This window comes from Sebastes umbrosus, chromosome 19 (genome assembly GCF_015220745.1).
Source record: "Sebastes umbrosus isolate fSebUmb1 chromosome 19, fSebUmb1.pri, whole genome shotgun sequence".
In the NCBI taxonomy this organism is placed as follows: Eukaryota; Metazoa; Chordata; class Actinopteri; order Perciformes; family Sebastidae; genus Sebastes; species Sebastes umbrosus.
Genome location: NC_051287.1, coordinates 4,606,016 through 4,747,762, shown reverse-complemented (window position 1 = coordinate 4,747,762; position 141,747 = coordinate 4,606,016). Strand labels below are relative to the sequence as shown.

Sequence of the window (141,747 nt, the reverse complement as noted above, 5' to 3'; positions counted from 1 at the left end):
CAACGCTTCTGTACTTGTGATTACGCACACGTTCCTGTGAAGCAGAGAGTCACTATCAAAACCTCATTGTGACCATTGCAATAAATAATACTGTAGATTAGTTAGATTAGAAGATGATCAGTACCACTCTCCTGTGCGAAAGTGGCATACATTTTCTCTTCTAACTCTCAGGGTTTCCCGAAATATTGAACTATTCCTTTAACCTTTTAAGTATTAATGGTGCCTTCAAATGGGGTGGTGTTCACGAGAAGAGTCCATATGAATGCTCATCTCTTGTCGTATTCACAACCTCGTAGGTGGAAACTTTCTGAAAGCTCCGAGTTCACGACTTGTGACGTGTTTGTTGACGTTGTCAGAAATGGCGGAGGCCTTGGAAGTTCATTTTTCGGTGCATAATAAGTTAATATATTGTCATTTTAATCGTATATTGTTTTTCTTCGTAATTTTATAATATGTCTGACGAAAATGTTGATATTCTCTACGACCTCATCTTCTTCCTCCGTCATTATGCCTTTACATTTACTGCATTATGTTACCCACTTGCTAAATTGTTGGCCTCTGTGGCTTATAGACGCCGACAGTAACGTTAATATTGCCGTTGCTTAGCAGCGATGTTCTCACGACTAAACCACTTCAACGCCACGCATATCGTGTACACGACTTCCAATGTTGTAAACACGAGCTCATGAGTTTTATTTGAACGCACCAACAGTCAAGCCTCAAGTTGTTTAGAGTGGAGCACAAAGTGGAGTACATGCTTTAAAGGGGACATCATGCTCATTTTCAGGTTCATACTTGTATTTTTGGTTTCTACTAGAACATGTTTACATGCTTTGTCTGTCTGAATATACCTGTATTCACCCTCTGTCTGAAACGCTCTGTTTCTTTAAGCCCCCCCTCCCGAACAAGCCCAGTCTGCTCTGATTGGCTTGAAAAACATGGTGCACCTTTGCAAAGGTAGTTCTCAAGTTGTGTGCGATGTATTCTAATGAGCCTGTATGTGACAGAGGAAGGGGAGCCACATCTGAATGGAGCTACTGCGGTGAAATTGGATGAATTGCCATGAAATTTGGTACAGATATTCGCCTTCCCTCACTCAGTAGATATAGAAGTATATCCTCTATGTGGCACCACACTGTACCTAAGGACTATTTATATAATTTTCTCAATCAGTAGTTAGTAAAAGAAGTGTTTGAATATTCAATACAGACACTTGTGGGTCTTTTGATGTATTATCTATTGGAGTTTCATTTCCCTTCATTTGAGTTTCTCTCAGCAGCAGATAAGATGATGGGTGATATATCTGTATGTGAGCTGTGAGGGTGTACAGTGACACATACCCTGATCCTTCTGAAGTCGACGGGCTTTCGGATCAGCTCGTAGTACTCCGGTACCTCCTTCTTAGAGGGAAGCTGCACAAAGCCTTTGCTGATCTGTCGACCCAACCTGGAAGCACAGAGCGATAGTTCATGTTATCTCATTTTGATCAATTTAACTCTTTAATCAATATGTCAGTATATGATTGACATTTATGGAATTAGCAAATGTTAGCATGCTGAGGTTGGCATTTAGATCAAAGCACCACTGTACCTAAAGGAGACATATCATGCTCATTTTCAGGGTCATATTGATGTATTGATTTATGTAAATAGACATGAATTTCATTTTTTTTTGTGATGGTCAGCACAAAATCAATTTGTATGTAATCCACGTAATTGTGAACCAGGAGGAGGTCATAGGGAAGAGGTCGGGGTGGATGGGTGGGTCAAAAAACACCGGACTTTCACCCAGGAGACCGCCATTCCTGTTCCGTGTGAAACCAGAAGTCAAAGTTGATTTATTTGTCACGTAATATCCGTTCTTAAGTTACGGCACTTCCGGAGTTATTTTAACCCAAACCACGATCTTTTCCTAAACCTAACTAAGTAGTTTTGTTGCCTAAACCTAAACCAAGTCGATCTATTCCTACAGCTAACTAAGAAGTTTTATTTTGAAAGGACTGGAGCGGAAATTGACACGTGCGTCACGTGTTGCTGGACACAGTGAGTTTTTCATACTATATCCCCTTTAGAGCTGCTAGCATGACTGTGCACTCTTATATCCCACCACAAAGACTATAAAAAAGATAAATATTGGACATTTTGAGGTAACTATAATATTAACTTGTTATATTGGGATTAAATGGCTTGAAAAATTAATATAAGCATGAAAAAAGTGAAGCTTTTCTTCAGTATTTTGAGATAATGAAACAACGGTTTCATGTTCATAAGGATTAGTTTGATATCTTCACATAATGAGATAATTACGTTGTGATTTTGTGTTAATAACTGGCCTAAACAATAAGGAACAAGGGAACCTGAGTTTCCATGACAGCAAAACTCAGCTGCATTTGCACTGACAATTAACAAAGTTGCATCAAAGCGTCATGACACAGTCCACAAACAAGTGAGCGCCCTCACCCGTCCTTGTAGTTGATAACCATATCTACTAGTGTGCTCAGTGTTCTGGTGAGTTCAGGTGGGTTTGGAGGCAGTTTCTCAGCAGGTGGGCGTCCTCGCTTCCTTTTGACCTTTTCGCCAGTTTCCTGCCCGGCCTGCAGTTCTTTCTCCCCATGATGATCACCTTTACGCTTCTTCAGACTGATGTCCTCTTCCATCTCCTCCAGGGAACCGTTCTCTCCTGCCTCAGGCTGCAGGAAGACCAAGCAACATCTAACAAACTCAATCAAACTTACAGTGGTAGAGGAAGGCGAATGAAACCTTGTGGTATGAAAATATGTATATGTACACATAACGCCTGTCACATGCTCCCTTTGTTGTTCAGTTTATACCTCAGCATTATAACAACAACTCTGGGAGGAAAGGAGAAGAACTGTGACCGATTTCCATTCAAAACTCATCCATTCCCATTCATGTGAACTCTCCCTCATGTGGCAGTTTTTGAATATGATGTTTTTGTATTCAAATGAAAGAGCGTTCATTTATTTATTACAATAGCAAATATGAATTTGCATGGACTGGAGCGACTCACTGTGCTGTCTCTGCAAATTTAGGACAGATTATTTTTTTCTGGAGGCTTTGATGTCAGATGATTATCGAGGGGAGGCTGCATTTTGTTTTAAAAAATGCACAATGAATGTGAATACATTTGAAGAAGCGGTGTTATACCGAAGCACAGAGTCTAAATATGCTAATAATGCAATCAAAATTAAGCCATATTTTCCTGCTTTTGCACAAATATAGGAGATAGGAACACGCTTTTCGGTGTGTGTGGTGTTGGAGAAGGGTTGCCCGCCTGCTGCATCCTGAGTTATTTTCAACCATTTCATCGCTCCTTTTTTTTCGAATATCTGCTGCAACCACTGTATTTTCCACAAAGGCAATTAGAGGCCAGAAACATGAGTATGCATGCAGCAAGAGCAGCTCTAGCAGCAGCAGCCTGGCTGGAGAGGAGAGGAGAGGGGGGGAGAGGAAATAGAGAAGGCATGCTGTCCAATCCGAACATAATATTGATGCATTAATCACACAGTACACACAGCAGCATCCAAATCATATAATAAAGCATGCACATATTTCTCAAGGACAAACATGAAAGCATGCTGAAATGTATGTTGCACACACTGGTTAGAGGAACAGCACCATGCACAATTATAATATTTATCCAAGCCTTAAAAAATAAAAATAAAAATAGAACTGATGGTGACAAAAAAAAAAAAAAATACGCATGCCTGCACATCCGAAACCAAAAAATGCATGTCAGAGAATAGAGTTAGAGGAGACAACAGCTCTACAGCAGAGGCAACAATAGAAATCCTCCTCATCATCGCTCAGATGAAGGCTTTAAAAGCCCCGCTGCTCTCTCTCTCTAAGGGGCTGCAGAGGAATACTGGAGGGATCTGGAGGCTAATCCTCCGAGATGATGTACCACACAGCTGATTGACTGTACATGTGCGAGGTGTCAGTGTGCGTGTGTGCATGGGATGCTCCATGTGTGCATGTGATGCTCCATGCCTAACACAAGCCTGCCTCTTTTTCCTGACTAATCTGGCAAAGATTCCCTCTCTCATCTGTTACAACACACACCTACACACACACACACCATCCTCTCTCTCCTCCCATGCACTCACTCACACACACTTTGCAGACACACGCACACACAGATACTCGCTCTCTGGCTGGAGCATGCACGCACACACACATTGAAACACACACACACATTGTATCCATCTCTTCCTCTCTTCCCATGCGATGTAGCCTGTCTGCATCCTGCGCCTGAGAGAGAAAGAAAGCCATGGAGATGGAGGAGGATATTTACCTGGTTGCAATGTGCAGGCTGGCTATCTGGATCGGCTGCAGCTGTGGGGGAGAGAATTAGCAAGCCAGCATAGCGGCGAGCTGCTAGTCTCTTCATCAGCTGATCACTCAGAAGCAGAGCCCAGAAGGGGGGAGAAGAAAAGCGCTATGTTTTCATATACAAATCAATGGGCTGGGGGGAAATAGAAAAGCCATCCTCATCTCCTGTCTGCAGCTCTCCGAACTCTTTTTCCTGACTCTGGAAGGCCCCGAGCTTCTCTCCCTCTGCATGGTTTTAATATCGACTGCTGCCAGACGGAGGTTTTTTTTTTCTTCCTCTCTTCCTACCCTGCTGTTAAAGTTATCGGGTCCATTTTTTATTATTTTTTTAATTTTTGCATTGCATTTGAGAGGGAAAGTGCTGTCTACTAGTCTAATGCATGCACGACATGAGTCCAGTCTGCATGCAATTGCAGCAACACAGGATAGTCATATAGTTCATACAGTGTGTGTGTGCACGTTTGTGCATGCGCGTAATCGCCACAGGGCACCTGGGGGTGACGTCCTGTCCAATATATGACATGTGGACCACCCTCCACAGGACCACACACGTTATCAGGTCCTCAGAAAACATGCATTTGTTCCCCTCAATTTTATTATTTTAATATAATATAATAATATAATATAATTATATTAATATCAAATAATAATAATATTATTATATTAATATTATATTATAATAATATAATAATATAAATATTATATTATAATAATATTATTATATTAATATCATATAATAATAATATTATATGAATATTATATTATTATATTAATATCATATAATAATATTATTATATTAATATTATATAATATAATATTATTATATTACTATCATATAATAATAATACTATTATATTAATATCACATAATAATAATATTATTATATTAATATTATATAATAATAATATTACTATATTAATATCAAATAATAATATCATATTATATATGTTAAACTGAGGTTTCACTCAGTCAGTTGCCTTCTGATAACTGGGTCTGTAGCTTGCAGGTGGCAACTCCATGCTTGTGCGTTTAAACGTGCATTGTCTCATGGCTGCATGGTCCTACTAGCCCAATGTAGTTTATTTTTGGTCTGTGTTTTACTAAACATCCAACATGTGGCTGGGTTAAAGAGACAAAAAACAGTTATGCGTATTTGGATACATTTGGATAAGTTAATTGCTTCCAGATTCTGCCAGACTGTCTAAATATGGAGCCAACCCACTGATTCTGGTGTGGTAGAATACATGAGTACAACCAAATCAGCCATATTGACCATTAATGCTATAATGTGTGTATATAGGTTACTCCTCCCACCACTTGGTCCCCCAGTGTCTAACTGAAGATTTCTCCCTTGTTCGTGTGCAGCCGCAGAATTCCAGCAGGGTGATTAATGCATTAACATTGACTCATATTACACTCCATTTATGTGCCAAGACAGCAAGGAAAAATATTTCCCCAACACTGAGCTGTAACAATTGAAGCAATAACAGTGGAGTTTTTTTTCTAGTTTTGGGCTGATATTCAAACACATCTGGTTTCTGTGAATCAGTTAGAAAAAATGCTGCTGGAAAAAGGCAAAACATTGTCAAAACTCACACCACAGGAAAACAGGATAGAAATATAAGATCCTGTTGCATGCTCTTCGAATAAGGTCAAACTCATAATGGCAGAGTGCTGCCCTTTTGTATAAATGCAGAGAATTGTGTGGCTCGGTCTGGAATTCAATAGAACCAGAGAGGAAGCACGATGCACATGAGTTGAACAGGCCGTCCATAGCTGTGCTGTCATACCACGCAGCTGGCCAAGGCCATTTGTCATACTTAACTTTTGCAGAGTGCATTTCTTACTCTTATAGCCTCACTGTGACGCCTGTATACCGAAATAAAATGCTTTTAGCAAACAGTTCAGATAAAACTGTATTGGACACACATAACTTTCTATATTAAATCCAGTGAAAAATCTTTGGTAAGCTAACATTAATATCAGGACTGAAAATCAAAATCAAAATTTGGGTGATAGGAATCCCTGATGTTAAGATTTAACATCAAATCTTAGCAAACAACCCCACAACTATCATCACATCTTGAGTCAGATGTCGCTAAATCCTGATTGGTGCACGGGAATATGCGACATCACTTTTTTCCAACTAAGCCCCGCCCACTTTAATTCAGTGGGAGGAGCACTGACAAAAACATACACACATAAATCTCTCATGTGAAATAACCAAAACTGTTTCCATCTTGGCAGAAAATAGTGTGTTCATGTAGGACAACATCACTCACAGTTAAGATGCTGCATGAAAAAATAAAGTGACTCTGGCAGTACATCTTATGATGACCACTTGCTGCAGTTGAACGAGTTCATTCTGAAGCCTCTTCCAGCTTAAACAAAACTCACACTAATAACCCTCTCTCACAAGCTGAATGACAAAACTCAATTTACCAGTTGATAACACATTGAACAAAGATCAAGCAAACCATTCATCAACTAAAATGTTGAACATCAACATCTTGTTTGATGGCAGATGAATTCTGTATTATATTCTTATATCAATATGTAACTTACTGTATATTTTTGGAGGTTTTTCAGCAGGGTTACAGTACATGGGAATTCATTGGAAGAGAAAATGTAAGCTCTATGATGTGGCATATTCAAAAACATGCAATAAAAACTTTTGATTGGTTGGATTCCCTCCAGTCACCATGATAAACATTTTATTACTAGACTATTCTCTATTTAATTGTCTACTTTGTAAGACGATTTAAAGACCAAGCAGTCAAAAATAATGTCAATGTCTTTTTAAAATGTATTTTTAGTATTTTTTATTATTAAAGGGAAGCAAAAGAAGCTCTGGGGAAATATCAGAAATACTCCTTTTCCTTTCAGCTGCTGGAGGAGGCGTGTCATCGTTTGATTGACAGCAGCTGGCAGGCTGAGCCCCGGCAGGGGAGGAGAGACAAAGTAAACAAACTTGTGCTGTAGCTGAAAAGTTATGGGCTTACAAAGTACGCTGTTAGCAGTGGTGTTGAAGAGCAAGGACCAGTATCTGAGCGGACTGAAGTGACATTTGCATGTAAGTTTATATGCTGTGCAGTGTGCTGCAACTGACAAGATAATTAGCTGTCTAGCCTGAAAACTGACGTTAGCGGTGCACTTCCATCTGAATTAATGCAGAGATTGGGGGCATGACATTTCTCCCTTTTGGTTTCTGATTTTATCTTAAAGGAGAACACACAGCATGTGATTTATAGGGCAGATATGTATGCTGTAGCAGACAAAAGATGATATAAGTTGAACTTTACAGTAGGCTAAGCTGTAATGGGACATGACAGGAGGATACATTTGTATTTCCAGCTTAAAGAGGCACATGTTGAGGAGCAGATTTATCTGCAGGGACCCTAACATATACATAAAGACAGGGTGCACCACTTGCAGGCTTGAAATAATAAATCATTAGCCAGCAAATGAATCATTAGAGAGCAGATGTCAAAACATGCAACATACTGTAAACACGAGTACTGTGCACACTGAAACAACATTATTATGTTGATGGTATTTCTCGTCTCAGTGTACAGGGGGATTTTTCCACGCATGCCCCTTTCGTATTATTATGTTAGAAATTAAAAAAAGAAGAGAGCCCTAATTATAATTATTTTTTTGCTTTTGAAGATCGCTTATATTAAAATCTATTCTAATGAGTAATGCGGTGTAAAGAGCATGCCGATGTGAAGTGACTGGGGTTAGCTAACTGAGATGAAATAGAGATATCATTTCAGTATTATGTTCCCACTTGCTCAAAACCGCTGATTGTTACCATGGCAACAGCAAATTTTGATGGTGGACCTTGTATATCATTGTATTTTATTGCTGTTGCTGGGAAGTGACTCAGAGTGCTCTCAGTCACACACGCACAAGCTCTCAGTAATGGGACACAGTAACAAGCCAGGAGGGGGGGGGTGGATAGGTTGACGGCAGGCCACCGTGAGTATTGACAACATAATTTCATACGTCTGCCCCATCTTCTCTTTCCATCTCCTACACTCAAGCACCACTTTCAAGACCTTTGCAAATAGGCAAAACACATTATGTCACTGCACGTGTCACTATAACGTCAAAAATATCTTTATGATTGAAATTCTTGCGTAGAAAATTCACACTTCAGAAATTGGGCTGTTATGATTCCTTATAATGTATACCATATCACATATTCATTCACCATCAGTGTCCTTATTTAAAATTAAACGTGGTGATGAGGGCTGATGCAGAATTTAATTATTGTCCCACATTTAATTTGCCTTTAATTCGCCCCACAAACTCTCTTTTCTCCAGTTATATGGAATATTATCTAAAACAGCCTGGACTGTACCGGGGCGCATGGTATTCTGAATGTTTGATCAATTCTTTATATCTTTTTCAAAGCTGAAATCCAGTTTTAATTTGCAGTGGTGCGAACACGGATGGAACCGAGCGTACTTTGATCAGGCTGTGATTTGCACTCAGGTCACAAAGCCAACTAACAATGAGCCAGTCATCTGAAAAGATGTTTAAAATTTAAAGCATCTGGCTGCCCCCTTTCCTTATGAAATAGTCAATAAAAACTGACTGAAAAAGCAAGTGGGGACAGGATGGACACAGAGGACAATACCACAAAAACACAAAAGGAATTTCCGAAAGGATATTAATCTAACTAAGTGAGGTGAAAGGAAAAGAGTAGTTTCTGTGTTCGAGGAGGAACAGAGAGCTGGGTGTTCAGGGGTGTTGAATCAAAGTAATATCTGCCAGACATGAGGGAAAGAGGTGTTGATGACCCACTGAAGGTATTTTTTTTCCCACCTGGCTGAGTCACTTAGGAAGAGAAATGTGAGAAAATTCATCCACCGAAACCTGCTGAAATTGAATGTAGAATGAAAAGGAAAAAAAAGGCTCCATAATAAGCTTTTACTCACTTTTTTTGGAGGTGTCTTTTGCTCCATTTGATCAGTAGCCAACGATAGAAAGGGACACGGTGCAGAAAAAAACTGGAGAATACTATTTTGAGGTAACCTTGCCCAGTGTCGCACAATATAAGAACTTGTTTAATTCACTTCCTTTCATGAAATGGATATAACACACACACGTAAAATGTGTATTAAAGCCACGGGTGGGTAATATATTTTAGAAACATTTGTTATATTTGTTGAAATTCTCATTACACCCCGACAACAATCAATGAATCAAATGCTCTGACAAAAAAGAAAAAACATATCTGGTATCTGTGCTGCATGAATGAAAATGCTTGTAAAACAACAGCCATGTTTGTTGTTTACGTTCATTGTGATAATTTGCTAGGTTTAGCATCTTTTGGAGCTTGTGCTGCTACTTTCATTGGAAAAGATTTGGCAACACTGGGCTCGGTTTTTAGATCATTTTCAAAATCTAGCGTTTTTCTTGCTGGTTTCTCCAATGTTACAATAAAGTTTGTTTCAAATTAAACTGAAAGGAATATTTGACAGTCATGATGAGAAGTCACTTTATTCACAGAAGAGCAAACATTCGGCTGTCCAGCCTTCATCAGTGTCAAAACTATCCATTATAAATAAATAACGGATGTACGAAGTTCACGTAGTTTTAAGATTTTAAGTTTTTTTTTCAGAATAATTGACAAAATCAAGACTATTTACTGCTATTTTGTTATTAATTTACATATTTACTCACATATGAGTTTGATGCTACTGTATACTATATTTTTGTATCATTGTCTTTTGCAATTATAAAATATTGCAATTAAATATTATTTACAAAAACAGAGAATTAAAACATTTAAAGAAACTTTGAAGTGATGGTATATAATAGATGACTGCAGGATAAAACATTAAATATTATCTCTTATGAACATAGAATAATACTCTGCCATGCATATATTATCTGCTGAGTTTTATTATAATACACACTATGCAAATGCTACACTAGAGAATAACTAGCATTCTGTCAATTGTCAACTATAAACTATAAATCCCCCCTTCTTTATGGAGGCTTCGGTACTGAATCACCTCATAAATAAGATTCAAGAAGCATCCGTTGAGTCTTCGGTGAATCACCTCATTCAAAGAGATTTCTGCCCCCAGACGAGGAGAGGGACTTGCCACTGTGACGAGCAGCTGCCTGTTAAGACACATAAACACAATAAAAACAAGTTTTTCTTTTTAGAAAACTACCCACACATATATATATATATACTTAAATGTTTGTGTTAAACTGTTAACCCACACACCCCTGTCTGTCCTTTGGAGAAGTTGGCATGTGCGTAAAGGAGCACTGCGATGTCATTATGTCCTGCCTCCAGAGCAATAGACAGGGCTGTGCTTTCATCCTGTAAAACACACAAACTCAAATACATTATGAAAGTTTATTGAACATTTACAGACGGAAAAATAAAAGTTCTGCGCTTTTATTTCCGTGACATATTGAATGGGAATTCTTGTTCACTCTGCTTTGGTAATATGTGAGACAAAAATGGAATGATTCACATTTATAGGAGCTGCACAGAGTGGCAGTAATGACTCACATACACTATCAGTCAGGGAAGCGTCGCAGTCTGGCTGTGCCAGCAGGAGTCTAACGATGTCGGCATGGCCGTGCTCGCTGGAACACATCAGCGCCGTGGAGCCCTCGTCGTCCTGCAGATTGACCTCCGCCCCCTGTGCCAGCAGAGCCTGCACCATGTCCATCCTGCCGTGGCTCACCGCCAGCATCAGAGCCGTCTGACCGGCCTGGACGGCAGAAGGCAGGGGTCAGACACAGGTCAGGGGTCAGTAGGGTTAATGATGCTGAGTGCATCTCAAACATTTCAAATATAGAATCGCAGCTTGTTTGTGGAATCAGACAGATCGTACTTTCTCCATTCTTCACTCATTGAAGATATGCACACTAAAAAATACAGTAACTTTTTATTTTATAGCTAAACATTTTCCTGGACTATGAAATTTGGTACTAATTATTCTGGGTAAAATAGGGACAGTGGAATTACAATTAATTGCCCACAGCCTGTTATATATATTTCACTTTTGTTTTTCTTTTATTTTGTATTTTTTCAAAGTTAACACGATAATAAAGCATTAACACAAATTATTTTTAACGTCGCTAATTTCTTTAATGCATTAACGCAACTTGCGTTTTTTAGGTTGTAGCAGACTCTGTTTTAAAGCTCGAGTGAAGATACTGTTATCATATGAAACTAGAAAACCTAGGAAATCCATTGGTATCGCCACTTTCAAAGGGGTCTCTTGACCTCTGACCTCCAGATATGTGAATGTAAATGGGTTCTATGGGTACCCACGAGTCTCCCCTTTACAGACATGCCCACTTTATGATAATCACATGCAGTTTGGGGCAAGTCATAGTCAAGTCAGCACACTGACACACTGACAGCTGTTGTTGCCTGTTGGGCTGCAGTTTGCCATGTTATGATTTGAGCATATTTTATGCTAAATGCAGTACCTGTGAGGGTTTCTGGACAATATCTGTCATTGTTTTGTGTTGTTAATTGATTTCCAATAATAAATATGTACATACATTTGCATAAAGCAGCATATTTGTCCACTACAGTGTTGATAAGTGTATAAAATATTTGACAAAATCTCCCTTTAAGGTACATTTTGAAGAGATAAAAAACACATCCACTTATATTAGTATTAAAGAATCAACAACAAGCAGTTTTTAGTACCACCCACAGCAACAGATGGACACAATTTAGAGAAAGAGCAGGACATCCCACCCACTACCATTACCTGAGACCACACTGACCTGGCTGGCCTTGGCGTTGACGTCTCCTTTTGTGAAGAGCCGCTCCACGACTCTCATGTCCTCTGGACTTTCCACAGCTGCGAGTGCAGCCAGCATGATGGGCGTGTAACCCGCTTTGTTCTGCTGATCGACGTTACACACCTCTGTAGTGATGGGGGTCAACGGGCCGGAGGAGAAAACACAGAAGAGAGGGAAGCGAGGAAGAAAGAGGTTTATATCTTCATTTATTTATTGTGAACTCGTTCCACCTGAACTGAGAGTACCAAGTTTCATCTTCAAATAACAAAATATTCTACTTAAAAATGTTAATTAAATAAACCAAAAGGTTATTAATTGTGTAAATTCATAGTCTTCGTCGCTGCCGTGAAATTAAAAGTTATCAAAAGCATGAATTTTGTTCAAATTCGGCATAGTTTATAGTCTAGCTTGACTAATAAGAATGAGAAAACACTCTACTACCTTCACATACTCTTTCAAATGGGGCTCAATTATTTCTTAATTAACTATTTTCTAATTCTCAGACACAGAGTTCACAGACGTTTTGGATGTAGTTAAATCTTTAGGAGGTGATATTTGACCTCTTCTGACAGCTCTAGCAACGCATTTAGATAAAAATAAGAAAGAACACTTTGTCTCCTCTATCATATTCAATGATTGCAATGATTAAAGCCTCTGAATGGCCTGGCCCTGGTTTATATTTCTGAACTTTTGGTCCCTTTTAGACCCGTGCACAGGTGGAGAAACAGTTCATTATGATCTTAAAAGTTTATTTCTAAAATGCATCTTAATTTCAACTGTTATCGTCACCAATTCTACCACCTGCATTAAGAGTACTTCTGAGGATCAATAACATATTTTAACGACTACTTTCAGGAGCTAAAGTGTGATGTAATTATTGTTTTGTACAACAGCTGTGCCAGTAAGGAAAACAAACATCTATTTAGGCTGGTTATGCTGCTGTCAACAAAATGTATTTTATTCATGCTGTTAAGCCATTATCTCCTATTATCCTTCGGAGTTTAAAATGAGTGCTCTTGGGTGAGGCAGCAGCATTAAGATATAAGAAAAAAAACCTTCTTTTCAGTTAATAATGTGGAAATGTCTGTACATTACACTTATTTTTTAGATAAAAAAGCACCTCATAAGCCAGAAAGTATCACACTCAATCACTCAGTGTAGCCTATTTGCCCTCTAGTGGCTATAAGGGAGCACAGTGATGTCTGCAGACAACACATAATGATAATCTAGTTCCCCTGTGAGTGTTACTGTACCTGCGTCAAGCAATTTCTTGACAATGCCAAAGTTGGAGTGAGACACACTGTAGTGCAGCGCTGTGTTTCCGTTGCCGTCGGCCGTGTTGGCTACATGTTGCAACACTGAAGGTGAAATGACCCGAAATGTAGACAAGTAATCCCCCATCGTGTCATGAGCGGCCGACTTGTGGCTGGACACAGAGAACCACTCCTGCTGGATTGTTTGTAGACAGTCGTGCTGCAAAGGGGGACAAAAGACATCAATGTGTTTCCATAAATGCCTCGCGAGCTGCCATAATTCACAGCGCGCGGAGCAATTTCGACTTTGAATAGAAAAGGAGAATCTCGTTATTACAAGGATGAGACTGAAAGAGCTCAGACAAAGAGAATAACAAAGCAACAACTCAAATGTCTAAAAGGAAACATAAAGGAAGAGTTTTAGGCATCATATAATCCATAAAAAAGTTTGTGTTGACAGTTTTGTTTGTTCTCATTATGAAATCTGTTTTGATTTTTTCCTTTTCAGTACACTTCTTTTGAACTTCTTCTATTTGTCTACAAAATGATCATGAAAGTGAGGAGTCTCTCTCACTCACATTATCATTCTTTCCAAAATGCGATGACAGAAAATTACAGAGCCGACACATTCCTGCGCTTTTTTTTGTCTATCCAATGCCAAGTTCTTTTTAAATGGCATACTTGAACACACCCTGCCTCCGCGTCTCTCCACGCCCATCCAGTGACATACCATTAAACGTGCACACTCACACACATGCACACACACAGTGACCTTCAAGGGCTCTCTCACGCTGAACATAGTGAACAAAAACATACCAGTTCCCTGCTGGATAAAGCCGTGTTATCACTCAGGTGCATCTTTAAGGCTTGACAAGCAGAAAACATCGTCTCACTTATTTTACACCTGAAAGGAATAAAATGCTGCAGGTTAGACTCTCCACAGGTAGAATCATATCAAGATTGAGAGGTGAGGCTTTTTAATGTTTTGGTTTTAAAGCCTCCTGGACTACATTACCTCTGTGTGTGTGATTTCCCAGACCCTTTCGACCCCTTGCTGGAGCCACTTTTGCTCTTTCTTCCTTGCGTTCCATCTTGAGAAGATTTCTTGTGTCCTCTCCTTTCCACTTCCTCAGAGTTCGTCTTCTCACTGGCAGAGAGCTCGTAAGATGACACGGGGTCTAATCTAAGGACAAAACAAAGGAGTTAATATATTAAAAACATGTTAAGATAGTGAGTCCTAAAGTAAAAACCTATTAGATTAGACATGAGATGATTACCCTGCGGTCACCCTCATGAACTTCATGCTCTTCCTGTTGCTGCTGCAGCCTTGGTCACCGTTTTGCTTCTTCATTACAGACCGCAGAACACCAGTATGAGTTGACCTGTCTGGAAACAACAATGCAGCACATGCATGCATTTATTATCATATTCTTGCATTTTAACACATGGAATCATACCCCATTTTTCAGCATTATTATTATTTACACTGTTGGTATATATTGTAGTATAATGCACATATTTTTACAAACTAGAGCTGCAACTAATGATTATTTTTTTATTGTCAATTCATCTGTCAATTATTCAGATTTATTATTTAGTTGTTTGATCTATAAAATGCCAGAAAAAGGTGAAAAATGTCGATCAGTGTTTCCCAAAGTCCAAGATGATGTCCTCAAATATCTTGTTTTTGTCCACAACTCAAAGATATTCAGTTTAGTGTCATAGAGGAGTAAAGAAACCAGAACATATTCACATTTAAGAAGCTGCAATCAGAGAATTATTATTTTTCTAGTATAGTAGTATAATTGTTGACAATTAATTTAATAGTTGACAACTAACAATGAATGGCGATTAACTGATTAATTGTTGCAACTCTTGCACAAACTTACTTCTTATAAATGAATAAATACATAAATAAATAAATAAATAAATAAATAAATAAATAAATAAATAAATAAATAAATACATAAATACATAAATAAATAAATACATAACTAAATAAATGAATGAATGAATGAATGAATGAATAAATAAATAAATAAAAAAATATATATATTTTATTCTAGAATGAATGCTAAATGTATAAGTATTCTGATAAATATTCCTCTGAATCTTAACATATTACGTATTTCATTAAATACAACACATAGAGTAAGAAACATATAGAAACCTACGAGGTCAATCTGTGCAGGACTTATTGAGGGTATATTCATCATGATGCTTTCAACATTCTTACAAATCTAAAAGCCTCATTTTATAAAGAGAAATCTCTCTCCGACACCAGCTCCTCCTACGGAGCCGTTCAATTTTAGACCCTCGGCCACAATCTGGTCTGTGGTACGAAACACCCTCCAAAACCAGATATCATTCCGAACATTACAAGTGTATCCCTAAAAATGTCAACATGGTGAGCCAAAGGCAGCCACTTCCTCTCAGCCTAACGGCAGTTTAATCTGGGCCTGGGAGCGGTCTGGAAGGACAGTATTTTTAAACCAGACTTCTTTCGCACAGACAGAATTCTTCTTACCCTTCTTTACTGTACGAATGCATGTTTACCTTGCAGAGCTGAGGATGTCTGTTGTTCCAACATCTGTATCATTCTTTTCACCTCTGAATCACCCTGTTGGCACATCCCTGGGTCTTCTTTGTCACACTTTGGAGAGTCAAGTAAGAGTTGAGATGTGGGCTGAAACCCTCTGCTGACTGCAACAAAGAAAGAAGTTTTTAAATAGCACCAGCATGACATTATAAATATTGCATACAGTATATTACATAATCCAACATTAAAGGTACCTAAAGGAGTTTTTGACCAGTAGTGGCAGTATGAAGCAATGTTTGTATCAGTGGATCCACATGGATGCTGTGATGCACCTTCCCGCTGATTGCAGAGGTTTAGCGAGCTATATGGTGTTCCTCTGCTATTCCACTGGCTGAGAACTGGCTAAGATGCCAATAAACATAGCATTGTACAGGCTACCAAAGGGAAAAAGAAGACTGCTGGCCAACGTAAATTTGAATGTAAACACCACAGATTAAAAGCCTCAATGCTTTGTGGTGAGATACGCTATTCGATTAGTTGCCAACCTTTTTCCTGAGGGGACCCCTTTTCTATCATTGAGTAAACTGACAACCCCTGACTAAGTGACATATTTTATGGATATTTCATATTATAGTCAATGCATAACAATAACAGTACAGAACAATTGATACACTGTACAATTAACCCAAATAGTGAACGCAAAAACTGCAGGAAGTTTGTGTAAAACGAGCGATTTGGATGAATTTCAAGCCATTTCCTGTGAACATTAAATCAGAGATGTTATTTTTAAGGACTTTTAATTTGATATTCTTAACAATAATTCATATTAATGGACTTCTTTTTTGACAAATTCAGTGTTTTCTTCTCCCTGACGCTTGGCCATTGTTGTATTAGCTCTTTGGTTGTTTTAACTGCGTACTTTTCTAAAGCAGGACGAGGCTGTTTAGCAGAGAGGGAAGCCTCTGTGAATATAGCTTGTGTTCAGGTCTTCACTGTGCCCTTATCCTGTGAGATTTGTTTTAAGTTTATATTTTAAATAATAATCCAAACTTTAAAAATAACACTTTCATTTAGTTTTCATCACAGAAATGACTGAAATGCTGAGATATAGGCCAACCGTCTTTAAAAAAAGTTGTCTTACACCCCTTAAAATCAAGAAGGCCTCGCGGCCCCCAGGTTGGGAACTTACTGTATGTAAATATAACTTCTTGTTTACAATAAAACTCCACAGGGTACCTTTAACGCTGACTAAATCTACAGTGTTACCTGGTGGCTGAGAATCTAAAGGATGGACGTCTGTTCCTTCTTGTGCTGCAGCTTTGTTATCGCAGGAGCTGGCACTTGGTCGGCCACTGTGCTGCTGGACAAACCCTTCCCTCTGCGGAACGTGGTCCTCTGTGAGCAGGCCGCCGTGATCCCTGAGGAGCCAGTGCATCTTCTCTATGTAGTGGTTCAGCTCGGGGTCCCACTGGGACGATTGCTGGATGGTCTGACTGGATGAAACCGACAGATCCCGTATCCTCCCCTCCCCGACACCGACGCTCCTCGTCTTGATGGGGTCCGGTCGATGGGAGGATCCAGAGGCCATATTTCGGGTCTTCAGACCGACCAGGAAATTCTCATTAATGTTCGTGAATCCAACACCGGCGTCTCGGGTTACCTTGGCGACTGTCCCTGGTGTTTGTTTAAAGGCACTTCCAGGCAGATTTGTGGTTCCTACACCTATCGTGCGGGTCTCTGGGGTGCATTTGATGTCTTGGACCCAGTTGCCTACTGACACGGTCCTAGTAGCAGTCTGAGTGGTGTTGGTGTGCTTGTCTTGGGTACTTAGGACAGTATTAGTGCTGCAGTCTGTGTTGAAGGCATGTCTGGTGTTGGTAAAGCGAGACACTGAACTGGATACGGTGTTGGTACGTTGAGAAGCGGTCTGCGGTGATGCCATGATCCCCAGATCCACTCCTCTGACTTGATCTGTGGCAATACCTTGAGAAACCACTTCCTTAGCCTCGTAGATGATCACATCAACAGAACAGTCCCCACAACCCACCGAACGAGACTTAATCTTTCTCTTCTTAGACCCCAGATTCTCCACTGGTACCTCTGTGTTGGTTTCTGCATCACAAAACCTTATCTCCATCCCAACTCCTTGTGTGTTCGTAGACACTTGGATCCCCACGCCCTTCTCCATAGTCTCCACTCGCTCCCTGACCTCCCACTGGCTCATTGGTACATCTGGTCCTGTGCAAACATTCTTCAGCTCAGGCCCGCAACACGATACTCCCACAGTCTTCACCTCTGTTGCCTCCCCCGTGCTGGCATCTCGGAGCTCAGTGTGATTGCCCACTCCCTGGCTTGTGGTGTGAGGCCTTGCCTCGGTGCCGGTGCTCACAGTGGACGGTCTAGCATAGGATGCTTTATCGGCTCGATTCCGAGCTCCTGCGGCCTGAAGCTCCAGTTTCAGACGGCTCATCTCTGTCTGGAGAGCGGATTCTTTCAACTCTGCTTCTAAGTGACAAATTCTCTCCTTCAAGGCACCAATTATTAGTTGTTGGGCATCAATCTCTGCGTCCCGCTCTGTGTAAATTCCAAGATTAACTTCGGACACTTCTGTTGCGATGGACCTTGTCTCTACCTCATCGGTGAGCACATATTTGTTTTCTGTTGTGGGTTTAGATGAGGTCATATCTACATCTTTATCAACTGTGACTGACTTGATAGCCTTGTCATGCAGAAGGTTATGACCTTTTTCATGCCATACGTGCAAATGTCCGCCTTTGATGGTTCTTTCCAACGCCTGCATCTCTTCAGTCAGCTGCCTGAACTCCCTGAGGTCGCCCTCAAGTCCTTCCCCCATATTCACCTTGTTCTCAATGTCAGATGTCTCCATGCTACATGCTCTCTTCCAGATCACATCGTTCACGTCCTCGTTGTCACTCTGGTTCTTGAGTTGAGATACCAGTTGCCTCTTTTCCTCCTGAAGGACTGAGATTTTCACCTGGAGGATAGGGATGATGGTCACCTGCTCCTCCAGCTCCTTCAGCCTCTGCAGGGCGACCACCATCTGGTCACGGACATGCTGCAGGTGCGTGGGGCCGAGACTTGCAACTGAGGCGCTTCTTCCAGAGCTCTGTGGGCTCAGCCGAAGGCATCCTGTGCTGCCTCTACTGCCCAAGGACGAGCTCAGGTGGATTTCACCTCCTGAGCCAGTAGGCTTGTTCCCATTGTTGTTGTGATTATATGCACCCAGGCCAGTGAAGGGGGAGAGCGAGCCATGGGAACCTACCCCTCCAAAGCTGGCCAGTCGGCGACGGGGATGGGGCTGAGGTGGAGTCTGGCTCTTCACCTCCTCCTCCAAATGTTTGAGGGTCTCCATTAAGGTCTTTTCCACCACTGGGCTTTGTCTTTGTAAAGGAAGAGATCTCGCAGCAGGCTGAGGCTTTGACTCATTGAGTATCTGAGGGGTTGCCGGCCCTTCAATCCTGGAGGGTTTGTTATCCAACGAGGAACCGTGTGGCGGAGGAAGAGGAGGCCGACCTCTGGTTGCAGAAGACATGCCCAGCAGTCTTGTATCATCACTGCTTGGTGATGACAAGGATTCTGCAGAGTACCACTGGCTGGATGAAACGCCACTCTGTGTTTTTTCCACATTGTTGACGGCCACCCTGGGCCTCCTCTTAAGGCTTAGCCGCTTAATGGTGGCGCCGTTTTGGAAATTGTCCACACACTCGAGGTAGTCCGCGTCCGACTGGTAGTCAATCCCCAGGTAGTTAGAAACACGCTCTTCAGTGCTTTGACCTGGTAGACCAACAGTGGAATAACCATAGTTTATTACTCTTGCTTGAGTAAAAGTAAATGTCACTAATTGCATGTGATATGAAATTACTGCACTGTGAGTAAAACTAACTATAAAACTAGACATTAAATGTACAACAGAAACATAGATATTGACACTGCTTTAGCTCTTCATTAGAAAAAATATCACAAGCAAAATCCACAACATGCTGCCCTATTTTCTTTCCTTACCTCAGTATTACACGCTCACCAGCGACCGTTTCAATTCGACTCTAGAGCTTTCCTTCAGTCACCTCGAAATGTTTTTGACTTTAAACTCTCTGAGACTGTCCCACAAGAAGAGGAGGGACAGAGGAGGATTTACCAATTGTGTGGAGCAGACACTCTGTTTTCAGTAGTCACTTCTCTCCAAATGGTACGTCTCTCTACATAGACTGAACCAACTCTATAATTACAATGAAACTCTCCCTAAAAAATGCCTCACCATACTCTTGGCAGGTTTCCTCAACCACAGACATCTTCCCGAGTATTTCAGCCAATGAGTGAACACACAAAAAGTAACAGAAATATCTTCTTTCATTTATCAAATACTTGAACCCAACAAATAATTGGTTTTACTTTCTAGTTGAGAGTGTTTAAGTTGAGATATTCCAGTCTTTGTTATTTTTAAAATGCCATTATAACCTCTATAAACAAAAGGCTGGACATATTTTGTGAATGACACACAAGTTATGAAATCCACACCAAGAAAAAAACATTTAAGCTATTTGGAAAGTAATAGTAATAGTTACCTGACACATTTCTCAAGATGTAACTGCCTTGAGCCATGAATATGATTCACAAAACATCAATAACGGAGTGATCCTTTATATCCAGTTGGAACTTTGAATAAGTCTGTAAATAAAACAGAAATATAGCAAGTTAACTTCCCTTCTTCATAATTAGCTTTTACTGTCCTACTGCATCACTCGTTCAATCTCTCTCTCTCTCTTTCTCTCTCTCTTGCAGCCCAGGTCCAGCAGTCAATACCAGCTTACCTTACAATGCTTACATACAGGAAATGCAATACCAGGCCATGACATATTATAGTTAATTCTGCAAAAAGTACAGCGTGCAAAAGGCTAAGCCTCAGTGCACAACAGTGACTCACCACATTACAATGCCGTATCACTTTCTCATCAGTAAGCACCATGTAGGTTTTAAGGAGAGCAAAGAATGCACATCATACTGTAGGATTTAGTTCCGTCAGCGTCTTTCTTATTTTTCTCCCTTCACAGAGTTGCGCCGGTTGCATTTGCAAATGAATAGTCGGGTAGTGTTTTAAGTATAAAATAAGATTAGGTAAGGAGAAATTAGGTTATTCCAGCAGCAAAAGAACATTTAATATGCACACAGGGAAAGTATAAGAAAAAAATATGGTAATAAAGCCAGAATGTCACAGAATATAAATAATTAAATGCCTCCTTAATACTCACTTTTACAAGATGGCCTACACTTAACGATGTTTTATTGTGCTTTATTTTAACTATATTGTCATAACATATTTAAATTGTGCTTGTTTTAGCATTTCTATATGCACTTCTATATATTTTGCACTTTTATCTGTTTTTAATTTGTTCTTTTATTGGCACTTTATCTGCTTTATATGAGATCACTTCTGATATTTGCATCTTATTTTCTTTCTACGTATGAGGTTATTTCCTGTATTTAAATTGCACCTGCTTTATATGAGCTTAATTCTCTTATCCATATCTTACTTACCTATATGAACCATTTCTTTTATTCTGCACTTGTACTTGTTTTTTTTAAGAAGGGCTTACATGGGTTTCTGATTTTTAATTTTTATTCTGTAAATCTTTTAATCTAGAAAGCACTTTGTGCTCATGTTTAAAAGGTGATTTATAAATAAAAAATATTATTATTAATTGCAGAATCATGTAAACATACACTGCTGTCAACATCAATATGGGTTTCCTTCCAGTTGTTACACCCAGACGTTACCACCAGTCTCCTTCACTGTACTAAATTGAACTTGGATCACCAACATACGCAACATTTAACGTGTGTCAGTAGATATTTGGTGAATGTATATATAAAAAAATCTCACTCCACATCAAAATCAGGCTGCCTTCAGATTGACATTTCCATCTGAAGCCCGAGTGAACACATAACATCGAGCCTCAGGCAATAAAGTCAGCCACAGTGACCGAAAGTACTATTTCTGCTGCTCTCAGATGAATGTTAGTGAGTGATTGTAGGGACGCAGAGGCAAGTCTGCAGTTAAAGAGACAGAAGAAAGGCTTAAAAAAGAGAATCAGGAACAAGCATGAATGAGTTAGAGAGATAAGGAAAGAAAGAAGTAAATGTATGTATGCTTTATGCCTTTTTCAATTTATCCACATCCTCATTCAATCACTCATTCACTAACGGACACACAGTCTGACCATACAGTCTGACGCCTACGGGGGTACTGGGATGTATCTTTCTCAGGCATATTTGTTTTATATCTCACTGTTATTTGTTTTTTTTCCCACCAAAATGGGTTGCATAAGTGACCATCACTATTTGTGAAATTCAAGGTCACTGTGGTTTTTGCAGTTAAACTTATGGAGACCTTTTTGTGTGTGAGGTTTCAAGCATCTTGGTATGTTGTGGTTATATACTGTATGTATATTTGTACACATTTCTTATATTTCTAATTTATTATTCTTATTTTTTTTCATTATTTATATTCTCTACATATAATGTGTTATATATTGTAGAATTATGTACATTATTTACATGTTACATACTCCTTTATTTCTATTTTCTTACATTTCTTCATGCTTTTATATAAGAGCAACTGTAACGTCCCAATTTCCCCCCTTGAGATCAATAAAGTATTTCTGATTCTGATTTTATCTTAAAGTCAAAGAGTCTACAAGAGGTTTCAGCAAACAGGTACATTTTTTTCAGACTTTCCTCTGAAAAAAATCTTTGCTTTTTTTTTCTTGTGAATTAGGCCTACTAGATAATTTAAACTTTTAATTATTATTTTTTTTATATATATAAAAAAAATTAAAATAAGAGAGAGAAAAATACAGTAATTGGTGTACATAATAATAATAATAATAATAATAATAATAATAATAATGAACTTTATCTTTAAAGCACTTTTCAAAAATAAGTTTACAAAGTGCTTCACATACATAAAACAGCAGTGCAATTACAAATTATTAGATGGAAGACAATAAATAAAGCGCTTAAGAATAAATCAATGAATAAAAGCATAAAACAAAAAGCAGAAAATCGAATTAAAAGCCATTTTATAAAAAAATAGTTTTTAAAATAGTTTTAAACATAAACAACTTCCAGTAAAAGATCTTAATGGGTCACAAGTCAGATTGGTTTGGTCTAGGAAGGTTGTTTTCAGGTGTTTTATGGAAGATTCCAAAAGTTTTTCCCCCCTTTCTCTATTTTACAGGTGTTTTTTAGGAAGTCCTAATTTATCTTGGGAGATGCATTTCACCAAGGAGTTCCTCAACTTGTGACACTCACAGAACCTGCAACAGGTATGTGCTCCTGTAAAACAGTTATTCTGTAGTTAAAGATGATATCATTGCAAAATGTCTCTTAAAAAAAGGACACAAATGGACCCTCGACCACCCAAAACACTGAGTTAGTTAGAAAGGCTGGATGCTGCTCAAACCTGACGCCCTGTGGTCAAGATGAGAGAAGGTAAACTTAAACTATGATATGAAGCTGGTGCAAAACTCTTACTTGACTTACTTATAGTGAATGTGTCATTCTTTCTGTTAAAATTGAGCTCCAAGTCAGTGCACGTTACCTGAGCTATCTAGCAGTGTGATGTGATGGGATGCACTCACCTGTGCTGCAGAAGATAACAACAACAAGTTGTGGTGATGTGATGTAGAAGTTAAAAATAATGTCACAAAGTATCCCTTATGAAATGTCGAATAACATTTGTTTTAGACTTTAATGCAAAAGCCAGATTATCTTTCCTCCTCTTTTGTTTCATATTTGTCTGAAACAAAATAAGTCTCCACTCTGCAGCAGTGGGACAGCTACTGCGCATGCGCAGAGATCTGTCAACAGACCCAGCAGCCAGCTGCTCCTGGGAGTCAGTCAGGTGATGAAGAGTCCCCTGTAAAATATTAATGATGCCTTTTCTTCTACTGAATCTATTACACAGCATAACATCTACTTGATTATTGTCTCTGAGGCATCTTTCTGACAACTTTTGCAGGAAGAGAAGGGCTGGTTAAATGGCATGTTTTGACCAATACTAGTCTAAGTCAACAATCAGGCTATATATTTTTAGAATATATGATTTTAACTCATAGTGTTGGCTATATTTGCTGTAAAAAAGCTAATCAAACATCATTATATTGTCCTTTTATAGTAATTTTTCCAATATTGTTATCTAAATTATTTTTTCCCTTTAGTGGCATAATTGGGAGACTCTTTTTCTAAAGCCTAATTAAACTACACAGTATTATTTGTTTGAATATTTTGCATGGATTTAACTATATTATTCCTTTAAGTAATTATGATAACAAATGGCAAAAATAAGTTGGTCAATCTCCCATCCTGCAGGATGGTGCTGTATTCTTACCAGAGCTGTTTTAGTGGTGCTGAAAGTTTAAGGGAAGAAGAAAGTGACTGGTTTTATTTGCAGAGAAATGAAAAACTGAAATGTATTCAAGGCACAGCGAAGTTCCCAGCAGGAAATGGGCTGCTACTCTTTTTAAAATTTAATCTTTGTCTATACTTCATTGATATTCAACAGCTTGTAAGCTGCAGAGTGACATCATGTGGACACAGTGGAGAATTACACTCCACATTATAGCTTCAAGCTTCTTTATTTGTCATTTGTCAAATCCAGCAAAGCCAAAGTCATTGGCAATGAAAATCTTTGGTCTCAGGTTCCTTCAACAATTCTCATAAATTATGTATATATAAAAGGAGAAATAACACAAGTAAAAGTAAAAGCTAAATGATGATCTAAGGCATAAAATAGTGAAGTTAAAGTAAGACGTATGTATTAACGAGAAGTACTAAAACTATATATACAGAGGTGTAGACAGGAATGAAGTATGTATAGAGAAGTAGTAAATATATTTAATGTAATATAAGTATGTAAAGTATACTGTATAAAGGTAAATAAGGTAAAGTGACCAGCAATACCAAATTTGTTCTTGTGAAGTTTGATTGGAATAACCAGTTTTTTTTTTTACATTTTATTGTGACTTATGTTGTTTACAGACAAAAAATATCTGTTTTTATTTGAACTATTTTGGATGTGTATGCGTATTGGTTGTGTACTTTTTGTAGCTCTCACATGCTGGTCCGCGTTTGCACCTACTTTGTTATCATTAACCTGAGAATGGTGTGTGATTAAGCGTCATACATTACGTCATGGTGGTGGCTACTATCACGTCTGGTTTCTTGTTAAGGTCAAAGTTCACCTTAAGCTCTCCGTTTTGAAACCGCTCTCTGGCACATTTCATGTAAGCTTCTGTTGTGAGTCAAGTAACTCCATGGACCTTGATAAGTCCTTTTCATGTTTGTGTCACTGACAGAGACAGACATAAACTAATTACATGCACGCAGAGACACACTGACACAGACACAACATGCACCACCGCTAGCACATGTTATACTAAATGTGTTATATAAAATCAGGTAGAGTCGACAAGGACAATGAGTCCCATGATTTGAACTTTACACCTCTTCAGGATCACGCAGGGAACTAATGTTTAAGCAGTTATAATAGTGTGTACAGAGAAGTGCTGAGTTGGTCATATCTAGTACAAGCTGTCCAACAATTTTTCTAAAACTGGGTTATTGCAAGGAAAATGTGTTAGTGGTAGTGATTTTGTTGTAAAGTATGAGCTAAATAAATGTCATAAATTGCTCTGCACTTGTAAAACTAAACAAATGAAAGTTCGAAAAGAATAAGCACAGAGCATTTGTTGATGTACTGTAATGAAATAGGAGTTGTCTGGGGGATTTATGTAGCGCTGACTGTATAAATAGAGTTTTCTGTTAAAAGCTTTTGGAATAATTCTGCACTTCTGCACCATGAACACAATGAGTTGTGCTTTGACTTTATAAAGTGATTTTGTTCATTCAAAGTGTCGCCAACAACTTCTATTTAGCAGAACTTTGAACAGAATGAAATAATCTGATCAAAGTGAGCAGAGGATTGAATCAGGCAAAACCATTGTTCCCTTAAAACAAATCCCTATCTTTGAACTTTGCTCTTTTAAACCAACAGTTAAAGAAGTGATCAACCCCCTAACTGTGAGGAAGGACACTGTTGATTGGTTGGACGAGTTGCACACCCCCCGTCTCTTCCCCCTATCTCGGTTCTAGAGTCCACTTTTTTTTAACTTTGGGTCTACGCTCACCTGTTTCACTTGAGACAGTCCCGGTCCCACACCTGACAGCAACATGTCTGACAAAGGAGTCTTCGATACCAACGTGCTGACCCTCACCAGGTTTGTCCTGGAGGAGGGCAGGAAGGCCCAGGGAACAGGTGAGCTGACCAACTTGCTCAACTCCATCTGCACCGCCGTCAAAGCCATTTCAACTGCTGTCAGGAAGGCTGGGATCGCTAACCTGTGAGTAGTACTACTTTTTTTAATAGAAGGAAACATGCATGTGTCTGAATATGGAGGTGAATATGAGGTTGGACAGATTAATGAGCCCTATTAGACATTTATACATCTATCAAATTATTATTATTCGATGACTTTCATTTGCTTTTACATTAAGATGACTGTTAGGTTAGCGCGTTTCTATTCCAGTGCATTAGTTTTTCAGTCTTAAATGTGTTTGAAATAGGAACTAATATCTGGGTTTAGTGTTGTTACATGTAGTATAACAGAGCAGCAACGATTAATCGATTAGTTATTAACTATTACAGCTTCCTAAATGTGAATATTTTCTAGTTTCTTTACTCCTTTACGACAGATAACTGATTATGAGTTGTGGACAAAACAAGACATTTGAGGACGTCGTCTTGCGCTTTGGGAAACACCGATCAACATTTTTCACCATTTTTTGACATTTTATAGACCAAACAACTAATCAATTAATTGAGAAATTAATCAATAGATAAATAGAAAATGAGAATAATCATTAGTTGCACCTCTAGTATGACATAAGAATCATTAAGCAGTTTTAACTTCGACCCCGGCCAAAGGTAAACTCTGCCCATGTTGTGTACATTCCTACAGGGCAGAGGTCAAGAAGATAAAGGGCTTTTCAGACCTTTCTCACTCATTTTAACAACAATAATAACAAACACATTCTGAAACATAGTTTTAACAGGGATTGTTAATTATAACCTTCATTGTGTTTTAAAATGTCATCAGTATAGCTTTTATTTTAGTCTGCTCCTCTGTCCTCTCTTGGAAGATATGGCATTGCTGGAAGCACCAACGTGACGGGGGACCAGGTGAAGAAACTGGACATCCTGTCCAACGACCTGGTCATCAACATGATCAAGTCCTCCTTCACCTCGTGTGTGCTGGTGTCTGAGGAAGACGAGCATGCCATCATTGTGGAACCAGACAAGCGGGTACTTACATCTTTATATATACATGCATGTCAAATATATATGTGTCCTTTTTCTTTACATTTCCACATTTTTTTTTCTGGCGTTATTGTGACATTGATAACATTATTTGTTCTCATCTGACAGGGAAAATACATCGTGTGCTTTGACCCGCTGGACGGCTCCTCAAACATTGACTGTCTCGTCTCGATTGGAACAATCTTCGCCATCTACAAAAAGGTTAGCGACGATGATACCTGCGTGCTGAGTCAAAACACTGACGTTCTTATCAGCCACTTGTTTCGTATAGCATTCAGGTACATTTTATATGGATGTTCCCTGAATTTATATATTTTTCTGAAAACCCTCTCCAGAGTTTTGCAAATGAGCACTTTTAAAAAAGAAAAGTAGGGTCCAGTGGTGGAATGTAACTAAGTACATTTACTCAGGTCTTGCACTTAACAGTACATATACTTATTTATTATTATAGTATTTCCATTTAATGCTACTTTATACTTCTAATCCACTACATCTCAGTGGGAAATATTGTACTTTTTGCCCCACTACTTTTATCCGACAGCTTTAGTTACTAATTACCTTGCTATTTTAAGATTTTACATGCAAATCATGCAAGCATATACATGTGGCGGGGCTACTTCTACTTAAGTAAATACTATTTCCACTACCGGTAGGGTCCTCCACCTCAGGGACTTTTATTTTCATTAAGTATATTTTAAAGAACTGGATAAAATAAAGCAATGCGCTGACATAAAGTTAACATGTTCACAAACTTCTGTGGATAATAGTAATAGTAATAATAATAATAATAATAATAAATTTAGTTCATATAGCACACTTTAAAATATAGCAAAATCTCAAGGTGCTTCACATAAAGGGTAAAACAACCCTAATACAGCGTTAAAACAATTAACACACCAAAAAAAAACGTGATTAAAAGCATTAAAATTGGATAAATAAAATCATAGACACAATATTTCAAGACCCGAGTTAAAAGTGAAAACAATTACTATCAAATTATAGTAATTATAAAAACCGTAGGGGAAGGCTGAGAGGGACAGGTGAGATGAGATATTGCATTTTTATTTTTTTAATATAAAAAAGGGTACCCAGGCCCTTAATCCATAAAAAATGTCATATGTTTATGATGTCCCCCAGTACTGTATCCTCCTGCCATGTGTCCTTGTTAACTGGCCGTGCAAACATTCATATTGGTTTCCAAAATGCTGCTCCCTGTTTTTGTGACATTTTTTCTCGCATTGTTCCACAGACCACAGACGATGAGCCATGTGAGAAGGATGCCCTGCAGCCGGGAAGAAACCTGGTGGCAGCTGGTTATGCTTTATACGGCAGCGCCACCGCGATGGTCCTCTCCACCGGTCAAGGAGTCAACTGCTTCATGCTCGACCCCGTAAGACCAACACTTTACTGTCATAGATGGCATCAAAACCTGATTATATATACACACATATTGTTGTTTTTATATCTGTCTTCATTCTGATATAAGTCTCATTATCTCCTTATATTTCTCTTTCAGGCAATTGGTGAGTTCATCTTGGTGGATCGAGATGTGAGGATCAAGAAGAGGGGAAAAATCTACAGTTTGAATGAAGGATATGCACAGCATTTTTATCCAGATGTGACAGAGTACCTAAAAAAGAAGAAATACCCAGAGGTAATGGTCACTGTTACTTCTAAACGTGATCATTATTAATCATACTGTGTAAATTAATACAAAATATTTTGGATTCTGAATATGAAAGTGACATCAATTTGTGTCTCTAGGATGGTTCTGCTCCGTATGGCAGTCGCTATGTTGGTTCAATGGTGGCTGATGTTCATCGTACTTTGGTGTACGGAGGGATCTTTTTATATCCTGCTAATGTCAAGAGTCCTAAGGGCAAGGTGAGAACTGGAGCTTATACAAGAATGGACAAAAAGAAAGTGTTTCATTATGGAATAAGTGATTTATCTTGTGTATTCTCACTGCTGTTTCTGCTTCTTGCCGCTCAGCTGAGGCTTTTGTACGAATGCAACCCCATGGCCTACATCATAGAGCAGGCAGGAGGCATGGCCACCACAGGATCCATGAACGTTCTGGACATCCAGCCCACCAACATCCACGAGCGAGTTCCCGTGGTCCTGGGATCCCCTGATGACGTGCAGGAGTATCTTGCCATCTGTAAGAAGCATAAGAAATGAGGTATTAAACTCTGTTATGTCTCAACCTTACACAGCATATATAATACCCAACAATTAGCAAGCTGTTTGGGGGTAACATTCATTGCTAAGTGCTTTCTACTCAACTGCACTGATGAAGGAACCAAGAACCTCACTACTAAGTCTGCCTCACACTTTATGCTAATTCCATCTTGTTGCTGTAAGTGTTATTTGTAGAGACTTACCCTGTATTTTTTAAATAAATGCAAATGAAAAGATGCTCATGTTCTTCATTGAGTTGCAAAAAGTCCTGTATACGTTGAAAAAAAAACATCGGATGCAGTAGAAGTTTGTTTATAGTTTTTATTCCCGTCCAAATTGGCCATTTTGTTATTTTTTTTGTCATCTGCCACATACAATTTCAGCCTCTTTCAAAGGCTGAAAAATCCTGTGTAATTTCATTGGCCATCTGCTCAAATTGCTTGTGGAAGCAACAAGCCTATATATAAATGTATATATAATAGAACACTCTGAGCTGAGGTATAACAGGATGTTATTCACACCTGGAAGCTGCCGACTACATTACACAGTCTGATCCATTGGCCGCAGAGCAGCTGATGGGTGCATTTTGTTACCTTTCAACAGCTTCATATTTAATATACAGATAACAGAGTGATATCAGTGGTGTAGTGGTGCCTGGAGAATTGGGTGTACTTGTAATTTATGACCCAATTAATTTTTTTGTAAGACTCTTGCGTGCCAATGTTACCTCGATGTAGCATCGCAAGGTCGTTTGTAACTCTGAGTTATTATCTTAGTATTAATTTCATTATTCCAAAGGCCATATTTTCTTGCATTATTCGAGGTAAACCAACACGGCAAGTAGGAGAGGGAGGATCTGAAGGAAAGTGTATAGTTATATAGATGACCAACCAATTGGAGACATTTCAGCCACTGTGTATGTGAAGATAATCTCTTTATTGGGTGTTTTTGCATGTAAATACATGCGATTGGATCAGCTACTCGTGCTGGACTGTCTCCCATGGTTTGGCTATTGCAGGACACCACTGAATGATGCACATAAGAGGGGATTTAAAAGTGGGCTTATGCAATGCTAACTGAAAAATAAGTAGGTATACTCTGTATTGTATACCCAGCACTTACACCACTGAGTGGTATGGATCTTCTAGTCTTGGAAAGCGATTAAATGTATTTCCCAATATGTTGAACTGTTTCTTTACCCTGAGAGGACACAAGTTAGAGGCAGTGGGAAGAAGTCTGAGAAGTGAAGCCAATGCTGAAGTGCCTTCTTTCTAACAGCCAGCAGGGGGCGACTCCTCTGGTTGCCAAAAGAAGTCTGATTGTATAGTCTATGAGAAAATGAGCCTACTTCTCACTTGATTTATTACCTCAGTAAACATTGTAAACATGAGTTTATGGTCTCAATCGCTAGTTTCAAGTCTTCTTCAATACAGCATGATGTTCATTTAGTAAATTATGGTCCCATTTAGAGTCAAATAGACCATAAAGCAGGGGATGCTTTAGGGCGTGGCTATCTTGTGATTGACAGGTTGCTACCACGCCATTGTCTGGTCTGGGAAAAAATCTTATTCAGTGTTTGACTGTACTTATCTCGACCCTCTCGTGTCACTTCTGGCTGCAAAAAAACAAGAGGGTGCCGGCCAAAATGCCGAACTCGTGGCTTCAAAATGACAGTCCACAAACCAATGGGTTTTTTAACCTTTTTGGTCAAGTCCATTTCTATTTTGGATTTTTCTCCGACTCTGTGTTCCCTTGTTAGCGTGTGATGATTTCTTGCATCAGCAGCACTCCCTGACAGGCCTTATAGAAGAGCCAGAAATGTTTCAGCTTTGCCACTTCACTAATGAGCCATAAAGACTCACTGACACAAACACAAAAAGATCCAACAAGATTGAGAGTCTGATATGAAACTTAATGAGCTTTTAATAACAATAATAACACAGTTGTGCAGATCTGATGTCACTTGGAAACTTGGCACTGAAGTGAAAACCTCCTCTGAGAGCCTAATGGAATTTTTTTAATGCCTTTTTTTTTGTACTTACATCTTGGCATCTAAAGCCTGTTGAATACTGCGTGTGAGTCATACCAAAGTTCAATTATGTGAATTGATAGCAGATGTTTGATCAGAGACGGAAGGCTCAGTGCTTTCGAAAGAGCCTCTTTGTATATACAGAGGATATAAAATAATTGATGTAGCTCCAGCGTGTTGGATGGGATCCATATTGTCTGGTATTCACTAAAAACTGAACCACTTCCTCTTTTCTTTATGTGTGTTTGTCAGTGTCAGCATTCAGGGGCCTCCGAGCCCACAAGATGCACAAACACTCACACATTACAGGCACACTTGTTTATTTCCATTTTGTTCAGACTGTGTATGATTATAGGTTACTGAGTCAATATTTAGATTTTGCAGGAAAAGCAAAACCCAGCATGTTTATTTTACCCTCGCTACTGTGTGTGTGGTGTGTGTGTGTGTGTGTGTGTGTGTGCTCATGTATAAAGGACAAGATGAGATTACATATCTTAGATTGAATAATAGTTATACTATTGAAATTAGTATTCAATATAGGTGGTAAACTTTAAGGATTTTCTGTAAAGGGCATTTCCTTTTCCCCCAAAGGAGCAACTTGTTACATCCCCGTATGATTATTAATTTTTCTCAGACAAAAGCAGAGAAATCCTGTTCTCTACTTCAGCCAACTGATTTATTATTAATTTAAATGAATAATAAAACAAAATGTCAGATCTTTGCAACACTGTTTTGTCCTTTTCTGTCCGTCTAGCCATGACAGGTCAGTACCTGTTGTTCTCTGTTGTTGCCCTTCCTTGTCTGTATGATATCCAGCCCGTGTCCAGACAGGCTTTGTTTACTTTACACTCTGATGAGGAGTGTTATAGCGGTGTGTCTGTGGTGTGTCTGTACAGCTGACAGCTTACCCAACAACCTCCCCACTCCTCTCTGCAGCACATCTTAGTTTAGCTGGTGCTGGATGGGAAGGAAGACAATCGATCCTCCCATTTATGTTTATGCAGAAATTAAAGAAGTAAAGGACAAATGTTATTAATGAACCCCCTGAGACTCACAATAGACCCGTTTTTGTCTTTTTTAGGGAGGTACAGGGGGCCTCTTGGGGGAGATAGCAGGTCAACAGTAGATGTCACATAGAAGTGGTGTACATCATCTGAAAGCTGGGAACCTGAAGATTAAAAGTGAAACTTAAACGCATTCGACACGTTCTAACTTGTTGTAAAACTGAATGAAACGTTACGTTTTGAACACAAACAAAAAGGCTTCTTTAGATTTAGGCAACAAAACTACAACTTCTTTAGGTTTAGGCAAAAAAACAAAACACTTAGTTAAGTTTAGGGAAAAACATCATGTTTTGGGTTAGAATAACTACGAACACAAAGACAACTACACATTGTTGGTTTCACATGGGACTACTACGGTCGCTAGAGGTCGCTGTCGTGTTCTTTTATACCTTCTTTCGATGATCTACCATGTGAATAGATGATAAAACCTACTAGTGGGTGTAGTAGGCCACTATTGACCCACATCTATGGGGCTTATAGTGACTGATAATGCCTATTTAATAGCCTGACAACAGTCTAATTGGCTGATTTGGTTGTCTGACTGCACTCTTTATGGGTTGTGATAGCCTATCTAAGATTTTATCTTCGGTTATTTGATGCAGAAATGAAGCTTTCTCTGCTTATGATGTGTTTTCTATTGCGCATGTAATGGTTTTATGGTTTTACACGGGTTTCTGGGAAGGTTATGATTTGGGCTGCTTTTTATTGAATTGGGTGGATTTTAAGTTGTGTTTGGGTTGGAAACTGGCAATCTGATCTGGCAACACTGCTGCTAGCATGAGTGTAGACTCTTTGTCTAGTTTTACTATTTCGAGGTCGCTTTTTATCCCTTTAGCAGACAGTAGAGAGTTGACAGGCAATGAGTGCAGACGGAGAATGACATGCGACGAAGGTCCCCAGCTGCAACAGTAGCTCATAAGCAAAAGATGAATCTCTCTATATATCTATTCAGCCAGAGACTTCCACTATAAACAAGATTCTGTCTGCCAGGTTGTGTACCATAAAAAGGTTTTATAACTTCACTCACCAGACCGACCATCCCACCTCTTGTTTAACCCATCAGCATGGCTTGTCTCAGCACAGTGACAGTAGGCAGACTCAGAGAGCCTATGTTTAAATTAAACATAAACTCTGTATCCCAGACCACCCTGACTGGAGCTAACTGCTAATCCAAATACTGCCTCAACCCTCATCCAGAAAGGACCCATATTTGTACCTGATACTTCATGCATCCACAATCCTGCCCACCCCAACCTCTGCCCCACCAAATGCTCTTATTTTGGAGGTAACAGTCCAAGTTTCCTTGGTAGATCCACATCACAAGACTTCATATTTCCACATCCAATATCTCAAATTCAAACGGACATCTGAGTGAGTCAACCCAGTCAAAGCTTTTTTCTCACTTGACACTTGGAACCAAAACTGATTCCACTGAAGCCAAGTTGGACGGGGGAAACCATTACTACAGTTTAGAGGACGGAGATGTTTTGTCCAAAGTTATGTTACTAGGCAACATTAATGATCGCAGTGCACCGAGCCGGCCCTGTAACTTCTCTCAGCTTCACTTTTGATATCAAGATCTCGTGATCTTCTTTCTTGTTTCATTTGTGGTGCATCAAATACAGTAATAACCATGATATTTTGTGGTATTTGTCTATGGAAGTGGGAAAAAGTCCACTCAGATTATCTTGATTTATTCTATGGTGTCATGGATGGGGACAGTTGGAACTAGACCACCGCTGGTGCTGCGCCCTTACAAAGGCTGGTTTGTTTGGATTAAAAGCATGTGGTTACTGTCACTGAAGACAGCCTCATCTGCGCTCTGACTGCCAGACTCTTCATAAACCCTCAGAGTCATGTCTCTTCCACTTGTAGGATATGTGTGTTTTCAAGTTTAGGAACAATAACTGCAATATAAATGGAAGGAATCCAACCACCAAACTGTAGGCCTCGCCATCGAAAATATATGGTATCAAAGGAAGCTCTTGGGTATGTTGTCACTGTTCCCATGTAATACAGTTATTGTGTATCTCAGGCTGCTTTTACAGCGAGCTGGAATGATATACGCCTTTGTCAACTGAATCAGCAATTGTTCACCAAAATGTCATAAATCAGCCCACACGCTTCCTGTGTCTAGAGGCTGCAGTTCTAAGAATACTCCTGAGGCAGGCAGAGAGAGATAATCTAGCCCCAATGGGCCGTGCTGTTCAAGCAGCGTCTTCAGTTCGGCTCAAACATTGTGATTACTCAGACAAAACGTCAGGGAAAGACCTGGGTCACATCTCATTTTCTGTCTCCCGAAACGGCAGCTACGCCTCAAAGACTGAGCTCAAAATGTGCCCCACGCTGGCAGGATGCCAGGCGGACTGAGTTACAGAATGCAGCATGGAAATGAGAGACTGGAAATCTTGTATATCCTGCTTCTCCAGCTCCATCGTAGGACTGTACTGTGTGTGTGTGTGTGTGTGTGTGCGTATATGCATGCAGAGTAATAATCCCACAATGACCCCTTCTAGAATCTCATATCTTTTAAGAAAACATAACCTCTTTCTATGTTGTCTTACTTGAGGGCTTAAAGGAATAGTACAACATTTTGGGAAATCGAGTGAGAGTTAGATTGATATCACTATATTTCATTTTGTCTGGTGGAAACAGACTGGAAACATGGGGGGAGTGCCAGCCTGTCTGAAGGAAACAAATATCCACCTATAAGTACAACTAAAGCTCACTATTTCTATTTCTTGGCCGCCGCCAGTAATTTCCTGGAGTGTCTGCCGGTTTCCTGGCAACAGCTCAGAGCCAAGAAATAGATGAGCACATAAACCGCGCTCTGGTTTTTGAACATAATAAAGCTACAGTCGGTAACTATAATAAAAATAACTTTTTGTCATATTTGATCAAACTACTGCTATATCCTGACGGTATATGAGACAGATAATCTGTGGTTCCTCTGTGTCCTCCTAAATGGTATTTGCAAATACCGTGCCCGAAGGAAAACAACCAATCAGAGTCTCTAACGCAGCTGACAATCACTACTCGCGAAACTCGTGAACTCTGGTCAAACTAAACAGCGCTGATCAAATATGAGTCATCATTCTGTTACTGTAATGCTTATTTCTCACCTCAAATGTTTTCAGAAACATATTTTAGTGTACAGTTTAGCTGTGAAATGAGAAAGTTCAAACCGGTCTCACAGGAAGGCGTATAAATACCACGACATTACACGGACATTGCTCGTGTCATGATTACGCCACACAAATGTCCACAGTTAGGTTTAGGCAAGAAAATCACTTAGTTAGGGTAAGGGAAAACGTCATGATTGGGCTTAAAATAAGTAAGTAAACTAAGTAAAACATGTATGGAAACAGCTACGGAAAACACGTTACAAACGTCAACAAAAGGCAAACGTCACTAACTTCACTTACAAAACAAAACAACGGTCAACAGCGGTCTCCAACGCGGGTCTTCTGGTTAAAAATTCCAGTGTTTTTATAATATGTCACTAACTTTTACCGTAGCATTTATACGTATACGATGTGTTTACATTGCAGTAATATGATACATGGCGTACAATAGACAAGCGGAAATAAAGAAAGGCGTACTTTCTGCACGTTAATCGTTTTGCGCATTATAGTGGCATTTATACGCCTTTTCGTGCGAACGGGCTGGAAAGTTTGCTCCGGCCGGTGGGTGGTGCTTGGTTTTGACTCGACTGTTTTCAACATGGCGGCCGGGTCACAAAGTAAATATGAAAAAAATATGTTTTCATTAAAGTTACCAATTGTAGCTTTAAGCAGGTGAGATATTAGGTGTTAGTGAACCTTAGAAGGGCTGGTGTTATGTGTACCTCTGGGTACCTGTGGGGTACTATTTTGTACCATTTGACAGAGCCAGGCTAGCTGTTTCCCCCCGTTACCAGTCTTTGTGCTAAGCTAAGCTAACCGGCTGCTACCTGTAGACTAATATTTAACAGAAAGGAGAGTGTCATCGATCTTCTCGTCAATCCCCAACACTTAAACTTAAAACTTAAACTTAAAAAATAATAATTATAATAATTAATTATAAAAAATTAAAAATATTAATAATAATAAATAAATAAATGGATAAATAAGTAAATAAATGTGAAATTGAATTAAAAAAAAAAAATGACTTTAACATTGTGGTTGACACAAGTAGCCTAGTCATTACACTGTCACATAGAGATTAATTGGGCCACAGCAAAGAACTCTATTCATGCTCATCAACATAATGTAGCGCTGATTAAAACGTATTCACAGGAAGGACCCTCTTGAGTTTAGACTTTACAGTACTAAAACTCTTTTTCCGTGACCAAGAGTCAGCCATTCATCACACACTTAATTTTATCTCCTCAGCTCTCTTAATGTGGATGCTGCGTAGTCACTTTCTTCCTGTCAGGGTTCTTGTTAAGGCCTCTGATCTCTAGTGAACAATGACTTCTCTGTTTCGAGGTCGTGGTGTCATCTCTGTCTCTGAGGAGCTATTTCCTCTTGAAGAGAAACTTGATCAGAGTTTGGGGAGGAGAGGTCACCTTTCAAACAAACTCTCTTTTCCTTCTGTAAAAGCTTTTTACATACAGATGCCCTCATTACCTCTGGGGAAATGTGTTATCTCCCTCTCTTTGAAGAGAAGTGGCTCTGTTATCTCATCACTATAGCTGACCACTGTCACTAAGTATCTCTCTACTGCAGGGCTGAGCAACCCTGGAGAGTTCCCATTGTTCCTTATAATGCAGATTTTACCGCACTATCAGTTACCATCCTTTGTGATGGCAGAACCAGCATCTATACCTCTGTGTGTCTGGACTTTAACTCTCTGTTCCAATCTATTTAACAGCCCCATCTGCTCTCCTGCAAAATCCTTAAGTGGAGCAATAACAACCAGAACATGAAGCTTTTCTGTAACCAGCTTTACTGCCTGTCGTGGCGTTAATCTGTTCTGTGAAACAAGCCAAAGGAATCTGAAAGCCTTGCTGATGGGAAACCATCAAAACAATTGTCTGTCTGCTCATCCGTGCGTCTTACCACATAACAAACATTTGGCTTCAGTGATTATAACTTTTTTCTTCTTGGCTACTTTACTGTCAGAGTGACCCGTGTTTGAACTCGTGGCTCTGATCTCTTCTGTGAGTTCAAAGTCAAATGTTTTTCCTGCCGTGGTGCGTGGCTTCCCCCACAGAGATGCACTCTCGGTACATGTGGTACCATCCTGAAACATCTCTAGTGTGATAACAGTATGGGGAGTGCTGGAGTCTGGAAAGACCATAGGAAGAGAAAATGATGTTGGTTAATGCTAATGCAAAATTTCATGGCAATCCATAGAATAGATGCGAGACAGAGGCAGTAGGGTTCATCCCATAGACTGTATATATATATAGATGGACGACATTTCCCCACTTCCTCCCACTGTACAGAAGTGAAGCCAAAATATCTCAGATACAGGAGCTGCCATCTTGCGCTTTTGACTTCATTTGGAGTCTGCGCAGTTGTGATCGTTCGATGGATCTGCGGCATCGAGGTCCCACCCACACACCCGCCCGAACCAATTGTGAGCCGAGCACGACCGCAGTTAGATAGCGAGAGAGAATCACAGCTATCAATCATGACGTCTCACCCCCTTTTTATAGCATCGAATAACCAAATTAACCAAATTTATCAGAAAAATGAACACTTGAACATATCAGCATGATAAGAACTACCTAAAGTGACAGAAACCATCTTTGGTAAAAATTTATTTGATGTGTATTTTGGCTTTTTAGTTTGCTAACATGGAAGGGGGCGGGATTTATGACCTATACTGCAGCCAGCCACCAGGGGGCAATCAAGATGTTTTGGCTTCACTTTTGGGGAGTTGTCATGTTGTCCATCTTTATATACAGTCAATAGTTCATCCTCTGGGTACCATGGATATCTGTACCAAATTTTAATACTTTTGCAGCTTTGCCCTTTGTGCTAGAGAAAACTTCACAGCATCATCAAAACCATTAGGATTCATCCTGTGGGGATCATGGATGTCTGTATACTAGTAAACTTTGCAATCCATTCAGTCGTGTTGACAGACAGACCAATATTATGCCGCAGTTTGTGACTAAAATCACTTTGATCCAGGTGATTCGATCCCTCCCGTCTAATCTTTCAGACGCATACCAGAAAACAGAATTAAAGCAGCGCTGTGTTGTTGACTTGATTCAAGAAGACACTCACTGCATATTCATGTCATGTCAATGCATGCAAGTGAAATTTCTTGTTTTCACCAAACGCATATAAATTCCCCTCTTTCATGAGAAAAGAATGGAGACAAAATATCAGCATGTCTAAGACGGAAATCTGAGAAGTCTCCATGAGCCACAGAAAAATAAAAAAGAAATGCAGGCAGAAAAACACTTGGCAGCTTTTTAATATTGACTCCTTTTCCTCCCTCCTCTCTCTCCTCTCTCGTCTCTCTCCCCTGTCTCTCTCTCTCCTCTCTCTCTGGGCTTGGAAGCACTTGAATACAGAGTTCAGTGAATTGTTCTGGCATAGCAGCTTGTGTGTAATGACTTCTGACAGCAGTGGAGACAAACTGAAGAGCATGTCTGTCTCTGCATGAGTATTTACAAATCTACTCTTGGGAACCGCATTCCAATTCTGGAAACACTATTATATGCAAGTCGCCATGAACGACCGCATGTAGGCCTATAAGGGATGCGTATCCGGAGGTATACTTGAAATAAACGGAGGGCAAGACTGCAAGAGGACACCGGGCTCATATTTCCCTCAGAACAATCTGAGAAGTTTGGTGTAAAAGTATAAAAGTATCTGGATGATGTATTGGAGTAATTTAAGAGGTACAGTTTGGGGGGAGAGCAGCTGCCGGCTCCATCATACCGAGTACAGAGCCACTGGCTCCACTCAATCTGGCCGTTGTTCTCGCCTGGCCGCCGTCCAACACTGATGGGATTTTGGTTCTGCTATGCATTATGAACTCCTTCTTAAAAGTGAAAAGCAACTGTGGTCGGGGTGTGTTCTTTAGTTTGTTGTTGAAAAGAAGCTTTGTAAAGGCCTTCGGAGTGTGTGGCTCTACAAAGGGCAAAAGTCAGAGGTACCCCAACTGTGCACAAAAGTAAAAAACATGTCACATCGTCATCACCCATATGTATCTCTGTTAGCCGTCTTTAGCCCGTCTGGGCTGATGTCAGGCTCTTTGTAGTTAATGCAGACCCTTGAGCAGTTCACCATTTGGGCTTTCTCTAACCTCCACTTTGATGTTGCTCTAAATTGAGTCCGCAGTCGTCCTGTTGCTCTGGTATGCCAGCTGGAGGAGGTGGAGGGGGGGCTGTTTGGGGTTGTTTGGCTCAGAAACTCTTCTGCACTTGTCTTGACTCCTCTCTAATCTCTCTAATTGGAATCGGGGGGTCTGAGGGTCCCCTGAGAGCTGCCAGATCTTTGTGGTCATAGTGTGGTGATGTGACGGGGTCAGAAGAACAGAGTGGTTTTCTTTCCTACACTTTGTTCTGGTGGCCTCGCTGCCCCGACACATCCACTCTGCTTTCATTCCAAGGTGGTGTTTGTTTACACGGCTGAAGTTGTTATTCTTCTTCTTCACACTCTATTTGTTGTGTTATTGTTAGGAAATAGGAAATACCCTTTACCAAAAGGTAGAGTCATTAGGATTTCACAGCTTACATTTGCACAGAATGGGCAATAAAAAAACGTGTTACTTTTCTCAAGTGAAGGCCTCTGGTACTTCCCCAGCTCCATATCTGGAAAGTTCTAAACCTCGAAGCTGTCATGTCTTTATTGGTGTGTGCAAGTGTTCCCGGCTATGTGGTGTCACAGCTTTGCAATCAAGGCTTGTTATGTTTCATGGTGGAAAGTGTAAGACAGGAGCTCCGCATGTGTTATAACAGCTGTCGTCTGTCTCTGCTGGGAGGCAACACAGCCCCAGTGTTTTCCTCAAGCTGTGCCTCATTACATACGACGGGTTTCAGTGCGGGGACAAGTAATTATTCAAGAGTGGATCTGCTTTTACCACGGTGAAAAAAACAGCGGTGGAAAGTAACAAAGTACATTTTAAGAAGTACTGTGTAAGTTAGGGCTGTCAAAGTTAATAATGTGCTAACGCAAATTCATTTTAACAGCATTAATTTCTTTAAAACATTAACGAAATCAATCATTCAGAGGTTGTAGCTGGCTCAGTTTTAAAGCTAGAGTGAAGATACTGTTATCATAATGAAATTATAAAACCTAATGAATCCATTGGTACCAACAATGTCATACTAGCTTGTTGCGAAGGATGTTAAATAATAAACTTACGCTACATTTTGGCAAGGAAAAACTGGCATGACCATTTTCAAAGGGGTCTCTTGACCTCTGATCTCAAGATATGTGAATGACAATAGGTTCTATGGGTACCCACGAGTTGAGCTGAATTTTCCATGTTATGATTTGAGCATATTTTTTATGCTAAATGCAGTACCTGTGAGGGTTTCTGGACAATATTTGTCATTGTTTTGTGTTGTTAATTGATTTCAAATAATAAATATATACATACATTTGCATAAAGCAAACATATTTTCCCACTCCCATGTTGATAGGAGTATTAAATACTTGACAAATCTTCCTTTTAAGCTACATTTTGAACAGATAAAAATTGTGTGATTAATTGCAATTAAATATTTGAATCGATTGACAGCCCTAGTATAAGTAGGCTACATCTTTTGGGTGTTTACTTCTCCTTTCTTTATTCTTCTACTCCACTGCAGTTCAGAAGCATTGCACTTTTTACTCCCCTACATTTATTTGATAACTTGAGTTCGCAGTTACTTTGCATAATTATAATACAAAATATAGATTAAGATTAGAATCTTTTGAGAGGGGTAAAGTAATTAAAATTAGCCTCAACCTACTAGCTGCTACATTTAAGTGATGTAGGCCTGAACATGAATAAATATAGTCCAATGATATAATATACAGCCATTCTGCATAACGTCTACTTTTACTTTTGGTACTTTAAGTATATTTGCATACTTATACTTCTGTAATGTACTTCTTTTGGATGGATGACTTTTACCTGTGGAATATTTCTACACTGTGGTATTGCTACTACTTTTACCCTGCTTAAGTAAAAGATCTGAGTACTTCTTACAAATCTGAATATTTATAAATGCACAGATATAAAAATATAATAGCACTAAATGTTATGTGTAATCTCATAAAACATAAATAGGTTAATAAATTTCTTAATAATCTTGAAATTATTAATTAAGTCCTTTTTATAATAAAAAGTTAAATTGCAGAAAGTTTCTTTTTACTTAAAAACAGTAGCTTGCGTCACTGCCCGCGTGAACATTTTGCATGACTTTTACCTGAGTAGTACTTCTGCACTGCTACTTTTAGCCTGCTTGAGTAAAATATCTGAGTATTCTTCCACCTCTGTGAACAGTTATAAACTCATAGATATAAAAATAGTACTAAATGCAATTTTTGATATCATAAAATATAAATGAGTAAATACGTTTCTTAATAATAATAATTAAATTATAAATTGTTTTCATAATAAAAAGTTAAATTGCACAAAGTACAAAACAGTAGCTTGCGTCACTGCCCTTGTGTGACGACATAATCACAACAGCTTATTGGACCAATCAGAGGGCGTCGCTGCAGTAACCTAATCAGCCCATCAGCAGCAGAGTCTTCATCACAGAGCTGCTGCAGCTCCACTGGATGACTGGATGACTGGATGCGGGCTGAAGGAGGCGGATCAGGAACGAGGATACAACACCGCGAAACTTTGGGAAAAAGTTTGGGAAATAAGTTTATCAGAACTTTTTTTCTCGTGGAAACTTTTTCCTCAACTCTGCAGCTTTTCAGCTCTTCACCATGATCGTGTTGGATGAGCTTCTTCTTTGTGGCGCCTCGTTGACTTCCAAAGTCCTCCACAACTAAGTGCCATGATATGAAACCATCCAGGAGTCAGCTTGTTTTTACGCACCGTGATGGAACTACAGAAGTCTAACTTTTTAAAGATTCATTCTTCCTGGAAATGGCAAGTCGTGCCATATTGATGGAGCGCACATATCTGATATTCAGTGTATTGATCATAATCATCGGTTTATGTGTCGCATCTCCAAAAAACCACAGGCTGGTGTGCTGGAAAGCCATCCTGAAGTGCCACGGAGAGCCGCAGTGCCATTACGCGTACGATCAGTACATTTACGCGTGTGCGTCCGTCATCAATGGGGAGCGTAAGAAGTGTCCCAGCCACTGCATCTCCTCTCTCATTCAGCTCAACCTCACCCAGAGTGGACCTGCTCTGGAGGACTGCGACTGCAACCAGGACCCGGTGTGCAGGAGCACCAAGCAGGCCATCGAGCCGTGCATGCCTCGCACCAGAACCAGAACCAGCACCACCAGCTCCACCATGGGCTGCACAGAGGCCCGGCTGCAGTGCGAGGCGGACCAGCCCTGCAGCTCTGCCATGAGGGATTATTTATACCACTGCAGGAGGCTGTTCGGAGGAGAGAGGTGCTCGGACGGATGCCGGAGGGTGATAGCAGACATGCGCTCCATACCCAAAGCGCAGCAGCTGGACACATGCGTGTGCGACGGCACGGAGAGGAACATATGCGAGTATATCAAAGTGAGCATGAAGACTTTCTGCTCTGATTCCAGCGATAGGTTTGCAGGAAGTGGCTTTTCAGACTCTGAGGACGATTCTGAGGAAGATTACATCGACCAGGAGGATTATCAAGATGTGGAGAGCTCCTGTGACTCTCCACCTGGTCACACTGCTCTAAATGTCCTGACCACCATTTTGGTTTTAACCAAATTAATCTGAAATAGCTGCTGCCATTAAAGGGACTGTTTGTAACTTTCAGAAATAGAGCTAGGCAATATAAGACTTCTTAAAATACAGCAAAAATACAAGATTAGTTCCCTGTTTTACAGCTTCATTTTACATTATTAGTGAGCACTATGCATGTGGCATTAACTCTGATTTGCAGATTATATATATATATAATGTAAACACTGCTTATAGGAGCAGGACAATACCTTGTCAACACTGTCAGGTTCTTTGAAGAGCACAAAGCCAAAGCCCCTTGAACATACAGTCATGGGGTCCAGCTTTAAAGTGCAGTCTACAACCTCGCCATACTTGGAAAAGTAATCTTTCAGGTCCTTCTTGGTGTCCCAGCTGAGCCCTCAGACAAACATCTTCCTGCTGACAAAACAGCAAATTTTAAAGAAACCATAACTCATAATGCAGATTGAGAAAACAGCAGTGGTGAAATAAGTATTTGATGATCCTTCACTTAAAGGGACTATTTGTAACTTTCAGAATTGCTTGTTAACAGCAACACCTTAGGCCGTTAAGTCAACGAAAGACAGCGTCGGGCTCGTGCTTGCTCGCTCTAAATAGACATGAACGAGCATCGCTCAAAACAGTGAGGCGACACACGTCAGCTAAAACCACAATATCACTCTATATTTCAGCTGCTTGGCAGTAATGTTAGCTGACCAGACGGAGGTCTCTCCATGAATCAATGCTGATTCTAGTGTTGGCTTTTCCTGCCTCAGCCTCCCGACCGCGGCCGGAGGGAGACACCTGAGTTTTGGTCGGAGACGTTATCGTTACTCGCTGTGGAGCCCCGTCACTTCACAACACACGGAAAACCTCTGTTGGTCTGGAGGAGCTGCAGCAGTTATTTCTTCACAAACGTCCACTGTACATTCACTAGATATTCTCAGAGCTAAACTAACTCTACTGCAGTGTGGAGTGTGAACGTGAGGTGGAGCGAGAACGCGCGTGTTGTGTGACTGAAGACAAGCAGGCAGCGGAGCGGTCTGAACAGCGTAGCCACACACGAGCGCGCATATGCGAGCGCGCATGGGACACCGACCCGGTAGATTTATACGTGTAAAAAGTTACAAACAGTCCCTTTAAGGGGTCAGTGCTCTGACTCATTAGTGGAATCAAAAATCTACTCACTAGATTGTATTTCTGTCATTAAACTAACATTTGGGGCTTTTAAATTCAAACTTTTCTGCTACAAATCTGCACAAGTTCATTCAATTCAGCACACTTTGCTGTTTAATCACTCCATATGTTATATTTCATCATCTGATAATGCTGAAGGAGCCTATATTTTTTTTGTATGCCAGCTATGTAAAGATAGATTGTACAGTATATTGTATAAAAATTATTTTTGTCAAAAATATTTGTTTATGAGTGACAAGAGATTTGCACTGTATGAATAGATGAGTCTTTTTACTGCATTATGACCACACAGGAATGATTTAAAAAAAGTGCCTAAAAGTCTTTCTACTGGTTTTATTCACCATGATGTGACCATATCAGAGGCGTAGCTGCTGGGAAAGCAGAGGAAATTTTCCTTCACTAAGCTGTACACAGACTTTCTCCACAACCCCCCTCATTACAAACCAAAGTTGATGGAAGCCACTGAAATGTGTCTAAATCCTGAGAGCGATACCCTTGACCTTGTAAACATGGATGTTTGCGTAAGGTATAAAGTGTTAATTCCTGAGAGCTGTTCAAACAGACGAGAGGAAGGTAAACTCCTCCTCTTGGGGGGGGATTTGCAGCACAAATGGAGCCAAGAAGCTGTTGGGTCAGTTTGTTTATCCTCACCCCGTGTTTGTTACAAGTCTTCACACAAAGACACACTGAGAAAAACAAAAAGATGTCTGTGTTCGGGTGAGTGGAGGTATTAAGTGCCCATTAAGAACACACTCCTCTGAATGTACATGCACATTAAATAAAGACGAGTTTTAAAAATGATCCATTTGGAAGCTGTGTGGCTTTGTTTTTAACTTTTAATCTTTAGTCTTATTTATTTAGTTTCAGGATTCACGTGTTGATTAAAGGAGTGCAAAGCAATGTTGGTTCATTTACAGTAATCTCTGTTCTTCAAATTAATTAAACGTTTACTAGGGCTGTCAATCGATTAAAATATTTACTAGATTAATTGTATGATTGTCCATAATTAATCGCAATTAATCCAGAATTATTCACATTTTTATCTGTTCAAAATGAACCTTAAAAGGAGATTTGTCAAATATTTAATACTCTTATCAACATGGGAGTAGGCAAATATGCTGCTTTATGTAAATGTATGTAAATATTTATTATTGGAAATCAATTAACACAAAACAATGACAAATATTGTCCAGAAACCCTCACAGGTACTGCATTTAGCATAAAAAATATGCTCAAATCATAACATGACAAACTGCAGCCCAACAGGCAACAACAGCTGTCAGTGTGTCAGTGTGCTGACTTGACTATGACTTGCCCCAAAACTGCATGTGATTATCATAAAGTGGGCATGTCTGTAAAGGGGAGACTCGTGGGTAACCATAGAACCCATTTACATTCACATATATTGAGATCAGAGGTCAAGGGACCCCTTTGAGAATGGCCATGACAGTTTTTCCTCGCCAAAATGTAGCGTAAGTTTGGAGCGTTATTTAACCTCCTTCGCGACAAGCTAGTATGACATTGTTGGTACCAATGGATTCCTTAGGTGTTCTAGTTTCATATGATGCCAGTATTCTCTCTAGCTTTAAAACTGAACTCAAGCCACTGAGCTACAGCCACCCCACAATTACTCACCAGGTGTCCCTGAGTCATTTCAGAAACACTTTTGCACTTAGAGGCCAGAATGAATCCTCTCCCATCACAGTTCTTCTGGTATTTTGGTATTTACCTAAACTATGAGATGCATTATTTAAGTATTACGTGTCAGTACTACTCAGAATAGGTTATACAGTAGAACTTAAAGTAGCAATCTGGAAGATTGATTTAAATAAATGTCCGTCAAGTCCCTATCTGTAGCCGAAGGAGGTAACACAATGGTGATTGAGCCTATGGCCCACTGATGAAAGTATTGCAGTATTTATTTCCAGTATTGTGAACTGGGTGTCTGTGGTCATATTAGCATTTTTCTCCATTATACACAAACATTTTTCACAATTTTGAAAACTTGAAGCTTATGTACATAGAAATATAATTTGCGTCTTCTATTTCTATGCTCATTCAGCAACAAAAAGTCTCCAGACTGCAAAATCCTAAGCCCAATACCATTGTTTTCACTGAAATAGAAATTCTAAATCAACCAGGACTGAAATCATAAAGATCCCATATCGTAAAAAGTTAAATTTTCTCATCTTTTATATTATAAAGCAGCTTTAAGTGAAATATAAATACTGTGAAAGTATCAAAACACTCAATCTATGGAGAAATACACACAGCCCATATTCAGAAACTGTGTTTGAAACAAGCCGTCAGGATTTCTGTCCATTTGTGATGTCACAAATCTACAATATTTAGACCATTTCACAGTTTTAAACGTAAACATACTAAATGTGTCCCAGTTTATTTCGTGTTGCAGTGTATGTGAATGACATCAGCTGACATGATGTAAACATGGACCCAAGCTGTTTCCTAGCAACGCAATTCCGTTGAAATGAAAACGGAGCGTTTCAGACAGAGCATGGATACAGGTATATTCAGACAGACAGTATGAGAACAATAATGTGTTTTTTGAACATTAAAGCATGTAAACATGTTCTAGTAGAAACACAAAATACAAGCATTAACCTGAAAATGAGCGTAATATGTCCCCTTTAAGGACTAAACCAATTCAAAACCAGATTTGACCTGCTTTAAAATGCTTTGTAAATTACCTTAAAGTGCCTTTTTGCTTTACAAATCAACAACAGTTTGAAAGCTCAGCAGGCTCACCATAATTATTTTTAATCTCTGCTGTTGTTCCAACATGCACAACATTTCTTGACAGTGGTTGTTTATGAAAAATAACTTGTATACGTCACAAATGTGCTCACAGTTTATTCAAGATTCAAGAGTTTTATTTGTCAAGTACTCATACAGGATGTGGCAGTGCTCACAAGATTGTGCAAAACAACATTAACCATATAAATATTTTTAAAATGTAATAATAATATTGGATGTTTTTGAAGACAATATGTCACAGACAATCTGATTTTAGGATTTCTCTAATGTAGTTTTGAATCAGTGTGGTGGTGCAGGCTACATGTGTCAGTTGTTTACATGCTTGTGACTCATGTTATGAGTCAGTCAGCTCTCTATACTTACAAAAAAACGCAAGTGTCCCCTCCTTCACTTGTGATAATGCCTCTTGAAACTATATTGATGGCAGCCATGTTGCTTTTCAAGGAGAAGAGATGGGCCCTCCAGCCCATTGATTGGAGGAGAAGTCGAGTGGCACCTCTATTATGGAGATGCAAAATACACAATGGTGCAGCGGCACAATGTGGGGGCACTTCATTCACTCTTTCCCTCCGTCACCCCCTTTCAGGGAGTTGGGGGGAGCAGGAGGAGACAGCTATCCCAGAGGAGGACAGAGGAGTTATGTGAGAAAGTTCAGCTTTATTGCTCCGTCTAACTCCTGCTGATACATTCATTCATACGAACAGTTTAGATGTCGTTTTATCAAACTTTTCTCTGAAGCTATGAAGATAACTTTATCATATGGGACTCTTTATAATACAATATGTCTTTACTCAGAAAAAAACATTTGGCTTTAAACAGTCTTATACCCAAATAATAAATCCTACAATGGCAGCGATTGTTAAAAAATACCAACAGTGATGTGGTGAAGGCATTTCAGGGCCTTTGTTATGAGAAGCAAAAGCCTGCCGCTGTCACTTTAAGAGAGAAGGCCTCTGCTTCAACCATTAATAATTGTAATGCCTTCTTTATCATTGTTGAGGATAATGAAGAGATGAGAATCATACGGGGGCCCCGGACCGTACTTTGCCCTGAAATGTTTTCAATTAACTTTTGGCACCAGAGGAAAATAGGAATGTTGTGTTTTTTTCCCATGCCGAAACAGAAAAGAGTCAAGCGGGGCTTTTGGTGCAGGGAGCAGAACATCATTAAAATTGCCTCATCATAACTCAAACTGTTGCTTGGCCAACCTCCCCTCTGCCCCGCCCTGAACCCTTCCTCCTCTAGCTTACACTAAGGAAACGCTAGATGTTGTAGATAATATATTGTCTTTATTGGCCACTGGCATAATGTGTGTATTACTCATTATTCCCCCCCCATATACGTCACTGAATGAACATCTAAATTACAACAAATGTTCTCAGAAGGAGAAATTATTTTGGCCTATTTTACAAATCATGTTGATGTCAGTGGCAATGCATTAACTCCCTTCCTCTTAAAGTCTCAGTGGAACTTTAGCAAAATGTTTTTAAAACTGCTCGGCCTCACAGACTGACCTTTTCCTTTTGAGCTTATTTTGAAACTGCCAGTCATGGCATAAAGAGAGCTGCCGCTAATTCAGTTGTACTCACGTCTGAGTCATGTGAAGTGAGATGGAGTAAAAGCAGAGAAAGAGGGTAAGACTTAAAGGAACAGTGTATAACAATTCGAAGGATCTACTGGCAGAAAAGGAATAAAATAGTAATAACTATGTTTTTATTAGTGTATAATCACCTGAAACTGAGAATCGTTGTATTTTCGTTAGCTTAGAATGAGTTGTTTATATATGCACCGCCATGTTTCTACAGTAGCCCAGAACGGACAAACCAAACTCTGTTAACTTTTACTGCTTGGGCCGTAGTCGATAATGTTACTCGCTCTGGTTGCCGCCGCTCTCTCTCTCTTGCTTCACCACTCACTTCCTACGTACACACACACACCCTACGCACTGGCTCTGCTCCAGATGGGTCGCGACGGCCACCGTAGCTCTACAAAACGCTTGGTACGCGGGAAAGGCTTCAGTTGGTTGTAACCTCCTCACCTCACCACTAGATACCAGCAGATTCTACACACTGGACCTTTTAAAGAACGTTTAAAGGTCCAGTGTGTATAGCGTTTCAGGGGATATAATGGATGGAATATAATATTCAGAACTTTGTTTTCATCAGTGTATAATCACCTGAAACTAAGACTCAGACAGCTAAGAAGTTGTGTTTTCGTTAGTTTAGAATGAGTCCTTCATATCTACATAGAGAGCGGGTCCTCTTCACGGAGTCCACCATGTTGCTCCGCCATGTTTCTACAGTAGTCCAGAATGGACAAACCAAACACTGGCTCTAGAGAGAGCCTGGTTTTATGTTACCTGAAGGCCACCTTAGTTCTCCAACACGCTGGTTAAACTGCGGCAACATGTTACCATAGTCTTGGAAAGGGAGGAGTGAGCGAAGGCGTACACAGTTCGTTGCAATCTGGAACCACACCACTAGATGCTAGTAAATCCTACACACTGTACCTTTAATATTTTAATGTGATAGTTGGTTTTCTACAAATCTAACAAGTAATCATGAATTGGAAACCTTATATGTGAGGTTCACAGTTCATTCTTGACCTTGTGGTGAGATTGTTTTCTCAACTAAAAACTGCAACTCTTCTCCCTTTTTGAACCAGTAGAAGCTGGCACACAGCTGAGTGAAGCATCTTACTTGATCAGATGCTTTGGATACAACATTTGCTTTCATGCAAATAGCAGAGTAATAATCTAATGAATGTTGCAGAAATATTGTGACATATGATGTTAAACTTTGGATTTCTTTTGCTGTGCAAAAACAAGTTGCTGAAATAATTAGTCCAACAGATTTAGATAGTTAGCATTATTTATTGAGGAAAACATATCAAACATTTGCTGATCCCAGCTCTCAAATGTGTTTTATATCATTATAAATGTAATACTTTGGGGTTTCTGACTATTGGTTGGACGAAACAAACAATTTGAAGATGTCCCCCTAGTCTCACCAAACTTGTCATGAGCACTTTCCTCTTTTTTTTTTTTCTTGTATTTTATAGAAATGATTAATCTACTAATTAAAAAAAAATGATGTATCAACTATTTGATAATGAAAACAATCCTTTGTTACAGCTCTACAAGATCTTAACTTAGAAAATACACCCAGCTGTAACAGAAAAACAAACACATTCCCATATATCTGTCTTCTGTGATACCCTTTAATACTAAATGTTTTGAAGCGAGACGCGTTATAACTGTTGCTGAACAGCGACCACTGTGGCCGTCATTTTCCCAAAGGAACCATTGAAATGTCTATCTGTGAGATGTGATGAACATAAAGTTAGCTAACATGAACCACCATAACCAAGTCAGGCTGTAATAGCCAAACTTGTGAGTATACTGAATTCAGCCAGGGGGAGTTTTATTGCTTGTTAATCCAACTTTTATTTTCTAAAAGGAGGATTGTGTTATTACATACTCCCATGTTAAACTTTTGCTAGATTGCAGTTCAGTTTTGACCAAAATAAACCAACTTAGCAATAGCAAAGCAAAGTGAAAAACACCCCCAGTGACCCACAATAATTGGGGGCTGGGGGGTTGGACTTGAGGAAGGCAGGACCCTGAGCTTTTAGAGAGGTGGGAAAGGTGGAGGAGGGGTTGATTTATGATTGAGGGTTAATGGGGGAAGGGAATGCTATGGGAGAGGGGCTGCGCTGGGTTGAATGTCAGGGATTTCGAGCCTCTCTGAATAATGATGCAAAGAGGGAATATTTAATCAACCAATCAGGTTTTCTCTATCTGCCATGGCTGGATAGGAATTGTCCTTTAGTAACCTCCCCGGAGTCCCTCCTGCAGCCAGAGAGCGGTGGTGCAAAGTTTTAAGGAAGAACGAGAGGAGGAGGGAGAACACAAAACATAGCTGACAAGGGGCATAACTTCATTTCCACGGTGCTGGGACAGCTGTGTGGAGTAATCTGCCGTAGCAGCCCTCTAAAACTTCAATGCCTTTAGTGACCCAGGGAAGTGGGAAGGGGGCACCTCCAACTGTGTCCAGGCGTTTAAGAGTGTGAGGGGGCTCCTTTCACACCCTTCTAAGGGCTTTTGTTAAAAAAATATCCCTTACCTCTCCTCCATTGAAAGCAAGGACTATATGTTTATGAGACGAGACAACAATGGTTGGCATTTTGAAAGCAAACCTTGAATTCATTTTCTAGCTTGTGAGAAACAACATTGCAAAGTTTTTTTATGAAGTAAAATGTTCTGTTTGCCAACATGTTTTTCTCTGAACTTGTTTAAGCTTTGAAATGTATCTAGAATATGTTTTCAATGCCGTCGAGGCTGAAATGTTTAACACAAGATGTATGTTTTGCATTTGGCTATGAAGCTGTATCTACTACGCAAAATGTATTTTTTGAGATTGCAGTTTTTCCCATTGAATATCTTAAAAAAAAGACAGTATATTGGGAATATAACCTATTATATGCCAGTGTTATAAGTTTCTCAAAGGTTTTGGAAGTCCTCGCTTAATAAATATAAATGTTCACTTGTCCTTAGTTTTTAGCACAAGTAAATATTAGTAAAAAGAGAACTGGGCAGTCTATCGATGAAGAGGGGTTCATTATTCTGTGCTAACTGTTCTGTTGAAGGCTGAAGAAAGAACAAAACATTTTAGACTAAGATAATGGCTCGAGGCTGGCTTGCTGTCCGGAGTGAATGGGGTCTCCCTGGAGCTCAATAAGGTCCCAAAGTTTTACTCCATTATGCTGACATCCTAAAGGCCAGGGGGTACCACCCCCAGTGGTTACCTCTCAAGTATGCATTCATCACCCCCCACTACACACACACTCACTCACACACACACAATCTTTAAGACTTTAACTCCTCTCTATTTAGGCGATGACATGAGGCGATATTCACAGAAAGCTTACCGAGAGAGGGAGAAGAAGTAATATAAAATGTGCGATCAGGAGGACCAAAGCTGCTCAGGTCATTTTAAACAAATTCACGTAGTCCTATAAAAGACTCTAATATTCAGAGTTATTATCTACTATGTGCTGTTTCCTTTCAGGAGTCTTTTAATAATATTTAGGGCTCAATATCAGGTATTTGCTTTGTCCACGTTTAATCAGGATCTATAGGATTGAGACCAAGTGTCCAAAATATTTAATTCAGAAAAAGTCTCCTCTAAAATACGCCAAAAATAAATATTTTCTCTTTTTATAGGTCTGTGCACATTCCTAAATCCTAAATTGTGCAAGGCTGTAGCCGTACACTCACTGCTGTTTGCTGAACAAGGCCTCCTCATGGCACGAGGATCTCCAGTCATGCTTGCAGTGTTGGCGCTAAATGACTAAATCCATGAGCAAACATGGGAATCAAAGGCTGTTGAGCTAAGCAAATATGACAGTCATCCTTTCTGCCCACTGTCGAAGCAAATCTGCAAGCATGAAAGCAATAACCCAGTGGTAATGATTTTAATAGACCCTTTTCTCAGCAAATATATAGTAACAACTGTGATTTTCCTACTGTGACATCTCAAAAGGTCTATTATTTGATATTTGTCTCTCCATGTAAATCCAAAACAGTCTCACGGCAGTTGAAATAGTCACGAACGCTCAGCACGACTTTCAACAACTTATTTCTTGTGTGTTTTCCTACGTATTTCCAGTAACATGTGACGCATGTGTCAATATCCGCTCAGTCTTTTCAAAATAAAACTACTTAGGTTGAGGAAAAGATCAACTTGGTTAAGGTTAGGAAACAAACTACTTAGTTAGGTTTAGGAAAAGATCGACTTGATTAGGGTTAGGAAACAAACTACTTAGTTAGGGTTAGGAAAAGATCACAGTTTGGGTTTTAAAAAACACTAGAAGTGGTGTAACTTAAGTACGTAAGTTACGTGACAAAAACTACTTAGTTTGGGTTAAAATAATGGATTTCACAAGGGACAGGAACACCGGTCTCCTGTGTTTTTTGACTTCCTGGTTCAGAATTAAGTGGATTACATACAAACTGATTTCGCGCTGACCATCAAAAACAAAATGTGAAATTCTATGTCTATGTACACAAATCAATACATTAAATTTTGTGACTATTTCACAAACTGGCTGTTAAATCCAACACATGCCCCCATATAGATTGTATTTTCATCTTCATTTCAAGTTCTTGCTGTCATTGGACTTGTTTATAGTAATTTGAATGATTTGCCCCATCATATGTTAACATCACAGAAATTCAGTTCATTTAAGGCAGATATACTTAGTTTGTATTTAATGAGTCGTCCCCCCCCCCCACCCCCGTACAATTTGCATTGGCCTTGTGTGGAAAAAAACACTGTATAATGGTTCTGCTTTTGTTTCCACTTGAAGACTTCCAAATTCACTGAAGCGTCTCCCACAAAAAAAAAACTGGCTCCGGTTCCCAAATTACGCAAGTATGGAAAATCATCATAACATTTATGAGTTCATGTGAAAGCGGTTTCAGGAGCCGTAAATAAAAAATAAATAAAAATGCACATAATAATGTCTTCCTTTACGTCGTGTTTATGTCCAACACCTTAAACTCTAGTTGTCCTATATGTCAGTTCTCTGCTTCGACTCATCTGGTTCTCATTTGCACAGCACGGCCAGCTGGAATGTGTTCATGCTTTTAAAGATGAGTTATTAGCCCATTAATACATACTTCAGCCAGCACTATTTTAACTCAGACACTGTGTTGTTTGTAGTCAAAGCTCTTTTGGATCTAAATGTAAGACTTATTAAAGGTGCAATGTGTACGATATGGCCAGAAGTTTATTTTCAAACATTCAACAAATGAACTAACATTATTTATCTAGATAAAAATTTTATCAATATAACCTTTTAAGTTGCGGCAAATGAAAAGAACTTACAGGGTTCAGGCACTTAAATGATGGTGTTGATTTACTTCAAACATCAAAGTGTACAGTTTACAGAGGAGGACTGTGGCACCTTCATCTATATTAAAATGATACACGTTATACTTTATTCATCTTTTGTAGCTTTTAATGTTCATTAAAGTTGTTCCATTTGTACTAAAACCCAGAAGACTTGTGTGCTGATGGATCCTTTATGTTTCACAGAGCTTATTTTCTACTAAATCTATTTACATTTACAGTTGATCTCAAACTATATACATTTAAATGACAACAAACATCAAAAAAACAAAACAAAGTGTAATTTTATGACCTGCATTATCTATTACCAACCTGAAGATGGCTCTGTTCTCCTGACTAAGCATGTAAAGACAGAAACATCTTTAGATTTCTATCTTTTAGACATGTCAGAGAGAGGGGGGAGATTGATAAATGGTCATGCATCTGTTTAGCAGTGTTCTTCACTGCTGGTGTCTCCTCTGCACACAGCTCCAAGGAGCCCAGCTGTGTTACAGCCGCGTGTCCTGGTGTGTTTCCCTCCGCTACAGCTGGACCAGCTAGACCAGCACGACCAGTTACCTTCCTGATTGACAGTAGGTCTGGTACCTGCAAAACATTGTCAAAATTAACACCAATAAAAATGACCTAAAGTGATATGAATGGCCTTGTTAGTATATTGGGATGCTGTATGTACTCTTACCTGGGTGTTTAGCGTTATCACCCTTGTAATTCTGGCAGGCCATGCCTTCATACAGGTGAGGGCACAGGCACATACAGTTCCCATCCATCAGAGCTAGAGTGCCTCCGTTTTGACAAGGATTACACTTGCACCCGTTGTACTCTGCCACGTAGTCCGCGGTGGCCCGCCTCAGGTTGGCTATCCTGGCGTTAGCGTCTGGCATAGCCAATGGAACTAAGTTATAGATGGGCTCAGGCTGCCAGAAAAAAACAGAATATGAGGACCATTTCACTTGCTGGAATATGATATTATATATATGAAATGATATTGCATCTTTTATTTGCCTTGTGTCTTATAACAAGAGTCTACAACTATGCTAGCAGCTCTGTGAGGATGTACTTATGGGCACATGCCAATATGTTGATGTTTAGCAGGTATAATGTTTACCACGTTCACCATCTTTAGTTTGTTAGCACCATAGATAATATATATCAGAAGTGGACGTAGACCCAGGGACGTCACCCATTTGTTTGTGGACTGCCGTTTTGAAGCCTTGAGTTCGGCATTTTGGCCGTCGCCATGTTGGTTTTTGCAACCAGAAGTAACACGAGAGGATGGAGCTAAATGCAACTCAATGCTGAATAAGATATTTTGGCTATTATACACATTGTCAGACTGATGGATATATGGACAACCTTCGTCAGCTTGTGTTTTTAAATAAAGCGATGTGGATAGATTTCTAGGTGTGTCAAAAAGTTGTTTAAATACGTGTTTTGTAAAATGACACACTTAAGACTACTTGTTATCGTGGTTATGACTCACGTACAATAATTTTAAGTCTCTGGTACGGTAGTTTAACATTTCCTATGTGACAATCTGGTGGTAGACTGACATTGCCACGCTGCTAGCATTGCTAAAAACATTGTCATCATAGCATGACACCTATCAAGATGTGGTTCACCAATCTGCCATAGCTACCTCACTGCTGAGCAGCGCAGGGACATCAGCGATGGTCCGGGCCCAGTTCTGATAGGTAGCGATGTCCATCACTCCTTCCTTATTCAGTTTAGCCCGCATTGTAACGGCACTTTCTACAGTGCCTCCTTTGACTGATGTCATCACCTTGTCCACTGCTGCTTTTCCGTGAATATCAACTGTGTAGCAACAGAGGGAAACATTTAGTGGCTTTCCACAGTTACTGTAAACCCTTACTCATACACATCACAGTATCTGCGCATAATGTACTCATAAGAAAGGAGAAGTTATGTTTGGATTTTGTCTTAATACAGTCTCTCAAAGTTACAATCTTTTTCATTCAAAATTCTTTTCCATGCTGAGCTGCCGGCGGAGGGATACGTCTCGGTAGTTGCATTGCCAGGAGAAACAACGTGACTAAACCTACATGTGACAACCCAACACGTTCTCATCCCAACTCGTCACATACTGACGCTGTGTCAGACCCCTCGGCATCACTTTTTCCGTCGCAGTAAACGCCTGCTTAATGTTGGGAATCAAACAAAAACACTTGCTTAGGTTTAGGCAACAAAACCACTTAGTTAGGTTTATGAAAAAACAACATGGTTTTGCTTAAAACTACTACGTTTTTACAGTGCAAATGTGACTTGACGTTCTGAACACGGGACACAAACTTAATAGCTGATTGTAACGTAAAAGTGAAACGTAAGACACGGGACACGAACAGCGGTCTCCTGGATGAAAGCCCTGTGTTTGTTGTACCCATCCACCTCCGCTGGACAAAGATACCCACTCAATTTGGCAAACTCAGATTGCTGAGGCCTCATATTAGCTTTATTTGAACTATAGAATGAAATGTTGCATGAAAAAAGGGCCGAGGATTTTGTCCCCAATGTCTTACATTGTAGTCGTGCTACGAAGGAATCGGTTTATGGCCAGTATGGGCAAGAGGAATGATTTGGGCAACGAATAACCCTTTCAACGTATGTGAGTATTGTATTGTATTAAGATAGACTTGAAAAATCTGCACCAATATTGACTTTATAAGCTTTCCTCAGTCTCAGTGTGATCAGATAAAATTGGGAGAGCCCACCTTGGTTTTTGTTTGTTACATTATCACAGCCGGTATGGTTCACGTGTCCCTTGTCCAAACTCTTGCCAAAGTCTGCCGTGATGCCTAATGTGATGCATTCTTGAATCTTTCTCTCTGTGAGATCTGCAAGAATCAGGAAGTGTAGAGGATGAGCACTTTTCACTTTTCAATTTAGTCTACATTGTGACTTGAGAACATCAACTTCAGATCAAGTAGTTTGAAAAGACAGGCTTGCTGGGGTACACATACTTCTTGCCTTGATGGTGTCCTGGTTGAGAACATAGATCAACTCATATTCGCCGCCAGTCTTCCCATTTTTGGTGTAGTGAGTTCCGTAGTCCTCCAGGAAGGCGAAATAAATCCCCTTCTCATACTGCACAGGCAAAGATTTGACATGCTCCAAGAATTCATCGGCCATTTGGAGATCACGGGAGCGCATCTTGTAGGTGCTCAGCTGCACTCGGCCCTTCACCCGCATAAAGCTCTTGTTCTGTTAGTGCAGGCGAGAAGTATTAGTAAGTACAGATGGATGTTGTCTTAGCTTATGAACTACTTCTAAATTGTAATGTGATTACTTGTCCCTGTCTGACATTTACCTTGATGGTGGAGTACTCTGAGATATTCTTGATCATTGTTTTCTTCTCTAATTGGTAATCTAAATCCACCTTTGAAGACTTGTTGGACATGGACTCCTCACTTGGTTTGAATTTGAAGGAAAGTCCAACATCAACTTTAACACTCATCTCTCTCAGCATCTCCCTCAGGAGGCTGTGTGTGTCTTCATAGATTTCTTTGGAGCTGGTTTCTTCCGCTAAAGTCTGGAAAGACGGGGAGCGTTAAGGGAAGACAGAATCTTCACTGACATACTGTGTATTCATCATCAAATGCACATACACATAGTGAATGCTTCTACAGGATAAAATAGGAGAAATGATTTTGGCTAACCTCATATCTGAAACTACCAACGTTCCAGGGAAGCCTGTCGTGCTTCCCGGAGTTTGGATTCATCACTCGATCACACCTCCCATTGAAGTAATCATTGTTGAAGGGGTTCATCCGAGGCTCTGCACCCAAGATGTTGATTCTGGTGCAGGGACACAGTTAAGACTGTTATGCTTAATTATAGCTGAAATTCTAACGTTAGACAAGTACTCGATTATAATACTAATGTACAGGTTCTATTAATTGTACTTAAAGGTATAGTTTGACATTTTGGGAAACATTCTTTACCTTTGGACAGAGTCAGGCTGTAGCTGTTTCTCCCTGCTTCCAGTCTTTAGAGCAATGTGGGTATCAAAGTTCTTGAATTTCAGAGCAACTTTGTTCCATATAAGGCCTCCCATGCATTAGGGGGCGCTATGGAGCTCGCTAAACACACATGAACCAATCACTGTACAACTATGCATTTTCACCAGTTCTTAAGCGTGTGCCAATTTTCTGGATTTTCGTGCAACCCAAGCCCCTCAAAAATGCAATTCTGCAGCAGGAAAATAATAATAATAATAATAATCTTTACAAAAACAATAGGTTTCCTTGCACTTAGTGCCAGGGACACTGTAGGGACCCAGCAAAATGGCTGGTGACAAGTGACCACATGAACTCAGTAACATGATCCTTGACCCTGGACTCAGCTCAGCTGCCATTGGCTACTGTAGCATTTCACACAGAGGTGTGAAAATCACCCAGAACAAAACCAGAGGAAACTCTTTGTTTCTCTTTTTTCTGCTCTTCATCTCCTCACCTCCTGACCTGCTTGAGGTGAGCTGCTACTCTCCAGAAGCTGCAAAGCAGTTCTGCTTCTGATCTATGGCCCGTTAGGAAACAGCCTAAGAACACAAGGAACCAAAAAGGCAGACGACGCGAGAGCCTGCCTTTGACCAACTAACTTCAAGCAAGAACTTGATTGGAGCATAGCAAAGACGACATCTTTGACTTGGAACCACAACTTCAACCCATGGAATTACAAACCCTTCTCTTCCATGGATTGGTAACGTACTGGGCTTACCTTAGCATTAGCAATCGCACATGGCTGAGCAAGACTGTTCAACTTTGATTTCTAGAATGTACTTGTATTGATTTGGTTTAATGTTATTCATTGAGTTTGACTGTGGTGATTTATCTGTATTTGATATTTGGGTAGGTGGCTCCGCCACATCTGATGTGTTTAGTTTATGCTTCACATAGACAAGGTCTTGCATGCAAACTAACCATCTTTTCTAACCCACTGCATATCTAACACACATTAAGATCACATACATAAACTGTGAATTAGTTAAACATAAACATACAGCTTCAGATAATCTTAACCCCCACATCACCCCCCCACCCCCTTCCTGTCCTTCATGAGCACATGTGCTCCGAAGAACAAAGAGGTCATGTGGTGACATGCTGGCGGCCATCTTTGATCCCGCTATCTTTGTAGTATTACAGTGCTCGCTATTTGTCTGTAGGCAGACATCTTGAGACAAGAAGCCATCTTGTCTCTCTCTCTCACTCTCTCTCTCTCTCACTCACACACGCACGCACGCACGCACGCACGCACACACACACACACACACACACACACACACACTTTGTTTGGTTTGTTTAGTTTAGTTATTTAGTTAGATTAATATTGTGTTTAAAACCTTTATTATCTTGTAAATAAATGTTTGTGGAATATACATGCTTGTCTCTTTAATGTTGTACAAGAGTGAATAATGCCAACCTCTGCTATGTCAAGAACTCTGATATCCTTCAACCTTTAGTATCTATTTTGGTTATAGTTATTAATTTAATTATTAATCAACGTTCCAAATTGATAGTTTAGCATATATAATGAGACTATATTAACGTTTTGGTTATTGGTCCCTGATTCCAGGGTGGTGCCCCGTTTATTATTAATGTTTATTGATAATCTTTATTAATATTAATAATTCTATTATTATTTATTAATTAATTTTGCTAATAACCAAAACCAGTTACAGCCAAATCCCTACATAATGGTGCCCCATGTGAGGCATAATATTATTGTTGGCATATTGTTCATAATTGTACAATATTAATTTTCAGCATCATTTTTGGTAAAAAATGTCATATTCCACTTCTAAACAAACCAAAATTGTTAACATTCTACACCACTAGTCTTCCACAGGAGTATCCCTACAACACCATTGGGCCCTTGGCACTTTCGTGCTTGGGCACTAATAATTAAAGCTGTGACTAGCTAAGCTAATTGTCTCCTGGCTCTAGCTTCATATTTCAGCTTCAGACATGACGTCAGTGCTCTCCACTGTGACAATATTTTGATTTTACTTTCATATATTGACTCTCAACTGATCTGGATCTTTAATAACTCCGTCTTACCCGTATCCTGCTGTCCTGCCTTGTTCATTGCTATCCTGGACTTGCGAAGTACAGGGTTTACGCAGAGGCTCACAGTCCTCATCTGATCCGTCCTCGCAGTCATAGTCCCCGTTGCACTCTAATCTCTTCTTGATGCAAGAACCTGTGTAGAGATGGGAGTTTGGCTGATGAGGCTCTAATAAAGAGAAAGGCACTCTAGGTGACTTTAAAGAAGCTGAAGTACCTGACTCGCACTGGAACTCTGAGGCGGAGCATTCAGGTGGAGGCGGTAGCTCGCATGGAGCATCCGTCATACAGGCCTGCCTGTCCCCCACTGAATCATGGCACGACTCACCATTAAACTGGCCAAACACTTCTACACTCCGAGAACGCGCCTGAGGATCACAAATGATATCAGACTTTGTTGAGCATTTTTTTTTTTTTACAAAGGCAGAGAGCAGTGAAACAAGTTGAGAAAAAAAGGGTTTGAAGTTTAAGGCTCTTTTGCCAAACTGTGTAACATATATATATTACCTTTATTTTGTGCCTTTTAAGGCTGATTTTCACAGACCTTACATAAAACCTTAAAAGAACATTTAAATGCCACACTTTATGTATGGACAATCTGAAGGGCACAGGGAAAATGCAGTATCAACAATGTTTTCTTCAGCTTTCCAGTCCATTTAAACTAATGAACTAGTTTAATATATTAATCTTTAATTAAATACCTTTAAATATGGGATTTAAAGGTAGCACAGTTTGTCACAAGCTCCCTAGTACTGTATTGTGATTAGCCTAAGTTGAAAGTTGAGTTTTGTAGTCACTGACTACAGTTTTAATGGACTCACTCTGATTTTCGTGCAAGGATCACATGAACTCCACTCTGACCAGCGGCTATAACGACAGTCAACTGGTGGTGGATCAGGAAGATCCACTCCCCTGAAATACACATATTAAATGATGCAACTTTTTTTTCTAGCACCAAATCCTTAATAAAAACAAGATCCTTGCTGTTGTGTAAATTAAATAGTAACTATACGTACATTCCTCCTCCAAGAAGCGTCAGGGTTAGACACAGGCTACAGAAGCCCAGCTGGAGAGCAACCTCAATCCTCATGATGAACCTTTGAAGAGACAAATTGTGTTGTGCGTCTGTCCCCTGTTATGTCTTTTAAGCTGCGTCTCTGTCAATGATTATTCAGCTGCAAAAAAAAACAGCGCTGCTGTCCTCAAAGTCCATAGTTTTGATTTCAGGAGCAGCGATATTGATTCAGTGCTTGGAAACTCCAAATACCAGAGTTTAAAGTGTTTGTTTGAATTGAAACATTTTTATCATCCAGTCAGTATATCGTGTTCTTCACAGTGTGAGCAAAGCCTCTCCAAAAACATAATAATCAGTGAAAGTGATGATTCATTTCTTCTCTCCATTTCTGCAGAACTCTTATATAACTGTGAACTGTTCTTTTATGTGCTTATCCATCGATTGAAACTACACCAATAAATCAAATAAACTCACACTGATAGATGTGCACATAACTCTATAACAGATATGTATGGCCAAAATATATTTTAATGCTTATATTTTTATTTGGCTGCAATTATTATTATATATATTGTACTTCCAAATTCCCAGCACTTACTGCATAAAATATGACAGGAAACTCATCAAATAACTCAAAAACTAATTAATTGACACCAAGAAAGTGTCAAATTTAAAACCATATTGAAGTTGTGGAACAACATGAATATAAATGACTGCAACCTGTGGATCTTTAGTTTTGTTATTTAGCATTACATCTGGTATGATTTATTAATTACATATTTCAGAAGCTAAAAAATGAATAAAATGTGCGGTTTAAATTATGTGAATTAGTGATTCAGGGTCCAAGAACGACCACATTATATACAAATAATTATAAATAAATATAAATATAAATATAAATAATTATAAATAAATAATTATAAATATAAATAATTATAAATAAATAATTATAAATATATATATAAATACATATATAAATAATTATAAATAAATAATTATGTATATATACAATTGGCACACAATCAACAGACAGTACCAGACAAACTATATGAAGAGTAATATAAATCTATAACACTCAATACAAATAATGGAGCTGGTCATTACAATACTTGGCAGTACATATTATTGTAAAAATGTGTTTGTTTAAATTGTATTTTTGGTTATTTGTTCATTTTCTGTACCCATTCAGTCCTCAGAGGCACAGGAAGCTGGAATGTGTTCATGCTTTTAAAGATGAGTTATTAGCCCATTAATACATACTTCAGCCAGCACTATTTTAACTCAGACACTGTGTTGGTTGTAGTCAAAGCTCTTTTGGATCTAAATGTAAGACTTATTAAAGGTGCAATGTGTACGATATGGCCAGAAGTTTATTTTCAAACATTCAACAAATGAATTAACATAATTTATCTACATAAAAATGTTATCAATATAACCTTTTAAGTTGCGACAAATGAAAAGAACTTACAGGGCTCAGGCAATTAAATGATGGTGTTGATTTACTTCAAACATCAAAGTGTACAGTATACAGAGAAGGACTGTGGCACCTTCATCTTTATTAAAATGATACACGTTACACTTTATTCTTCTTTTGTAGCTTTTAATGTTCATTAAAGTTGTTTCATTTGTACTAAAACCCAGAAGACATATGTGCTGATGGATCCTTTATGTTTCACAGAGCTTATTTTCTACTAAATCTATTTACATTTACAGTTGATCTCAAACTATATACATTTAAATGACAACAAACATCAAAAAAACAAAACAAAGTGTAATTTTATGACCTGCATTATCTATTACCAACCTGAACATGGCTCTGTTCTCCTGATTAGGCATGTAAAGACAGACATTTTTGTAGATTTCTATCTTTTAGACATGTCAGAGAGAGGGGGGAGATTGATAAATGGTCATGCATCTGCTTAGCAGTGTTCTTCACTGCTGGTGTCTCCTCTGCACACAGCTCCAAGGAGCCCAGCTGTGTTACAGCCGCGTGTCCTGGTGTGTTTCCCTCCGCTACAGCTGGACCAGCTAGACCAGCACGACCAGTTACCTTCCTGATTGACAGTAGGTCTGGTACCTGCAAAACATTGTCAAAATGAACACCAATAAAAATGACCTAAAGTGATATGAATGGCCTTGTTAGTATGTTGGGATGCTGTATGTACTCTTACCTGGGTGTTTAGCGTTATCACCCTTGTAATTCTGGCAGGCCATGCCTTCATACAGGTGAGGGCACAGGCACATACAGTTCCCATCCATCAGAGCTAGAGTGCCTCCGTTTTGACAAGGATTACACTTGCACACGTTGTACTCTGCCACGTAGTCCGCGGTGGCCCGCCTCAGGTTGGCTATCCTGGCGTTAGCGTCTGGCATAGCCAATGGAACTAAGTTATAGATGGGCTCAGGCTGCCAGAAAAAAACAGAATATGAGGACAATTTCACTTGCTGGAATATGATATTATATATATGAAATGATATTGCATCTTTTATTTGCCTTGTGTCTTATAACAAGAGTCTACAACTATGCTAGCAGCTCTGTGAGGATGTACTTATGGGCACATGCCAATATGTTGATGTTTAGCAGGTATCATGTTTACCACGTTCACCATCTTTAGTTTGTTAGTACCATACATAATATATATAAGAAGTGGACGTAGACCCAGGGACGTCACCCATTTGTTTGTGGACTGCCGTTTTGAAGCCTTGAGCTCGGCATTTTGGCCGTCGCCATGTTGGTTTTTGCAACCAGAAGTAACAGGATGGAGGATGGAGCTAAATGCAACTCAATGCTGAATAAGATATATGGACAACCTTCGTCAGCTTGTTTTTTTTAAATAAAGCGATGTGGTTAGATTTCTAGGTGTGTCAAAAAGTTGTTTAAATACGTGTTTTGTAAAATGACACTACTTGTTATCGTGGTTATGACTCACGTACGATTATTAATTTTAAGTCTCTGGTACAGTAGTTTAACATTTCCTATGTGACAATCTGGTAGTAGACTGACATTGCCATGCTGCTAGCATTGCTGAAAACATTGTCATCATAGCGTGACACCTATCAAGATGTGGTTCACCAATCTGCCATAGCTACCTCACTGCTGAGCAGCGCAGGGACGTCAGCGATGGTCCGGGCCCAGTTCTGATATGTAGCGAGGTCCATCACTCCTTCCTTATTCAGTTTAGCCCGCATTGTAACGGCACTTTCTACAGTGCCTCCTTTGACTGATGTAATCACCTTGTCCACCGTTGCTTTTCCGTGAATATCAACTGTGTAGCAACAGAGGGAAACATTTAGTGGCTTTCCACAGTTACTGTAAACTGTTACTCATACACATCACAGTATCTGCGCATAATGTACTCATAAGAAAGGAGAGGTTATGTTTGGATTTTTGCAAGTCTGTCTTAATACAGTCTCTCAAAGTTACAATACTTTTCATTCAAAATTCTTTTCCATGCTGAGTTGCGGCGGAGGGATACGTCTCGGTAGTTGCATTGCCAGGAGAAACAACGGGACTAAACCTACATGTGACAACCCAACACGTTCTCATCCCAACTCGTCACATACCGACGATGTGTCAGACCCCTCGGCATCACTTTTTCCGTCGCAGTAAACGCCTGCTTAAAGGGACTGTTTGTAACTTTTTAAGCGTATAAATGTACCGGGTCGGGACACATCCGTGCTCGCATATGCGCGCTCGCGTGTGGCCAGAGCCTCGTCTCCTCTGCCTGCTTGCCTTAACTCAGACAGAGCACGCGTTCTCGCGTACTCGCTCCACCTCTAGACGTGAACGCGCGCTCACTCCACACTGCAGAAGAGTTAGTTTAGCTCTGAGAATATCTAGTGAATGTTCAGTGGACGTTTGTGCAGAAATAACTGCTAGAGCTCCTCCAGACCAACAGAGGTTTTCCGTGTCTTGTGAAGTGACGGAGCTCTGCAGCAAGAAAGCCCCGTCACTTCACAAGACACGGAAAACCTCTGTTGGTGCGCGCTGTGTCAGTAAAGGAAAGCAGGCAGCGGAGGAGAGGCTCCGGTTGCCGGTGTCTCCCTGCGGGCGGGTGAGGCAGGAAAAGCCAACACTAGGATCAGATCTAAATCATGTTCAAGGAGAGATCTTCGTCTGGTCAGCTAACATTACTGCCAAGCAGGTGAAATATAGAGTGATATTGTGGTTTTAGCTGACGTGTGTCGCCTCACTGTTTTGAGCGATGCTTGTTCATGTCTCTGTAGAGCGAGCAAGCACGAGCCCGACGCTGACTTTCGTTGATTTAACGGCCACAGGTGTCGCTGTTAACAAGCATTTCTGAAAGTTACAAATAGTCCCTTTAATGTTGGGAATTAAACAAAAACACTTGCTTAGGTTTAGGCAACAAAACCACTTAGTTAGGTTTATGAAAAAACAACATGGTTTTGCTTAAAACTACTAAGTTTTTAGAGTGCAAATGTGACTTGACGTTCTGAACACGAGACACAAACTTAACAGCTGATTGTAACGTAAAAGTGAAATGTAAGACACGGGACACGAACAGTGGTGCCCTGTGTTTGTTGAACCCATCCACCTCCGCTGGACAAAGATACCCACTCAATTTGGCAAACTCAGATTGCTGAGGCCTCATATTAGCTTTATTTGAACTATAGATTGAAATGTTGCATGGAAAAAGGGCCGAGGATTTTGTCCCCAATGTCTTACATTGTAGTCGTGCTACGAAGGAATCGGTTCATGGCCAGTATGGGCAAGAGGAATGATTCGGGCAACGAATAACCCTTTCAACGTATATGAGTATTGTATTGTATTAAGATAGACTTGAAAAATCTTCACCAATATTGACTTTATAAGCTTTCCTCAGTCTCCGTGTGATCAGGTAAAACTGGGACCCACCTTGGTTTTTGTTTGTTACATTATTACAGTCATTATTCTTCAGGTGTCCCTTTTCCAAACCCGGGATTCCAAGGTCTGCCGTGATGCCTAATTTGATGCATTCTTGAATCTTTCTCTCTGTGAGATCTGCAAGAATCAGGAAGTGTAGAGGATGAGTACTTTTCACTTTTCAATTTAGTCTACATTGTGACTTGAGAACATCAACTTCAGATCAAGTAGTTTGAAAAGACAGGCTTGCTGGGGTACACATACTTCTTGCCTTGATGGTGTCCTGGTTGAGAACATAGATCAACTCGTATTCGCCGCCAGTCTTCCCATTTTTGGTGTAGTGAGTTCCGTAGTCCTCCAGGAAGGCGAAATAAATCCCCTTCTCATACTGCACAGGCAAAGATTTGACATGCTCCAAGAATTCATCGGCCATTTGAAGATCACGGGAGCGCATCCTGTAGGTGCTCAGCTGCACTCGGCCCTTCACCCGCATAAAGCTCTTGTTCTGAGAGTGCAGGCGAGAAGTATTAGTAAGTACAGATGGATGTTGTCTTAGCTTATGAACTACTTCTAAATTGTAATGTGATTACTTGTCCCTGGCTGACATTTACCTTAATGGTGGAGTAGTTTGAGACCTGATTGATCATTGTTGTTTTCTCGTTTTGGTAATTTAAATCCACCTTTGAAGACTTGTTGGACATGGACTCCTCACTTGGTTTGAATTTGAAGGAAAGTCCAACATCAACTTTAACACTCATCTCTCTCAGCACCTCCCTCAGGAGGCTGTGTGTGTTTTCATAGATTTCTTTGGAGGTGGTTTCTTCCGCTAAAGTCTGGAAAGACGGGGAGCGTTAAGGGAAGAGAGAATCCTCACTGACATACTGTGTATTCATCATGAAATGCACATACACATAGTGAATGCATCTTTGGGGATAAAATAGGAGAAATGATTTTGGCTAACCTCATATCTGAAACTACCAACGTTCCAGGGAAGCCTGTCGTGCTTCCCGGAGTTTGGATTCATCACTCGATCACACCTCCCATTGAAGTAATCATTGTTGAAGGGGTTCATCCGAGGATCTGCACCCAAGATGTTGATTCTGGTGCAGGGACACAGTTAAGACTGTTATGCTTAATTATAGCTGAAATTCTAACGTTAGACAAGTACTCGATTATAATACTAATGTACAGGTTCTATTAATTGTACTTAAAGGTATAGTTCGACATTTTAGGAAACATTTTTTACCTTTGGACAGAGTGAGGCTGTAGCTGTTTCTCCCTGCTTCCAGTCTTTAGAGCAATGTGGGTATCAAAGTTCTTGAATTTCAGAGCAACTATGTTCCAAATAAGGCCTCCAACGCATTAGGGGGCGCTATGGAGCTCGCTAAACACACATGAACCAATCACTGTACAACTACACAATTTTCACCAGTTCTGAAGCGTGTGCCAATTTTCGGGATTTCCGTGCATCCCAAGCCCCTCAAAAATGCGATTCCGCATTAGAAAAATAATAATAATAATAATAATAATAATCTTTACAAAAACAACAGGTTTCCTTGCACTTAGTGCCAGGGACACCATTGGGCCCTTGGCACTTTCGTGCTTGGGCGCTAATAATTAAAGCTGCGACTAGCTAAGCTAATTGTCTCCTGGCTCTAGCTTCACATTTCAGCTTCAGACATGACGTCAGTGCTCTCCACTGTGACAAAACTTTTATTTTACTTTCGTAATTGACTCTCAACTGATCTGGATCTTTAATAACTTTGTCTTACCCATATCCTGCTGTCCTGCCTTGTTCATTGGTATCCTGGATTTGCGAAGTACAGGGTTTACGCAGAGGCTCACAGTCCTCATCTGATCCGTCCTCGCAGTCATAGTCCCCGTTGCACTCTAATCTCTTCTTGATGCAAGAACCTGTGTAGAGATGGGAGTTTGGCTGATGAGGCTCTAATAAAGAGAAAGGCACTGTAGGTGACTTTAAAGAAGCTGAAGTACCTGATTCGCACTGGAACTCTGAGTCGGAGCATTCAGGTGGAGGCGGTAGCTCGCATGGAGCATCCGTCACACAGCCCTGCCTGTCCCCCACTGAATCATGGCACAACGCACCTTTAAACTGGCCAAACACTATTACACTCCGAGAACGCCCCTGAGGATCACAAATGATATCAAACTTTGTTGAGCATTTATTTTTTTCTTTACAAAGGCAGAGAGCAGAGAAACAAGTTGAGAAAAAAAGTGTTTGAAGTTTAAGGCTCTTTTGCCAAACTGTGTAACATATATATTAAGTGACAAACCTTTATTTTGTGCCTTTTAAGGCTGATTTTCACAGACCTTACATAAAACCTTAAAAGTGCCACACTTTATGTATGGACAATCTGAAGGGCACCTGGAAAATGCAGTATCAACAAACAATGTTTTCTTCAGCTTTCCAGTCCATTTAAACTAATGAACTAGTTTAAAATATTAATCTTTAATTAAATACCTTTAAATATGGGATTTAAAGGTAGCATAGTTTGTCAAAGGCTCCCTAGTACTGTATTGTGATTAGCCTAAGTTGAAAATTGAGTTTTGTAGTCACTGACTACAGTTTTAATGGACTCACTCTGATTTTCGTGCAAGGATCACATGAACTCCACTCTGACCAGAGGCTATAACGACAGTCAACTGCTGGTGGATCAGGAAGATCCACTCCCCTGAAATACACATATTAAATGATGCAACTTTTTTTTCTAGCACCAAATCCTTAATAAAAACAAGATCCTTGCTGTTGTGTAAATGAAATAGTAACGATACGTACATTCCTCCTCCAAGAAGCGTCAGGGTTAGACACAGGCTACAGAAGCCCAGCTGGAGAGCAACCTCAATCCTCATGATGAACCTTTGAAGAGACAAATTGTGTTGCGCGTCTGTCCCCTGTTATGTCTTTTAAGCTGCGTCTCTGTCAATGATTATTCAGCTGCAAAAAGGACAGCGCTGCTGCCGTCAAAGTTTTGATTTCAGGAGCAGCGATATTGATTCAGTGCTGGGAAACTCCAAATACCAGAGTCTAAAGTGTTTGTTTGAATTGAAACATTTTACTCATCCAGTCAGTATATCGTATTCTTCACAGTGTGAGCAAAGCCTCTCCAAAAACATAATAATCAGTGAAAGTGATGATTCATTTCTTCTCTCCATTTCTGCAGAACTCTTATATAACTGTGAACTGTTCTTTTATGTGCTTATCCATCGATTGAAACTACATCAATAAATCACATAAACTCACACTGATAGATGTGCACATAACTCTATAACAGATACGTATGGCCAAAATATATTTTATGCTTATATTTTTTTTTGGCTGCAATTATTATTATTTATATTGTACTTCCAAATTCCCAGCACTTACTGCAAAAAATATGACAGGAAACTCATCAAATAACTCAAAAACTAATTAACTGACACCAAGAAAATGTCAAATTTGAAACCATATTGAAGTTGTGCAACAAAATAAATACTGCAACCTGTGGATCTTTAGTTTTTTCTTATTTAGCATTACATCTAGTTTGATTTATTAAATTACATATTTCAGAAGCTAGAAATGAATAAAATGTGCGGTTTAAATGATTTGAATTAGTGATTCAGTGTCCAAGAATGACCACATTATATACAAATAATTATAAATAAATAAAAATATAAATAATTATAAATAAATAATTATGTATATATACAATTGGCACACAATCAACAGACAGTACCAGACAAACTATATCAAGAGTAATATACAACTTTAACACGCAATACAAATAATGGAGCTGGTCATTACAATACTTGGCAGTACATATTATTGTAAAAATGTGTTTGTTTAAATTATATTTTTGGTTATTTGTTCATGTTCTGTACCCATTCAGTCCTCAGAGGCACAGGAAGCTGGAAACAATCCCAGCATTCACTGGGTGAAAGGCAGGGAGACGACTTGGGACAAACATTCGTAATACTGCTGTGTCACGTCTGGCCTTTCTTTTTATACATAAGGCCAAAGGTCATTTATTGTGTTTTTATTTTTAAGAATACTTCTACTAATTTGAGACAATTTGTTAATTTCTGTTTTTCCAGGATTGTGCAAACTTTCATGAAAGTTCCCAGAAAACACAACAAATATTTGAAGAGGTAGTTTTTGACTGACATCCACGGTGCATTTAGGTCACCATGTGAGATTGAGTAACTGAATGGCGAAACTATCACAATCGCTTAAACTGCCAAAATCAAAGATGTTTTGGAAAACTGTCAAGTGCACTGTTCTGATTCTTCCTGCACAGTTTCTGAAGTGCAACTCTTTGTCCACAAGATGGCAACATCGAACAGATAACAGCAGTATTCAGTGTCCATGTCTTACATTCACACACTGTTTATGTACTGTATTGTGCGAAGGAACACATCAAAATAGAGCTTAAAACAATTCCTAACAACTCTGACCAGTCAAACACTTGTTTTCTTCAATATATATATTCAAAACAAGCCTTGCACAATGCACAGGAAGTTTGAAACCGTTGCACCTAATGATCTGTCATGTGATCTGAGCGGCTTCTGCTGAGTCTGCACTACTTTGTTCTTCAAATGGAGGGAGTGCAGCCAGTGTGTAGAAATGACAAACAAAAGGGGAAAACTGAACGCTTCTCAGTGTAGACAGATCATTTAAAAGTGGACTTATTTGGATTGTGATCAAATCATTCATGATCAGGTGAAGCATTCGTGGGCACAGACAGAGGTTTGGCAGTGACAAATCATCTGCTTTTATCCGTCTGAGAGAGTAAAACTGGTGTTAGATTCTGTAGTATTCAGCACGCTGACAAGTATTTTCTGCTGACTTAAACAAACACAGTCGGACTATTCCCCGATGTCTCCAAAGTCAATCTGGGGGCTGCCCTGTCCCGGCTCTTTCCGTGTCTATCTGCAGGCAGTGTTGGGGTAGTCTGGGGGCTATGTGGTCACGGCCCGCTGGAGAGGCACAAATATGTGCTGAGGTCACCACTTTTACGACGTTCGGCAGTTTCCTCCCAGCTTTCTCAGGAAACCAGAGGGTAGGTGAGGTGCTTGGCCAATATTTCTCCTGACTAGAAAGACTTCCTGTTTTTTGGGAGGGGGAGGTTGGAGCTGTGTGGAAACACTCGTGGATCAGCCTATTGCTACGCTTTTACTGTAATTTACACATTACATAGAGTCATCATGTGTGACAGAATATGATGACGTTGCTTCCTGCGTCGCCGCTCGCTTTATGTTGTATTTTTAGACTGAAATGGTCAAGAAGGCAGTTGAGGGTTAAAAGAACAGAGGATTAAATCTAAGACTACCTCAATTATGGACTGGAGATAAGTGGCTATCTTAGGTTCTGGCTGTGGTGGCAGTCGAATCCAGGATTCACGCCCTAAATGCTGGATGTTTGGATTGTGGCCTTCCTGTAATAAACCGAGGAAAAGGACACTTCCCATTAGATCGTCTCTGTCAGCATATATCATAAAAATAAACCCTCTAATGTGCATGTGCTGACTTGTGCCATCTGTTTCTGGAAAAGGATCTCCCATACTTTTCCTTTTCCCACCAGAAAGTTTTACATGACAACGTTATCCAACATGTCCTCCTGTCCTGTATGCGGTTGCGTTGGGTGTGCCTCTGATCTAAACAGACAATGAATCACATTCAGAAGAAAAAGGAACCATCATTTTAACCCCACGTCATCAGACGTACCAGAGAGACACGTCACTGAAGAGAAAAGGCTAACGGTTTCAAAATCTTACACGAGAATTTGCTATCCCTGATTTTATTATGTACAGTATAAGCAGTGGTGGAATGTAATTAAATACATTTACTCAAGGAGTGTACTTAAATACAATTATGAGGTACTGTTGTCAATTGATTAAAATATTTAAACGCTGTTAATTGCATGAATGTCCATAGTTAATCGCAATAAATCGCAAATTAATCAAATTTTTTTATGTGTTCAGAATGTACCTTGAAAGGGAGATTTGTCAGGTATTTAATACTCTTATCGACATGGGAGTGGACAAATATGCTTCAGTGTGCTGACTTGACTATGACTTGCCCCAAACTGCATGTGATTATCATAAAGTGGGCATGTCTGTAAAGGGGAGACTCGTGGGTACCCATAGAACCCATTTACATTCAAATATCTTGAGGTCAGAGGTCAAGGGACCCCTTTGAAAATGGCCTTGCTAGTTTTTCCTCACCAAAATTTAGTGCAAGTTTGAAGCTTTATTTGACCTCCTTCACGACTAGCAAGGATGACATGGTTGGTACCAATGGATTCCTTAGGTTTTTCTAGTTTCATATGATACCAGCATCACTCTAGATTTAAAACTAAGCCCGCTACAACCTAAAAATCGAAAGTTGCGTCAATACGTTAAAGAAATTAGTGGCGTTAAAACGAATTGGCGTTGACATTGACAGCCCTGGTATTTATATTTTACTTTATACTTTTACTCTACATTTATTCAACAGCTACTTTGCATATTCAGATTATTAATAGAAAAAAAAATACATCATGGTGTATTATCACAGGTTAAGTTACCCAGCAGTATATAAAGTACTTAAACTTAGCTCCACCTTTACCAGCTGCAGCATGAAAGTGATGATCACATTAATGCATCACTATATACTTTTACTTAAGTAAGACTTTGAATGCAGGACTTTTACTTGTAACATAGTATTTTTATACTGTAGTATTGCTACTTTTACTAGTAAAAGGTCTTAATAGTTCTTCCACCACTGAGTATATGAATATTTTTGCATTGATATATGACAAGGCATGAAGCATTATATACATTGCACATGTTATATAGCCTCCCAGATGTGATGCAGCAACATCTGTGCAGACAACAGTCTGATGGTATTAAATGTTTAATAAGAGGCTATGAAAAAGATGATTCCAGTGGTTGGTGACTGGAGGGGAAAACAGACTCTCAGCACGTCAGTTATCTGGCTTCTGAGGAGCTCATCTCCTAAAATCCAGCCTCTGTCAGCAGAACACAGGATACAGAGGCAGGAAGGACGTCCTTCCTCTGTCCCTCTCTCTGTCATTTCTCAGCTCGCCACCTACAACCTACAGTATACTATACATCGCTTTAACATCAGGCAACAGGATTTGTTTTTGTTTGCAGTTTTTGGGGTGGAAGAACTGTCTATGTATATAGTGCATATATATAAATCTGGGTTGAAGTAATCAGTGCAGATGTGATTGTTACATCTGGCTGTTCTCATGTGGTGGTTGGGTTTATAGAAGGTGGCAGAGTTGCTATCTGTGAGTTAAAAAATACATGCTCATGTGAGCAATGAGATTTTTTAGATACTGAAATCTCCAACAGCCTCCTCCTCCTCCCTCACAGGGATGTGGTGTAATCTTCCATTTAAAGGACCAGTGTGTAACAATTAGGGGGATCTATTTGCAGAAATGGAATATAATATTAATAATTATGTTTTCATTAGTGTATAATCACCTGAAAATAAGAATCATGGTGTTTTTCGTTAGCTTGGAATGAGCCCTTCATATCTACATAGGGAGCGGGTCCTCTTCACGGAGTCCGCCATGTTGCACCGCCATGTTTCTACAGTAGCCCAGAACGGACAAACCAAACACTGTTAACTTTTCCTGCTTGGGCCGGAGTCGATAACGTTACTCGCTCCCGTCGCCGCCGTTCTCTCTCTCTCTCTCGCTTCACCACTCACTTCCCACCTCTGCTCCGAATGACATATACTACTCTTAAAACATCTGGCTCTAGAGAGGACCGTTTTCATGTCGGCCACAGTAGCTCTCCAACACGCTTGGCACACAGGAGAGGCTTCAGTTGGTTGCAGTCTGCAACCTCACTGCTAGATACCTCCAGATCCTACACACTGTACCTTTAAGAGATGTAGAGCTAAGCAGTAAGATGACTTCGTTTTCCGCTAAAATGTCTGATTTTATTTATTACTTTGACTTTGCTTGGGTTGAGGTGCGAACTTCAGATGTTTCCACTCTTGTTTGTAGGCAACTTGGGACAATGGACCACATTTACAGAGAAAGTCCCGTTTTATTTGTCTCCTAAAATGTCTTACTCACCCAAAAAACACCAAATCTCAGCCCTTGTATCTGACTAATAATTTTGATTATTAGAAATATAAGAATGTAAGAATTAATACTTATGCTCTCATGCTTTTCTCCAAGATCACTTCCAATACACACCACTATATTATAATCTACCAGGAATGTCATATAGGAAAAGCCTTTTGTTGTTTACTCGATACGCTCTAGCATATAAGTGCCATCATTATCACAAACCAATAGTGCTGTCAGGCCATCAGCTGAGCTTTCATTGAACTGTAGTGAAACAGACACCACAGTATCAGCTGTGGGGTGTTTACCTGGTGTTAAAGTTCCCATCAGTCATTTAAAAGTTGTCTGATTTGTAAATTATAATTCATGGCTAGGTGATGGTTCTCTAAAGTTCTAAAACCACAAACATTTTACAGAAGTGAAACCTACAAGTCCACAGGAAAAGAGTCACATTGACATCACTACTCGTGTTGTTGCAAATCTCAGTGTTGATGTAAGCTCTAGGTTTGTAGCTATACAGATGGTTGTTAATTGTGGCTATCCCTGCTTATACTAACAACCCGGTTCTTCTCTTAATTATCCCAAACAAACATCTAATAATGCTTCTGCAAACACGAGACAAAACACTTCCTGTGTGACCTGAGGATTTTTCTTCCTGGGAATATCATAACTGGCATTCAGTGCTTAGAACAGCAAATATAAAAACTGTCATTACACAGCTGAATCACCATGGTATAGAAAAGCATAATAAATACTGAGGAAGTTGATGACCCATTTCCAGCCATCGGTTGACTGTAATTGCAGCAACACCAGTGCATGACAGAGGAAATGTAGTGCCTGCTGCTCTTTAAAAAAATGTGCTGTGTTAGCAATAATGGAGATTTCCTCTCTGGTATATGGACTCTTCTTTACCATCATTCCTTCTATATTTTATGATTCTCAGTGTACACAACGTTTAGATGATATGAAAGAGCTTTTTTAATTTGAAAGTCATCCAATGCTGTGGATTCAATGTTGAGGAATGTCGAGTGCATTTTTACGCTTACCCGTGTTAGAGGCAACTTCTGACACAAATGTTGAGCAACAAGGAATTCTTGCTTCATCTCAGCCTTTGCCATTTTCTATCCATTCTGCTCGCTTACACAATAGAAACAAAATCAAATCATATAGTTATGTTTCAAATCACATGTTTCACATTTCATTTAAATCAAGAGTTATACTGCAAGATGTTTGGATCACAATGAAAAAGCTAACTGTGCCTATTTTTAGACATCAGACAGTTCAGTAGGCCACAATTCTTTGGCATCATTGGACAAAAATTCCATAATAACCTTTCAGCATATTGTAATTCAAGTGTTCAAACTAGACTTCTGCTCCTCCTCATGGCTCGGTTTTCAGGCTTTAAAAAACAATCCAGGCTAAATGTGCAATCCCGTGTTCAGTTATTTTACCATTTTACAATGTTATTGCTGTCACAAAACCTCGGCTTATGTGTGGATGCTACATGGAGAATTCATTCATTTTCATTTAAAAATTTATTTTGAACATGTAGAATTAAAAAAAAAAATAAATAAATAAAAAGAGAATGATCATACCAACAAGTGGACAGTCAGAAAGAAGTAGTATTTACACACAATGAAAAGCATAAGAAAAATAAATTGTCAAACACTTGATGCCTTGATTTACATATTTGAAAAGGAGTGAGAAGAAGTATAAACTTATTTAATCCCACCCCTTCTCCATAAGTCAATTATTAATTATTAACCAGCTTCCTTATTGAGCCATACATATACTCTAATTAAGTTTTCCTAAATTTGTCTAACTATAATTATTATTATTTATAAATAGAATCAAACAAACAATAAGACTATGATAATAATAAAAAATAATATATATAATAAATTAATAATTATATAATAATTTTGAAGCATTTAGGTATTTTAGAAAGACATTAAAGGGACTGTTTGTAACTTTTCAAGCGTATAAATCTACCGGGTCGGCTTCCCGTGCGCGCTCGCATATGTGCGCTCGCATGAGACTACGCTCTTCAGACTCCCTGTGGACACGTACCATCAGACTCAAACACAAACTACACGGAAGCACCAAAACCTCAAAGTTCTATCGAGTGAAGCCCGTCTTGCAAAACAGTGTTGGCGGCCGTCGTAGTACGCGGGGGAGACCGTAGCTTTGGTCTCCAGGACCGGAGTTTCCGCTCCGCTGCCTGCTTGCCTTCACTCACACACCGCGCTCGTTCTCGCTCCACCTCTAGACGTGCATGCGCGCTCACTCCACACTGCAGACGAGTTAGTTTAGCTCTGAGAATATCTAGTGAATGTACAGTGGACGTTTGTGCAGAAATAAATGCTGCAGCTCCTCCAGACCAACAGGGATTTTCCGTGTCTTGTGAAGTGACGGGGCTCCGCAGCGAGAAACTTTATCGTCTCCGACCGGGTGCAGGAAAAGCCAACACTAGGATCAGCAGTGATTCATGGAGAGACCTCCGTCTGGTCAGCTAACATTACTGCCAAGCAGCTGAAATATAGAGTGATATTGTGATTTTAGCTGACGTGTTTCGCCTCACTGTTTTCATCGATGCTCCTTCATGTCTATGTAGAGCGAGCAAGCGCGAGCCCAACACTGACTGTCGTTGACTTAACGGCCACAGGTGTCGCTGTTAACAAGCATTTCTGAAAGTTACAAAAAGTCCCTTTAAATATCAATAGTTTTAATTGCTTTTATTTGTTTGAGGACTCACTGGAGCTTAGGTGTCCCACTTTACTGCAACTCACCTTATGCTGTTTAAAAAAAAATGAAATCTATTTTCTTCTGACACAACATGATGGACAGATGTTCCTGACCCACTCACTGTGTAGATGGGATATGTTGGTCCACGTGAAGAGCCCGCCCACCTCCGCCAGTAGAACTGTGCAGCAGTGAGTTAGGTTCTGTGTGTCAGTCAGCGTGTGAAGGGTTAAACTGGGAGTTTGCAGCAGTCTCTCCTTTCTGTCCACGACATTCAGCGGAAAACATCTGACTCCTGCTCGTTTTTCCGAAAAGCTCTGTTTGGCTTTTTACTCCTTTTTCTGTGTGTGTGCGCGCTGGAGCCGCGGAGGCGTCACAGGGAACACAAATCTCTGTTTTAACACCACAGGATTCAACATCTCACTGACTGACTGCAAGCTTTCTAACAGGTAGGACCCTGTAGTGTGTTGTGTTGTGTTGTGAACATTTTCCATCCATGCATTCATTAAAGATCCACTAAAGTGTTTACAGGTAGTCGTGTTAAAGTAGCTACAAAACATGTTCTCCTAGAAAAGCCACAATAATGACTAGTTTGTGTCTAAAACAAACATAAAGCTTGTTTTCCATTAGCTGTTCTTTCCTTCACATCACTGTGGGAGGTCAAACTTCATTCCATGTTTTCATTTCCTTTCCTGTGTTGGGATAACAAACATTATAAATCACTTTCTCTCTCTTAACTTTTCTTTCCCAGAACTCTTTTCCAGCTGCAACCTTGATAAACATCTCTGTAATCTTGAGATAATATATGATGTTTAATATGTTTATATTCCATCCACACACCTATAAGTTTTTGTGCAAAACAATTTTTGAGTATGAAAGTGTTTGCATGGCCTTTGTGTCCACAGTGGGCCTGTGGTATTTCACCATCTCATTCACTTGCAGACTGAGTCATTCCCTGATTTCCTCCAGATGTGCAGTAGTTTACGTTTCCTGACGGCCCAGGATTGTGACATTTCTGCCCTTGCACTGCAGTTATTCTGCTGACAAATGTGATTTTACCCCTTGTGTTCTGTGGCTGAGTGTTATTTGTGTTGTGACACTGGTGGATGCTGTAAAAGAAAGCTTTTCTTCTTCTCATCCTTCATCTGGTAGTAAGTTTTGTTGTTAAAATGTAACTGCAATGAAGTGCTGACATTTCACCCTGTTTTTATTAGCCTTTTCCTCCAGCTATAGTGGGACTCTGACACCGCTGTTTACTGGACAATCATGTGTCACACTCTCGTGTAAAAGGAGCATCAACATCAAGTGTTTAGGCTCAAGTCTTGTTTTTCTAAATTTATCCTCACACGGCAACAAAAAACTGTGTTCCTGTGAAGATGCAGGAATTTTAAATGTCACCATGACAAACCAAACATACCAGGCCTTACTTACTTACATACCTACTCTGCTTGTTACCTTGACTTTAATGCTGGTCCTGGTGGATGAAATTAAGCTTTTATTGCTTTACAGCTGCACAGAACAGTCGCTCTGGTCTGATGCAACCCTCATTCCAACAGCAATTGAAATCATTTCTTGAAAAAGAAAACCTTAGGGCTGCAACTAAGGATTATTTTCATTATTGATTGTTTTCTTGATTAGTTGTTTGGTCTATAAAATGTCAGAAAATGGTGAAAAATGTTGCCCAAAGCCCAAGATGACGTCCACAGATGTCTTGTTTTGTCCACAGCTCAACAGTTTGCTGTCATAGAGGAGTAAAGAAACCAGAAAATATTCACATTTCTTTCTTCTTAAAACATTAGTTTACGATTAATTTAATATTTGAGAACTAATCGATTAATCGTTGGAGCTCTGGAAAACATGCTCAATTGAAAAACCAGCTTTACACTATTTTGTGTAAGTCTGTATACTTGTGTCAGTGTCTGATAAGCTCAGACGTGACTATCAGAAGCACTCAATGACCTTCCCATCTGTTATCTCATCATCCGGTATGGCTCTCATTTCCTTTATGGATCAAACTAATAACTGATTATTTCATCATAAACACATCTGGACTGGATAGTGTTTATTTATATTCTTACTGTCTTTAGATGAACACATTCTAAATTTTCATGATCACACAAGTGCATATGGATTGATCATTTTACCACATCATCAGCATATTAGGTGTAGGTTTTATAGACAACTTGTGGGTAAATGATCATTCCAAAAGACACCAATTTCCGTGTGTAATTGCTTAGCTGGGCATCACGAGATCTTTTTGCTCTGCTAGCGTAACATTAACCTCAGGTAATAGCTCAACCTTTGCCCACTTTCAACCTTTGGTCCCATCCTACAGGGCTCACAGCCTCTCTGCACTGTTAGTGTAGCCAGTGTAGCCGCCGGTGCTGCTCCTAAAGGTACGTCTGTCCCACACACACACACAGAGAGCCGGGTTTGAGTTGGTTGTAGCAGAATGTCTGGCTGAACGCATACGATTGTTTCCACTTTGTTGTGATTGTTTGATTCATTGAGTGGTGATAAAGGAAGTTTTGAGGAGATGTAGGTGAATGTCAGCTGCTGTGGTGTCCGCTAGAACCCGCTGGGATGTTGTTTTTGCCTCATGTGACATTGCCTTGTGTTTGCAGAGGTGTAAGTTTGTTGGCAGGAAAAAATCGATGATGTTATGTTCACATAGCATGTTGCTTCTGAGCTACAGTTAGCACAGCAGGCTGATTTTTCATTGCATTTTATGGGTCTGACAAATCACATGATGCGGCAGTATGATGACAAAATGTGTCTTTCTTTGTCCATTTGTGTAGTTATAGTGGTATCTAGTTATTCGTCCTCAATAAACCTCCCTAAATAAATATCAAATTTCATCGAGACCGATATATTCGTGAAGAGATGACTGTGAGCAGGACTTTCTTTATCTTTAGGATAATTCACTCCTTTACAGGGCTGAACAACTGACACAGCATGTGTAAAGCGGCAGGGTTAAAGTGTGTGCTTTCTGTGTTCTCATGAGACTGTGATGTTTTATGGGTCATATGTCTTGCTATGCTTCTCTGTCTGAAGGCTGTTTCTGTGGCTGTAAATCTTTACTGTGGATTGTTAACATATTTGATCGTTTATGACGTGCAAAGCATCTTTTCTTCGTACAAAATAGCAGTAACAAAGTGGTGCAATTGTATCCCAATATTTAGTTTGCCGTTTCACCGAGAAAGAGTGGGTTTTAACCTTTTATCTCCTTCTCCTTTTGTGTCTCTCTCTCCACACGCACTTCACTTTTTCTGCTCCAGAGAAATAACAAGAAAAGCATGTGTGGGTGTTGAGACTCATCTGTTCGGTTGACCTTGCTGCCCCTGAACACGGAGCCGCCGCCTGCTTTACCCCCCCGACCGTCCACTTGTCCAGTGAGGCTCGCTCCACACCATGTCTGCAGAGGTGGAGAGCAACGCGACCGTCCCCGCCGACCCCAGCGCCGCGTCCCCGACCACACCCTCGACTAACACCCCTCCCACCTCCCCTGCCACCTCCAAGGTCCCGTTCAAGAAAGAGAAGAAGAAAGGTGAGTGATGGAAGACGCAATGACGCGATCATGATCATGCCATGATCAAGACATTGGATTGACTCATTCTTGTGGTCTGATCATGTAGAAATCATAGTTTTCTCGATTTCATTTTACAGCCCCAGAGAAGACAGATGATTACCTGCTGGGCAGGTTTCAAGGGGATGGCGTGAGGTACAAGGCCAAGCTGATTGGCGTCGATGATGTCCCCGAGGCCAGAGGAGACAAGATGTCGCAGGACTCCATGATGAAACTTAAGGTACCTTAGTACCTTGGACTATGCCCTGCTATCTTTATAATTCATTAAGGGGATGGCATTTTAAAGCTGGTATCTCTAATGTTTTTTCCATATCATGGACATACATTTGCATCATCTGCATCTCACTACAGAGGGCGACAATGTGCACACAACTTTATGGATATTATCTTTAAACTAGGGCTGTTAGTCAATTAAAATCTTTAATCAAGATTAATCGTATGATTTTTGCACATTTGTTTAATAATTTTTATCAAAATGTACCTTAAAGGGAGATTTGTCAAGTATTTAATGCTCTTCTCAACATGGGAGTGGACAAATATGCTGCTTTATGCAAATGTATGTATATCTAAAATATAAAGAAATATGCTCAAATCAATTTTCGTTAACGCATTATCACGTTAACTTTGACAGGCCTACTTTAAACACAAGTCATATTTTGTTTACAGAATAAAAATCAGATTAATATGTGTTCTTTATTTGACACCAGGGTATGGCAGTAGCTGCTCGGTCCCAAGGCAAACACAAACAGAGGATCTGGATCAACATTTCCATGTCGGGCATCAAGATCATTGACGAGAGATCGGGAGTAAGTTCTGCTTTCTGCTTCCCATTTACTGTTACATCACACTGTGGAGGTCATTAGATGTTGTTGCTAATGAAGCCTTTGTCCTTTTATAACTCAGGTGATCGAACACGAGCACATCGTGAATAAGATCTCCTTCATCGCCAGAGATGTAACGGATAACAGGGCGTTTGGATACGTGTGTGGAGCAGAAGGGCAGCATCAGTTCTTCGCCGTAAAGACCTCACAACAGGTAACACTCACACATTAACAGACACACAGACTCACACGTGTCTGACACTGTCGAAGGCGTACACCAGGCCTATTCAATTGGCGGCCCGTGGGCCAAATCCGGCCCTTTAACAACCTCAAACCGGCCCTTTGATCATTTATAAATATGAAAAAGTAAAAAAAAAAATTACATTGTTTGATTATTAGAAGATCATCTTTATATTAGAAGGCTAATTAGCCCATTCCTTAGCTTTGTCTTGTTAAGCACAGAAATTCTTATTTTGTTAAGTTTTAACGCAGGCTGTTTTAAGCAGAGGACATTTAGAAGAGTCAAACTGGATAAAAACAATGTTAAATGCAACATTGTCTTTATTAATACAATAAACTACTAAGATTAAAATTAAATTCCTAGCTTTACAGATCAGGAATCAGGAAAAGTATATATATCCAGGCCGAGCCCCCAGGAAGAGCGGCAGGCTTTGAAGCAAATTTTCGTAGTGGCCAAACGGCGGAATTACAACTTCCGTGTCCGTCATGTGATGCCATTGGGCCCAAAAATACTTTTTTTTCATAGACTTACATTGGGAAAGAGATGCTGTAAATCAGCATTTTTTGAGGTAAATCAACTTCCCAGTATGAACACTTGAATAGCCCTTATTTAAATCATTAGGTCCTAAAAGTTGTAAAACGCACTAATGGCCGAATGCAGAGTTATTTGCCTTCCTCCTGTTCATGTGAATGAGACCGAGACTGAGGGCTGGGAGGCGGAGTTAAAAGAAACACTACTGCGCCTGCTCTATGTGCCCAATGGATGCGTAAGATCACCAGATGATTCGGGTACTTTATCACTCGGCAGTCGAGCCATTGTGGCTTCATGCGCCACTGAGCAACTCTAATAGGAATGACTGGGAGCCCGCCTCCAACACTGTATGCAGTTCTCTTAACTGTTTTTCAAATCTGGCCCTTCTTAAAGAGTATTTGAATAGGTCTGTCATACAAAACAAAAACTGCATGAACAACCAATGAGACAAATGGGCAACACTGACCGTGTCTTTCTGTCCCCATACAGGCAGAGCCCCTGGTCATTGATCTGAAAGATCTCTTCCAGGTCATCTTCAACATGAGGAAGAAAGACGCAGAGGCCTCGCAGAAGGTAACTGGTTCAGAAGCAGTTTCAACTGGAAAAAAGTTTTCAAAAGTTGGACAGTGTGAACATTTTCTTTCTGAAAGAAAAGCACTTTGGTGTGGTCATCCGGGAGTGCTGACAGGGTCTACACTGTATGCACCTCCTGAACATCAACACTGCCTCTCTGTGTTCTTTCAATGAATCACATCTTCAGACATTCCATTGAAATGATGTGAAATGACACATGCCTCAGTGAATTAGGAAAATAAGTATAGTCATTAACAGTCTACCTCTGTTTACAGGGTGAAAATGGCAACGCTGTGGTTGAGGTAAGCACTTGGAAGCGTTTGTTTTCTTCACACGGCGTCTCCAACTCTCCGTCCCTAACTCTCCGTCCCTAACTCTCCCTTCTGGTCTTGTTTTCAGAATGGAAGTGATGCCTTGGTAGGTGGAGCAAAAACTGCTCAAGTAAGTATTTCTGCTCAGCTTAACATGAAACATGATTTATAGTAGCTGGATAAATACAGTATGTTTCTGTTTCTTCTTGACTTCCAGCCAGTGGAGCAACCTGACCTTTTTGGAGACATGTCGACCCCTCCAGACATCCAGGCTCCAAATGTAAGTGTGGTGCCATAAAATGTTCCCTTTATCTGGGGCAACATGATGGAATTATACTCAGTCGATGAAGTGTAGCCGGGTATTTACAGCATTATACTTACTTTTTATGCATCTTAATAATTACAGTAGGCTGTAGAAGACATAGTAAGATTTTTTTGAAAACCAGAAAATAGTAATGATGATGAATTCATAGCGATATAGTTTGCTCCGTGCTGCCTCTTGTCATAAATGTTTCTAAGATCTGATTTGAATAACCTCCCAATTCATTCCATGTGTGTGAACTCAATTCTAAAAAGACAATTTTTCTATTATTGGTTGTGAGTGAATCCGCTTTTTTAATATATATATAAATTATAGATTTTAGACTTCAAAAGGCTCTTTTAAGAATTGAGTTTATGCTTCTTGTATACCAATCTCATTGTTGTCCATCAAACCTTTTAAAGCTGCTGCAAGTAGAATCCATGAAAAATACATTTTTGTTTGCTTTGGTGACACCTGGAGTCTTCTACTGGTAGTGTTGCCGGGCCAGTTTACCAGCTGGGTTTCAGGTCAACGAGCTAGTGCTGACTTCAGCTGTTGTCAAGGGCAATTAAGAATTTAGTACCTTTTTTCATGTTGGAATTTGGACTCTAGACTTTGCTTTACCGTGGAATTTAATATGTGATATTTTGAGGTAAATATTCTACAGGTAGCAGCTTTAAATTGTCTTCTCACATCATGTGATCCATTTTGATAACACATGTTTTTCTCCTTCTGCAGAACTGATTCATAAATCTCTTTTGTTCTCTCTCATGTTAACCAGGAATCTAATGATATTCTCTTGCTGGACTTTTCCGCTGAAGTTGACAGCAATCAGAATTGCATAAAGGGAAACTCCTTTGTAACTTCCTGTGCCCCCGACCGTCGGACGTCTCCCCAGACAGAGAATCCCTTTTCCTCAACATTTGGCTACTTTCCAACCCCAGACAGTGACCCTTTCAGAGATGACCCCCTTTCTAAATCGCCCACTTGGTCGGAGCCCGATATTTCACAGATCCCCCCCGCCACCGCTAATCACCCACACAGCCCTGCTGGCAACACTTGTAAGACAATTATTAACGGTGGTTTGAACGGGGACTCCGAACACCTCAGTCAGCAGATAAATGGGTTATCCAGTAAGACCATGATCCTCGCCCTCAGTAACGGACAGTGGCCACTAGGTGGCAAAATAACTCAGGGCAACACAATTACCATGATGGACGGGAATGAATCTGGAACAGTTCTCTCAACCAAAAACCCATTTTTTGACTCACCTTCGAAAACTTCCCCCGTCTCTAACGGCGTAACTCATCACCCACAACCCCCAGTGACTCATAGCAAGGACTCAGTTGTCATAAGTCCGCCTCCGCAGAGCTCTAAGGCTGGACGAGGTCGAAGGAGCGCAAAGGTGAAATTCCATAGCTAGATGAATCATAGTAGAGTTGCATGTGTGATGCCTATAAATGGGTTTAATGCACATTTCCCGGAGCATAATTAGGTTGCTAACATCTCCCTTTCTGAGCGTTTGGTGTTATGCATTGGTGTCTGACAGGATATGCCGGTGGATGCATTTGGTTGCAAAGCCTGTAATTTAGAATTGCAGTTTGCAGGCTTGTTGGATCTCTTCTCTCTTCGTGCATGCACTGGTGGTCACATGCTTCTCTAACTGGCTTGAATAAACAACACTCTGACTGTGCTGCTGAACAATCGACTGCACCTTTTGTCATCTCTGCTCTAAATCTATTTTCTAACATTCATGCTTCGGTGATAAAAGTACTGGTAAGTGGCAAAGCATGCATAATTCTGTAGTATTTATTTCTGATTACTAGGGCTGTCAATCGATTCAAATATTTAATCGCGATAAATCTCATGATTGTCCATAGTTAATCGCGATTAATTGCAAATTGGTCGCACATTATTTATCTGTTCAAAATGTACCTTAAAGGGAGATTTGTCAAGTATTTAACACTAAATCAACATGGGGGTGGACAAATATGCTGCTTTATGCAAATGTATGGATATATTTATTATTAGAAATCAATTAACAACACAAAACAATGACAAATGTTGTCCAGAAACCCTCACAGGTACTACATTTAGCATAAAAAATATGCTGAAATCATAACATGGCAAACTCGAGCGCAACAGGCAACGTCAGTGTGTCAGTGTGCTCATTTGACTATGACTGGCCCCAAACTGCATGTGATTTTCATAAAGTGGGCATGTCTGTAAAGGGGAGACTCGTGGGTACCCATAGAACCCATTTACATTCACATATCTGGAGGTCAGAGGTCAAGGGACCCCTTTGAAAATGTCCATGCCAGTTTTTCCTCGCCAAAATTTTGCGTCAGTTTGGAGCGTTGTTTAACCTCCTTCACGACAAGCTAGTGTGACATGATTGGTACCGATGGATTCCTCAGGTTTTGAGCCCGCTACAACCTAAAAACCGCAAGTTGCATTAAAGAAATTTGTTAAAACAAATTTGCGATAACTTTGACAGCCCTTCTGATTACATAATTATAGTAAATCATTTCTAAGTACTGCCTAGTTTGATGTATAAAATGATGTCAATGAGGTGAAATGATACTAGTGTATATATTGTGTATATATAATATTTCTGTTTTATTTTCTGTGAATAGTCCACAGTAAGTGACCTGTTTGGAGCAGATCTATTTGCTGCTCCTGCTCCCTCTGAAGGGTCACCTGCTTCAGCGGACCTTTTCAACAGCACACCTGCCGGCTCCACTCCCTCCTCCATAGCAGCTCTGGGTAATACACAACAGGGGGACTTTGCGTCTTATCCAGATATTACGATGTTGTTTCGGCTTTACATTCCCTTCCCTTCTAAACTTCCATATTCCTTTTTCTTTATATTCAGGGAATCTTCAGTTAGGTCCTCCAGCTACCACATGCATCCCTGCTGCAGGCATGTGGGGAGCCTCCATGGCTGGACCGCCCATGTACCACATGCCAGGAATGACCACTCCAGCCCCCAGGCCCGCCTACCCACAGCCAACTGCCTTTGGTTGCCCACCCGTACCACCAACAACCTGGATCCCACCCTTATCCCCGCCCCACATCAACTGGGGCCAGCCTCCACCAGCTGGGCCACTCGGCGCTCCAGGTTGGGGTCAGCCCCCCATGACCAATCCTTTCCAGCCCGGCGCGTTCCCTGTAATGGTTGACCCGCAAGGTCCGTCCCGCCCCCCTCCTAGGCCACCTGTTAAGGAGGCCCCTCCGAGGGTAGAGAACAGTGCCTTCACAGCCTTGGACCCCCTTGGAGATAGAGAGAAGAAGAGTGGAAAGGACATGTTCAAGGACTTCCAGATTGCCAAACCGCCTGCCATCCCAGCGAGGAAAGGGGAGCTAGTGTCCAACTCGGCTCCCGGCGGCAACGAAGCCGGGGCGTTCGATCAGTACTTTTCCAGTAAAGTGGGCGTGGCTCAGGATAACGCAGATCATGATGACTTTGAAATCAAGCAAATGTCAGGAGTTGTCAACGGTAAACAAACCCAAATTTTGCAAGTTGACGTGTACATGAGTGTGAGATTTTATCACTGATTGTGTCCTCTGTTGTAATGTGGCAGCTCCTGCTCCAGCTGCAGCTCCAGGCCTCTTCGATGCCGCCTTCTCTTCTGCTCCCGTCGCAAACAATTCAGCACCGGCCCAGGGAGCCAATCAGGACATGTTTGATAACGCATTCGGGGCCCCAGATTCCAGTCCGTTTGGAGTGCCGCCTGTAGCCATGGTACAGAGACTCACATAGACACATATTTACACCATATATAGTGTCACAATAATCATAACAAATGTAATTTGTGACTTTCTTTTATCAATCTTACAGCAGACTGCTGGTCAGACTTCTGCTTCAACAGCTGCTTTTGGGGATCCTTTCGGAAACCCGTTTGCTTGACCAGAACTGTCCATAAGTAAGTATGTGTTCATTTCTGTTTATGCTTCATCTATACAGGATGAACACTATTTTCACTTTTTTCTCTCTGCCCCTCACAGTTGAAATGGAGCAAATTGAGATCTTCACATCAAATAACATCTTTGGGACAAGCTGCTACAACGTGCGCAAGACAATCCAGATGATGAACTTTTCTAACTCTTGTCCCTGAACCATCCTTCTTTTACACTTCCACCTGTAATGTTGTTGTTTTTTCTATCCAATCAGTAGTTCCCTTACAGTATTTCTAAAGACCACTGATCTGAGAAGTAAATGTTATGTCCTGATCTGCTGAAGAAAGAAATGTGGTGTGTGTGAGAGAGAAGGTGCGTCCAAAGAGTTTCACTGCTGATGCTGTCTGTGTTAAAGAAATAAAATAATTCAATCATAACGCTGTGAGGTGTTGACAAGTCTGTTGCCTTCTTCAGTTAGAGAATCCACAGTTTGCAGGAAGTTCCACAGTCAAACAGATATAGATGATAGATGTTTCTATAGGCTAGCTTTCATATCATTAAACAATATATATATAAAAAAATATTTTTAATAGAATATTATATATTATTTTTTGAATATATATTATATTTATTATTATTATTATTATTATTATATTGCATTAAATATTACTGATGAAAAAATTGCAGTAGCCTACTTTAATAGTAACCTAGCTACTTGATTAAAATGCAAAACATGCATGTGAGTATGTTTAAAAAAAGGGAAATGAAAGGACAACAGTCCTTGAATTTATGAGTCACTGAAGGGAAGGAAAAAAAGTGCAGGATTAAATAAACTAAAAAAGTAAATTAAATGTATTACCTGTGGTGGAAAGTAAGTAAAGTAAAATCCACTACTTTTCAGAGAGAAATATTGTAACTTTTACTCCACTACACTGCAATCTTAATATAGGCCTGCTGTACTGTATTTTACATACAAAACATATGATCATCTTATAAAATGTTATTTATTGTTAACAATAAAACTAACTATTAGTACTGTATATAAGATAAGAGATAAGATAAGATAGAACTTTATTAATCCTGAAGGAAATTCTTGTGCCAGAGATTGCTCAAAAATACGAAAAAAAATTACAACAAGTGTATAAAATAAAAAAGTACTATTTCTAGCACCAGTGCCTAAAATAATAACAATTAAGTAAGATACATTTAGTAACATGAGTAAATAAGATAAGTAAAATAAACAAAGGTAAAGTAAGCTAAAAACAGAAAAAGAAGTAATATTGCACATGTTGGACATTATATCAAACTTAGCTTCACCTTGACCAACTACAACACCAAAATGCTGCTTACATGTTGATTTATCAGTATTTATAATTTAATAATTCTATATTTTATGTACATTTTATTGCTAATACTTCTGAATGCTTTAACTTTGAATTGATGAAATAAATATTGATTAAATAAATTAAATAAATTAATTAATGCATTAAAAAAAGCATATATCAAACTTAGCTTCACCTTGACCAACTACAACATCAAAATGCTGCTTACATGTTGATTTATCAGTATATTTAATTGAATAATTTTATATTTTATGTACATTTTATTGCAAATACTTCTGAATGCTTTTACTTTTAATTGATTAAATGAATATTGATTAAATAAATGTAATTAATTAATTATTGCATTAAAAAAACATATCAAACTTAGCTTCACATTGACCAACTACAACATAAAAATGCTGCTTACATGTCGACTTATCAGTATCTTTAATTGAATAATTTTATATTTTATGTACATTTTATTGCTAATACTTCTGAATGCTTTTACTTTTAATTGATTAAATACATATTTATTAAATAAATAAAATAAATAAATGAATGCATTCAATAAAAAAACATGTAAATACTTCTTATTTCACTGAGTATTATAAACAATATTTTATTAATAATAATAATAATAATAATAATAATAATAATAATAATAATAATAATAATAAATTCACCTTATATAGCGCTTTTCGAGGACTCAAAGACGCTTAATATTATTTATTATTTATTTATTATTTATTTATTATTCATTTATTATTTATTTATTATTTATATATTTATTATTTATTATTTTGAAAGCCTGTTGCAATATAATGTTTACATTTCATGATAGAAACCCATGCCCATAGACAGCATGATCTTGCCTCATCCTTCTCTTTGCATCGACCTGACTACATTTCCCACAACCCCTTTCACTCACGCAAATACCACGTCATGAAAAACATGGCGGATTAGTGTGTGTGTGCATGGGGTCCGCTACTCGCCTCCCATCGTCGATAAACTAAAGCTTATTTCTCCCAGTAAACGACATATTCTTGAGCAGGTACGTTGTTAAAAGCTTAATAACACATATAGATGTGATAAAATGATGAATGTAGTTGTCTCAGCTTCATAATATCAACATAAAAGACGGTCTAAGTCGGGAAGAGTCGCATAGTAGAAGTGTTGTCAGGCGAGTTTCAGCTCAGCTTCCTGCACTTTTTCTGCTTGTTTAGTCCTTTATTGACTCATTTTTCAGTGTTTTGAATGAGTTTAATGTGTGTAAAGGTGTGTTAGCTTGTTAAACCTCTCTCTGGTGGTATATTATTATTCATTGTGGTTTTCTTTACTGCTTCTGCACCACTGTTCACCTCTCTAACGTTAGTCCTGTCAGTGGATATAGTATATAGTAATACCTTATTTCATGCAACTTATTCTGCAAACCTCAGCTAAGCTGCAAACCTGCAAACCTCATGCAATTTATTCTGCAAACCTCAGCTAAACTGCAAACCTCAGCTAAGCTGAGGTTTGCAGAATAAGTTGCATGAAATAAGGTATTCTTGCTTTGGTGCATTGCAAACATGAAGTATTATGTCTAAATGTTGCACTTAAAATGGTTATTATTGTGTTTTTTTTTCTTTTCTTGGGTTTGTTGTGGTTTTGAATGTTGAGGTTGTTTTCTTTAAGTGTACTTGATGGGTTTGTCTGTAAGCTCATCCACTTAAAAGTTGGTTTATAGACTGTTGTGATTACAAACAGTGGATTGCATATATGAAAACAGCCTTGAAAAAATAAAGTATAAAAAAATAAAATGGTTACTCTCATGAAAACAAGAGTCTGTGGATGCCATTTCCTCAAGATTATACAAATAACAACCAGAAAAAATGCACATTTAGGCAGAAATCAGTATTTTCAGATGATGAATGTAAATCTAGATGATGTACTACAGTAAATCCTACATGCATACAAAGCAAAATGATGATTGTGACTGTACTTCAGGACTTCAGTTAACTTTTTCTCTTCTATAGTGACTACAAAGTGTGATTTTACTCAAGATACCAAACCTTATACTGTGTATTTTACAGTAATCTCTTCAAAGTTAAGTAATCTAAAATACAGTAAAACTACACCTACATCCATCTGGTAGAAAGGTTGAAACCTGGCTCCACTGTGATGCTGGAAACCATAACATTAAACCACCATTTTCACAACTGTAGCAAACACATTTTTACAGTAATGAATAGAATACTAATTGCATTTCTTTTTCATTTCTTCCACTACTGCTATACATTTAAAATAGGGCTGCCCCCTCTTAGTCCACTAGTCATTTTTAATGCCTTTTTCATGCTGAATGACTTATTTTTCTGAGCACATCTCTGGTAAACACAAGATTTAAAGTGGTTCTTTTGTGTGATTCTTTGTGGAGAAACTCAGTTTTACAGATCTGTCAATTAAATCGACCAATCGATTAGTCGACAACATTGTGTGAGTGTTAGTTGACTAAGAATTTCTTTGGTCGAGGACAGCCCTAACTTGAAATGTATGGCAGTAGTGGTGAAGCAAACATCGGCCGATAAATCTGTGCATCCCTAATAAGCAATGATGTTGAACACATGTTGCATTAATTCAGTGATGTGAAAGGTTAGTAATGAGCAGTGATACTTGTGCTGATATGATATGAGGTGTCTGTATTCTGAGAACTGAGCATAATGATTGAATGTTTTGTGCTCTTTATGTAAAGGACATCATTTGTTGTTTAAAGGTAAGAATTTAGCAAGTCAGTTTGTCTCTTTGCACGGAGAGTTTTTCACATTGAACCTCTGTTGTGAAACTGATCCAACAAGTAATTCCTCTCAAACTGCATTCTGGGTGAACATTTGTGTGTTCTTGTTTTGCTTTCTATCCAGTATTTAATATTCTGCAAATATCTGAATTGAAGAAAAAATATTTTATTGATGCAGTCAAATCTGTCGATGTATGTCAGTTCTTCTATGTAAAGCACATAGCCTAGAGGTTATACCCTGCTGTTTTTTACAGCAGCTCAGGTTCAGTAATTTTCTTAAGTAATATTTCACTTTCAGCTGGTTGTCAGGTTTTGCTGTTAGAATTCTGATGCAGCTTTGACTTCCTTTGTGTTTTCAGGTCAAAATGTTTCGTCGGTCAAGATTTAGTATTCGACCCAATGTCGGTACGACAGGGAGAACGGCAGGAACACCTCAGGAAGCCTCTTCAGCAAGTCAGGAGGCCAGTAAGACCCCCAAAGACGTCAGTGAGAGCAGCACTGCTACTGCTGTGACAGACGACAAGTCTGTTGTGACCCCATCAGAAAAACCAACTGCCCCAGGGTGAGTGATAAGCATTAAATGGCATGACTGCTACTTGTGTTGTGTATAAGAAAAATAACTATTCTTCCTGCTGTTTAGGGATGGTAATGACCAAAATGTGGAAGGTACCAGCTCCTCAGCAGCTGTCCAGAGAAGGAAGCGGTTTTCCATCAAGCCCAAAGTGGCCCCAGGCCGCCCCTCCACGCTTGCTCGGACGCCAAAATCCCCTGTCAAGGCAGTCTCTCAAACTCCTATTGAAGTCCCTGTCTCAGACCTTGACAAGCCGAGTACAGCAACCCCTCCAAGACTCCAGTCCCCAAGGCGACGGAGGTCTTCAGAAGAGAGCAAGCAGCCCAAAATGCAACCTAAACCCACCCTCATCCCTTCCGACAGTTCAGAACCTTCAGCTGTTCCTACAGCCGAGGACTCTCCAGAACAATCCTGTGTTGGTTTCTCCAGCACAAATCTGCAAGCGGACAGTGGCAAAGAATTAGAAAGCGCGTCAGGCAGTCAAGTTGAAGAAGTTCCTTCCAGACCACCAGATAAAGTCCCCCTCTCTCTACCAGACAAAGAAGCTATCGCGCTATCAGAGAAAGCCAAGACTCTAGTGTCGTCCAAGAGTGGGGTTTCACTGTCACCACCAGCGTTCTCCCTGAGTAGACTCCTGAACGACCCATCGGACTTACAGAGGCTCGCAAAAGCCCGGAAGCTCAGAGAGTTGCTCAAACAGGAGATGCACAAAGAAAAGGTAAACTCAGATTATTTAGTAAGCATACTTCTTTTCTTTCTCTTCACTTTCTAAGTTTAGTAACATATTAATAAGATATATACTGTTCACTGTATACTGTATATCCATTACGTTAAAAGAGTGTTATCATTTGATGTTTCAGAAAATCAAGAAAGCAAACGCACGTGCAAAGGAATATACCTTAGATCCTGCCAAAATGACCATGAGGGACCTTATCCGTTATCTACCAGTGTCTAACCCCATGACGTAAGTGTCTCCTCTGAAACTTGTGTAACATTTAATCCTTATCTCCTATTGATTATCATGGATCTTATTTGACGTGGAGGTTTTTTTTGTGGTTCCTTCTTTGTCTTATGTGACTATAATTTGCATTTTTTTTTTTTTTTCAGATCTAGTTTAGAAGACTCAGCTCAAGAGAATGAGACTGTCGTCCCTCCTTCTCCAGTAAGAGAAGCGTAAGTTTATCCCATCATCTCTCTAAACTCTCTTTCCTTTTTAGCTTCATTGATATATGATCATACAAATGATACATCTATACATCTATCATCAGTCATAGTTTATGTGGACATCATAAGGCAGTAGTTTGCATGATGAGACATACAGGTTACTTGTTTACCAACCTCCTTCTTTCTTGCCTGATGTTTGTGATGTAATCCCTGCAGGTCACCAGAGAGAGCGCAGGAACCCGAGGTCCTCCCTAAAATAGCAAGCCCTAGAGAGGAGGACGAGGGGGAGGCAGAAGCAGAGGCAGAGGAAGAGCAGGATGACGATGACGTGATGGTTCCTCAGGTCAAAGTAGCAGAGGACGGCTCACTGATCATTGATGAGGAGAGGTCAGTGGACTTCTATAAGTTATGCAATGCATGCTTTCATGTTTATCTACTTCCCTTCGCTCGGTTATTTTAGATAAATGTGGTACCACTTGAGTTTTTTATTACTTTGCTTTTTCCTCTTATATATATAAACGTTATTGTGATGTTGGAGACGCTGTGGATTTAATCATATCGTCTCCACCTGTGTCTCAGCTTGACGGTGGAAGTCCTGCGAGCCAAAGGGCCAAATCCAGCACAGGGTCGAGACCCCATCTTTGAGCGTGGCTCCACTACAACTTACTCCAGCTTCAGGAAAGGGACCTATTCCAAACCCTGGTCCAATGAAGGTTGAACCGATATGTATAATAGATATAGATAATTATAACATCTTTAGAGCACATTTTACTCGGATGCCTTGTTCGTGTTGGTTTTTAACGTCATGATTGTTTGCTGTTTTCCATCAGAGACAGACATGTTCTTCCTGGCTATTAGCATGGTGGGGACAGACTTTTCCATGATTTGTCAACTGTTTCCTCACAGAGCTCGATCAGAGATAAAGGTTAGTGATGAATACAGATGTACATGTATTTATAGAACATGATATGAAGAAGCAACACACTGCTTCACTAAATACACAATAAAATGCATGTTTGTGTTAATTGCATTGATTTAAACTTTCAGAACAAATTTAAAAAGGAAGAGCGAGCGAACTCCTGGAGGATTGATAAAGCTTTCAGTGAGTATTCAGCAGCAGAGAATGTTTAGCTGGTTGAATATAATATTAAATGATAAATGTTCCCTGTGCAATTAATGCAACATTTACTGCCGATTGTATTGTAGAAGAGAGGCGCAAACTGGACATAGAGTATTTTTCTAAGCTGCTAGAGAAGATTCTGGAAGTTCAGAAAAACAGAAAGAAACTCAAGTCTCTCGCTGGGAAGAAATCCCCCAAGAAGCAAAAGAAAAAGCCAAAGGGTAACTATATCCTTTCATTCTTTTTATCTTGTTTATTAGTTGTGTATTATTGCTTCATAACTTAAATATTATTCTGGGGTACAGACTTAACATCTGTTTATTCCGAGTTTGTCTCAATTCAACAATCCTTATGTGTTTTAATTCCCTCTGCAGACAAAAAATCTGCAAGGAAGCTGAGTGTTGTGGAGGAGGAAGATGAGGAAGAGCAGAATGAGATGCCTGACTTGGAGGAGGAGGGAGAGAAAGAGAACGAGGACCTTTGTAATGAGGGAGGAACTACTGTCGCTAAGCCCAAGAAGAAACGCAAAAGAAAGGATGCCTCGACTGAGGAACCAAATGACAAGAAAAACAAAACGGGTGAAAAGAGCAGTGAACAAGGTACAGGAACATTCAGTTATTTTATCAAAACTTTCTTGATGAAACTTGGTAGTGCTTTGTGTGTGTGCTTAGCGCTTGTTGATTGTTGCTTTAATTTTGTTTTGCTTTTCTATGCTCAGATGAGGCCTACATTCCCGGAGACACTGAGGCAGCACTTCCCGAGGACCGTCCAACATCAGACATGTAATAAAACTTTAAAAATGTTGTTTTGAATAAAGTATTTCACATCTTCAGTTGGCATTCAAATTCCCTGTTTTGTCCTAATATACAGGTCTGAAAAGACTGATAGCGTGAATGAAGCCAAGGACGCCACAATCAAACCTGCTAAACTCTCACGAGGCAGAGCACCAAAACCTCTTCTGCCTTTGGGCAGGAAGTGGGGTAAAAAGGCCCCACCGCCGTCCACAAAGACCAGCGATGCTGCGTCAGATAACGGGGATGAGAGTATGATTGATGAAGCCTCTAAAGAGCAAGAGGTTATTATTTTTTGGTTTCAGTTTAAAGTCATCAGATATTTCTACACATTGTTGATTTGGCTTACTGAAAGTTATGCTAACCTTTTTAGGTAAATAAAGACGCATCACCCTTAAGCCAAGCCAATAAGAGGAAGTCAGCCAATGATGACTCTGAAGAAGAGGATGCCACCGTTCAACTTCCTCGACCTACTAGGTACAATATTTGTTTTCATGACTCCGATTTAAACATTGTATGCAGAAACATTCCTATTCCCAAAGAAAATACTTAATAATAAAAGAATAGGAGCGGTTCATCAGTGTGTGATTGTCTTTTATAGGTACGGGAGAGTGCCTAAACCCACCAAGCTCTTGAATTACCCTGCTAAAGAGGCCGCATCTGAAACCACTCCTGCCTCCCCAGAGGGGTCCACTGCTTCTGCTGCTCGGCCTAAACCCAAATGCACAGCCAAGAGGGGAAGATCATCAAAGCAACAATCAGCCCAGGAGTCCAAAAAGCCTAAACTAGTCACCCTCAGGGCTTCTCAGTCAGAAGACAGTGATGAGGGGGATGAACAGCAGCGGGAACAAGAAGAAGAAGAAGAGGTGGAGGAGGATCAGCACGCTGCATGGAGCTCCAGTAAGGACAGCGCTGCCCCTGTGTTTGTTCCTGCCAGCCTGCGATCTCCACGTCCTGTCATTTCAGAAGTGGAAGAGACAATGGAGGAGGTATGATGCACTGTTTCCTATCATGTCTTGCACAGATGCCCACCATCCATTTATTTTATTTTTTACATAATTATTTTAACAAGCATTTTTGTGTTGTTTGCATTAGTTTTTTTGTGCATGGTTTTCCATTCCATAATTCAATCCCTCCACTCTGACTCCCCCCCCATCCCACACATAGCTTGATATCTTGGCCAATATGCCTGATGTGTTGGGCATCTCCCAAGATGCACTGTGCCCTGATGCCTCTTTCGATCTGGTACACAATGAGACAGGCACAGCTGAAGCCTGTGAACATCAGCTGGATCTGCTTGTTGTAAGTGTCCTATGCCTAAAAATGTAGCACCAGTGAAATCATTATCCACAGTTACACTTATCATTTTAATATCATTTCTGAGATCTAATCTTAAATATCTGATGTGATCTATTCACATAGTTTTATCTATAAAAGGGACAACATTGATGAAATCCAACCTTATTTTCTGCCAATCTCTCCCTCTTTTCAGTTTTAGTGCATGTATTTGGATTGCGGTTGGATCACACTCTCATATTGTGACTTAGTTTTTGCACACTTTCAATGAAGAAAAACAAGATGTTCCTGTTTGAACAATGTCTTCATGCATGCGCTGGATGAACTCAAAGTGACCTTTTTGTGTCCAGATGTAATCAACTGACAAAGACGTAGACAGAAAATGACAAAGAAGTGTAACTGGGGCTACTGTAATGCATGTTTTCCACATATATCACAACCTTTTGCAACTAGTCTGGCTTATATGGGAAACTTTTATGTGACTTATTGGTTTCTCTTGCAGGATGTTATAGACTTCCTTTCATCAGACCACGCAGAAGGTATGTTGAAGAGAGATTCTGAGTAGATCCCAGTGGAAAACTTGTATATATTTGTCTCAAGGTCTCATTCTCTTTTTCGTTTTTATTTTAGTAACTGAGGACGAGAGCTACAATGAGGCTGCTCAAACCCTGCTGACCATCGGCAACCTGGCTCACCTCCCTCAGTCAGCACAGAATCAAATAGCCATACAAGATCACATATCAGGTTAGAGGCACAGAAACCAAAATATTCCTTGTATTGGAATTGGAGTGCATTCCTTTTAGATTAAATGACAGTAAATTTAAAATGTGGCATTATGTTTAATTGCAGGGACAACATCAGTCATTGTGAATGAAACCAGCCAACACCTGGAAGAAGAGATTGCATCAACTTCTGCTGCACAAGAGGAAAACAGTGCTACTCCTCTTATGTCTGCAACTTCTGTTTATGGAGTCACGGAAACATCAGAAACTGATACTGCTGTGGAGCTACAAAACAGCACAGCAGACAATGACGACATTCCCGTTATTGAATCCAGTGATCAGAGGACTGGTTCTGATATAGTCCCTACCCCTCAATTGCACTCAAGTCCAGAGAGCTCAAAGACAAATTCTCCACAGACCAAGAGAGGGCGCTTATCCAAGGTGAAACCAAAACCTAACTTAGGCCAAGCCTCAAGGACTGCTCAGTCAAAATCCCAACCAGCGACATCAACAGAAAGGACAGCTGAAGAGAGCCACACAGTTGCTCCTGACCTTTGTCAAGTAACTGAGACACTATCAGCTGCAGAGGAAACCCCAAAGATAGCAGCCTGTAGTAGAACATTATTAAAAGATGAAATGTCTTGTATTGAAGTCAAACCTGCAGAAGAGCCATCTGGCAGTCAAAAGAGGTCTGTTGGTCAACTAAAATCCGGTACAGCAACATCAAATCAGAGTGCCTCAGAAAACCAGAACCTCTCTGAAGCGGAACAGGCCGCCAGCGACTCAACGTCAGCATCTGAGTCCACAGACAAACTACTGATGTCTCACGTTGGGACAATTAAGAGTAGTTGTAATAGTCAGGTGACATCCGGCACAGCAGTCACAGAAGCGCAGATTGGACGAGGGTCAAACATAGATTCAGCCCCAGTCCAAGAAAGCAGTGACTATCCTGCTCCATGTGTTACACCTGTAGAAGAATTACCTGACAGTCAGGAAGACGAGAGTGAAGTCGGATCTGCTCGCCAGACCAGGACGAGTCGATTCCAGAAAGTCAAACCCAGAGTTATCATAGCAAAGACATCAAGGACTGCACGTTCTAAACCTCAAACCACAAAAGACACTGTTGAGAAAGACTCCAACCCAACTCCACACCCCAAATTTCATGAAAAAACAATAGTAGAAGTTGAGGCAGAGCCAACTTGCACTACCTCTCCTGAAAAACCAAGTCAATGTCCTGGTCCTGCTTCAGATTTGACCCCATTGTTAGATTTAGGCTCTAGTCCTACACCCACAGAGGAACTGTCTACAACTGGGGAGAAAAAGACAGATGTTGGAGTTGTTGTTCAGGTAGAATCAGGTGCTTCAACATCACATCAGAGTGCCTCAGAAACCCAGAACCTCTCTGAAGCCCAGTTTGAACCCAGTAGGGAACAGGCCACCAGAGACACACAGCCAACATTTGAATCTGCAGATGAAGTACTGATGTCTCCCACAACTGAGAGTAGCTGTAATAATCCGCTGACACCTGACTTACCAGTCACAGAATCACAAGTTGGACAAGGGTCAAACATAGACTCAGTCCCAGTCCAAAAGAGCAGCGACCATCCTGTTACTCCTGTAGAAGAGTTACCTGTCAGTCACAAAGAAGAGAGTGAAGTCGGCTCTACTTGCCAGACCAGGAAGAGTCGATTCCAGAAAGTCAAACCCAAGGTCAACCTACCACAGACATTAAGGACTGCACGTTCTAAACCTCAAACCACAAAAGACACCGTAGAGAAAGACTCCAACCCAACTCCAAACCCCAAATTCCATGAAAAGACAATAGCAGAGGTTGAAGCAGAACCACCTTGCACCACCTCTCTTGAAAAACCAAGCCAAAGTCTGGCTCCTGCTTCAGATTTGATACCATCGTTGGATTTAGGCTCTACTCTTACACCCACAGAGGAACTGTCTACAACTGAGGAGAAAAAGACAGATGTTGGAGTTGTTGGTCAGGCAGAATCAGGCGCAGCAACATCAGATCAGCGTGCCTCAGAAACCCAGAACGTCTCTGAAGCCCAGTTTGAACCCGATACGAAAGAGGCCACCAGAGACACAACGCCAACATTGGAGTCCACAGATGAAAAACTTGTTGGGACAACTGAGAGTAGGTGTAGTAATCCGCAGACATCCGACTCAGCAGTCACGGAATCACAAGTTGGACAAAGGTCAAACATAGACTCAGCCCCAGTCCAAGAGAGCAGCGACCATCCTGTTACTCCTGTAGAAGAGCTACCTGTCAGTCACAAAGAAGAGAGTGAAGTCGGATCTACTCCCCAGACCAGGACGAGTCGATTCCAGAGAGTCAAACCCAAAGTCAACCTTGTACAGTCATCAAGGACTGCACATTCTAAACCTCAAACTACAAGAGACACCGTAGCGAAAGACTCCAACCAAACTCCACACTCCGAATTCAATGACAAAAAAATAGTAGAGGTTGAAGCAGAGCCAACTTGCACCACCTCTCCTGAAAAACCAAGTCAAAGTCCTGGTGCTGCTTCAGATTTGATACCATCATTGGATTTAGGCTTAATTCTTACACCAATAGAGGAACTGTCTACAATTGAGGAGAAAAAGACAAATGTTGGATGTGTTGGTCAGGCAGAATCAGGTGCAGCAACATCACAACAGAGTGCCTCAGAAAACCAGAACCTCTCTGAAGCCCAGTTTGATCCCAGTAGGCAACAGTCCACCAGGGACACAACGCCAACATTGGAGTCCACAAATGAAGTACTGATGTTTCATGTCGGGACAACTGAGAGTAGCTGTAATAATCTGCTGACATCCGAATCAGCAGTCACAGAATCACAAGTTGGACAAGGGTCAAACATAGTCTCATCCCCAGTCTCAGAGAGCAACGATCATCCTGCTCAATGTGTTACACCTGTAGAAGAGTTACCTGTCAGTCAGAAAGAAGAGAGTGAAGTCGGATCTACTCGCCAGACCAGGACGAGTCGATTCCAGAGAGTCAAACCCAAAGTCAACCTTGTACAGTCATCAAGGACTGCACGTTCTAAACCTCAAACCACAAAAGACACCGTAGAGAAAGACTGCAACCCAACTCCAAACCCCAAGGTCCATGAAAAAACAATAGCGAAGGTTGAAGCAGAACCAGCTTGCACTACCTCTCCTGAAAAAACAAATCAAAGTCCTGGTCCTGCTTCAGATTTGATACCATCGTTGGATTTAGGCTCTACTCTTACACCAACAGAGGAACTGTCTACAACTGAGGAGAAAAAGACAGATGTTGGAGTTGGTCAGGCTGAATCAGGCGCAGCAACATCAGATCAGAGTGCCTCAGAAACCCAGAACCTTTCTGAAGCCCAATTTGAACCCAGTAGAGAACAGGCCACCAGAGACACAACGCCGTCATCTGTGTCTACACATGAAGTATTGATGTCTCATGTTGGGACAACTGAGAGTAGACAGGTGACATCCGATCCAGAAGTCACAGAATCACAAGTTGGACAAGGGTCACCCAAAGACTCAGCCCCAGTCCAAGAGAGCAGCGACCATTCTGCTCCACCAGAGTTACCTGTCAGTCTGAAAGAAGAGAGTGAAGTCAAACCTACTCGCCAGACTACGAGAGGTCGATTACTAATAGTCAAACCCAAACCCAACTTATCACAGACGTCAAGAACTGTGCGGTCTAAACCTCAAACCACAGAAGACCCTGTCACACCCATGCAGCTTGCGGACACACCCTCCAGCCCAACTTCAAGACTTGAGTCCACTGACAAGATGATAACAGAGGTAGAAGCACAGCCAACTTGCAGTAGCACCCCTCCTGAAACACCAAGCCAAATTACAAGTACTGGCACTGCTTCAGTGCCAGAGGACTTATCTTCAATGGAGGAGCAAAAGACAGATGTTGGATGTGGACAAGGCTCAAAATCAGAGGGCCCAGAACAAAATGTTTCTCAAAGAAGGCGGCGCTTTTCCAATGTAAAACCCAATTTAGGGTCATCTCCTAGAACTACACGTACAAAACTGCAGTCAAATGATATCAGTAAACCCTCAGAACAGAGCAATATGGACACCTCTTTAACCTCAGAACAACAGCCTGCGGACAATAACAATGCACAAACAGAACGGGTACTCGCAGACAGCAAGCACCTGACATCAACACGTTGTTCATTACATACAGAACTCCTCAGCTCAACAAAGTCACTCGACAGCACAAATGACAAGGGGACATCCTCTGCTGGCGTCGTCATAGCAACATCTTGGATTGCTGAGACACAGTCTGTGTTGACAGAGTCAGTTCTTGAAAATAAGAGCAGTGAAAAACCCACAGTTGAAGGGGAATCCAAAGAGGACAGAACGTCAAATACCGACACAGTGGAGTCTGGGCCTGCGTCACAATGGGACTGCAAACAGGACATGTCCATTGGAGTTACAGAGACAAAAACTGCAGTTTCAGATCTTCAGAAGTCTTCACAAGATGGTTCAGCAGAGTCAAAAAGTGAATCTACACTCCCTACTAATACACAGTCAGCACCAGATCCGAAAGAAAGCATTCATCAGCCACGTTCAGAGAATGATTCTGAGGCACAAAATCAAGAAGCACTCCAACAATGTTCTGAAACTAATCAAACTAATCAGTCAGAGCCAACCGACTCTCCCTCAAGAAAAGCTCCCCAGACTCGTAGAGGCCGGCTTATTAAACCCCAACCCAGACTGGGACTCAGCAGACGACCTCCACAACCCCAACAAGTCCAGAATGCAAAACAAGCAGATGCAGGTTTGAAAGCTTTTTTTTATTGTATGAAAGTTCCCTTACCTCAAATAATGCTGAGCAGATATTGAGGATTACTGCCGTTTATCTATCCATCTATTTATGTGCAGCACCTGGTTCTTCTTTTCCACAGATTGTGGTACTCACTCGGAAGGTCTGGATGCTTCAGTTTGCCACAAACTTGTGTCTGAACACCAACCTGACATCAAAGAACCAGTAGAGGGAGCTGTTGGACCATTGTTCAGTAACCAAAACTCCTCTCAAAATGTTGCTGGATCCTCTCTGGGTTGTGTGACACAAGTAGCTGACAATGATACGCAGGTAAGATATTAATCTATACGTGTAGGAGGAGGCGTATCTCTGGAGCATTACATGTATGATTGCAGTGTCTTTTTGTGTTAAGTTTGTTAATAGTTGGCGTTGGCAAGATATGTAACAATGTGCTAATAACATTGGGAAATATTTTTTTACCATGTGTCACCACCGGTTTATATGGTATGGCAGTGATTCCCAACCATGGGTACTTATACTCCAGGTGGTCCTTCTGCAGCTGATAGTGCAATAGTACATTTGAAACAATAAAATGCACTGATTAACACACCTTTGACTAAGGGTGGGATATAATATTGGTCAATAATCTCTAATTTAAGGATTAATACTCAAATATATCTCTCTGATTCTCTTCACAATTCCAGGATGCATCAACATCAAGTACAGGAGCGACCCAAAGTCTTCCAAGTTTCACAATAATTCAAGACAGTAAGTCCGTTTTTCAGTTGATTTAGTGCTGTGTATTATATACGGCATATGCACCGTGGTTTTGGCTAAACCTTCTTTCACTGTCACTCTCAGCGCTGTCGCAGCAGGAGCCTTCAGATCCAGAGGAACCATTCTTCATCCTGTCTCTGACTGAGATCCCAGTCGGCCCATCAGGGGAGGTGGCGGGCAGTGTGCCTGAACCCCTCCCTTATCTTCCTGTAACAGATGCTTCAATAGAGCAACAGAGGTAAATGCCTGCCCTTTTATCAGATCCCGTTCATGCGGGTGTGGATCTGGTTTTTGTTTGGTGTCTGACTACAACTTTCCTCACCCTCGTCAGCATTCCTGGAGATAGTTCTGCAGCAGCAGGAGACGGGCCTGTCTCTGATGTCGCCGTGCCTGTGTCCGTGGAGGAGAGTGATGTGACAGGCCTCATCAATGTAAAAGATATTGGGCCTGACCCAGCTGCATATGGAGTAAGTAAATTTAACCACTTGTAGCTGCAATGTGATAAAATGTCTGCATTTGTCACATTTTGTTTTTCTCATCCACACCAGGGTTGGAACAAGGAGAATCCAGTGGATCCACATGGTAGAGTACATTATCCTGTCATTTATTTAAGCTAATGATTAATGTCGTATTACTAATAGTAAATATGTATTGTTTGTGTTTATGGAACAGAGAGTACTGCAGTCCATCCATCTAAATTACCAGAGACTGTAGAGAAGAATGATGAGACTGAGATTCCCCCTACAAAGCAGAGGGGCACTAGAAGAAGAGGTATGCACTACATGAATACTTACTCATCACATGCACTCTCACTCGCAAATTGGACACATCTTTTTCATTATGTACCCGGTTTCTCTTAGAAGCACAGGTTAAGCCTAATATTACAAAGAGGAAACAAGCCAGCAAGACCCTCGCTGCCAAGGAAGCAGAGTCAATCACCATCCAGACAGACACCACCCAGCACCCAGAGCTTCCTGGGCCTTCTGTGCAGTCAAAAGCCTGTGATGACGTTGTCACTGAGCCACAGACAGGAAGTGGGGATCATGCAGATGTTGAAAAGGAGACTCGGGCAGTTCGGGAGGACCCTGAGGGTAGCAGCTCGGGAGCACAAACTACACGGACTAGGGCGACTAGTATTCAGCAGAGGTAAGGGAAAACGGTTAAAAATAACCTTGTTGAAATCTGAATAATTCCCCCAGTTGGTATCTATGTTGGTATCAGAAGTATCAGAAGTTAGAGCGGTGTACAGTTACAAGAGGGATTTAAATCAAATCATTTGCATTTGATTGGACTCTATTGGCATGAGTCCTAAAACACGGAAATGAGTTAGCATTTTAGCACCTACGGTTCCCTCGTCTGGAAGTCAACGGGCTTTTTGAATGGGTTTTTAGTTAGATGCCTGAAATAAGGTCTGCGGTTAACACAAGCTAAAGAGATTTTAGCGTTTGTCTTTAAAAAAAGCGATGGCTAAGTGAGACTACTGAACGTCATCACGCTGACTCGTCCGCCTTTACAGCCTCGTTGTGTATACATGCGACTGTGGTGTAGTTCGTTTATAGCCTAACGTTAGCTTTTGATTGCATTCACACTTCCAAAATCAGTATTATAAACGTTTGTTTGACTTATTTTCTGCAATAATCAAAAACCCAATAGAAAAATCCTATTGGTTTTTTGTCAAGGGAACCAGGGCGATGCTAGCTTCCTGGTTGGCCTACACAAATACGTCATCTCTGGAGCACTATACGGAGCTACAGAGACCAGACACGCACCTCCCTTGATGCTAAAAGATGCAGATTGATTGATGGATGGATGTCATGATATTATTGGTTGAAATTGGTCGGTACTAGTTTACATAAGCACACGTTAAATTTTATTTTGCAGGAAGAAAAGATGATTGGATTTTTTATATAAGAATGTTTTTGTTTGTATATATTATTAAATAGGTGTACAATATGACCGGGGATGTGATCTAAAAGGGTTAAAAAAGCATTTTTCACTTCGTCTCGACTTTAAATATTAATCCATTTTTATATTTTCCAATACCTGACAGAAGAGCCAAAGACTTCCTTCCCTTCATTTCTGAGACAAACAACGCTGCCCCTGCAAGCGATTCTCCACCTGGCAAAGCAGCTTCCAAGGGCCGAAAGGTCAGAGCTCCACGCGCAGCAGGAAAACGCTCCGCCCCGGCACCTGTAGCCTCAACATCACACGATGACGCTCCCACACGCAGTGCGACACAGCCGACAGAGGAAACCCACTCAGCGTCCTCTACCACATCACAAACAGAGCCGAGCCGACTACGCTCGGTCACAACTCCGTGTCCAGCAGAGGTAAGGAGGGTACAAGTGGAATATTTACTCACCCTCATAGAGTTGATTACAGCTGATCCGTTGTTCTTCTGTGTTGTAGGTTTCAGCTTCTCAGCCCTGTGTGGAGAGCAGCTCTATAGAGGAGGAGCCCACCAACGTGTCTCAGTACTTCTTAAGTGACATTTTTACAGAAGTAGATGAGGCATGAAAGCTGTAGACAGGTAGAACCTGCGGGTGACTTGCTTTTTTTTTTTTAAATAATTTTTAAGTTATGTCTGTAAAAGTTAATTTATGACTAAAAGACTGTTTTGTGTGTTTTTGCTGCAAGTTGTATTGAATTTAAGCTATATATACTATACTTTCACAAGCACTTTGAATATGTACAGTAGTTTCAATTTACTGAAATGCCTTTTTAGAAATAAATTATACATTAATAACGGGTAAATCCCTAGTTTGATTCAGAGATTTGGCGGCATTTCCCACATTTATTCATTATGTTTCAAGCCTCAGATTCACCATTTTGGTTATTAACTACCTGTGAAAATGTAAATATTGTACAATAGTATTTTTTTCCCACACCTGTTCAGTTTTAATACAGACCACAACATTGGTCTCAGGAAAACATAACCGGATTACTTGACATCATGTACAGTTGTACGTTTAAATATGTTAGCTTTTTTAATGCCTCTTCTGTGTATTTTTGTGCAAATTTGAATCATCCGTTCTATTCTGAAACAATTCTCTGTTTGTATTTGACAAAAACAACATCTTGAAATTGGCTTTTCATTTAGAAAACCGACAGAATTTAATTTAGTGAATTATATCCTACAAATTCACCCCTTACAGAGCAGAGGTAGTTTTGTTGAGACATTTTGTTGTACTGTATATAGTGTTCATCAGTTCAGTGTTCAAAGAGGTCCTGGTACAGATTCACAGCATTCATATTATTATGTTTGATACTTGAAACAAAAACACATCATGTGTTTATCTTCCTTAAACGTTTCATTAGTTCATTAAAAGAAAAACATGGAATTCTGTAAGATCTGAATAAAACGTATTCTTCCACCACCACTTGATTCAGTCTTTCATCGCTGGTTAAACGTACATTATTTGTAACAACTGTTAACAAAAACTTTGTTCTTTTTAGCCTAAATAAATGTCTGCTTTCAATGAATGTGTTTTAAGATACTGTAAATATTTATATTTAGGGAATTCATTGTTGCATGTGATGCAGCTGACGGTTCGAGGCTCCTCTAATCTCTCATGCTGCAACCTCTTGTAGTGAGGCTTAAGACTGTTTTGATCTCTCTGTTGAGTAACTAACTGCTCAGTCCGCAGGTCCACTCCAACACTTGGTCAGTCAGCTGTGAGATTAGTCGCTCCGCTCGCCGTACTGCCTGCTGACTGCACCGGAGACCCGGAGCAGACCTCCGAGATACCGCTGAGAAGGACCATGAGCAGCGATAACAACCAGGTTAGTGAAAGAGGATGAATTTGATGCATTTCTGAATAATTCATTACAGATGTTCATATCGTGGTTCAGTACAGGAATGTGTGTGTGATTATTTTTGTTTTTTTGTTTAAGGTTATATTACAAATTTTATTATTTTACAGACAATTTGTTATTTTACATGTTTGTATCTGCACATCCAAAAAAACTGAGAAAAACTAATAGTTGATCACAATGAAACTTCAGTTTCCAGTGTGCCCTTTATACTATTTGAAAGGTATTGTAATATGGCACAAATTAAAGGTTGTTGCAAGCTCAGTTGAGTGAACTCCTGGTTATGTTATAATTTAGGATCAGAACATAATCACAACTTATGAACATACTCAGGCTCAGAGAACGTGACTGAATTATGCAACAACCTTCTGATCCCTAAAGCTGTACTTCACCACAACACGTATGCATTGTTGTTAATGCATGTTAAACCTCAAAAGACTGCCCAGTTAACCACAATGCAGCACTGTGTAACATTATCCATCGTGAAACAAGTCGGGAAAGCTTATATAACGTTCATGTTGAGGCTGTGTTCATAAGGGAAAAATGTAATGTAACGTCATAGAAGAATCACCTGAATACCAACTCACTGAAGGCCACAGTATTCAAATGTATGTGTAATAATAAATCTAGCAAAATGACATGTTGTGTTGGAAAAATACAAACGTGCACATTCCTAAGGTCATGACAGGTGATACTCATTGCCCTTAAGGCCTATTTCTGTTCCGGTGTTGCATACCTAGTCAACGAACTGGTAGAAAATATTTGAGGACAAGTAACCCTAAAAAGGACAGAAGTGTCACTCAGATAGACAATGTGAGATATAGGACTGTGAGCCTGCACGCAAGGGTATAAATGTCATGAAACGGAGAGCTTCAGGGCTCTCAGCCCTGAACATTTATGTTGATGGTCGTTTGCCCACTTGCAAGTGTTTATTAAACCTTTAAAAGACTTTCTCTTGATTTTCGAGTCCTTTACAGAAATTGCCTCCACACATGTGTATGGCTATTACTACAGGCTCTTAACAGTTTACTCATGGTGTAAAAAGACAAAAAAAACACAACACATTATAATGTCCACATTATGAAATAATAAGAGAAACAGCCCTCTCAATAAGAGACTCTCCTATAAAATATCTCACCAGGAAACACTCTTCTTTGGAAGAGCATATATACGGTATTGTTTTTCCCCCTATCAAAACAGGAACAACATCTGTTGTTACAGAGACAAAGGTATCATTGTCTATTGTGAGGAAGTGAATTCCAACAACATGCGCTGTCATTGCTCAACTGGAATGACTTCAGTGTTGGGGCTCTGACAGCTGGACCACATCCAGGGATTAATGTGATGCACTAATTTAACACTGTCGCCCCATGGGGTCCGGGCTCTTCTGTAACAGGTCTGTGTGTTTGAAGCCTGTTGACAGAAGGATCAGCAGGGAGTTTGGAAGTTACAATGCCGATAATAGTGACTACCACCTGATACAATGTCATGTTTATGACTGTATCATCAACAACAGCTCTATATTGGAATTACTATTCACACTCCCTCACATTAAATAACATAACTAAGAGTCTACAGCCGGCTAGCGGCTCCAACATGAGGCTGCTTTTGGGCTAAACGGTAACATCAGCATGCTAAAATGTAAACATGTTCAGCAGGTAGAACGTTTACCATCTCAGTTTTGTGTATAGATGTCCACTTAACACAAAGTACAGCTGATGGGAATGTCATTAGTTTTGCAGATGTTTGGTCATAAACCAAAGTAGATATAGTATATAGATAAGTCAGGGGGTCGCCAAGGTGTTTACAATTCATCCTGGGGTGAACAGGAATGTTTGTACCAAATATCATGGCAATCCATCCAATAGTTGTCAAGACATTTCACTAAAAAAAGCAGCATGGTGATATAGAAATAAGTAATAAGACAAGTCAACTCCAGATGCACCAATCATTCGCCCAGCTTCGCTGAATGATGAATCCCACTTGATCATAAATTGGAGGCGTGTGGCTGATTGCTTATTATTAGCATAGATAACCCCCCTTAAACACTATATAAGAGCATGTATTTGCATCAGTAATGCCCCCGAAAAAACACTATATTAGGGCAAAAACATTAGCATAGGTAACACAACACTCCGTAAACACTACAGGGCAGGTGATGTGTCACGTGCAAATACTCGGGCACATGCCCAAGAATCGGGAGAGAAAAAAATTTCTGTTCCTCATATTTAAAACTTTTGTTTCCTTGCGTTGGACAATTTGTGGAATGTAAAAACAAAATGCTTATCTTGGTAAGAGTGCTCTTGACCACTTGTAAAATGTTCTCTTACCTAAGAGAAGAGCAAAAATAAGAAAAGTGAATCCCAGAAATAAATGGGGACTAACAAAATAAGAACAAATCGTGGATACGAACAAAAAATATGATACAATTTGTTTGTATATTCCTTCCTGCATGAGGTCACTAAAGTAGTTAGGCTTCATCCTCTGGGGACAATGAAGTCTGTACAAAGTTTAATGGCAATTGGTCCACTAGTTGATGATAGATTTCAATCTGGACCGGTGTGGATAATAATGCGGCGTAATAATGCTTTGACTGTTTGACTCGTTGGTTCATGGACGTCAGACGATTCTCAGTAGCAGCCTCCAAACACTCTAAGCTGTTTATCTTTCTTTCTTTCTAGTCAAAAGAATATTGCTAGTTTTGATTAAAAGAATATTATTGTTTTCCCACTGATCTCGGGCAGGATGAGGAGGTGCTGAAGCAGATTGAGAGGGAGGTGCGGATGCGGGAGGGAGCCAGTAAGCTCCTGGCAGCTTGTTCCCGGAGAGAGCAAGCCCTGGAGGCCTCCAAGAGCCTGCTGACCTGCAATGCCCGCATTCTGGCTTTGCTCAGCCAACTACAGAGCATGAGGAAAGCTCAGATCCTGCAGAGAGTGGGACGCAGGTCAGATGGAGTGCAAGGATGTATTGTATGTGTGGGTAAATAGACAGATAGGAGATTTATTATCAGTGGAGTGGGATACAAGGATGTGATACAGCTGTATTGCAGAGTGGGAGTGTTTGTGGACATTGCTATGCCTCCTACCAGCCACTAGAGGTCACACAAGTTAACTTTTTCAATCCAAGGCCTCTGTTTAAATGTGTGGGTTTACCTGATTTGTTGTGTTTATAATGCATATATGTGACATTACACATATGCATACTGTATTTACTTTTAACGATAATACAATACTTCAATTTAAACTTTATTACATTCATCACATGTGCAGGTACATACATGAAATTTGACCTCTGCATTCAACCCATCCTAAGCATTTAAGAGCAGTGGGCTGCCAGCCCGTTCTCATTCCCATACAGAGGCTCTGTGACGGCCGTCTCAGTACCACCGCACGCGGCACCCTTCAGCGCCGGTATGAGACGCACCGGGCGTTCAATGGTAAACGCTCCGAGAAGGTGCGCCGGGAGTGTGGGGACGTAGTTTAAAGAGCAGAAAGACACACACCTGGCGGCCAAGAGTTGAGGTGGACGGGTCCGACAAACACAAGGCTTTCATCCAGGAGGCCGCTGTGCGTGTCCCGTGCGTTAAGTTACAATCAGCTGTTCGTTCGTGTCCCGTGTTCACAACGTTCAGAGTCATTTTCACTGTACAAACGTAGTAGTTTTAAGCCCAACCATGTAGTTCTTTCCTAAACCTAACTATAGGGATTTTGTCGCCTAATCCTAAAGTGACGCCAAGGGTAACTAAAGTGGTTTTGATGAGATGACCCGCTCAACCCATTGAACTACAGCCGCCCTAATGCAATAGAACACATATATCATCTTTGTGAAACATGAAATATTCAGTTTTGTTGAGGTCATTGTCAAGTCAAACTGAAGTTTCGAAAAATTAAGATTTATAAATATTAATAAATAGAAATTAATAAATTAATAAATAGAAATTAAGAAAATAATATAAATAGAAAAATAGAAAAGAAATAAATCAGAAAGTAATTTGTAAATTAGTGCCGGTGGTTGACTTTGTTTGTTTTGAGTGTCCGGTGGATGATGCGGTGAGAGGCACGGTGAATTGTGGGGGCTTATGGGAAATGTAGTTTAGGATTGCTACGTGATTTGATATGAACTCAAAAGTAATTATGAAATATAAGATACTTTGTGCTTAATTAAATAATTAAAAATAGTAATTAAATAAAATAATATAATGCACATATGTATGTATATGTATATATGTATATGTGTGTGTGTGGATATATGTGTATATATATGTGTATATATATATATATATATATATATATATATATATATGTATGTATGTATGTATGTATATATATATATATTACCTTTATGTTAAGGCTTATTTGTATTTGATATGAGACATTTAATGGGAGTGTGTGTATTAACTTAAATAAGGAGTAATGAATTTTGCATAGTCTCTCTTTGTTCTTATTTATACTTATTTGGTAATAATGTGAATATTTTCTTTTCTGTATTTTTTTCTATTTGAAAGGTTTTTCACCTAACGCCTAATGGCTAATGGCTAATCACTAAAGTGAAATGAACCTGCAACTCAACCTAAAAAATAAAGGAGAGAAAAAGGAAAAGCTGTTTCATTGAGTGGATTCCAGTTATAATCTTACAGTGGATGTTTCAGTCTCTTTCAAGTTTGGACACCGCACATATTTAAACAAGAACTTGACAGTCATGTTACAGATGCGTTGCTTCTACTCTGTTATTTTCTTCTTGAGGCTGTTGTACTAGATAAGTTACATACTTTACTGTACAGCATGTATGTATGGTATGTATTATATTATTGTTTGATGTATTTCTTTCACTGCAGGCCATCTGAAGATGTTTTGCCATGTTTGGGGAAAGTTTCCCTTTCAGGTGAGTGATGACAAAATATCTTCATTAATTAAAAAAATACTTAAACCTGTCTTTTATATTTCTAACTTTTATAATTTACACTCTGCAGACCTGCGAATCCCACTGATGTGGAAAGACTCAGAGTACTTCAAAAACAAAGGAGGTAAGTCCGGATGTTGTGATCAAGGGGACTGATTGCACTAATGTGAATGAAATAGGGCTAACAATCGATTAAAATATGAATTGCAAATAATCACATTTTTTTTAATCTGTTCAAAATGTACCTTAAAGGGAGATTTGTCAAGTATTTAATACTCTTTTCAACATGGGAGTGGGCAAATATGCTGCTTTATGCAAATGTATGTATATATTTATTATTGTAAATCAATTAACAACACAAAACAATGACACATATTGTCCAGAAACCCTCACAGGTACTGCATTTAGCATAAAGAAATATGCTGAAATCATAACATGGCAAACTGCAGCCAAACAGGCAACAACAGCTGTCAGTGTGTCAGTGTGCTGACTTGACTATGACTTGCCCCAAACTGCATGTGATTATCATAAAGTGGGCATGTCTGTAAAGAGGAGACTCGTGGGTACCCATAAAACCCATTTTCATTCACATATCTTGAGGTCAGAGGTCAAGGGACCCCTTTGAAAATGGCCATGCCAGTTTTTCCTCGCCAAAATTTAGCGTGAGTTTGGAGCGTTATTTAACCTCCTTCACGACAAGCTAGTAGGTCATGGTTGGTACAAATGGATTTTCTAGTTTCCTATGATGCCAGTATCTTCTATCTAGCTTTAAAACTGAGCCCACTACAACCTAAAAAGTGCAAATTGCGTTAATGCGTTAAGGAAATGCGTTAACACGTTATTATCACATTAACTTTGACAGCCCTAGAATGAATGAAGCTTTGTAGACTTCACCGTGATGCCTAGTCCTTCTGCCAGATACAATTTTGGTAAAAGTTTATAAAAGTGCACTGGAATGATTCTGGTTTGTGACTTGCCTGAGTGTATGTCATTACAGGAAATAAATATGTATCAAGACCTTTTAGAGTCAATTGCAGTTTTTACTGTATTCTTTCCCTTTCAGAGCTACAGCGCTGTGCTGTTTTCTGCCTGCTTCAGTGTGGCACAGAGATCCATGAGACCAATCTGGTGATGGTAGACAGGACTTTAACTGACATCTGTTTTGAAGACACCATCATATTGTAAGTCACTTGTTTTGACTGTTATTTTTTCTCAGTTTTTGTCCAATCCCAGTTTAAAGTCATCTGTCCTTGTATGAATGTGTATAAGCAGCAAAGAGGTGGGTCCAGGGTTCCAGCTTCGTGTTGAGCTGTACAGCAGTTGTGTGGTCGAGGACTTCTCCCCGGGTGCTCTAGGACCCAGGAGAGTGAACCGTCTGGGGGGCACAGTGGGATGCTCCTCTGGGAAAAAGATCCGTGCTGTGTTTGAGTCTGCAGCTGTTTGTGGATCCAGTGGTGGAAATGTAGGACCTGGAAGTGTGCCTCCGCCTTTATCCCCTGACCTGTCTGCACTGTGAGGATGACAATTCTCCCTGAAACACACACTGAAGGGTAATATTTTATAACTGAGTGTCACCTTGATTTTTTCCCTCAATGTTTTCTGTCTGAAGGGGGCCAAAGTATAACCTGCTGGCTCACACAACGCTGAGAATCGAACACGTCCAGGATGGTTTCAAGACACATGATTTGTCATTAGCAGCAACAGGTGAGTTACAAATCCTCTCCTCTTTTTGTCTTCTGCTCTCCTCCTGAAATCCCTAATCTCTTTGTTCTTCCAGAGGATAATCCATTCTGGTTGCCTCTGTATGGCAACGTGTGTTGCCGCCTGGTTGCTCAGCCTCTGTGCATGATTCAGCCGAGCATAAGTGGCCAGCTCAAGGTTAAGGTGACTTGATTTTCATGCATTATCCTGCCTTGTGATTCTTTTAATATTAGATCCACATTATCATTCACTGTATCAACTTAAATCCCTGCTCTCATTCAGCTTGGAGAGGACCTTAATTGCTGGGAAAATGTGTACGGCGTCCTCAGGGGACAAAGCCTTCTCTGCTATCAGAATCAAGAAGACCTGGAGTCTGAGGGCAAGCCATCACTTGTAATCCAAGTCAAAAAGGTTGGTTCTAAATGAGCAAAGTCTTATGAATGAATAGATTCATTTACGGTTTTGTCTATATTGATTGTAATAAAATGCTTACAGAGTGCACTAGTGAATTAATGAAAACAAAATCGTCAGAGAGGAAACCAGCTGTAATGGTGAGGATTTTAAAGGGACTCTATGTAAGAACCAGAAATTATTTGTTAACAGTGACACCTGTAGCTGTTAAGTCAACGACAGTCAGCGTACTGTTGCTCGCGCTTGTGCTCGCACTACCGACACACACAAGACTGAACGTGATTGACAGGCATCATGTTGATTAACGTTAGCAGCATTAGCAGCTAAAACCACAATATCACTATATATTTCACCTGCTTGGCAGTAATGTTAGCTTACCAATTGTAGTTGATCCTACAGTGTGTTCCAATCCACGTACTTCCAGAAGTACACTTCATTGTAGTGCACTTTGTGCACTCTGTACTCACTTGAGTAGTGCGTAAATTTCAGCGGGGTAGGGTCGTCTCAAATCGAATACTCTGCGGCGCACTGACCGTAAATGACGATCGCAACATTTGACCGCGGCTCGCTACCCGCCAAAATATCTTCTGAAAAAAATGAAAGCAGAGTGGAAATTACGTTTCCAACGTCGTCGCCTACGCCTATGCCTACGATGTGTCCTCCTGTTGGCTGAAAATGCACCGGTATGTTTACGTATTGTATTGTTTTATTCTGTTATCTACGTATGTTTGAATAGTGATCGTTGCTCCGCCCCTTCCGCTACGTAGCCAAGATAGTGACCGTTGAGTGTGGAAAGTGTCCAGCGTTACACACTCAACAATCTGACTGTTTTGAGTACAACATCCGGGTACTTTGAGTGCACTGCATTTTGCCGTATTTCCCAGTGTGAACGCGCTTATGCACTCAAAATAGTAAGTGTAAGTACAGAAGTACGCGGATTGGAACACACTGCTGGTGTTAACTTTTCCTGCTTGAGCCTCCCGACCGTGGTCAGAAGACACAGGGGAGACATCGTAGTTTTGGTCTTTTTGGTCTAAAATTATGTGATATTTCAAAAAACAGTTAAAGTAGTAAAAAAATTAATAAACATTTGTGTTGTACCTTTTGGAGAGGGTCCGACCCCTAGAGAACCATTGGATTAACTAATGGTATATGAAAAATGCAAAATGAAGTAACAAAGTAAAATGGTCCGTAGCGTAGGGTCATGTCGACATCTGCTCCCACAGCTGATATATTTGTAAAAGGATGTTTTTGTCAGCAGCAGTTTTGCGATGAGCTTCTGTCTAACTGCAGTCAAAGTTGTTGGATTACTTTGTCAGTCGACATGTCAGCGATAAATATCTCAGTAGGTAAACATAGCATTGAAAAACATACCTCTGGGATTTGTATTCAAACACAGTTCCAATGAGATTATCTGAATAATTTGATATGGAAAGGATTAATGCATGTTTTTTTCTGTCAGGATACCCTTGTCTGTGTGTCAGAGAGAGACCCTGTCCATTGCCAGAGTATATATATCAACACACGGCATCAAGGAGAGGATGTAACCTGTACGCTCACCACGCGCACAACTGAAGACGCGCAGCGCTGGAGCGAGGCCATCCGCCAGCACGTCTATAACATGAGTAAGGCCTCTGTTAACAACCGAACCCTCAAGTCTTGTCTCTAACCCCAGCTACAAGACAAATGTGTGAAATTAGGCCAGGAGCCAACGAAGAAGCGATTGTGTCACTATTCAGGAGTGCTGTGGCACGCCCTGAGTTTGAGTTGTACTGCCAAGAACAGCGTGTGCACATAACAGAACCACCTCTTTTTTAATATTAGAGAGCACTCACAGTTCATACTTCTGCCAAAGTTTCATAATCCTCCAAATTTGTTTTTGTTGTTATTATAGGGAAGTTTCAAGTTTTTTGGTATTGTAACTCTGGATCTGCATCAAAATACACACCCAAGGTGCAGCACAGTAGTCATGGATAATATCCACCTTAAACCACTTGTTCTGTTCTTGAAACACAAATCTCTAAAAGATAATTAATAACAAACATACAGACAGAAGAAAATCAAAAAAAGGACTGAACACATAACCTCTCTTGTTTGTTTAATCCATAATGAAACTTGATTATAATTTCCCTCGGGATGAATACACTTTTATCTTTTATCTTAAAGTGTAAATACGACGGGTGGTGGTTACGTGTCGGGCTATTTCTTGGTTGGGAGCAGTGACTTCCTGGAGACTCTTTGTCACCGTGAGAGTACCAGGAAACCAGCAGATATACGGATTAAAAACAAATGAGATGTGTTGTGATTTGTCTGTTACCTTTGGACAGAGCCAGGCTACCTGTTTCCAGTCTAAGATAAGCTATTTGGCTGCTGGCTGCACCTTCATATTTAGCATATAGACATGAGAGTGGTATCTATCTTCTCATCTAACTGAATACGCACATTTCCGTCAAGCTGTTCCTTTCAGATGCACACTCTGATTGAATGAGTAGCCCTCTGCATGCCACACAATACCTTAAAGCTCTCTGTGATGACTCACATAGTAAAACACTAGCTATTAGATTTTACCGGTGATGCAGAGTCTTCAGAGTTGCCTATTCTGAATACTGCAGAAATGTCGATAACAATCTTGTTACCATTCCACATATGTTCCTCGATCCGTTGCGATCTGCAAGCACGAGGCAGAACGCTCTTGCCTAACGTCAGGAGAAACAAACTGCACTTGCTTACAGTCAATCTCAGCCAAGTTATACTCGGAAATGATTAGAGGGGATCTTTATCAGGCTGTGTGCGTGTATTCTAAGGACATAGAAATGCACCTGCTGATACCTGCAAGACGGGATTCTTTAATGACACGTTCGTGGCATCGGTGAAACTGGCATGCCATTTTATGAATAGTGTGTCACAGAAAACATATTTGTCTGATGCCTGAATGAGATCATGTGATGTTTACTGGTCTGTACTTTCCTCATCTATCTATATAGCTCTCTGACATACTTGTGTGGTGATAACGTTATGAAAACATGGAGTCAGTCTCCATTGTGTTGAACAATGAATATATAGTATCTATAAACCTGGCGCCAGGTATATGCTTCCAGACAATATATGATGTATGTTAGTATGACAGTTGAACATACTTAATAGTGCCATAGAAAGGTGCCCAAGCTCTGGGGGAGTGGTGTTTCCACCTTTGATTACGGTGACACCCAATCATACTAATTATGTTCCAACCAGAACTAATTTAGTTCAGCCCTGTGTTATGACATTGAGACATTACAAAGTGTTATGATTTTTAGTTACATAATGTACTTTCAATTACACTCATTACACGGGTTTGTTGAATACTCAATTCTGATTGGTCAATTACAGTATTCTATGATCTATTATTATTTATTTCTAACACACCGTTGCTATGGACGCAGTTCTGATGTCGGACTCTGGAGGACCATTTTTGTGTCAAATTACTGAATTCTTAAGTAAGTAGCCGTGCTGTGCATTATCCCTTACACATAGAGCTGTCAACTTTAACCCGATAATAACGAGTTAACGCAATTTTTTTTTGACGCTGCTAATTTCTTTAAGGCATTAATGCAACTTGCGATTTTTAGGTTGGTACTGGTATCATGTGAAACTAGAAACCCCAAGGAATTAATTGGTACCAACCATGTCATACTAGCTTGTTGCGAAGGAAGCTAAATAACGCTCCAAATTTACGCAAAATTTTGGCGAGGAAAAACTGGCATCGCCATTTTCAAAGGGGTCCCTTGACCTCTGACCTCAAGATATTTGAATGAAAATGGGTTCTATGGGTACCCACGAGTCTCCCCTTTACAGACATGCCCACTTTATGATAATCACATGTAGTTTGGGGCAAGTCATAGTCAAGTCAGCACACTGATACACTGACAGCTGTTGTTGCCTGTTGGGCTGCAGTTTGCCATGTTATGATTTGAGCATATTTTTTTATACTAAATGCAGTACCTGTGAGGGTTTCTGGACAATATTTGTGTTGTTAATTGATTTCCAGTAATAAATATTTACATAGATTTGCATAAAAATCCCATGTTGATAAGAGTATGAAATACCTTAATTCTCCCTTTAAGGTACATTTTGAATAGATAACAAATGTGCGATTAATTTGCGATTTATCACGATTAACTATGGATAATAATGTGGTTAATTGTGATTAAATATTTGAATTGATTGACAGCCCTAATATGTACCATTTTGGTGTTCTGCATGTAGCTGATATAATGCCTACCTGGCATCCCACTCATGAACCCTGTGACTCTACAGCCTGTATGGTTCAATGGGTTTATTAGGGATCGGCAGGCACATTAAAGAGCAGTCTTAAACCACACAAGCTGTAAACAAAGCATTGACATATTATCACCTTCTAAGTTAATACTGTGTGGCGAACTTGTTCGCATACAGAGCGACTTTACCATTCCACTGATTGTATTTCTGGGCACCGGTTGAATGTAAGTAGTGAAGGTTGTCCAATATTCACTCAGCTCTGTTTGTGGTCTCCGCTAGCCAACTCCTGAGGGAAATATATCTGTTTTTTCAGCAGCTAAATTAACTATATAGACCAGTTAGTCACTAACTACCTCGGCAGGTTGTGTTCGGTGGGTTTCACAACTTGTTTGCTTCAAAAAGCTGCCTGCTGGCGCTGCCTTTGTGGTAGCTCCAGATCCAGTAGGTATCTCCAGGACCACATTTCGCCATGATGACACATACTCGCAAGTTGAAATAATACCAGCGTCACTGTTGCAGCTGGTAAATATGCTCTACATTAGTTTTAGATGTTTCAGTGTTGTTAAACAAGCTAATATAATTGAGTAAGCCGACTGTGTGATTGCAAAAGACTGGTAGGTAATTAGTCGTCATTGCATACACACCTAAAACACTAATAAATCATGGCTGTGAAACTTCTAATAGGTCTTTGTCTCATCGAGGAAGTAGGAACAGGAAGTAGGTCTAATGTAATGTAGTGTGTGGTCTGTGTCTTTAGTCTGTGTGTGTGTGTGTGCCATCATGGCAAAATGTGGTCTGGCGTCGACAAAAGTACAAGATGCAGTCATAAAACGTTGCAGGTGTGTAGTTGAGATCAAAATGAAGGCCAACTTCGAGGATGGTTGTGGACCGGGCAAAGGTGCTGGATGTAGCGGGGTAGGAAGTGGGGATTGGGCCACTGGTCCCGCGTTGCGTCCGGTGTGAAGCTGGTCTCTAGTGACTGCATATTTTCAGTTGAGCAGTTAACTCTTCTTATTGTTTCTGTATCCATATTGGACACTTGGGGGCAAATTCACAAAAAGATTGCACGGCTTTTGCGACCACTAAACCTGCACAAAATAAGACAAAAAGAAAAGTTGAATCAAGTTTGTGGGAAAAAGTAAAACGTAAGTTGAATGAAACCACAGTCACATTGTCTAATGATGGGGCTCGGGGACAACTTACTGTTGCATTATGTTGTAGAATTTGCATGAATGAACATGACAAAACTACTAATCAAACTCTGCATGACACAAAAAGTGTAATTCTCAAAGCACCGGGAAAGGGTGAAATGCACACCTAACTGCTGTCTCAGTGCTCCTGTGCTATTTGCACGTATTTAAATGAAATAATATGCACACATTTGGCGCGAAATTGTCCTTAACCAGCCAGTAGACTTCAAGTCTCTAAAAGTACCTGAACCAAGGGTGTGTCCTTGTTCCTCCGGGCTATTATCGTAACTTCTTTATGCCTCCGTGCACATCAGAGAATTAAGAAATGTAATAGTTCTTGTTTAATAAGGCAGTGCATTTTGTGGTAAACTCTTCTTTATTTGCTCTTGCTGTACAAACAGAACAGGCTTGTGAATGTGTCTGTGGAGGTGTCATCAAAACAATATTGTGTGAATAATAAGTGAATGTGTGGTGTGGGCCACTCCTTGGTGCGAACAAGGGTGTGTTTGTTTGTCAGCAATCACTTGCTTACCATTTAACTGTTTTCACTCTTATCATTTTATTTTGGAAAGAAAGGAACTGTATGTCCTTAAGGCAAACTGTTTCAGTACAGCCACCTTCCTCTGGCCTTTACCTTAAAAGTCATACATGTTATTCCTATGGTCTAAGACAGTCCAAAAACTATTAGTAAACATGAACAACTCTCTCCCAAATCCAAAAACTAGAGAGCTAAAACTCAAACTTGTGATGTCATGGGGTATAAAGTGTGGAGCTGCTCCATAGACAATGAATAGGGAGAGATGTTCTAGATGAAACTGAGAGCACCCAGGAGAAGGATCGGAGTATATGGGGACATTTTCTGTTTCACAACTGAGGACTTTTGGAGCTGGTGCTGCCAGCTACTTTCATTGGAAAAGAGTTGGCAACACTGGGCTCAGTTTGTCACTTGGATAATTAAAAAAATCCACTGCACTCTTGCTAGTTTCTCAACATTAGCGACCCTAGCTTTAAAGATTTGTTGCTGAGGTGCATGGGAGCTTTGGTTTGTCCTCATCATTCTTGACTGGAGACGACTAGTTGATATTCTGTCTTCTAGTCTGTTTGCAGCAAACTGCTCACAGGTTTTATTGTGAAGTCAAGGAAATTGTTCAATGCTCATTTACAGTAGGTTTAAGGCTGCAGGGGCACACATTTGATTTGAAGACACCAGCACAGCACAAACACAAATAATGATTCGGAATCAGGTCGTTAATATTTATATTGGTACACATTGAACGTTACATGACATTTAGAGCCGCCTGGCATGTGGTACGACGTGTGGTGTCTATACTTTATGCATTAGTATGAGTTGTGAGATAACGCCAGCTTGTTAAAATGATCTGACAGATTAATTGCAGAGAGACAGACGCTGATTGTCAAATTAACTGTCAGAAGCTCTGCCGCTATCATGCTTTGAACATCACTGCATATGATATTTGTTGCAGGCCAGTGGAAGCAGTGTTGTGATCACCTCATGAAGATCGAAATGCAGATCTCCAGGAAAGCCATTCCAGTGAAGCAGGGATCGCTATACCATGAAATAGGTAGTGTACCACAAGAGTGACACCTGCACCATGTAGTCCCACTGCTACCTCCCTCTGATGTCAATCAACAGAAGCCTTTAGGCACCTTACCAGTCACCTACATCACAACTCATCTGCTTTTAATTTCACTGTATTTTTTTTTCAGCAATTCCGGCCCTTCATTTGTTTTCATTCATTTCTGCATGTGTTAAAATCTGTTAGCAGACTCTTCCTGGAGTTGTGTAGCGAAAACGAGCTGTATGCATTGTCTAGTTACACATCCAACAGATACTGCCCTACAATAGCATTCATGTTTTTGTCCACCTGATGAATGTAAGTCCAATATTTCCATTACTTTTAGCTCTGTTTTGCTCACCACTAACCACTAGTCACTAACTTTATCTGTTGGGCAGGTAGTGTACCTGGATTTTTATATTATTATTGTTGTTTGCTCAAAACAAATGCCTGCTGCTGCCAAAAACTATATAGGTCAAAGCAGTGAGAGTGAACCAAAACAGCAAAGTTGTAGGCCATAAAACCAAAACAATGAGGTGAAATATGCTAGCTCCCATACCACCATACTATATCCAGAAAAAGATTTAATATATCCCAATACATAGTATGTCAAATGCAGTATGCCAAAAATACCAGGATGTCCTACCTATTTTGCAGTATGCAAACCTTACTTACTTACTTACTTTACTTACTTTGACTTTATTGACCACCTTTGTGGAAATTTGTCCCAACACAGTGTCACGGCAGTTCATGAAATAGTCACGAAATTTAATCTATTTGATTCGTGTACGTACTGTAGACACAAATTTCCCTTTTCTTTTGACGCTCAGCGGGACTTTCAACAAGGTGTTTTTCGTGCTTTTTCCTACAAATGTCCAGAAACACGCGTCAATTTCCGCTCCAGTCTTTTAAAAATAAAACCACTTAGTTAGGTTTAGGAAGAGATCGACTTGGTTAGAGTTAGGCAACAAAACTACTTAGTTAGGTTTAGTAAAAGGTCGCGGTCTGGGTTAAAATAACTCTGGAAGTGCCGTGATTTGACAAATAAATCAACTTTGACCTGTGGTTTCACACGGGACATGAACACCGGTCTCCTGGGCAAAGGTCCTGTGCTTTTTGATCCACTCATCCATCCCCAACCTCCGTGGGGTTCGCCACTCTTTATACTTCCCGGTTCACAATTACGTGGATTACATACGAATTGATTTCGTGCTGAGCATCACGGAAAAAAAATGTGAAGTTTGTGTCTATGTAGACTAATTAATACATTACATTTCGTGACTATTTCACAAACTGCTGTGCGACTGGGCTGGCAAGCCGGCATGCTTTTCTGTGCAGCAGATATATGAGCAAGGTTGTCAAAGTTCAAGGCCCAATGTTATGATGAAGTAGTATGTATGTACTAAAAGTAAAAAGTGTGAGATTTGAAACGTAGCCAAAAAATTGACTGATAGTGATCTGTGGATTTTTGTCGCAATGAGCGACGCCTTTCGCAAACAGGTAGTCATGCGATCCATTGTTATTACAAATAGGATGACTATTTGCTGCTTTAGTGCAGACTTAATCTTCACTGTGACTGACTGAACAGTTCAAGCAAGTTTCAGGAGTCTACCAATTTGATTTCCACATCATGTGGGAATGAAATAGAAGCTAATGGCTGCAAAAATGTGACACGACTTGTAATAAAGGAGCTAAAACTTGCAAACATACCTATCCGTGGATGGATCAGATTGTCATGGCCTACTTAGACATGCACATCTGTCTCTCCATGTAGACAATTTAATGAGCCGTGAAATGCACCGCCTCATTTAAACACGCTGTGTCTTCATCTGCAGAGAGCTGGAATGACGCCAGGCCTAAAACTAGACAAACGGGTTTGAGCAAATAGCGAGATCTAAAAGAGATAAATATTGCTGCCCAACAATGACATGGGACAATGAGCCAGGCTGTGTCAGCTTGAATAGACGCATTATCTCCAACACCTGCTGACAAACACATCAGAACATAAACATCTATACTCGATAATAGCAACCAAGCGGAACATCAGGAAATGTTTTTTAAAGAGCATTCCGATCATTAAGACGGGTTGCGAGAAACAAAAAGTCTGATAAGGAATTCCCCGTAATCAAGCAGAAAGAATGTTTCCAACCACAAAGGGTTATGTTCAAAAATATTTGATCTAGAGTTTGATATCTTTAAAATGGAAGTGACATCTCGTCTTTTTTCTTCCTCTTCTTTTTCAGTAACACCCTCCTCTCCCGGAGATGGTCTTGTGGTTCCGGATTTATCTGTTGAGATCCGTACTTTGCTCTCTTCCTACCACAAGGAAAGGTAGGCTCTGTTGCCACAGCAGACACTCCCTCCGCCATTCTCATTTTTATCTCAGCATAAATTTGCCAATATGATTTACTTTCTCCTGGCTGTATTAAATGCATAATTCCCTAATGCTCACCATGACACACATGTTTGTTGTGACACCAAAGAGGGTTACGTTGTGCCTGGAAAAAACACTGAATAGAACACGCTACTGACTCCGAGGCATGGAAATGAACAGACAACAACGGGCAAACAAAAATGCCTGCCTGAATTTGACCCGGAGAGACAAAAAGTGTTGAGTGAAAAAGCAAATTCCTGCCTGCATACTTTTACCACGTCTATTTGTCAATGCCTATTTTTCTGTCAACATTTCATTAGACAAAATATGTCAACATGTTAAATATGTGAGAGGTGAATTCTTAGTAATACCTGACAGTTTGTTGAGATATCAGATCTTGTGAGTCTTTAAAATTGTCCAAGACAGACAAGGGTGGAAACCTTTCACCAATGGCCTTTGTTCCACAAAGAAAACAAAGGCTTAAGTAAGTAAGTCTTTAAGCCTGGGTTGCACCAACAAGGAACCTGATCACAACTAAATCATGCTTTAACTTTAAATCATGTTGCACTAAACTTTAAAAGTAGCTTAAAATTAAGAAAAATAAATTTAAACCTCTCTTTAAGTTAGTTTTGACTCTAAACCTATATTCAATTTAATTCTGTTGCAACAAAACTTTAAACTCCAATTTAAAATGTGATCCAGTATTAACTTTAAACTTACACTTTAAAGAGGTTTAACTTTTGAAATGGCTGCTTTTTTGGGATAGATTGAGCAAAATAATCAAGTTCCTCCAAGAAAGTTAAAGGAACATTGTGAAGCATTTAGGGGGATCTTTTGGCAGAAATGGAATATAATATTAAATAAGAATTGTTGTGTTTTCGTCACCTTAGAATGAGCCGTATATCAACATATCTGTCTACATAGGAATCGGGTCATCTTAAAGGTGCCGGCCGCTATGTTTCTACAGTAGCCCAGAATGGACAAACCAAAAACTGGCTCTAGAGACGACCAATCACATTTTTGTGTCGGCCACCATAGATTTCCTACATGCTTGGCACACGGGAGAAGTTTCAATTGGTTGCAATCTGCAACCTCACCGCTCGATGCTGCCAAATATGACACACTGCACCTTTAAAAAAAAAAAAACAGATTTAACCCAGTCTGTGCTGTTGTCTGATTTTTTATCTTGTATTATTTGGCCATATTGCTCCATTAATTCAGCCAACGAGTTTTTCCTCAAAGGAGGAGAAATTAGAGCTTCTCTGCTGCACCATCAGGAGTAATGTTAACTATCTGACTCTTTAGTTAGCTAGCAAACAATTTATGTTTTGTTATTATTTTACATTTGGGTAAGCAAGCATCTCCATATTGATTAAACTCTATTTAATTTGGGTTTACATCAATCAACTGTGATTTATTAATCCATTTGTGCCTGCAACTGATATTTTTAATTTCATTTTTTTTTTTTTTTTTTTTTAATATTTGGTGGACATGTTCTTTGGGCTTGCCTAAGCATACATAGTGAAGACATTTAAAAAATGACTAGTCTTTGGGCTCATGAGACTACTGCAAGTTGAATATGAAAGATATGCACACATATGCAGGGTAAAAAATATTTCATATGGAAATCATTTAATAAACATAATGTTAGCATTTTTCCTATTTCTTTAAAAAAAATCCTGACTGTAACAATGAATAAAAGTGTTATTTTTCATGTGATCTAAAAATGTCAAAGTTGTACTGTTAGATACTTGCCCAAAGTATGTCTGTACCAATTTTCAAGTCTTTTGACCAATCAGAACAAATGTTGTGGCATTTTTCCTTATCATACTAAATCTAGTCTTTGGGCACAAATGGGTGAAACTGAAATTGGTTTATAATTGTGCAACAGAACTCTGCTTAATTTTAAATATAGATTTACTAATTTTAAACCTAGTTTTGCTAAACTCTGATCTTAGATTAAATTAATCCTTACTGATGCAACCCAGCCTTTGTATTGCATATTTCCTGCAATTTCAACCTGTTTTATAGTAGTGGTAGTATGAAACAGTGAGTAACCGTGAAATCACGCCAATTAGTGTTGAATTACTGTGGGAGGTTTATTTTTTATATTAAAGAGCTCTGAGTAATTTAGGCTTGGTTTTAATTACATATTATTATTTCTTGGTTGGTCATTATGTTCACCATCATGGACAAAACAACAAACAATGAACTAGGGCACAAACTGTTCTACAGTGCACTTATTGAGGTCAGCTGTGACGTTAACACTAAGCAAGATAAATACCTCTTAGTTCCTTTTACAGTGTGGGCTACTGTATGTCAACAAACAGTGACTGCTTTGCAGACTATTTGACTTCTTAGAATAGCAAACAGTCAAAGTTACAAGTTTAAGTCTGCACATAATGCACCTGGGTGTCAAATGCTGCAGATATTATTGTTCGGGACTGTGATTTGTGTTTGTGTACAGAGAAAGGCCAGAGATTGGTCAAAAGATGTCCTGGAGAACAGGTTGTACTGGAGATTGTGATAGTTGATATATGTGAAGTAACGAGCTGAGACGATGACAAAGATTTTACAATGCTGGCTTTGTGTAACTATGAATGTTTTGTGTGTTTGTGTTGCCATTCGTCTGGAATGTTTTTTTTTCCAGTATTCTAGTAATGAGTGAGACCTCTGTCTGTATTGTATGCACAGCTATGCAGCAGTAGGTTAAACACCAGTTAGTTACAAATAACAGCCCAGGAAACAATGTTGGCTTGTACGTTTCTGCAAACCATGGATACATTGAATGTGGACGTCTTTGCATTCGGTCAGAGCAACGAGCGACTCGCAGAGAACGGGACGTAATATATGGTGCGACCGTTATTGAAAGTTACGTGGTATAATAACCACAAAATAATAACAATAATAATAATCCACAAAAGGCGGCAGGAGAGCGCCAGGAGTCCGCTGCTTGTGTCCTGTGTGAAACCAAAAGTAAACATTGAGTTTACACTTGCTCTGTAAAAATGTCTGCAAAGGGTGGTTGTTATTTATTTACGCTATCTTACGTAGTTACGTTACGTATTTACGTTACGTTATGTTACATTATCATGTTACATTGTCATGTTACGCTATTACATTACGTTGCTACGTTACGTTGTTACGTTATGTTATGTTGTTACGTTACGTTGTTACGTTATGTTGTAACATTACATTGTTATGTTACGTTGTTACATTACGTTGTGTTGTTACATTGTGTTGTTACGTTGTGTTGTTACGTTGTGTTGTTACGTTATGTTGTTACGTTATGTTACGTTGTTACATTACGTTGTGTTGTTATGTTGTGTTGTTACGTTGTGTTGTTACGTTGTGTTGTCACGTTATGTTGTTACGTTATGTTATGTTGTTACATTACATTGTTATATTATGTCGTTACATTACGTTATTACATTACATTGTTATGTTACATTACATTGTTACATTACGTTGTTATGTTACGTTGTTATATTACATTGATATTTTACGTTGATACATTATGTTGTTATGTTATGTTGTTATGTTACGTTGTTACGTTACGTTGTTACATTACATTGTTACATTACGTTAGATTATTAGGTTATTATTTTACCACAAACCATGACCTTTTTTCTAACCACAACCAAGTACTTTTGTAGCCTTAACTAACGTTAATCACGTGGCATCTCTGTATGTGTGATACGAGGCTGATATGAAACATATTTTTGGTTCAGAAACGTCAACATCCAACGTATCCCGTGGTTCGCAGAAACGTGCAGTGCCAACATGTTTTCTGGCGACTGGTTAGTAAAGAATAGCAGATGAGAGAGTCACTGCTGATTTTCTAACTGTCACTGACTTGCATAGACAGTTTGACCTAAATTAGATCTCATTTCTTTGAATCTAAGAAAAATTATTTGCAACTAGTGATGCCTTGAAATGTACGCTGCAGAAATAATACAATTGTTGAAGACGTTTTTTTAATTGATAATTAAGTTGTTTAAGACCATTTTTGAGAGTACAAGTAGCCTAATCATGCCACATGACATCAGTTTGAATAATGGGCAAACACTAAAAATACACTTTATCCTGCCTGGAAGGTGACGTTATGATGTCCTTGTTACGGTGACCTGGCCTGTTTTGTGCCTATTCCGGTAAGTAGAGGACCACATCCTCATACCAACCAATGCCCTGATGAAAAGTTGGCAACCTCACACATCTGCGGTTTTAACAGATATGTTCACAAATAACTGTGTGTGTGTGTGTGTGTGTGTGTGTGTGTGTGTGTGTGTGTGTTCCCATTTTGATATACCTGCCTTGCAGTAAATTTTACATACACAGTTAGATATCAAAATGGAAACAGATTGGAACTGATAAAGGATTATTTCATGCTATTTAAGAACTAAACTTCTTTTTAAACATTGCACAACAGTTTTCTTTGTTTCTCTTTTTTACAGTTATTGATGACCCTGCCACGGTCGCGCTGGAGGAGTGAGAAACTGTTCTTATTTTATTCATTTGTGGTAACCACGCCTGGTCAAGGAAACGGACATGGACATGATAAATGGTGCTATTTCAAAATCTGCAGAGGACAAACTTACTGTTAATATCAGCTATTTTTCATTCTTCTACCTCTCCTCTCTGAATCGTAACTGTTTACCCAACCAGCAATATTAGTAAAGAAAAAAACAAAGCTGTGAAAAGTGTGTCTGAAATACCAACCCAAAACTGACTGCATGGCCACTTTAAATGTACCATTGTCTCGAAATACTGTACATTTTGAGCATGTAAAGAGAGACCAGTGCACATACCAAGTTGCCTCTAACAATTAGTCTGTCGACCTTTAATCAGTTCCAGTATGTTGATGTGAACTTGCCCAATGTTTGTGATGTCTGCTTTGAGAAATTGGAGACTAGTCTGCCACTAATGTGTTGCTAAGGTGAGTCTCAAGTGTATGAGACACAAACATCAACCTGCTTTCTCTCTGAAATTGATTGGCAGACCATTTAATATAGCGAGACAAACAATAAACAACAAATAAATACAAGTATTTAATGTTTTCCGATGCTGTTTGTGTGTGTCATCATGATCCGCGAGACACCTACTGTAGCAGGAACAACCACAGATGAGGTTTGGAGTACTTTGCCAAGTATGTAGTTGTGATCCAAACTATTTGGCATCACAAAACTTTACAGGTGTGTAGACAGTTGAGATAAAAATGAAAGCAGAGTTCAACGATGGGTGTGGACCGAGCGAGGGCGGCGGATGTAGAGGGGTAGGAAGTGGCCCACTTTACGCCCCTGACCCGATTTGGCATCGCAGCTCGTGTGATCTCATATGGTATGATCAATTCATTCGTCTTTAGTCGGCTTTCGTACTGAAACCACAGAAGCAGTTTGGCCTGATTTGACCTCTCTGCTGAGTCATGAGGCAAATAGTCCCGGAGGAAAACTTTATTTTTTTGTTGACAGCACCCCTTCGTATAATGGACATTAACCACCTAATGGCCACACCTCCTAGAAGCCATTCCAACTTGATACAGTATGTTTATATATTTACCTGACACACACAGATACCTCCTTGCATATCTAACACAAGATGAAGCAATTAAACGTCAATCATTGGCTTCAGCCATCAACCGAGGTGTTTAGGTTTCTATGAATCGTCTGAATCTTCAGTCCACAACTAGGAAACACCAGCACGTTGCTTCAGGTTCAGATTCAGCCCAATAACAACACACTGCTTGAGTTCAGTAATCCGTGGTATTCCGTATCGACTGATAGCAAAAAGAAAATCAATGAAATCTATTTCAAAATACTACAATTTGAGTTTTTTAATACCAAAAATGCAGAAAAGTTGAACACAAATTACTAGTAAATCCATAAAGCTATACTACTATGTTGAACTTGAGCCAGTAATTCAGGTCTTGTTGTATCTAAGGATGTTAAAAAATGTTCTCATACTGCAACCTCAATCTTTTACGAGCATAAATTCCAAAAGAATACGATGCCTATGGCTATTCCCCCTTCGCTAGATAATATTTGCATTTTGCGAGCACCATATTGTGCGAGGCCTGAGGTCTTAGGCATTAATAAAGGACTGATGGCTGCACTGACACTGAGCTCAGTAAATTCTTCTCAGGGACTTGTGGAACTAAAATGCTTTTGGCATAGTGTAACTCAAAAAAAACAAGTGTTTCCTGTTCTTGATAACCTAATAGCACCGGATATTTGAAAAATTGACTCCCCACACAAAGAGGCCTCAGAGTTAAGCAATAACCTGCTGTGACAGACAGTAAACAGTAAAACACTTGCCTAAACATGTTCACACCGGATTTCTCTCACAGTCACTATCTGTAAGCCCGGGAACAAAGTGGAATTAGTTTGTGAACTGGTGGCTATTTCAACATGGCTCCCTTTGTTAATAGTTTAATAGGCCATTCAATTGGAAAACATTTGCAGGACAATGAAGCATAATAGTAATCACAGGACTCTTGTGATGTCATTAAGCAATTTGCACGCAGTAATCGGTGTCTAAGGTTACAATGAAGGGAGTGTCTGTTCTATGTCCATGTTGTTGTCTCAACTGAAGATTCCACACACGGTGCATTGAATCTGAGAATAATAATTATAGCAATAACAATAACATAATAGACTGCAGATGAAGCATGTAGGTGTGACAAACATACTAAATCTAAATAAAACTTTGAGGTATCTTCTTTTGACGTCACTGTTTCCAGTGGTTCTTCATACTTTATATTAGTATGTCCATGAAATGATTTGAAAATAAAAGATCAGAAGCAAAGTGTCTCCCTGCGTCAGTGGCGGCACCAACAGATAAAAAGGGCACCAACTGTTTGCGGTGGGGCACAGTGATGACACAAGTATTCCTGCACGTAGAGGCCACTTTATCACCTTTTCTCTACTGGAAGGGCACCCTAGAGGGTACTTTACATGTTTTATCCACTGGAAAGGGCACCCTAGAGGGCACTTCATCATGTTTTCTCTACTGGAAGGGCACCCTAGAGGGCACTTCATCATGTTTTCTCTACTGGAAGGGCACTCTCGAGGGCACTTCATCATGTTTTCTCCACTGGAATGGCACCCTAGAGGGCACTTTATTACGTTTTCTCCACTGGAAGGGCACCCTAGAGAGCACTTAATCACGTTTTCTCTACTAGAAGGGCACCCTAGAGGGCACTTAATCACTTTTTCTCTATTGGAAGGGCACCCTAGAGGGCACTTAATCACGTTTTCTCTACTAGAAGGGCGCCCTAGAGGGCCCTTTATCATGTTTTCTCTACTGGAAGGGCACTCTCGAGGGCACTTCATCATGTTTTCTCCACTAGAAGGGCACCCTAGAGGGCACTTTATTACGTTTTCTCCACTGGAAGGGCACCCTAGAGGGCACTTCATCATGTTTTCTCTACTGGAAGGGCACCCTAGAGGGCACTTCATCATGTTTTCTCTACTGGAAGGGCACTCTCGAGGGCACTTCATCATGTTTTCTCCACTGGAATGGCACCCTAGAGGGCACTTTATTACGTTTTCTCCACTGGTAGGGCACCCTAGAGAGCACTTAATCACGTTTTCTCTACTAGAAGGGCACCCTAGAGGGCACTTAATCACGTTTTCTCTATTGGAAGGGCACCCTAGAGGGCACTTAATCACGTTTTCTCTACTAGAAGGGCGCCCTAGAGGGCCCTTTATCATGTTTTCTCTACTAGAAGGGCACTCTCGAGGGCACTTCATCATGTTTTCTCCACTAGAAGGGCACCCTAGAGGGCACTTTATTACGTTTTCTCCACTGGAAGGGCACCCTAGAGGGCCCTTTATCACGTGTTATCTACCATAAGGGAAATCCAAGAAAGGCACTATGCTTTATACGCCTCTTCCAAACACTTTAGATAACTCTCCAAAGGGAAAGATTAATAAGATTGATACAAAGTAATTGATTGATTGGATTCATGTAAAAACACCTAGTAGTGTGAAGTGAAGATAACAGGATAAACAAATGAGTCATGAAACTTCAATTTTATGTATTTGAATTTATTTAGATTTACATTATAATTAAAGTATTAAATGTATAAAGTATTAAATGTATTATACAAGGAATATTTCTGTACAAACAAAACAAAAAAAAAGGTCAACAGTCCTCCTTTAACCAAGCTCTGCTCCTGATGTGAACAAATTATTATTCATTACATTATATTTTTTGCTAATTTGACAATTGAATATTGGGTGACAAATAAATGCAATTATATACCAAATGAAAGAGCAATATATAACGTGGGTAAGCTTTAATGTGGTGTTGGAGTGTCCGTGTAATTATCTGAACCGATCTTCACAATGAGCTCGAGATGATTTTCTTCAGCTTCATCACTTCTTCGGTGGTGAGGTGCAGCAGAGAAGTGGAGTTGGAATTCAACATTAGCAGAGCTGAGGGAACCGTGTCTGACTTCTCCTTCCCTCCCTGCACTGTGTCGACACTATAGGATGTCGAAGCTGCAAAGTCTTGCTGAGCTGAGCGTGGACTAGAGTCAATGATCAGTGGGATGGGGGAAGTCTGGGCCTCTTTGTTGATGTTGTAGGCATCCCAGTAATTTGGGGGTTTAGCGATGTATGACTTATTGATATCAAACGGATAGACATCCCGGCTGGCTGCATTTTTCAGAATACCACCTGAAGGCAAAGGCTTGTAGGTGGTGAAATGGTTTTGGCTTGTGTTGATTGACTGATGATTACCGGTACTCTGAGCGGTCGGTATGGGGCTCGGATAATTCTTGCGTATCAGCCTTAGATCCTCAGCAGATGCGCTCCGGTGTTGGGGATTCGTGTGAAATGTCAGGTTGGTGGGGTGGACGTCTGTGTCGGAACAATGTCTTTGTTCCGAGTGTTCCTCCTGAGGAGGAAAAGTAGGTTGCCGCTTAGCTCCATGCATCATGGCTGAGGACCCACACAACCTGAGCCAGTTATGAAACACAGACAGCGGGACCTCAATTTCCATCTTGCCTCCGTTGTCTCGAGGGAGGCTGGGCAGTATGTGACTGAGATTGAGCTCCCTCACTTCTGGACTCCCCTCTCTCTCTTCCTTTTGCCGGATGGTTAAGTCTGTTTTTGGAAAGCTGGGTTTTTGTGTCATTGCGACGGCGCCTTCGTCTGTTCCCGGCGTCGGAGCAGAGTCATATGTGGGGCTGTTTGGGACCGTTATAGGTTTGACATCGACGACGTATGCCTCCCTAGCTTTCTCATGATATGAATACGGCGTGTCTGCCGAACCTACTTCAACATCTTGTGTCTCGCATCCGTCATTTCTCACCACCTGCGGGCGGTGAGCGGTGTACAGAGGGGAGGGTTTGTTCAGAAACTTTGGGTTCTTGCTGGATGAGGGAGTGGTGAACGACGAGGCGGGGTTGCTGTCAGTTTCACGCCTCGGTGCTTTAACGCTGAGGTTCAAAGGCTCCGCCAACCTAGATGTGGTCTTGTACTGTTCTGCCAGGAAGCGCAACTGCTCCAGTGGCTCCTTAACCCTGTCTGTCGGGTTTAGACATGGAGAGAAAGGGAACCAGGGCTTGGGGGGAGAGGGGCTGTGTGGTGTCAGCACCGAGGGAGGGAGAGGGACATGGGGGGCCAGGACTGTGTGGTAGTACGGAGGGTAGTGGGGCGGCAGAGGGAAGACGCTGTCATGGAGGTCCGGCTGGAGGCTACGGGGGTTCTGTTGGAAAGAGAAGTGATCCGTCAGAGGTTGAAGTAATAGATGAACATCTTGGGGAATATCCTTTTTCACTTTCTTTGCCAAGAGTTAGTTGAGAAGATTGATACCACTCTCCAAAGGAGGTAACACAATGGTGATTGAGCCTATGGCCCACTGATGAAAGTCTTTGCATTTGCACAACACATTCTCACTCCTAACTCGTCAAATATCGCCATTTGGTCAGTACGCCTTGGCATCGGAGACAGATGCAGGGTGCCCTACTGTCATGCTCTTAATACTACGTCACTGGTTCTAACCGTCGAGTGACGCGGCGGGTGGGTTTACATTGGCGTTAGTTGAAAGCCCAGTTCATTGCTCACAGTCGCTTAAGGGCGCCTCAGTGCATCGGTAACCAATGCCGAGAGGCACTGACCAAACAGTGGTATTTGAGGAGTTGGGAGTGAGAAAAGGGTTGATTTGCAATATCACAAACTATTACGAAAAATCATAAGTAGTGCTCTCTGGGAAGTGAGATCCAAAAACTTTAAATATGTTTTTTGTTGCAACAGAGCCAGATAATTCAAGAATAAACTGCTTATTATCATCAGTGCATCACATAATACCAGTTAATGTGCACTTAGAACCCAAGTAGACACTTCAAGATGTAATTATTTACCATTTATTCTAATGAAGAATATTTACTTATTCATAATCACATCAGTCTAAGTTTGTGTTGAGTGTGAAATATTACCAACCTGGAGCATAGGCATGGATATCAGTTTGCGTTTGGCCGGCCTCTGGCCATCATCGTGCTCTTTGCTGTAGTTGGCATAGTGGAAGTGCTTTGACTGATTACGAGGCAACACGTTCACCAATATGCCCGTAATGTGGCATTCGTACGGCAGAAGCAGCCTGCACAAAGAACACATGGATCAGATGAAGCCTTTTAGGAAAACATCCCAGCCACTCTCAGCCTGATAAATGCACACACACACATTGTTTCACTCACTTCTCGTAGTGTCTGCGGGTGCAGGTGGCTGCACTGGTGCTTCGAGGGTTTCCTCCGAGCGTGTTGTACACTTGTTTCCACAGCTGCTGAGCAGTCACCTGGAAGAGTGCAGGGTATTTTTAACTTATGTGACTTCATAATTAACAAGAATATTAATTAGTATTAGCGTTAGATTAGTTTGAGGAAAAACAACGACTAAACAAATAATAATAATTGTCTTGTTATCAAAATTGAATATACAGTATTTATACTGTTGGTAATATTGGCAATATAATAATCTATGGTAAAACGGAAATATCTGATTACCTGGTGGTAGCCACCCAAGTCTCTGACAACCTTGAACATCACAAATAGATCAACTGAAAAATAGGGAAAAATATACACAATTAAATACACATCATTATTAGAATGTAGGGCTATTAGAATTTTAATAGATTATTATGCAGATAATTTTCTCAATTAATTGATTGTTTGTTCTATAAAATGTCAGAAAATGATGAGTGATTGAGTCCAAAGGTGACGTCTTCAAATTGTGTTTGTCACTTCACCCGAAGATATTCAACATTCAAGTAGCTAAAAGAAATGTATGGCATTGTTGCTTAAAAAAACAATACTATAAATGGTTGATAGATTATTAGACAGTTGCAGATTATTATTATTTTGTATTATTATTTTAGAAATTGAATATGATTATTTTACTTTGAATCAGAATTACTATAATTTGGATTATAATTACTAATTCATGTCCATATAATTAGTACATAGATGCATTATACATATATAATTATTATTTTTATATATATAATTATATTATTATTATATATATAATTATTATGTTATTATATATACATAATTATATTATTATATATAATAATTACATTATTATATATACATAATTATATATACATATAATAATTACATAATTATATATACATAATTATATATATAATACCATACAATTGTACTAAATGAAATGTTGAAACAATGGAGGACTTTTTTGTTGCATAAAACAAGTGAAATGCATTAAAAACTAACTTGTGTCTTAAACTATGATCAAATGAATAATATTTATAAGTACTTTGTTTGAAGCCCAGATTTGGGATTCTCTCAATGGGTGAATCTCTCTTCTTCATGAACAGGTAGAGCTCTTTAAGGAATCGTTCCTCTGTCATCTCCTCCACCGGCTGTTTGGTTCTCTCCGACTGGATCTCTCTGTGTGCCATTTTCATGTGTACCTGAGAACACACGAAAATATGATTATCAGGACTAATGTTTAATATTTAGGTATTTTTTTCAAAGGATCATATCACAGTTGTGTTTTTGACTAAATCTAAAATATGATGTACAGCGCTGCTTCACCAAAAACACCTGAAGACCTGAGATTCTCTGGTGACAATGCTCTACTGTTTCCAGTCATCTTGACTGATGATCGTCATATATCAAAGTTCATCATATGTTTGTGTAATGTCTCAGTTGCGTCAACCCTGTCCCTTGAGACAACCTACCATTGATATGAGACTCAAATAGGCATCAATGCCCTCTTTCATTCCCTATAGTTTCCATTGTGTTTGTATCATGTCACCATGCTCACACACAACATCTATTTTTAGTTCTTCCAGGTGTAGTTCAGAATATTTCTTACTTTCATTTATGTATTTTATCATTTGCTGCTATTGTTAATTTACTTTAATTATGTTACGATCGCCATGCTTTTCAAACACATGGATATAATTATGGTAATATACCGTAACAAAATAAACACTTCACTCTCCTGATTTATTTTCAGAATAAGAGAAGAGAACTACTACAGGTCAAATTAACCGACAATGACAACATATCACAGCTCATTCATTCACAACGAAAGTGACCAGAAAATGCAGGACAGTTAATCTTTGCACCACATTTTTTTATTCTAATACATGAAAAGTATTAAATAAAATCAAACTCTGTTCTAGATTATGTCTGAAATCTTGTTCCTCACCTGTGTTTCCATTGTGAGAATAAGGATGGATCATATTATCTCATTGCCCTGATGATCAGACAACCAGCGGTTTGCAGTGTACAGACTGATATTCCCTCCGGTGTATTAAAAGAGACAAGAAATCACAGCAGCCAGTTATTAATGTCGTGCCACGTCAGTCACACACCTGTCCCTAGTATCTGTGTGACAATGTGGGTAACTGACAGAGGGGGAGTTTACTCCAACGTCTTCCTGTTGAGATTGCTATCGTCGGACCGGTCGAACCGGTTCTGGAGCACGTTCCCAAAAACGGTGCACTGAAATTTTCCACACGAATTGGCAGAATTGTGTGGAAACCGGTGGAAATTTGTTTCCAAGTAACAAGGAGTGTTGTTTAGAAAAGTCTAATTTGAATATATATGGGTTTACTATCACTAGAGGACAAATCAGAGCTCATCAAATCAGCTGCTATTTCTCATTTCATCATTGGGAGATGTGTATATGAATGCATTTTTATACTAAAAACACTACAGCAGTGTTACTCTGGGTCTTAAATTCAGCCCAGTTAAAGTTGCTTGCATTATAATATTGCATTACAATCTTAACATATACATTTTTGGTATGTTTATTGACACTGGCAACATATTGAGTCCGGTAATTATCAATGTAGAAACAGGAAATGTGAGATTTTGTAGGCTGACTAATTGTACAAAGTGGTTGGGACACATTGCATGAAGGTGATGTGTCTGTTTTTACAGTTTGAATGTAGAACACTTTTTCAATTATTATAATTAGCTCTGTTTGTTTAGGCTATTTCCAGTTATGATGGAGTTTTTTTTTGGACGTCCAGTAATTTCTTTGACCTCCATTGTTCTGTGTTTTTATTGGTGTAATTAGGCAAACCCAAAATCACGTCTCCACCAAGTCTTTGTTCGTCAAGTTGTTGTCGTCATAAATTAGAAATAAGCAGTAATTAATTCATTATTAGTAATTAATTAATTATTTAAAATGAATTGTAAAAGTGTATGAGGGTTGAGAACATTGTGATAGAAGTATTTGATGGCCATTCCCATGCTCTATTATGTGTCATAAGTTGTTGCAGCAATTTTAGGGTTGATACCATTTGTTACACAGATTTGGTGCTAAATTTAACCATTTTTTACCACTCGAGAACTGATAAAAATTATCAATAATCCCTCCAAAATACCACATTAAGACACCAAGACCTTGAGGAACACCGTAAAAAAACCCAGGCTGTGATTTGGTATCAAAAACGTTTTGACACTTTGAGATTTCTGCAAGAATTTCATTTTTCGGCGATTGGATGACGAGCGCTTCTGTTGTGTAAACTGCTCAGAAACCCCCTTATTGTCAATCTACCTAGGAAAGCTGTCCATCCTCTGAATGCTCTAGGTCTCTAGTTTGTGGCCGTAAAGTTTCATGAGGCTGTGATTATCCTAGAGGTCACCACAGGTCATTTTACACAATGAGGTCAAGTTTTGTAATTTCATATGATATCTGTAGCTTCACTTTAACTGTAAAACTGAACCTACTAGAGCCTCTGGAGATCCCGTATTAGCTAAGGCACTTGCAAACATGATACTGCATATCATACTGTCAAAATGCTTTAGAATAACTTACAGAAATATAGTTAGCCCCAAACTGACATTTGGGTTAAATGCTTGCTGCACACGTAACGTTACTGAGTGCCGACGCCCCTCGTCTCATTGCCTGTATCCTCAGTTTTTCGGTTCGGTTGTTTTCCCATCCATTGTGGGTGGGACTTAATTGTCTCTAGCAGTGTCCTGTCAATGGAAAAATACTTCGGAATATTGCCAAACTTCTCATTTAGGAAACCGCCCAAAAGGTCGCCCACACTATCAAATTCTTTACTTCGCCAATTAAATAAAAAGCAGGCTAGTCTATCTGGGTGGTAAACTGCCATCTGTCAACACCGTCAATAAACATTCTAATTAAAGTAAATTCAAAGAAAAAAATGAGGGTGTTGCCTCAGAGAATGAGGACATGAAAACAAGAACTATAATTATTGGTGAATGATAATTGTGCTTTCTCTTCTACTGTTACTTCTACTGGATTCAGTAGCGCATTGTTGAACGGACTACGGCATCTGTCTACGATGTTGTTCAGGGAGTTGTCTGGGTGTGGCACTGGCCTTATCAAAACACAGTGCATGAGGTAACTGTGTGGTCATTGCATCGGATTTCCTAGGAATACAAATGTAGAAACCCGACATTCATATTTGAAGAAGGATGAATGGGTGAAAGTTCTGTTAATCCTCCTCAGCTCCGGATGACTGGGAATACTATATTGTGGTTTCAGCTAGTCAGACATTGCTGAAACAGCTGAGCAACACATTGACTTCTCTATATCTGAACCAATATCTAGTAGATGTTAGAGCGATGCATGTAGTTTATTGGGTCATTGGTTAAGTCATGGAAATCTGTTGACAAGGATTCACACTGTATGAACTGTACAGGGAGGGGTGGCTTTAACAGGGCCCATCCCTATATATATTAAAGCTGCATTAAGTTTGTTTATATTGCGGCGACTCAAATAAATTCCAGTAGCATGACAAGAGTGTCCTTCTTTCACCTTACTGCCAATTCCCACTTACTTCATCACTCTGCAGCTTTTTTCAGGTTTTAGCCCGATGGGCGGTGCTAGGGTGGGGTTAGGGTGGGGTTAGATGTGGCCGTGGCCCCACCAAGAAAGTAGCCTACCAAAATGTTTGACATACAAGCTTCAGTCTGATTTCCTTTTCCAATAGTGTCCACAGCAAGCTTCTATGCACTGGATTCTATGGGTCAAGCTGATGTTGATCAGGTCAAGAGAGACACAGTTACTTAAGTAACCTGTTATTTAGGTTGCTTCTGTCAAAGTAACCAGAAACTAGTGAAAATAAGAAGGTGGAGGGAGGCATCGACAGAGAGGAAGAAGAGACAGGAAGACCACCTGTGGTCAGTAGCTCCTCAGAAACACACCTCAGAAAAACCCCGGTGGTCAGCCTGGAATAGGCAAAAAGTCCACAGTCAGCAAAGGAGCCTGATTCAGAGCTGGTATGAGCAGGAATCCTAACTCAAATATTCTGTCACTTATATAAACTTTTTTTTGTCAGCATTTCCTCTCTGTGTTGTATGATTATTGAGATGTGAGCTGTGTAGATTCTCTGTTATTCTGCCTATAATTTGTCAGTTTTCTGAGTTTTCCAATGATGCCCATGGTTCATATCTAGTCCTATAGTCCTATAATCCAGTGGTGGAAGTACTCTGATCCTCTACTTAAGTAAATGTAGAAATACCACAGCCTAAAAACATTACAAGTCCTGCATTGAAAATGTTACTATAATCAGCAAAATGTACTTAAAGTATCAAAAGTACTCATCATGCAGAATGGCTCCTTTCACAATGTTATATTAATATAGAATATTACAGTATATTATTCTGTTTTTATCACTAACAACTTCATGTAAGAGCATTTTAATGTTGTAGTTCATCAATGTGGAGCCAATTCTAGATACTTTGTATACTACTGGGTAGATTAGTATTGTATATAGTACTGCATTATATAATTTTTTATGATGTAAAAAGTTACTAAAAACTTTAAGTGTCAAATAAATTTAGTGCAGTAAAAAGTACAATATTTCCCTCTGAGATGTTGCTGGTGTTACTTAAGTACTAAACTTCCAGTGTAAAACATATACCTGCCAGAAATTCCAAACGCAAGCCCATTTTGTTCTACTATTTCTACTGGATATTTAAATAGAACATTTTTGCTCGACAAAGACTCATTGCTATGTGTTTGTTTTGGGATTATTCTGCCCACTAGTAGTCAGAAATGAAAAGTTTCTGTGCCAATAAAATGCAAAAGTAAAAGAATGGAAGAGGACTGTATGATGTATCATGTTTCAGGATCACCATACACACCTTTTACTGGAGACAAAGCACAAAAAAAAATGTTGACATTTCCTTAATAAATCATCTTATGACAAAATCTCTTTGACAAGTTTAAGCAAACATTTCCTGGAGTTGGCTTCTTCAGTTTACCGACTGACCTTATTTGTACTCCGTGGTATTGTTGCTACATTGCTGTGTTGAAACTCATGAGATTTGTTCATGTCAGCGGAAAGTTGTTTCTGCAAATACGTCTTCACTGAGTCTATAATCCCATTACATCATCACTCCGGTGAGACAATGCGTATTGGTATTCGAGAGCCGATTTCAGGTTTACTTTCTTTGTTCTGCGCAAGAATGATCAACAAGCTTTAGTAACACATCCTGTTCATATAATTTTTTTTAAATCAAAGTCTGCTTTAGAGGAAGTATTCACAGCATATTTATGTCAGTGTCACAAAATATGAGGATTGAATATGATTTGTGCAACCATGTCACCTTCATCTATCAAAGCCAAGCAGTAGATGTTAGCCTAATTGATGCAGGTTCAGCTGCAGGAGTGACTAATTACATGAATAATGGCCTCCCCTGACCTGGCACATCAATGTTAACTAATTGCACCTGTGCTTCCCTGCTATGACAGGTCAACAGGTCTGCAGGGAAAATAGGCCAGTTGCAGTTTTCCAGACATGCTCACGTATGTCTGCTGGCGAAGAAGACAAAATTAGAAGAATGCAATCCATTTATAGTAGTAATTCATCAATATGAAAAGGGGTCAAATGTAAATGTGGAGCTTCGGAAACAATCCGAGAGCTGATGATCACAAACTTGTATGATCATGTTTGATGTTCCCACAAAAAAGACGTGTGGTACGAAACAAAAAAGAAAAGGCAGCTGTGTAACCCTGTAAGGCTGCATGATATACAAGAGATCTAACACTCTAAATCAGATGGATTCAGAGATTTATGTAATTGTGCATGAATCCCTAACATAAATATTTAAGCAGTAGATAAATATTTTATCAAGATTCAGCTTCACTGGTGCACAGTGTGGCTGTATTCTTCTTCATTGACAAGCTTTGAACATATTTGTATCTTTATTTGCACAGTGATAACAAATAAAAACACAGTGATTGGCTGTGATAGAATATAATAATAATAATTACATCCTAAAATGGATCAATCAAACAAGCCAGAAAATTGACAGTTGCTTTTACAAAGAACATTTTCTCCTGGGGTTTCTCACCACACAGTTCTATATGCATTGTACTTGGGTGTATTGTTCTTATTCCAGGAACACAATAGCTGTCTAACTCTGCCGCCCAGATGGAAGGTTTTTAAAAGGAGTGACTGTAACACAGCCCAGGTAACAAGCGAGTCGCTAATTGTTTGGACCAACCTTAAATCAAGCAATGACAGGTCGTGTAAGCCATTGCTGAACGGTTGCTACATGCACACTTGGCTTCATACCAGAGCTAAATTGCGATCTCCTCGGAAAGTGCTATTGTTATTACCTCGAGCTCTGCAAATAAAATCTGCCACTAAAACACAACTAAAGGTTTTCATGATCATCCAACCAGAAGATTTTTACTAAAAAAGTAAATTATCATATCATGGACAATAAAACATGAAATAGTCTTCAATCTCACCTAAATCACAAACCATTAAACCGGGTTGTTTCTGTAGCTAATGGCAGTGTACCTGCATGTAACTGTACACAGAGAGATCTTTGACTTAAAGTTAAAGGACAGGTTCACAATTTGTCAAGTCTGACTGAAAACAATAGCCCATACAAACATTGAAACAGGTTTTACTCTTCCTTAATCATTCCTCCTGTTCCTACTGGCCTTTAAAAGATCCTTTCCTGAGGCAGGTTTCAGAGGAAATGAACTGTGAACGTTGTATAGAGACAATGTAATGTGATATATTGCAACCCTGTCTCCTAGAAAATTCCATTCCTATACAACTAAACTGCATTCTCAATGACGTTTTGAGGAAAACATATTTCCTCCGGGATTACTGTCGCAGTTTTAAACAGTTTTAAACAGTTTTAAACACATGGTTAACGTTGTAAATTGAAAGAAAACAAAAGTACAACAAAACTCCTTGGTTAGAAACCATCATTCTTTGGCTTAAAATGACTTAGAAATTGAATCAAAACAAAACAAAAACGTAACAAAACTACTTGGGATGGTTTAGTAAAAAACGTAATTTTGCTAAAATATGTTTGTTACGGTATTTAAGCTACTTATGTCAATTCAAATAAGTAAACCTGTACTTTTGGTTTGACACGCGACATAAATAGCGGTAT

General features: G+C 39.8%; 10 protein-coding genes and 1 long non-coding RNA gene across 25 annotated transcripts in view; 5 read left to right on the top strand and 6 right to left on the bottom strand.

Annotated features, from left to right (window-relative positions):
- LOC119477753 (probable global transcription activator SNF2L2) overlaps positions 1-4,906 on the bottom strand; it is a 7,531-nt gene extending 2,625 nt beyond the window's left edge. The window contains exons 1-4 of one of the 3 annotated variants that reach the window (XM_037751860.1): positions 4,315-4,906; positions 2,460-2,689; positions 1,341-1,446; positions 1-34 (exon numbers count right to left, since the gene is read on the bottom strand). The exon at positions 1-34 is cut by the window's left edge and continues 68 nt beyond it. In XM_037751860.1, coding sequence (XP_037607788.1) covers positions 1-34; positions 1,341-1,446; positions 2,460-2,689; positions 4,315-4,410 — 466 coding nt within the window. In that variant the 5' untranslated portion in view covers positions 4,411-4,906. Of the gene's footprint in view, positions 35-1,340; positions 1,447-2,459; positions 2,712-4,314 lie in introns of all 3 variants that reach the window. The other 2 variants (XM_037751862.1, XM_037751863.1) reach the window with 2 other exon arrangements.
- Positions 4,907-9,844: 4,938 nt separating this feature from the next.
- LOC119478675 (KN motif and ankyrin repeat domain-containing protein 1-like) lies at positions 9,845-21,153 on the bottom strand. Of its 3 annotated transcripts, none has more exons than XM_037753567.1 (12): positions 20,887-21,152; positions 20,528-20,630; positions 17,211-19,739; positions 15,962-16,108; positions 14,683-14,791; positions 14,421-14,588; positions 14,222-14,309; positions 13,406-13,625; positions 12,135-12,277; positions 10,859-11,101; positions 10,603-10,701; positions 9,845-10,493 (listed from the first exon to the last, which is right to left on the bottom strand). In XM_037753567.1, exons 2-12 carry the CDS (start codon positions 20,562-20,564, stop codon positions 10,431-10,433), a joined length of 3,846 nt encoding a protein of 1,281 aa, XP_037609495.1. In that variant the 5' UTR covers positions 20,565-20,630; positions 20,887-21,152; the 3' UTR covers positions 9,845-10,430. The 3 variants fall into 3 exon arrangements, with proteins under 3 accessions (XP_037609495.1, XP_037609496.1, XP_037609497.1); XM_037753568.1 differs by having other exon boundaries at positions 10,901-11,101; positions 20,887-21,150; XM_037753569.1 differs by lacking the exon at positions 10,859-11,101 and having other exon boundaries at positions 20,887-21,153.
- Positions 21,154-23,138: 1,985 nt separating this feature from the next.
- On the bottom strand, positions 23,139-26,149 carry LOC119478677. Its single transcript, XR_005204483.1, has 3 exons — positions 26,011-26,149; positions 25,098-25,100; positions 23,139-23,278 (listed from the first exon to the last, which is right to left on the bottom strand). It is a non-coding gene; the product is annotated as an uncharacterized LOC119478677 (long non-coding RNA).
- Positions 23,214-29,758, top strand: fbp1b (fructose-1,6-bisphosphatase 1b). Of its 3 annotated transcripts, none has more exons than XM_037753573.1 (8): positions 23,214-23,287; positions 26,168-26,362; positions 27,162-27,324; positions 27,448-27,540; positions 28,589-28,729; positions 28,856-28,993; positions 29,104-29,223; positions 29,332-29,757. In XM_037753573.1, exons 2-8 carry the CDS (start codon positions 26,193-26,195, stop codon positions 29,518-29,520), a joined length of 1,014 nt encoding a protein of 337 aa, XP_037609501.1. In that variant the 5' UTR covers positions 23,214-23,287; positions 26,168-26,192; the 3' UTR covers positions 29,521-29,757. The 3 variants fall into 3 exon arrangements, with proteins under 3 accessions (XP_037609501.1, XP_037609500.1, XP_037609498.1); XM_037753572.1 differs by having other exon boundaries at positions 23,229-23,287; positions 26,164-26,362; XM_037753570.1 differs by lacking the exon at positions 23,214-23,287 and having other exon boundaries at positions 26,035-26,362; positions 29,332-29,545; positions 29,616-29,758.
- Positions 29,759-42,305: 12,547 nt separating this feature from the next.
- LOC119477766 (growth arrest-specific protein 1-like) lies at positions 42,306-44,023 on the top strand. Its single transcript, XM_037751879.1, has one exon. The coding sequence runs from the start codon at positions 42,655-42,657 to the stop codon at positions 43,447-43,449; it is 795 nt and encodes a 264-aa protein (XP_037607807.1). The 5' UTR covers positions 42,306-42,654; the 3' UTR covers positions 43,450-44,023.
- Positions 44,024-54,394: 10,371 nt separating this feature from the next.
- Positions 54,395-61,543, bottom strand: LOC119478558 (complement component C9-like). 2 transcript variants are annotated; one of them, XM_037753388.1, is made up of 11 exons: positions 61,393-61,543; positions 61,198-61,288; positions 60,594-60,744; positions 60,371-60,512; positions 57,971-58,109; positions 57,622-57,843; positions 57,275-57,515; positions 57,026-57,148; positions 55,936-56,111; positions 54,979-55,213; positions 54,395-54,884 (listed from the first exon to the last, which is right to left on the bottom strand). In XM_037753388.1, the coding sequence occupies exons 1-11, from the start codon at positions 61,464-61,466 to the stop codon at positions 54,727-54,729; spliced, it is 1,752 nt and encodes a 583-aa protein (XP_037609316.1). In that variant the 5' UTR covers positions 61,467-61,543; the 3' UTR covers positions 54,395-54,726. The 2 variants fall into 2 exon arrangements, with proteins under 2 accessions (XP_037609316.1, XP_037609317.1); XM_037753389.1 differs by lacking the exons at positions 60,371-60,512; positions 60,594-60,744; positions 61,198-61,288; positions 61,393-61,543 and adding an exon at positions 58,256-58,383.
- Positions 61,544-62,867: 1,324 nt separating this feature from the next.
- On the bottom strand, positions 62,868-69,197 carry LOC119478557 (complement component C9-like). Its single transcript, XM_037753387.1, has 11 exons — positions 69,053-69,197; positions 68,858-68,948; positions 68,251-68,401; positions 68,028-68,169; positions 67,217-67,355; positions 66,867-67,088; positions 66,520-66,760; positions 66,268-66,393; positions 64,482-64,657; positions 63,563-63,797; positions 62,868-63,468 (listed from the first exon to the last, which is right to left on the bottom strand). The coding sequence occupies exons 1-11, from the start codon at positions 69,124-69,126 to the stop codon at positions 63,311-63,313; spliced, it is 1,755 nt and encodes a 584-aa protein (XP_037609315.1). The 5' UTR covers positions 69,127-69,197; the 3' UTR covers positions 62,868-63,310.
- A 1,971-nt stretch (positions 69,198-71,168) lies between these two features.
- Positions 71,169-87,781, top strand: dab2 (DAB adaptor protein 2). Of its 6 annotated transcripts, none has more exons than XM_037753011.1 (15): positions 71,169-71,312; positions 80,359-80,627; positions 80,747-80,886; positions 81,374-81,472; positions 81,570-81,701; positions 82,749-82,832; positions 83,108-83,134; positions 83,232-83,273; positions 83,361-83,423; positions 84,226-84,849; positions 86,081-86,210; positions 86,320-86,943; positions 87,029-87,189; positions 87,286-87,370; positions 87,453-87,781. In XM_037753011.1, the coding sequence occupies exons 2-14, from the start codon at positions 80,492-80,494 to the stop codon at positions 87,352-87,354; spliced, it is 2,331 nt and encodes a 776-aa protein (XP_037608939.1). In that variant the 5' UTR covers positions 71,169-71,312; positions 80,359-80,491; the 3' UTR covers positions 87,355-87,370; positions 87,453-87,781. The 6 variants fall into 6 exon arrangements, with proteins under 6 accessions (XP_037608939.1, XP_037608940.1, XP_037608936.1 ...); XM_037753012.1 differs by lacking the exon at positions 71,169-71,312 and adding an exon at positions 77,241-77,529 and having other exon boundaries at positions 87,289-87,370; XM_037753008.1 differs by lacking the exon at positions 71,169-71,312 and adding an exon at positions 77,246-77,529.
- Positions 87,782-89,580: 1,799 nt separating this feature from the next.
- zgc:162472 (uncharacterized protein LOC553495 homolog) lies at positions 89,581-106,025 on the top strand. Of its 3 annotated transcripts, none has more exons than XM_037752881.1 (28): positions 89,581-89,717; positions 91,796-91,998; positions 92,077-92,725; positions 92,868-92,971; positions 93,115-93,180; positions 93,388-93,558; positions 93,751-93,884; positions 94,002-94,096; positions 94,219-94,273; positions 94,378-94,512; positions 94,666-94,890; positions 95,010-95,073; positions 95,162-95,366; positions 95,456-95,559; positions 95,684-96,071; positions 96,250-96,384; positions 96,881-96,917; positions 97,009-97,122; positions 97,228-101,883; positions 102,011-102,198; positions 102,573-102,636; positions 102,730-102,883; positions 102,977-103,109; positions 103,194-103,227; positions 103,318-103,416; positions 103,506-103,791; positions 104,696-104,975; positions 105,055-106,025. In XM_037752881.1, exons 2-28 carry the CDS (start codon positions 91,802-91,804, stop codon positions 105,160-105,162), a joined length of 8,880 nt encoding a protein of 2,959 aa, XP_037608809.1. In that variant the 5' UTR covers positions 89,581-89,717; positions 91,796-91,801; the 3' UTR covers positions 105,163-106,025. The 3 variants fall into 3 exon arrangements, with proteins under 3 accessions (XP_037608809.1, XP_037608808.1, XP_037608810.1); XM_037752880.1 differs by having other exon boundaries at positions 102,977-103,112; XM_037752882.1 differs by lacking the exon at positions 96,250-96,384 and having other exon boundaries at positions 102,977-103,112.
- Positions 106,026-106,407: 382 nt separating this feature from the next.
- On the top strand, positions 106,408-127,914 carry LOC119478570 (rhotekin-like). Its single transcript, XM_037753403.1, has 13 exons — positions 106,408-106,428; positions 109,203-109,402; positions 111,293-111,339; positions 111,428-111,481; positions 112,421-112,538; positions 112,627-112,869; positions 112,967-113,061; positions 113,135-113,241; positions 113,341-113,469; positions 114,932-115,094; positions 120,401-120,499; positions 122,737-122,824; positions 127,322-127,914. Exons 1-13 carry the CDS (start codon positions 106,408-106,410, stop codon positions 127,326-127,328), a joined length of 1,371 nt encoding a protein of 456 aa, XP_037609331.1. The 3' UTR covers positions 127,329-127,914.
- A 3,009-nt stretch (positions 127,915-130,923) lies between these two features.
- Positions 130,924-135,721, bottom strand: arid6 (AT-rich interaction domain 6). The gene is made up of 6 exons (XM_037751867.1): positions 135,548-135,721; positions 134,645-134,801; positions 133,873-133,925; positions 133,567-133,664; positions 133,313-133,469; positions 130,924-132,578 (listed from the first exon to the last, which is right to left on the bottom strand). The coding sequence occupies exons 1-6, from the start codon at positions 135,557-135,559 to the stop codon at positions 131,208-131,210; spliced, it is 1,848 nt and encodes a 615-aa protein (XP_037607795.1). The 5' UTR covers positions 135,560-135,721; the 3' UTR covers positions 130,924-131,207.
- Between the last annotated feature and the right edge of the window lie 6,026 nt (positions 135,722-141,747).

Excerpts from the sequence above, each read along its gene's own strand:
- arid6 (XM_037751867.1), bottom strand. Across the intron at positions 133,926-134,644 it reads AAATCTGGGCTTCAAACAAA|TTGATCTATTTGTGATGTTC; the intron begins GTACTTATAAAT and ends CCTATTTTTCAG. Across the intron at positions 132,579-133,312 it reads TATCCATGCCTATGCTCCAG|AACCCCCGTAGCCTCCAGCC; the intron begins GTTGGTAATATT and ends TCTTTCCAACAG.
- LOC119477766 (XM_037751879.1), top strand. The coding sequence starts at position 42,655 with ATGGCAAGTCGTGCCATATTGATGGAGCGCACATATCTGATATTCAGT.
- dab2 (XM_037753011.1), top strand. The coding sequence starts at position 80,492 with ATGTCTGCAGAGGTGGAGAGCAACGCGACCGTCCCCGCCGACCCCAGC. Across the intron at positions 80,628-80,746 it reads CAAGAAAGAGAAGAAGAAAG|CCCCAGAGAAGACAGATGAT; the intron begins GTGAGTGATGGA and ends TTCATTTTACAG. Across the intron at positions 86,211-86,319 it reads CTCCTCCATAGCAGCTCTGG|GGAATCTTCAGTTAGGTCCT; the intron begins GTAATACACAAC and ends CTTTATATTCAG.
- LOC119478675 (XM_037753567.1), bottom strand. The coding sequence starts at position 20,564 with ATGGCTCAAGGCAGTTACATCTTGAGAAATGTGTCAG. Across the intron at positions 11,102-12,134 it reads TCAACGCCAAGGCCAGCCAG|GCCGGTCAGACGGCTCTGAT; the intron begins GTCAGTGTGGTC and ends TCTGCCGTCCAG. Across the intron at positions 10,702-10,858 it reads TCTGTGCAGCTCCTATAAAT|GATGAAAGCACAGCCCTGTC; the intron begins GTGAATCATTCC and ends TGTGTTTTACAG.
- zgc:162472 (XM_037752880.1), top strand. The coding sequence starts at position 91,802 with ATGTTTCGTCGGTCAAGATTTAGTATTCGACCCAATGTCGGTACGACA. Across the intron at positions 94,891-95,009 it reads TGAAAAGAGCAGTGAACAAG|ATGAGGCCTACATTCCCGGA; the intron begins GTACAGGAACAT and ends TTCTATGCTCAG. Across the intron at positions 97,123-97,227 it reads CATACAAGATCACATATCAG|GGACAACATCAGTCATTGTG; the intron begins GTTAGAGGCACA and ends GTTTAATTGCAG.
- fbp1b (XM_037753570.1), top strand. The coding sequence starts at position 26,193 with ATGTCTGACAAAGGAGTCTTCGATACCAACGTGCTGACCCTCACCAGG. Across the intron at positions 27,541-28,588 it reads TCTTCGCCATCTACAAAAAG|ACCACAGACGATGAGCCATG; the intron begins GTTAGCGACGAT and ends ATTGTTCCACAG. Across the intron at positions 28,730-28,855 it reads ACTGCTTCATGCTCGACCCC|GCAATTGGTGAGTTCATCTT; the intron begins GTAAGACCAACA and ends TTTCTCTTTCAG.
- LOC119478557 (XM_037753387.1), bottom strand. The coding sequence starts at position 69,126 with ATGAGGATTGAGGTTGCTCTCCAGCTGGGCTTCTGTAGCCTGTGTCTA. Across the intron at positions 68,402-68,857 it reads ATCCTTGCACGAAAATCAGA|GGGCGTTCTCGGAGTGTAAT; the intron begins GTGAGTCCATTA and ends TGTGATCCTCAG. Across the intron at positions 64,658-66,267 it reads TGTAACAAACAAAAACCAAG|TTGATATTCACGGAAAAGCA; the intron begins GTGGGTCCCAGT and ends GTTGCTACACAG.
- LOC119478570 (XM_037753403.1), top strand. The coding sequence starts at position 106,408 with ATGAGCAGCGATAACAACCAG. Across the intron at positions 109,403-111,292 it reads CTGCAGAGAGTGGGACGCAG|GCCATCTGAAGATGTTTTGC; the intron begins GTCAGATGGAGT and ends CTTTCACTGCAG. Across the intron at positions 111,340-111,427 it reads GGGGAAAGTTTCCCTTTCAG|ACCTGCGAATCCCACTGATG; the intron begins GTGAGTGATGAC and ends TACACTCTGCAG.
- LOC119478558 (XM_037753388.1), bottom strand. The coding sequence starts at position 61,466 with ATGAGGATTGAGGTTGCTCTCCAGCTGGGCTTCTGTAGCCTGTGTCTA. Across the intron at positions 57,844-57,970 it reads TTGGTAGTTTCAGATATGAG|ACTTTAGCGGAAGAAACCAG; the intron begins GTTAGCCAAAAT and ends CCGTCTTTCCAG. Across the intron at positions 56,112-57,025 it reads TGTAACAAACAAAAACCAAG|TTGATATTCACGGAAAAGCA; the intron begins GTGGGCTCTCCC and ends GTTGCTACACAG.